This window comes from Capricornis sumatraensis, chromosome 13 (genome assembly GCF_032405125.1).
Source record: "Capricornis sumatraensis isolate serow.1 chromosome 13, serow.2, whole genome shotgun sequence".
Classification (NCBI taxonomy): Eukaryota; Metazoa; Chordata; class Mammalia; order Artiodactyla; family Bovidae; genus Capricornis; species Capricornis sumatraensis.
Window position 1 is genome coordinate 7136456 of NC_091081.1, and position 144179 is coordinate 7280634.

Sequence of the window (144179 nt, forward strand, 5' to 3'; positions counted from 1 at the left end):
ACCCCATGGTCTATACAGTCCATGGAATTCTCCAGGCCAGAATACTGGAGTGGGTAGCTTTTCCCTTCTCCAGGGGATCTTCCCAACCCAGGGATCAAACCCAGGTCTCCCGGATTGCGGGCAGATTCTTTACCAACTGAGCTATCAGGGAAGCCCTATTTTAGACATGAAGCTTTCGTGTAAACTTCAGAAACAATATTTGCATGAACCTTGGCATCGCCAGCTGTAGATCATTCTACTTCAGTGACTCCTGGCAAGCAAGTTATTTTGACCTGATTCGTTTCATGATGTCATTGCACCTTCCCTCAGGAAGATGGGTTTGGAGCATTACCTGATGTGAGACAGGGCAGCTGGAACCGGGGCATCTGGCCCCAGTCCCAAACCAGGGCAGTGAGAAAGGAGAAGCCACGTGCGCTGCCTCAGGGTCCAGAAGACGCTCCATGCATGATTCTCAGGCCACTGTGGTGGGTGACAGTCTGTGCTGTTCACTCAGTTTTTGTTTTTTTTTTTTCCCACAAATATTCTCTGTTCTCTCCTTCTGCCCACTTTTCCGTGACACTGGGTGAGATGGGAAACACAAAGTCCAGGGTTTGTTTTTCAAAAGCCAAACACACAGGAGACAAGGTTTGAGGGAGAGGCAGAGCCCTGGAGGACATCAGAGGACAGTAATTAGGCTTCCCAGGTGGCACTAGTGGTAAAGAACCCACCTGCCAATGCAGGAGGCATAAGAGACACGGGTTTGATCCCTGAGTTGGAAAGATCCCCTGGAGGAGGACATGGCCACACACTCCAGGCTTCTTGCCTGGAGAATCCCATGGACGGAGGAGCCTGGTGGGTTACGGTCCATAGAGTTCCAAAGAGTCAGACATGACTGAAGTGACTTAGCAAACATGTGGGTGGTGAGTTGGGGCTCTCCTTATGGGACTAATGCCCTTTTAAGGATAGGAAGAGAGGCCATAGACAGGATCAGTGCTCCCATAAAAGAGACGCCCCCATCCCCATCCCCATCCCAGAGCTCCCTAGCCCCTTCCACCACGTGTGGGTACAGTGGGATGTCTGTGACCCAGAAGAGGGTCCTCACCTGACCTTGCTGGCACCTGATCTCAGACTCACAGCCTCCAGCACTGTGAGAAAGAAATTTCTGTTGTTTCTAAGTTACCCAGACTATGGGGTTTTGTTACAGCAGTACAAACAGACTAAGTGACTTTCTATTTTCAAACCATTCAGAATTTTAATTTTGAGAGTCCTATGATTTTCACTGACCAGAAGTAATAATAAATGAGATTCTCCCCTATCTTTTGTATTTTACTAAAAAAAAAAAAAACCAAGTCACATTCACCTGGAGCCAGTGCTCCAGTGCTTTACTGCTTTTTGTTTTTGCCTTTTCAAAGACATACAAGCTCTAGCAGTTTATTTAACCTCCCTAGCCCTCTAGGGGTCTTCATATATGTCTGTATGAACCCTATATGTGTCCTGATCTGCAATACTGAGAAGACACTGATTGAACTGACAAAGAACCATGCTCAAAGGGAGGCGCTGATCTCCCGTCTCTGGCTATTTCACACCTGGTCTCCATGGCTTTGCCACCATGAATTAGTTTCTCTACCCATGTTTAGTCAATGCTGAGTGAACCCCGGGTACTTGGCAAATAGAGAATGATAAAGAAACTCCTTCGTGATATTCATATCCTTGAACATATGTCAAGTGTCTCATGGTTAACAAGGCAGGTCCAGACAGTCAGTGGGGTTTGATACTTTTAGCAACTGTATGAAGTAGGTGTTGCTATGTGCTTCTGGCATAGGGAAGAACAGACCCGACTCCATAATTGAACTGCTTTATTTTGCTCTAAGCTTTGTGCTCTGTTGCCTGTGCTTAGTCTTGCTGACCGTACCTTTCGTAAAAGAATGGTACCTAGAGGCTGAAACACACAGGATAGCCTATTCTTAAGGCTCTGATCTTTAAGAAGATAACATTTTTCCAGTCACATAGAAATAAAAAGTTACAGCATGGAGAAAAACATTTCTTCTGTTGGAAATTTACAGAAACACCCTGAACTGACCTACATGGACAGCTGCAACAACAAAGGAGTCGGACATCAACAAACCATGCCCTTCCCTCACCTTGCCTTCAAAAGTGCTTTGCTGAAACCCTTTGGAAAGTTCAGAGTTCGGGCGGCATGAGCCACCCATCTCCTATAACAAACCTTCCTCTGCTCCAGACTCTGACATTTCAGTTTGTTTGGCCTCACTGTACATACAGACTGGGTTTGGTGACACTTCTTACAGTGGTTAAGAATCCATCTTCCAATGCATGAGATGTGAGTCCGATCCTTGGTCCGGGAATTAAGATCCTACACGCCACGGAGCAACTAAGCCCATGTCCCTCACCTGGAGAAAGTCCACACGCTGCAACGAAGACCCAGTGCAGACAAAAGAAAAACCAAAGCAGAGAGCTAGAGCAAGTGGGTGTGGTGAAGGGCCCAGATTATTGCCTGTCGTCTTGCAGAGGTTCCATAAAAGTCTGGGTTGCTTCCACAGTGATGTAGAGCTTGTTTCAGGCCCCATCTTCATACTCTATGAGTTCTGAATTCTTCTTTGATGACAGAGGCACTTCTTTTAACCAGAAATTGGAAATGGAAATGTTGTGTTCTTCATTTTGCTTCATAATAAACATTACATAAACATGTCTGGTTCTTTGAACTCTCTCAAGAAGGCTCTTGATAGAAAACACTAAGATAAAAGGATATTTGTAGTCAGTAGCCCCGGGCTTCCTTCTCAGACTCATTTCTTGCTCTTTGTCCTGTCTTCCTTCTTCCTTGTTCTCTTGTGTTACTGCTGCTCCTACTGCTAAGTCGTTTTGGTCGTGTCCGACTCTGTGCGACCCCATAGACAACAGTCCACCAGGCTTTCCCCCGTCCCTGGGATTCTCCAGGCAAGAACACTGGAGTGGGTTGCCATTTCCTTCCTCAATGCATGCATGCATGCTAAGTCGTTTCGGTCGTGTCCGACTCTGGGCGACCCCATAGACGACAGTCCACCAGGCTCCCCCGTCCCTGGGATTCTCCAGGCAAGAACACTGGAGTGAGTTGCCATTTCCTTCTCCAATGCATGAAAGTGAAGTCGCTCAGTCGTGTCTGACTCTTCACCTGCAGCCTACCAGGCTCCTCCGCCCATGAGATTTTCCAGGCAAGAGTACTGGAGTGGGGTGCCATCGCCTTCTCCGTCTCTTGTGCTATTTGGCTTCTTTTCTTGCCCGAGGAACAGGTTGTTGCTGGTGGGGACAGTGGAATCACACTGCTTGGTTCAAGGCTTTGCTGCTTACCGGCCGCATGACCTCAGTAAGCTCCTCAACTTCAGACTTGTCACTTATAGCAAGGAGATGTGGAGTCATTCACTTTGTAACCTGACTGCAGTGAAACGGGCCCACATAAAGAACCCAGCATAGCACCTGGCCTTTAGAAAGTGTGCTGCATGTGCCAGGTGCTGTGGTCTCTCAGGAAAGCCCTTTCATCAGCTCATCTGGACTAAAGTGTATCAGACTTTTTGTTGTTGTTGTAGGCTTCTGTACATTTTTGTTTAATGATATGATCCTTAGAAGAAAAGTTATGACCAACCTAGACAGCATACTAAAAAGCAGAGACATTACTTTGCCGATAAAGGTCCGTCTAGTCAAAGCTATGGTTTTTTCAGTGGTCATGTATGGATGTGAGAGATGGACTATAAAGAAAGCTGAGTGCCGAAGAATTGATGCTTTTGAACTGTGGTGTTGGAGAAGACTCTTGGGAGTCCCTTGGACTGCAAGAAGATCCAACCAGTTCATCCTAAAGGAAATCAGTCCTGAATATTCATTGGAAGGACTGATGCTGAAGCTGAAGCTCCAATACTTTGGCCACCTGATGTGAAGAACTGACTCAGTTGAAAAGACCCTGATGCTGGGAAAGATGGAAGATGGGAGGAGAATGGATGACAGAGGATGAGATGGTTGGGTGGCATCACCGACGTGATGGATATGAGTTTGAGTAAGCTCTGGGAGCTGGTAATGGACAGGGAGGCCTGGCATGCTGCAGTCCACGGGATTGCAAGACTCAGACATGACTGAGTGACTGAACTGAACTGATGGTCCTCAAACATGGAGACTAAACCAGAATGGCCCCGGAAGCTAACCACCTTGCTGGGTTCTGAGTCAACAAGCCTGGATGGGGCCGGGATGCTGACCTCCAAGCAGGCCTGAGGGGACTGGTGTTCAGACACCACAAGTATAAGGGGAAGAGCAAAAGCTTTGGAGGCAGAGACCCAAAGTCACGTGACCTGAGACCTATCACTCAACTCTTCACACCACATCCAAAAACTCGGCATAAAAACACCTCTGCCGGGCTTTCCTGATGGCTTAGTGGTAAAGAATCCACCTGCCAATTCAGGGGACATGGGTTTGATCCCTGGTTCGGGCAGATCCCACATGCCACAGAGCAACTAAGCGCCAGGGCCACAACTGCTGAGTCTGTGCTCTAGCGCCCTCAAACCACAACTAATGAGCCCGTATGTCTTAGAGCCCCTTCTTCCCAACAAGAGGGGCTACCACGACGAGAAGACCATGCAGCCGCCTCCTAGAGCCCCCTCTTCCCAACAAGAGGGGCTACCACGACGAGAAGCCCATGCACCCGCCGAGATCTGAGAGTACCCTCTACCTGCCACAACTACAGAAAAGCCTGGGCAACAACGGAGACACGGCACAGCCCAAAAAATAAAAAATAAATACACAAACGTTTTCAAAAATTAAGAAAATATGTCTATCATGGGGTTACCATGTGGAAAAAACCAGTAGAAAGTGTATAAGGCCTCTAGCACAGGGGGATCTCAGTGCCGGAAGGTAGTGTATACAGAAGGAACCTCAGAGAAGTTCTAATTAAGCCTCTTTATATTAGGAAAGAAAAAACAGATTTATGCAGTTAATAGATGCTCAAAAGATACTTAGAAAAAGGAGACCAGACCTTGAACGTCAGTGCTGGGATCTGAATTTGTCTTTCCTGTGAGAGTCAAGCTCAAGACCTTAACAAGACTCCAGGCTCTGCGGAGCTCACACTCGTGTGTCATGTTATGAGTTAGGGAACCCTCTCGGGAGGCATCTCTAGGAGGAGGAGTGATGACCACACAGCACTAGCTTGGTAATGGTGGGATTTTATGCACCAGGGAGGGAACCAGGGAACCAGTGAAGCTGCTCAGTCGTGTCCGACTCTTTGTGACCCTGTGAACTACAGCCTACCAGGCTCCTCCATACATGGAATTTTCCAGGCAAGAATCCTGGAGTGGGTTGCCATTTCCTTTGAAGTCTTACTTAACTGTAGCATGATATGGGAGAAGGAAGTTTCTCCTCCCCTTTCTCCTCCTCTTCCTGCCCTTCTCCGGCCTTTCATCCTTTGGCAGATACTCTGTGTTCAGAACTGTGGCCTAAGGGGAGTCAGAGGGCTTCCTCCTTACCCCTCAGCATGACATTCTGAGTTAGATACTATGTTATCCTAGCAGTCTAGTGCCTGCCATCCCATTATCACCAACAGTTTCCTGAATAGAAGAAGCAGAGGATAACTGCCTTGTCATCCAGCACGACCGGAAGCTGCTGACTGTTGTCATGAGCATCTCTTCCTTAAAAAATGAAATTCTTCTTCTCATTTCCACCCTCAAAGTTGCATAGGAAGGTTGGAAATACTCTACTACATGTTTCGAATTTCAAAGTGGAAAGGGATGTAAAGAATCATGCTTTCAGTCTTTTCTGACCGTAACACATAGTAAGAAACACTTTTACACATGACTCAGGACACACACACACATACGCATCCTGTTCTATTTCGCATTTTAACATCTCGTTGACCTATTAAATTGGTTTCTTGACCCGTTAATGGGTCACGATGTGCAGTTTTAAAAATACTGGTAGGGATCACAGTTCAACTTCTCCATGTTGTGTGGAGAAAAAAAAAATCAAAAGCCCAGAAAAATGAAGTGACTTGTCCAAGGTCAAATAGCCAATAGATGCAGAGAATAACGAGTTCTGAGGCAAGGAGGGCTGAGACAGGATGTAGGGGAGATGAGGGAGTAGGTAGTAGAGGTCAGTAAGCCAGTGAGTCAGCACGAAGCTTTGTGTGTCTCACAAATACGTTCTCACACGTACAAACTCCACAAGCTATGGGGGCTTGGGGAGGTTCTGAACAGGCAGCTAGCCAACCAGGGCCATGCTTTTAAACTTCTGGTGGCCAGGGCACTCAGGATGTAGTGGGGGTGAGGCAATCCTTCTCCTTACGCCACACCTTCTCTTGTCTTTGCAATAGCATCTTTCCAGCCCTTGGGCACATTCCCATCTGCTGCAAGATCTCCCCCCACCCCGGGATTCCTGTCTTCACTTCCTGCTACCAGCCCTGGTGATTTCAAAACACACCCAGATGCCTCTAACATCAGTATTCATAGTTCTATGCTCCCTTGACTCTGATGATGCCATTCTACCTTCACCATTTGAAACAAGACTACACCTTAGACCATACTGTCCATAGACACTGTTCTCAGATCTTATCCTATGGAACTGCCCAGATTCATCTCCACCCACCCACCTTCAATTCCAGCAAGCATTTAATGCTACTAATGTCAGGAAATTCATGAAGGGTGGAAAATACCAAGGCATGTAATACACAATCCTGTGCTCAGGAAGACCCTAATCTGGGGATAGAAAGAGAGACTTACAATCCAGGGTGGGTATACTCCATGCTGCTGGTGGTGGCAATAACGGTAGCAGTTAACAATCATAACTAACACTTGTTTGGTGCTTCTTATGAGCAGGCATTATTCTAAGTGCTACGTGGATATGAATTCAGTTGTCTTAAATAAGTAAAGGTAACTTGGCTGGCAGGTGTCGGAGCCAGGATTCACAATCAGATAGCCTGGCTCTAGAAGCCACGCTAAAAACCATCAGTGACGAAGAGAGACACATGCTGCTGTGGGAGTTTACTGGGAGGACCTCACGGAGCATATCCCAGAGAAGGTGACCCCTGACATGAGTCTTGACAGGTAATTAGATTCAGCCAGTTGGAGATTGTGGATTGGAAGGAGGCGATCCATGCAGAAAAAGTCATGAGTTGGAGGTGAAAAATGATGGACAACATTATGGGTAAAGCAATCAGTTTAGCCTGGCTGGAATGTAGGATGCATACGTGGGAACAGCAAGAGATAAGGTAGGTGAGATACAAGTTTCATTTCTTTCTGTTCCCTGGCACACAATGTTTGGGGCTCCAAAATGTTGGAAGGTGGTATGGCCTCTTTGAAATCTTTCTTTATGCCTGAGGCCCAGAGATTTTCCTTCTTCTACTGTTTGTCCACACTTGTTCCTACAGCACCTGCATTGGGCCTCACACCGTCTCGGCATCTGCCTTGTCTCGCCCTCTGCGGGCCCTTAAGCGTCCCTCCCTGAAACTAAAACAGAGCTCTGCACACACTAGATACTTACTTCCTCATCCAACTAGTTCCAGGAAGGGTTCAGGGGAGCTTTCAAGCACCTATTTGACACACACACAAAAGCCTCTGATTCAAATTGAGACAAAGCCTGACTCAGGTCTGGTGATAGAGATGAAGTATGGGTTTCTTGGAGGTCAGTGGTCACAGGAGGGAAAGGGGGTTTTAGGAAGGGCTAGGCTATAACCCGTGACAGATAGCAGGCAAGTCCACGGAGCAGAGCAGGCTGAAGTCACTTCCTGATGTGGTGGAACTCTGGGAGCAGAAACAGAAACAGCCACAGAAGTGACCCAAGATGACCTGGAAGTTTATTCCCTTGGTTTCAGTCCAAGAAAGCCGCTCCTGGTCCCCTCTCAGGGCTCAGCCTAAAGACTGCCTGGACAGGGACTGGCAGGAGCAGCTCAGAGGGCTCGTCAGTAACGTCACCGGGGGATGGTGGGCTCAGCAACAGTGCTCAGACATTCTTGGCTTGGCTGGGCGCTGCCTCTGCTTGGGAGGCCAGGGCGCCGCCTCTGCTTGGGAGGCCATGAGCCCCACGGATGCCATAGGTTTAGGAGCCTCACAGTGGGGATCACGTGCTCCTGGCGTGAGAGAGAGGGGCTCAAGCACAGCTGCAGTTTCAGACAAGCCAACAGGGATGGACCAACTAGGTGATGAGTTGACTCCCGGATTATACTGCCTGACTGATGTGGTTAGAAAAAAACAGCGGTTAAGAGTCCAGTCAAATGGACCTTATCACCACAGTGACCTCCATGAGGCTACTTCGGGACAGGATAACTCTGCAGCTGGTGTAGTTTATTGGTGAATAAAAGTACCGGCTTTGGAGCGGGGCCCGGATGCAAATGAGGCTCTGCCGCTTACGAAAGAAAGCACTTAACCTCTCGGAGACTCCATGTCCTCGTCTGTAAAAGGAGAAGAACATCTCTCTTAAAGAGTTGCCACGAGGATTGAGTGCAAGCATACTTATAAAATGTCAAGTGCAGTAACTGATACTTATTAAAAATTCCAGAAGTTGTGGTTTTTTTTTTTTTTTTTTTTTGGAGTATAACTGCCTTATATGTTGTGTTAATTTCTGCTGTACAACGAAGTGAGTCAGTCATATGCATACATCTGTCCCCTCCCTCTTGAGCCTCATCCACCCTTCTAGGTCATTACAGACCACCGAGCCGAGCTCCCTGCACTATACAGCAGCTTCCCATTAGCTATCTGTTTTATACATGAGAGTGTATATGTGTCAATCCTAATCTCCCGATTTGCCCCACCTTCCCCTCACCCACTGTGTACACATGCCCACTCTCTACGTCTGTGTCTCTATTCCTGCCCTGCAAAGAGGTTCATCTGCACCGTTGTTCCAGATTCCACATATATGTGTTAATATATGATATTTGTTTTTCTCTTTCTGATTTACTTCCCTCTGTACGACAGCCTCTAGGTCCATCCACATCTCTACAAATGACTGTATCTCACTCACTGCAGCACTATTTACAACAGCCAGGGCATGGAAACAAGCTAAATGTTCAATATCAGATATATGGATAAAGAAGATGTGGTACGTACTAATATATACAATGGAATATTACTCGGTCACTAAAAGGAACAGAATGGTTATTTTTACTTCAAGATTCATTGTCTTAAAAAAAAAAAAAAGAGTCTGGGTTGGGTGATTGTAATCAGGTGGCAAGTAACTTAACTTTGTCAGCAAAAAGTTTGCTGTTTTGTTCGTCTTGGGTGGCAGGACAATTTTGCTTCAATGATAACAGTCTTTCTGTTGTGTGGATTTAATTGGGGATGCTTCCAAACATGGTAGTTATTTTGCTAAATAAGAGACAGGAGGGTTCCATTCACATTTCTTCAAAGTGCATACTTACCATGATGTGCATTTGCAAAGCATTTCTTGAGAATGATATGAAAGTAAATATCATAAGATATCATAAGTCAATACCACGAGTATTTTTGAAAAGTCTGGCATGCTTTGGCATTATAAATTTTTTATAAATTTTAAAATAGATACGTCAATGCTATTTCTGACTGTACACATATGTATGTTTTCTTACAATAAATAGAAAACCGAATGCTCTCTGCTCTGTGTTCTACTCTTTAGGAGAATTATGAATGACGGAAGGGAAAGAGTAGCTTTTTAAAAAATACAGCCGAAAATCAATCATGAAGAGTCAAGATAATTTTTTTAAAAAGCCACTATCTCCTCTTGTTTATGAGTTGGGGCACACAACAAACTGTCCCCCTCAAAGGGTTTCTGGATTTATATTTTTCTTCATATTTTATATTTCTTTGTATAAAATCTGTTTAAAGCCACCCTTGATTTCGTCACAGTTTTATTTTATAAGAAAGTGGGCTGGAGCCACCTTGTTTGGCCAGGTTTGTGGGCAGGAGGCCCTAAGGGCTGTTCAAGACAGTTCCTCAACACAGATCGGGGCACGCACAGGCAAAGCGACACACAGAAGCTCACCCGTACGGTGACCCTGCACCTGGCCTTGCTCGTGAGAGCCCAAAGAGACGGGTGCGGAAGGGGCTGACTGCAGGAAAGGCCAAGCAGAGGAAAAACAGAGAGGGCACTGAGGAGTTGGGGGCAGGAGTAGTAAGAACCAGCGCTTCCTGGGATTCTTGGCTCCGTGGCAGTTCTGCCTGAGGCTCAGTGCATATTTTTCTTACTTCATCCTCTAATGACTATGTGAGATGAGATGATTATCCTGTTAGGAGGATGTGGGAGGCAGATAAATCTCAGGGACATCAAGTGACTTGCCTGAGATCACACAAGGGCTTTGCATCTCATCTTCCTGATTCCAGGGCTCATTCTTTCACTGGAAGAACAACAAAGCCTCAGGGAGGCTGGTCCTAAATGTGCACCGATCTCTGAGCTCAGGGACTCCTGGTAGTCACATCAAGGGGTTGGACAGGTGATCTCCATAGTCCCTTCCACCTCTCACATGCTGCCCCTGTCACTTTGGGAAGCTCTGCTCAGTGATCCAGGGAAGCAAAGAGAAAATGCACAGAGCATCTATTTATTAAGTGCCAGATATTGTCTCTCTGTTTAATTTATATATAAATTTTCATATAAATGAAAACTGTCAAAATCTCGGGACTTCCTTGGGGGCCCTATAGTTAAAAATCTGCCTTGCAATGCAGGGGACAGGCGTTTGATCCTTGGTCAGGGAACTAAGATCACACATGCTGCAGGGCAACAAAGCTCACAAGCCACAGCTACTGAGCCTGGGCACTCCGGAGCCCATGCTCTACGGCTAGTGAGTCCGTGCTCTGCAGAGACGATCTCACATGCTGCAACTAAGGCCCAATGCAGTCAAATAGAAAAATAAATAAATATTTAAAAAATATCAAAATCTTGATTCAGCAGTTATTAAAATTTTGCCACGTTTGGTTCTTCCATACCTATCTATCTACCATCTATTGAAGGAAAGTTACTTGACTCAAAATAGCCTGGAGTTAATGATCCTACAGCTGAAACTCCAGTACTTTGGCCACCTCATGCGAAGAGTTGACTCATTGGAAGACTTTGATGCTGGGAAGACTTTGATGCTGGGAGGGATTGGGGGCAGGAGGAGAAGGGGACGACTGAGGATGAGATGGCTGGATGGCATCACTGACTTGATGGACGCGAGTCTGAGTGAACTCTGGGAGTTGGTGATGGACAGGGAGGCCTGGTGTGCTGTGATTCATGGGGTTGCAAAGAGTCAGACACGATTGAGCGACTGAACTGAACTGAAAACTCCCCTCCAGGTCCTCCCTACCATTCTATGCAAAACAAAGAACTCTCTCACCCAAAGGGAGAAAAAAAAAAGGACATTAAGGTTGATTACACCCAGCTCCCAGCCGGTCCAGCCTCTGGCTGATCTCCAGAATTCCTTGCACCAGCCTTTTGCTGCTGGGCTGCTGTCTATGGGATTACACAGAGTCGGACACAAATGAAGTGACTTAGCAGCAGCAGCCCCAGCCTTTTAAGAGATAACTAATCCGAAACAACCTTGGAGGAGAACAGGCCTCCTTAAGACAGTAGCTTTCCACATATACGCCTATATATACTTTTTTCTTGGGCTTGCAGCAGCTCAGTAGTCTGACTGCTGCCTCTTCTCGTCTCATTGGAGGTGATCTGCTCCTGTAAACTGCCAATCTCGTTCTTTTTCCAAACTTCACCTTCTCTAACTCTCTTACCCGATATCTATAATCTATCATCTATAAGAATTTTTGAAACAAAGTAACAGGTGAACATCTCAAGATTTTGGCCCTAAATATTTCATTCTGTATCTCCTTAAGAATAGGGATATTTTCTTACGTAAGCATAAAGCACCATTATCACACCTCAGAAAATTAACAATAGTCTCCTATTTATATCCAAGTTTAACAGACAGTCCAGATTAAAATTTCCTTGTGCCCAATTGCATTGGTAGATTTTACTTGCGTTTTTGAACCAATATTCAATCAAGCTTGACTCACAGTATTTGGCTAAACAAGGTAAACAAGAACAGCTCCTCAAACTCTGCTGTTTGTTTTATGATATTGACTTTTAGAGCACAGGTCAAAGTTTGGTAGAATAACCCTTATTCTGGATTTCTCTGATACTTTCCTTGCGGTGTTACTTAACTTTTCCTCCTGATTTTTCCCATAAACGGGAGGTTAGGTCTAAAGACTGGACTGGAATTAGGTTAAACACGTTAGATGGGGATACTTCAAAGATGATTGTACTTCACATCACCTCAGTCAGGAGATACAATGCCAGGATGTTAAATGATGTTAAATATGATCACTTGGTCTTTCCATTGTAAAGGTGGGATTCTCTTGAAAATCTCTCTGGCAGAGTGTGGATCATCCATTCTGTACTTGATAGTAAACACACCCTTTGTTATTTAATTGTATATACTGTTTAACTGATAGTTACAAAATGGTGATTTTCTAAATTTTCATTTCTTCTTCCTTTATTTGCAGGCATATCTTTGTAAAAGGGGGGGAAAAAGAGCTTTTCCTTATCTACTGGGAATGAATTACAGTTTCTTTTTAAAAGGCAGGGTAAGTGCCCCCTTTTCTTTGCTAACTTTCAGAATAAGAAATAGCCATAGTCACTTTCAATGCTGGAAAATTGGGGTTTTTTTTCTGTCTCTCTTTAACAGAGATATGGACTTGTGGCTTTTAATTGATTCAATTTTTATAGTCAATTGGAATCATTTTTGGTCCAAACTGCCCCAAATTTGGCCAGAGGGAGCTCCTTCAATTAGGCTGGATCCTGTGTCCTTTGAGATGTCCCCATGATTCTTTGAGCCCTTCCTTGCTTTTTAGCACAAGAAAATGTCTTGGGCTCACCTTGCATGTTCCACACCCCAGGTCCAGAATAAGGAGCCTTGAGATCTTTTACTGGAGAATAGTATCTAAAATCCCAAATATCTGAACTTGGAGAGTTCATTGTCATTGGAGTGTTATTGCCTATAAGCTCTCTTCATGGTTAAAGCTAAGAAATGTATTTAAATCATGAGTTCAACTTTCAAAATTTTATATCATACCTCCTCCCTCATATCAGTTTCTGTGTGTATGTATACAGTTTCTAATGACATTAAAATATTTACTAATTTCCTTTAGTTTGTAAAAGATATAAAGTAGAATGGCAGAAGTTTAGATTTTTTTAAGTGGGTATTTCTTTTTGTCCTTAAAATATACTCAATTAAAGATGAATAGTAAGGGTTTCCCTGGCGGTCCAGTGGTTAAGAATCCACCTGGCAATGCAGGGGACATGGGTTCAATCCCTGGTCCAGTAAGATTCCACATTCCAAGAGCCACAACTACTGAGCCCACGTGCAGCAACTACTGAAGCCCACTCACCCTATAGCCTGGGCTCCAAACCAAGAGAAGCCACCACAATGAGAAGGCTGTGCACCTCAAGAAGAGTAGTCCCTGTTCGCTGAAACTAGAGAAAGCTTGCCCGCAACAATGAAGACCAGCACAGCAAAAAAAGAAAAAAGATGAACAGTAAGAGTATTGTATTCCAAAATCACTCGAAAGAACTATTTTCTATATTTACTATGTTATCCATATGTAACCGGGAAGGGTTAATTATGACTCCATGCCAAATCTGTTCCTCTTGCTTTAGGTTTGCTGCTTTCGTTATTATGAGCATATATAATGGCTTGCCTTAGGGAACCTTGCCCTCTGCCTGTTAAACTAAAGTGCCTTTGTTCATAACCTTGTCCACCTGCAGATGGCAGGAAGAAAGAAATTAAGGCATCCCCCTGCCTGAAGCTTGCCATTCTAGGAGCTATTTGCAACAATTAAATGGTCTTTTTACCTTGTTTCCTTACCTTCCTCCATCTCTGATTCATAAAAGAACCTGGCATCCATGTCCCAACATGATGGTTATTTTGACACATTAGTCCGCCACCTTCTCAGTCAGCCAGCTTTCCAAACAAAGTCGTATTCCTTGCCTCAACGCCTCATCTCCTAGATTTATTGGCCTATTGTGCAGGGAGCAGAAGTTGCTTGGACTTGGTAAATAGTTAGAATAACTTGTTTTGGTTTGATTTCAAATTTGGTTTGCTTTTGTTTTCTTTGTAAGTTTTAGTTTTGAACAGGTAAAACGTGTTTGAGCCTTTCTGTGGCTCAAATTCAAAATTACATAAAAATATACCGTGAAGAAAGCTGAGCACCAAAGAATTGATGCTTTTGAACTGTGGTGTTGGAGAAGACTCTTGAGAGTCCCTTGGACTGCAAGGAATCCAACCAGTCCATTCTAAAGGAAAACAGCCCTGGGTGTTCTTTGGAAGGAATGATGCTAAAGCTGAAACTCCAGTACTTTGGCCACCTCATTCGAAGAGCTGACTCATTGGACAAGACTCTGATGCTGGGAGGGATTGGGGGCAGGAGGAGAAGGGGACGACAGAGGATGAGATGGCTGGATGGCATCACTGACTCGATGGACGTGAGTTTGAGTGAACTCTGGGAGTTGGTGATGGACAGGGAGGCCTGGCGTGCAGTGATTCATGGGGTCGCAAAGAGTTGGACACCACTGAGCGACTGAACTGAACTGAATTGACAGTTAAAGAAATCAACTTTTTTCACCCATACCCCCTCCACCTGCCCCCCCTTCCTCCCTACCTCCAGGTAACTAACACTTTCATTTCTGTTGGTGTGATACTCTGCATGTGTATGTGTGATTTCCTCTCCCCTTTACACAAAAGAAAGCAATCTACATTTACTGCGCTGCGCCTCGTTTTCTTCCTAACGATATTAGCAATGCCTGCTGAGAATCCATCCAGTTCCTACTTACCTTCCTCTTTGTTTTTTGTTACTGCAGCCTTTATTGTGGTCCTACACTTTTGTTGCTGTTTGGTCTCAAGCAGTTTTGCCTGTATTGGTACTTAGTGGCTCTTTTTGCCTTTATTCGCTCTTCTGGTCCTCACAGGCATTTGAGGTCTTGACCTCTGCTAAAGCTTTCCAGTAGGACAGAAGCAGGGAACCCAAGTCCAGTCAATTCCCAGATTTATCCCATTAATTGCCTTTGGTGGAGGTAAGGGTAATGAGGAACCTAACTTGGCTGTTTTCCCTCAGATCCAGCCCCAGGCACCCTGGGCTTTTTTCTGTTTCCATGGAGAGCTGGGGGTTAATGACCAAGGGGAGGGTGCTGATTTAATACAGCTTGGAATTAACTTCCATATTTGTTTGTTTTTTTTTTCCCCTTCCTTTTCCCTTCTGTACTATGTACAAATTGGAATCATTTTCCTCTTGTGCTAACTTATAGGCAATTAAAAAAAGAAAGAAAACAGAACACAAGATTTTACTAACATTGAAAAGACACATCATTAGATTGAAGAAAGATTTTACTGCACGCTGGAGTTGGAGCTCATCTTCAAAATTCATGTCTTGGATTTCTCAGAATAACTTTAAATATTCAGTATGTGAGTTCTCTTAATGCAGACTTTTTTTCTGTGCTCATCTTCAAAGCTCATAACACACACATTCTCTTATTTTCTTTTTGCTGGGTAATTCTTTTGCAGGTATATTCTTTCAAAATCCATTTCTTAAGTCATTTGTTTCGTTTCTGCCCCACTCATTAAAAAAAAAAAAAAAGATGGAAAGACCATTTTGGTGAAATTAAAAGCTTTTTGCCTTTCCCTGCAATGATTTTCTTCTGACCTTTGAGTAATATGGCAAAAAGAAACTAATGCAATGCAGCGTGCTTATCATCTGATCCACCCATGCCGGCTGCGCGACTGTCGCCTGGCTTGTGAGTTACTTACACTCTAGCACTCACAGAATAACTTAATCAAGCTCTGAAGAGATCACCTGTTAGTCCTTGAAGGCTACCTATCTCATAGGAATCTGAAGCCCTGGCTGAGGGTCAACATCCTTTTCAGCCTTGCAGTCAGGAGCAGGAGCAAAGCAATGATTACTTCCTGGCCTGAAAGGAAGAGAAGGGAGAAAAGGGTGTGAGTGGGAAAAGATGGAAGAGTAGATGCGAGGGCAAGGAGGGAAGAAAGAGGGAGGGAAAGGAGAAAAGAAGAGAAACGGGGGCCACTGCAGGCAAGAGCACAAAGCCCTAAATTATTGGGCTGGCTAGAAAGTTTGAGGTTTTCTGAAACAATATACCGAACAACACAAAAGAACTTCTTGGCCAACCTAACAGGGCCAACTTTTTGGCCAACTGACATGTTTCTGGTGGAAAGAATTCTCTGAGGGTTGGAAACCATGTTTTCCAGTTCGGTATCTTCTGCACATGGTGCTATCCAAAGAATCTGAGGAACTGGCTTGTACACAGAGCATTTTTGGAAATATACACCTCTTTTTTTTTAGTAGCTAATATTTACGAGTGAGTTGGTGATGGACAGGGAGGCCTGGCATGCTGCAATTCATGGGGTCGCAAAGAGTCAGACACAAATGAGCGACTGAACTGAACTGAACCATGTACTTATTCAAGCACTTAGCATGGGTTATGCCATTTAATCCTTACCTCAAGCCTAGGAATTAGGCTTTATAATTACCTCAATTCTACTACTGAGGAAACTGAGGCAAGGATGCTAATTAACTTACCCAAGGTCACACTGAGCAAATGACAGTCACTGCTGTCATGCCCCCCTCCCACCTCCACTGTCTTCTTCGCTAGCAGAACCCCAGTAGTTTAGGTTGACTATAGGCCCACACTCCACCCCAGTCCCTGGAGAAAAAGACCTACACCCACCTTGCCTCTGGCATACTCCTTCCTGATATACACTTTCCCAGTCTCCCTTGTAGTTCGCCATGTGACCCAGTTCTGATCAAACAGGTTTAGACAGACGTCCACTGGAGGGCTTCTGAGAAAGCTTTTCCCCTGTGATGTGCGTGCGTGCTAAGTCACTTCAGGTGTGTCCGACTCCTTGTGACCCTATGGACTGTAGGCTGCTAGGCTCCTCCGGACATGGGATGCTCCAGGCAAAAATACTGGAATGGGTTGCATATCCTCCTCCAGGGGATCTTCCCAACCCAGGGACTGAGCCCGCGACACTTAGGTCTCCTACTTTGGCAGGCAGGTTCTATACCACTAGAGCCACCTGGGAAGCCCCCCCCCTGTGATAGAAGAAAGTGTTTTTTCTGCCTGCCTTCTTCCTCCTTAGGGTGATAATCAATGACAGTGTCATCCTTTTGGCTCAGGCAGCCACCCTGCAACGATGAGGCAACAAGCCCAAGGACAAGCATGGCTACACTGAGGATGGTAGACTGAAAGGTGGAATGTGTCCTGCATTTTGAGGATACTGCTAGGTGTTATGATAAACCTGGATTCACCTCCCTATCCTCTTCTTCTTATGTGATATTTCACATCAAATGTAAACTATTGCTGCTGGAAATTTGTTACATTTAGCCAGACCTACAGCTGCATGTATATCAACTACAGTTATGGGAACAGAAGTGGATTTTAGACATAGGAAGCCTGTTTCTGTTTTAGGCTGATAGTTTGCTATTCGGTATCCCAGAATTCCGTCTCCAACAGCACTTCCTACCCTCAACCTTGACCTCACATACGCAGTTGTTATTCCTAAGTGAGGAACAAAGGCAAAATGTAGCAAATTGTAGGACACTACATACTGGTGAGATTCTTAACTACTGAAAATTTATTCTACTAAAACCAGAACAGTAATGATACATATTGCAAGTAAACATCAGTTCATACTCCAGACATTCTTCCCAAGGACCCACAGTCTTTGTCTCTGCACTGTTCACACAGAGCCACATGCTTACCCATGCTCACAGTTGTGCTGCTATCTAGGACTTTGTTGTTTAGTTGCTAACTTGTATCCAGCTCTTTCACAGCCCTGTGAACTGTAGCCCACTAGGCTCCTCTGTCCATGAGATTTGGCAGGCAAGAACACTGGAGTGGGTTGCCATTTCCTTCTTCAGTGGATTTTCATGACCCAGGGATCAAACCTGAGTATCCTGCACTAGCAGGTGGATTCTTTACCACTGAGCCATCTAGGACTTTAGTTTGTGCTAAAACTGTTTCTTTCTGTCCCCAACCACACATGCTTTGTTTTAGGAATCTTCATATTCCCTGTATCTAGTAGAGTGCCTGATGTCGACTAGGATTTTGATAAATACCAGTCGTATGGAAGTAAAATTGCATCATATCCTCTCTATTAAACAGTTATCAAAGTCACATGCATCTCAGGAACTACAAATATATTAATATTTTCCAGATCCTGAGAGATGATTTCTTTAATTATGAAACATTTAAAGAAATGCAAATTGCTGAGGAGAGGAAGTTTGATAAGTTGCTAATAGACAGCCAATGCTCAAGTGCTCAACAAATAAACTAAACAGATTGACTTTTAAAAAGCTACATGTTAACCATATGATCCAGCAATCTTATTCCTGGGCATATATCTGGAGAAAACTATAATTCAAAAAGATACAGGCGCCTCAATGTTCACTGCAACACTATTTACAATAACAAAGACAGGAAATGTGCACCAGCAGAGAAATGAATAAAGAAGAATAGTACATACATACAATGGATTACTTGGCCATATAAAAGAACAAAATAATGCCATTTGCAGCAACACAGATAGACCTAGAGATTATCAAACTGTAAGTAAAGCAAGTCAGACAGAGAAAGATAAATATATCACTCACATTTGGAATCTAATTTTTTAAAAATGATACAAATGAAATTATTTACAAAACATAAACAGACTCACAGATATCAAAAACAAACTTACCAAAGGGGAATAAAGTGGGGAGGGGGATAAATCAGGAGCTTGCGATTGACATATACACACTAATATATATAAAATAATATATATAACTGTATATGACAAGGGCCTCTACTCAATATTCTTTAGTAACCTATAAGGGAAAGAAATCTCAAAAAGAAAGAATATATGTATATGTATAAGTGAATCACTTTGCTGTATACCTGAAACTAACACCACTTTGTAAATCAATTATACCCCAATAAAATTTTTTTTAATAAAAAGCTACATGCTCTGGGAAGCGTAAATTTGGTTCAAGTAAAATCAGGCATTTCCACCACATTGTTCTCAGGGAAAGAAGGATTTAATGGATTTTTCAACGAAGTTTGGCTTATAACCAGAGAGCAATTAACACCAGAAGGACTAGAGCTTCGTTACATTATTAAGGGCTTCATTCTGTCATAAAGTTAGTGATCCCTGGACCAGATCAGAGCTCCCCAGTACAGTGAGTGCATTCACAGGGAAGTCTAGTTCCCTGACCTCGGTGTTAAATGGAATTCCACTTAATGCAAAAGAATGCCTTCCCTCTCAAAGATGCTATTTAAACCCAACAGCTCTCATTGCAGTGGAGACCAAGGTAGAGTGATGCCTGCAACTTAAATTGCTTCTAAATAAACTAACTTGAGAAGGATGCAAAGAACTGAGGGAAAGAAATGGTAACCTAATAAAGCACTCTATGTTTTTTGTTGCTCTTTAATTTTACTTTCAGGAAAGAGTTGCAACATTTAAAGGTAAAGACCTCTTAGTTCTTTTTAAAATCATTATGGCTCAAGGTATTTAAAAGTACTATAAACAAATGTTAATCATTTTCATTCAGTAGACCCTTCAGAATCCTAGGGAAAGTAATAATAAAAAAATAACAATTGCTACAATACCACTTTATATTTGTTTAAGCTGACTTTTTCATTTTCTCTAATTATAGCTATATATAAACATTTTCTTATACTGGCTCTGTTGCAATTATTCTAAATGGCCTTTATGCCTAGCATAATGAGAAATTATAATGAACTGAAAACTCATTAGCAATGTATTCATAAGGAATCAAAATAATTTCAGAATTCAACAACAACTTACATGTAAATTTTTCTTTATTACCATATGGTATTCATTTATAAAGTAGCGAGCTAATAACCAAAACACCAGTGTATTGGGAGTTCCTCTAATAGCGCTGCCTAGAATTACTTAAGCAATATCAACTTTAACCTTTGTTTTGTTATGGTGATATTGTCTCCTGATCTGGAATGTAATCTCAAGGGGTGTGGTGGGGTTGGGGTGTGTGTATATATATATATCCATATGAAAGTGAAAGGGTTAATCACACAGTGGTGTCCGACTCTTTGTGACTCCACGGACTATAGCCTGCCAGACTCCTCTATCCATGGAATTCTCCAGGCAAGAATACTGGAGTGAGTAGCCATTTCCTTCTCCAGGGGATCTTCCCAATCCAGGAATCTAACCCAAGTCTCCTGCATTGCTGGCAGGTTTTTTCCCATCTGAGCCACCAAGGAAGCCATATATCGTTTTTAAAAGTTGATTAGGAGAGTCTTGTAGGATTACAAAACAGAGCAACACAGGAAGAAGAGTCTTTCCATCAGTTCAGTTCAGTTCCGTCGCTCAGTCGTGTTCGACTCTTTGCGACCCCATGAAGCGCAGCACGCCAGGCCTCCCTGTCCATCACCAGACTCACGTCCATCTGAGTTCACTCAGACTCACGTCCATCGAGTCAGTGATGCCAACTAGCCATCTCATTCTCGGTCGTCCCCTTCTCCTCCTGCCCACAATCCCTCCCAGCATCAGAGTCTTTTCAATGAGTCAGCTCTTCGCATGAGGTGGCCAAAGTACTGGAGTTTCAGCTTTAGCATCATTCCTTCCAAAAAAATCCCAGGGTTGATTTCCTTCAGAATGGACTGGTTGGATCTCCTTGCAGTCCAAGGGACTTTCAAGAGTCTTCTCCAACACCACACTTCAAAAGCATCCGTTCTTCGGCGCTCAGCCTTCTTCACAGTCCAACTCTCACAACCATACATGACCACAGGAAAAACCATAGCCTTGACTAGACGGACCTTAGTCGGCAAAGTAATGTCTCTGCTTTTCAATATGCTGTCTAGGTTGGTCATAACTTTTCTTCCAAGGAGTAAGCATCTTTCAATTTCATGGCTGCAGTCACCATCTGCAGTGATTTTGGAGCCCCCGCAAAAATAAAGTCTAACACTGTTTCCACTGTTTCCCCATCTATTTCCCAAGAAGTGATGGGACCAGATGCCATGATCTTCATTTTCTGAATGTTGAGCTTTAGGCCAACTTTTTCACTCTCCTCTTTCACTTTCATCAAGAGGCTTTTGAGTTCCTCTTCACTTTATGCCATAAGGGTGGTGTCATCTGCATATCTGTGGTGATTGATATTTCTCCTGCCAATCTTGATTCCAGCTTGTGTTTCTTCCAGTCCAGCATTTCTCATGATGTACTCTGCATAGAAGTTAAATAAGCAGGGTGACAATATACAGCCTTGACGTCCTCCTTTTCCTATTTGGAACCAGTCTGTTGTTCCATGTCCACTTCTAACTGTTGCTTCCTGACCTGCATACAGATTTCTCAAGAGGAAGGTTAGGTGGTCTGGTATTCCCATCCCTTTCAGAATTTTCCACAGTTTATTGTGATCCACACAGTCAAAGGCTTTGGCATAGTCAAGAAAGCAGAAATAGATGTTTTTCTGGAAATCTCTTGCTTTTTCCATGATCCAGCGGATGTTGGCAATTTGATCTCTGGGTCCTCTGCTTTTTCTAAAATCAGCTTGAACATCAGGGAGTTCACGGTTCACGTATTGCTAAAGCCTGCCTTGGAGAATTTTGAGCATTACTTTACTAGCATGTGAGATGAGTGCAATTGTGCGGTAGTTTGAGCATTCTTTGGCATTGCCTTTCTTTGGGATTGGAATGAAAACTGACCTTTTCCAGTCCTGTGGCCACTGCTGAGTTTTCCAAATTTGCTGGCATATTGAGTGCAGCACTTTCACAGTATCATCTTTCAGGATTTGAAATAGCTCAACTGGAATTCCATCACCTCCACTAGCTTTGTTTGTAGTGATGCTTTCTAAGGCCTACTTGACTTCACTTTCCAAGATGTCTGGCTCTAGATGAGTGATCACATCATCATGATTATTTGGGTTGTGAAGATCTTTTCTGTACAGTTCTTCCGTGTATTCTTGCCACCTCTTCTTAATATCTTCTGCTTCTGTTAGGTTCATACCATTTTTGTCCTTTATCGAGCCCATCTTTTCATCAAGTACCTAGCATACTCTTGTTCACTTTTCATCTTCCTGATTAGCCATAATCTCCATGAGGGTAGGGACTGCATTTGATCTACTCCTGAGTCCTCAGCAGCTAGCATAGCATCTGACACATACTGAATGACTCCAGCTGAAAGAAACAAACTGCGCGCAGGTCTTCAGTCCTTCCTGTGGTCACCAGCAGACCTAAAGCTTCCTTGGTATAGTTCCCGTAGTGCTCCAAGATGCTGGCTTGTGCCCTTCGCCTCTCTTCTCCTGACTTTTTTCAGATTCTAGTGGGAATAAGGCATTGGGAAAATGAAAGTGTTTTCTCCTGTTAGAGAGGCTGGGGAACCCTATTGATTTGGTTGAATATTAACTGATTCAGGAATAAGTCCTGGTGTGGAGGAAAAGGAACGCTCTAATACTGTCGGTGGGAAAGTGAATTGGAATAGCCACCATGAAGAACAGTATGGGGAGGTTCCTTAAAAAACTAAAACTAGAATTACTATATGACCTAGCAATACAGCTCCTGGGCATATACTTGGAGAAAACTATGATTCAAAAAGGTACATGCACCCTAATTTTTCTAGCAGCACTATTTATAACAGCCAGGACATGGAAGCAAACTAGCTGTCCGTTGACAGATGAGTGGATAAAGAAGATATGGTGCGCGCACACACACACACACACACACACACACACACACACACATATAAATATATATATATATACATATGGGATGGAATATTACTCAGTCATAAAAAAGAATGAAATAATGCCATTTGCAGCAACATGGATGGACCCAGAGATTATCATTCTAAGTGAAGTAAGCCAGAAGAGACAGACAATATCATATGATATCATTTATATGTGGGATCTAAAAAAAAACCCAAAACATACAAGCAAATTTATTCACAAAACAGAAAGACACTCATAGACAGGTAAACAAACTTATGGTTACCAAAGGGGAAAGAGGTGGGGGAGGTTAAATTAGGAGTTTGGGATTAACATATACCCACTATTACATATATATATATATATATATATATATATATATATATATAAAACAGATAAATCTACAAGGACCTACTGTATAGCACAGGGAACTATACTCCATATTTTGTAATAGCCTCTAACAGAAGAGAATCCGAAAAAGAATATATGTGCACGTGTATATATATATATAAGTTATATATAGATATATAAATAACAGAATCACTGTGCTGTACACCTGAAGCTAGCACATTGTAAATCAACTGTACTTTAATTTAAAAAAAAAGAATATGTCCTAAATGTTGGTTTCAAGCCTAATTCCTTGCTTTATGATTCACCTCCAGTTCCTAAACATGAGGGCTGAAACTTTCATCCAATTCAGGGATTGCTCAGTATGACTCTGTTAATTAAGATTTTATTTTATTAAGAATAGACAGAATGGGCCTGATGAAGCCACATAAAAGCACTGGATGAATTCTCTCATGAAATCCAAGCTGCCTGATTTGACTCTATGCCTGCTTCATTTCTCTAATATTCCTTTTATCTTAAGCATGGCCTCTAAACTTCATTAACATCAAAAAGATTTTGTTAAGCACTTTAATGGAACATGGCACTATACAAAGAGGCTTATAAGAACCAGATTCTTTTTATTTAGCAAGTTCAAATCACAGACTTAAGACAGAAATATGTATAGGACTCACACGCTTTATGTAAATACAGGCCATTCCTTGATTTACTTTGCATGATTCATAACAGCTAATACTTCCTGAGTCCTAACTATGTCCCAGGCACTGTGTGAAAAGCACTTTCCTTAATCTTCTCCAGGAAGTCCCCTAACAACAATGAAGAAGGGGAGACACTGGCAAGTTACATAAACCTTCCTTAGTTAGTTATTAGTCACTCGGTCATGTCTGACTCTTTGCAACCCTATGGACTGTAGCCCCCAGCCTTCCCTGTCCATGGAATTCTCCAGGCAAGGATCTAACCCAGGTCTCCTGCATTAGGAAGGTCCTTAGGAAGGTCATATAGCTGTGACACACCAATCCTGGTCGGACTCAATGGCCAAGCCGGTTCTTTCACCACTCTGACCTGCTCCTGCCCTTTGGCTTATAACCTCCTCTCCCACAAATCTATTGCCTACTAACAGCCAAATACACTCACTCGGCATTCACGGCAGTTGCTGCCTGCAGTGGGGCACGGATTGTGGCAGGCATGGTGTGGTGACCGACTTTCCTTGAAAAGTGAAATTTTGGGGTAGCCAGATAGTATTGGATTAAGTGCTGTTAAAAATAGGGCAATCCTTGACTTCCCTGGTGATCCAGGGGTTAAGACTGTGCTTCTAATGCAGAGGACACAGATTTGATCCTTGGTCAGGGAACTAAGATCCCACACGCCTGCCACATGGTGTGCAAAAAAAAAAAAGAACAGGGTAGCCCTGACAACAGAGAATTATCAATCAGACGCAATTCTACTCTAAAAATAAAATCTGGACAGTTGGGACTCCAGACTGTTTCAAAGAGCTCTTCATTTAATCTGTAAGGAAACCTTAATGAAGAGTGTTTCTGCTCCCTGGCTCCCCTGCAAGCTTCGTCACTCACCCCGTTACTCCTCATCCTCTAATTAGAAGAGACCAGGTCGCTGCCTCATTAGCCATCAGGGCTCCGGCCTCTGCCATTTAACTTCTGCTTCCACTCTCCTGCTGGAAGCGCTCTCCCAAAGGTCAGCAATGATAACAGACCACCATTATAATACCCAGTGGTTCCTGTGGATTTACTGGGCTCCAAACCCCACGCTTGGCGCTTTCTTTACACTGGAAGAACCAGGAGAACGTTAGGGTTGTACTGGACTTGCAGATGGTTTTGGCTTGGTTGGCTCCATTTTTGAAAATCAAGTCAGTATTAAAAGATCAGAATATCTTAGACCAAAGTCTGTATTTTGAGCGGTGCTGCCCAGTTTCCTATGGTCCTCACGGTGAACATATGTCCACTTGGATCTATCCGACCTCTGTCATTTACGTCATCTGCCTGACTCCCTATACGAGCAGTATTTACTCTCAGTGCTTTGCATGGCTATTCTGGTCGGGATTGTGTAGCTGCCAGGAAAAGAGATATTATACACCTTAAACTTACAGAATGTTATATGCCAATCCTATGTCAATAAAACTAAGGAAAAAACCCACATTCTCCAGATGGTCTATCATGACTTGTAAAAACCATCAAGTCCTAGACAATGCGGGAGCACCTTCTGTGGTGTCCAATGGCCTACTCCATTTTCTGAGTTGTCTTTAAGTTTCAGCCACCTGCTATATTTGCAGACCTGCCTTGTCAGATCGGCAGCGAATCCTCTCTGTGCTATGATACCCTGGGGCTGATCTTGGACACTTAAATTACATCCCAGATTGCTTTTTACTCTCTCTGTCACTCTCTGGGTCTCAGCTCCATCCTGGCTGCTGTCGGTTGCTGGACTGCTGACACTTTGTCCTACATACAAGCTCTGGAGACAACCTTCTTCACCAAGGATATTTAAAAACAGAGCGAGCTGGGACCAGAATAATCTTCTCAAAGTATAGTTCTGATCGTATGCTTCTCTTCCTCAGAATGCTTACAAATTAAGAACAAACTTCTCAGTTAAGGCAACTAGGGTTATAAAAAAACAGAACCCTACTTGAGGTGACTCAGATCAGATTTATGACATGGATACAGGAATATTACACAGGCCTCCAGAGCAAAGATCAGGAACAGGCTGAACCATAAAGAGACTGGCAAACTTTCTTTGTAAAGGACTACGGAGTAAATGTACTAGGCTTTGCAAGTTATCTGGTTTCTGGCACTCTGCCAGAGACAATAGGAAAAGTAATGTGCTCTAATAAAACTTTATTTACAAAATAGACACCCAGCTGGATTTGACACACAGGCCAGAGTTTTAGGGTCCCTGGGCTCAAGCATTATCAGAGCTCACTGAAACATCTCTGTCATCTTCCACACACCTGCTTTGTTCTCTTCCTGCCGACTACCGCCCTTAGCATCTCTTGTGCTCATGTTGGAAAATGACTTCTGAAAGCACTGACCTTTCAGGTTACAAGCTAAAGTTCAAGTGTTCTTTCTCTTTCTTAGTCTTCATTCTAAATTCTTCGGGCAGACATGTGGCCAGGCCTTTCTTGATTCAGATACTTACCCTGAGACTAATCAGCTCAGGGTAAATATCAGGAGTTTGGGTCTTGCTTTATGAACCAGGAGGGTGTTGGGACCCCCACCCCCCAAATCTCTTAGATCAAAGCAGAAGAACAGATTTCAGAAAAGGGCAAGGAGTTGGGTAGACAAGTTAGTGAGAGTCCCTGGCTGCATTCATCCGAAGCTGTATTTTCAGCACTGTCCCCTATTAGAACCCTGACATTTCTTCTTGAAGTAAAACAAACTTCTTGCTGTTCCTATGGACCCTGTATATTCCATCCTGGATGTGTGAACTCAGTCGCCTCCCACTCTTTGCGACCCCATAGACTGCAGTTGGCCAGGCTCCCCAGCCCATAGGATTTTCTAAGCAAGAATACTAGAGGGAGTTGCCATTTCCTTCTCCAATATTCCATCCTGTATCCCTTCCATCTGCTAGCAGAAATACTACTCATCTTTAAAGTCTCTTCTAGAAGGCCATCTTTGCCCTCTCTTTTCTCTTTATATCCACACAACTCTATTGGTACAGTGTGTCTTGTCTCATTGCTATTTCTGTATCTGACTTTTTTGTTTTGCAGTCAATAGACACTCTGCTGACTGAGGAAAGGACTTATTCAGCATTTCATGCACTCTGGTACCTGTCAGAGCACAGGCTTGGAGTTCTCATTTGTTGAGTTTAACTATATCCTCAAAGCTGAATAATTCCAAATGGAAGAAATTTAGATTTTATAAAATTGCATCAATACAGGAAATATAGTATCTACTTTTAAGAAAATATTTTTCAAGATATAAACATTCATTTCTACATTTAGGGTAGCCAAATTAAAGTACATGTGCAGAGAGAGATTATTTATAGCCAGCAAAATGTACATTTAAAAATGTCTAATAGTAAGAAGAAATAAAGTCCCATTAGGATTGTCTTTTCTGTTACCGTAATAAATTAAAAAATGGAATACTACAGACATGACGTTTGATAAATAATAGGGAGGGTTATACATGTGAAGTAATCAAAATCGCTCTAAAAAACAAATGCTCCAAAACCAAAATGGTCCAATGTTTATGCAAGAATTTTACCAAAGAGCCAGAGACCTCATCATCTAATCTTTCTTCCTAGAACTGTTAATTAACATTGTTCCCAGAACTCTGCTAAAACTCCCCTGCTGAAAGGAAGACAGTAAATACAGTACTGCAGAGAAAACTGGTTCATTCTACAGGAATTGTTAGAGGCTTGCGCTTTTGCGAAACAGAAAACACTTGCTGAAGAACTATTCCTAAACTATTAGAAACTACCTAACAGCTTTTTTATTTTAACAGCATCCTCCTGGGAGGCTGCGCTGGAATGTGCAGCAGGTCTGAAAACGGCACAGATTTGGCTCAAATCTGTAAATATTAGGTGCACAGAGCCGAAGCCATTGTGTAGGGAATCGGGGTGGGGCGGGCGGGGACCTGATTCTCGATGACTAGCAGGATTCTAATTTCGCTTGGGATTGTTTTTTTTTTTTCCTACAACAATTATTACAGTTTCGCTAGAAAAATAAAATTTCTAATTTCGCTTGGGATTTTTTTTTCATACAACAATTATTACAGTTTCGCTAGAAAAATAAAATATCGGTTGTGCTCTCACCTGGGTTTCTAATTTTCAGTGTCTACCGAAAACACAAAACAAAACAAAAAACCTCGTATTTATTCCCCAAGAATCACCCTTCTGCAATTTGCTGAGCCGCTGGGAAAACAGGAGCGCACAGCCCCACCGCGCCCCCCAACCCCGTCCCCACCGCGGCCACCTCCCAGCCGCCCAGCCCACCCCACGCGCCACCCGGAGACGATGGGTCTCCGAAGCATCGCTGTTGTCTGTTGATGTTTCTGGGTGTGGGGAATGCTTCAAACCAGTAAACCACTACACACAGAATCCCAGCTCGGACACCGAACCACGCTATCCTCGCCTAGCTTTCTTTTCTCCCCGGCCTCGTCTCGCCAGGATCCTCGCCACCCCGGCATAGCGTCTCCCCGCGGCCTCGGGTGGCCCTCGCGGCACCTGCGCGCGTCCGGGACGCAGGCTCAGGGACGCGGCGGCGGGAAGGAGCCCGGCGGCGGCCACTCCAGGAGCGGCCCGGACTACAACTCCCATCACGCCCCGCAGCCGGCTCCCTCCCCGGCCCGGCCCCGCCTCCCTACCTCGGCCGGCGGTCGGGCAGCGCCGAGCTTTTATCTGCAGACCGGGCGGCCGGGCGGGCTCCGGGTCCCTGCCGACTCCCCCAGACGCGAGCGCTGTGTCGGGCAGCGGCGGCGGCGGCGGCGGCTCCCAGCCGAGTTCTGCCTCCGCGTCCCCGCCAGCCCGGAGCCCGCGGAGGGCGCAGAAGGTCCGTCCCGACCCGGCGAGAGGATGGTCATCCGCGTGTTCCTCGCCTCCTCCTCGGGCTTCGTGGCGGTAAGCACGCAGGGGACCGGCCGCGGGCGGGGGTCGGGTCCCGCCGGGAAAGGGGGCGCTGGTCCCGCGGGACGCGGGCGGCGCTCGCCCCTGTGCGTCTGGGCGCGGCGGGCGGCGGGAGCCCGCGCCCGGCAGGTGATCCATCTCCCTCGGACGACAATGAACGGGGCGGGGAGCCGGGGTGTGTGTGTGTTGGGGGGGGAACCCCGGACTCAGCCCACATGCCCACCCTGCATGGTCCGAGACGGAGACCGGGAAATGGATTCGGCGGGAAGCCCCCGGCTCTAGTTGGGAGGCTCGGGAATTTTGGAGAGGGGTGGTGAGAGAGCTTCGGGCGGGGGGCGGGGGGCGGGGGGCGGGGGGGTCCCACTTTCCTTGATGAGCTTGACCGATTTGGGACTTTCAGCCTGGTTCCGTTTGGTAGGGGAGCTTGTTAAGCTGCTTGGTTTGCTCACCTAGCTCCTGAATGGAACAAGTTTAAGTGGAACTTGCTCTCCACCCTCTGTGCCCCGCCGCCAAGCACGTTACTTCAGTTTTATACCTGCGCAGAGAGAACGGTAAACCAGGTTTGTCCTGTTGTGCCAGGGTTTTTGATTTTTTGCCTTAGGTGCTATAAATATGTTTACATCTATATGTAAATATGGTGTGTTTGGTTCATCTTCCCCTATGTGCTCAGTTTCATCTTGGGGCTATGTAAATTGTGGTCTGTTTAATTATTTTAAGCTATTTTGTTTGGTCCGATGTTCTCGAATTTTCTTTTCTTTTTTTTTTCAGGGAGAAGTTACATAGCTAGATGTCAGACTTTAAGGAAAAATTCAGTAATAATAGCTCACTGAGTAAGACATGTAGCAGTATGTTTTACATGATTATTAAGATTTGGTTACCTTTAGCTGAGTTAAACTGTAGATTTCAGGGGCTCTCTAGTGAGATATAGAGTTAAATACATCAAAAACTGCGGTATTGATTGTTTCAAATTTAGTCCGGCCACTTGGTTGCCTGTCCGGAGACTCAACTAGGTTTTCCCCAAATTTATTTCAGAAGGCAGATTCGATGGAGAATCGAAGAAAATGTCGTTTGCAATGTAACTCTGAAGTTTTTTATTTTAAAAAGAATTAACTTGTGGTAGAAAAAAGGCCCCCTTTTGTATTAGTAACAGGAGGTGGGAAACTCCAGCTTATCTTTATATGCAGGGATGTTCTGGTCCCCAGACCCCTGATAGTTTCAGTGTTGCTTGCTCTCTGGGGCTGCTTAGTCATACCTGCCTTTTATAGATCCCTCCACCGCTCCACCGAAGCTACACTTCATGTGTTTGGGAACCCATAGAGTTTGTGGATAGACTTTTTTCACAGTCACTCCTTCATAAGTTCTAGAAAGCTTTTGGTTTCACCGTCAACTTGCATGCTTCCATAACTATTGCAATAGTATTTCATTGACTGGGAAGGGATGCTTTATAGTATTGATATTAAGAAACCTATGTTATCTATGTTGGACAAAGTGAAGTCGCTCAGTCGTGTCCGACTCTTTGCCACCCGTGGACTATAGCCCACCAAGGTCCTCCATCCATGGGATTCTCCAGGCAAGAATCCTGGAGTGGGTTGCCGTTTCCTTCTCCAGGGGATCTTCCCGATCCCAGGGATCAAACCCAGGTCTCCCACATTGCAGGCAAATGCTTTTAACCTCTGCACCACCAGGGAAGCCCTTGACAAGTCAGAGTCAAAATTCTGAGGTCATTACTTGGCTTATCCTTCAGGAGGTAGTATATTAAGAGAGTTCTGGAACCCTGCATCTGTTTACTTATTTCCATTAACAGATATTTATTGCCTGTCAGCTATGTGCCTTTTTAACTTTTAAATTTAATGATGGGTGTTTTGCACATGAAGCTAGACCTGAGAGAACCCAGGCAGGCTCTGATGAGCGGAATGAGCTTGGTTGAAGTACCTCATCTCTGCCTGAATTTCTCATCATTAGAATGAAGAGTTGTGATGAAAAACTCGGCATTCCACTCTAGCTTTAAAGTACTTTGGCTTAATTAGTTGGATAAATGCAGATAAATCCTCATAACAACTCCTTTCACATTGGCAATATACATGCTAGTATCAAAGTGAATTTTTTTTCCCTTTGGTGTTTTACTGGGATTCCCTCCTTGCCCCACCCAGTTTGTGTTCTAACAAGATAAGGTTTGAGCTGGAAGACACACTCTGTTATCATGTACCATATGTACAGCCCATGAACACTAATTATCTGTTTTAATGTACCTGATCTTTTTGGGTCTCAGACAGTCCTCAGTCACTGAATCTCTCCACTTGTAATATTATCTCCTGTATCCTTGCACAGTTTTTCTGTAATTAATATATCATTGATACTTTTGGTAATGATAAGTTTCTGCTTATATGCAAGAATAGTGATTTCTGAGAGATAATGAAATTGTTTAGCTCAGCTACTGAGCAGTAGAGGCTGCCTGGGGCTTATGGCATTAGGCTGTATTCAACTGTGAGGGCATAGCAGGGTTTTCCCTCCAGCAGTGTTGTATTGACCATTGGCTCTGTTTTATCCAGTGGCCAACCATGACCAGCAAGTGCATGGGAGAAAGAATATTTTGATTCCTAAGTCAGTTTGGTTTTAGCTGAAGTTGATTAAACCACACGGAAGTAATGTGACTGGAAGTAGACTTGGCTAAATAAGTCCCAGGAATTTCAGAAAAGATGCTCTGCCCCAGTCCACAGTAGATTTAAATAAATTGTTTAGGGAAAACCCTCATATCTTGTTCTGATTTCCCTGAACTCTGCAGCTTCAGCACCTAACAGTGGTAACTGTAATAATTAACACCAAAAGGTGATTGCCCTTTTCTCTTCCTCAGCTCAATGTAAAATCTGCTTGTATAAGAAATAAAAGCAATACCACATTATTATGCTGTGGCTGCCTGAAAATCAGATTTCTTATCCAGCTGTCATTCATATCATAGTGAAGGGCACTTTATTTCAGTCCTAAGAAAATACTGTAGTCCTAGAAGGGCTGTTTTAAGACGTCTTCGTTTATTTTGGTTGTATACCCAGCAGGGGTGATCTTGGTAACTTTATCCAGGAAATGTATTATTAACATGACTTTTAAAAAAATTTTGTATTGGAGTATAGACAATTATCGGTGCTGTGAGAGTTTCAGGTGGTAGGCAAAGGGACTCAGCCATACATATACGTGTGTCTTCTATTGAAAAACATTGAAATCAGCCCGTTATTTCAGATTCATTATTTTATTCAGTCAGCAAGCATTTTCTAAGTGTCTGCTGCTTGCCCAGCTGTGTAAGGATTCTTGTGGGAATTGGAGGAGCGCAGAGGGTGTGGTTTCTGTGTCCTCAAAGAATTCAGGTAGGGATCACGCCGGAGATAAGATAGGAAAGGTGAAACCACCAGTAATAAAGTACAACCCAAGGACACATGCCTCTTTCGGGAACATTCTTAACAGAGATAGAAATAGGCAGCAGAGGGATGCGTTGCAGGATGTCAGATAAGGAGGAGATGTGCCAGGAGTCATAAAATATGCATGTGGGAGCCTCAGGCAGATGGCGGAGAGAGGGACCGACTTGGATTTGGAACCGAGGGGAGAGTGCCCAAGCCCACCTTGTTCAGGCTGGAAAGGGGGCGCCTTAGATGGGAGGAGGCAGGCTGCAGGGTTCCCTGTGGACCTCTCTTGAGGACAGGGCAGACTCTGAGTCCGTGAAGTGTTAGCTGCTCAGTCGTGTCTGACTCTGTGACCCCAAGGACTGTGGCCCACCAGCCTCTGTCCGTGGGATTCTCCAGGCAAGAATACTGGAGTGGGGTAGCCATTCCTTTCTCCAGGGGATCTTCCTACCCTGGGATTGAACCTGGGTCTCATGCATTGCAGGCAGATTCTTTATTCCTGAGCCACCAGGGAAGCCCATGATAACAACGTCCGGAGTGCTTAGCGTCTCAGAGATGTCTTCCAAATTTGCAGCTGATGTGCTGTCTGGACCCTTTGTCCCCAGGGAGGAAGGTGTGGTCTGATGGGGAGGGACCCCCAGCATGTGATTTCAGAAGATTCTTTACCTTCCTGCCTGTCCTGACTGAAATTTCTCCAAAAGGAAGGAAAGCTTTTCAGTCTTCGTTACAGTCCTTGGGCTCCGGTGTTGGGGCTGGCAGAACACCGAGAGAGATTTTCTCGTGAAGTCCAACCGCCTCATGTCACAGAGAAGAAAATACGGCTGAGAGAATAAGTGACCTGTTCTGAGGTCATTTATGTCAGTCGTTGCTGAGCTGGGGGTTAAATGGAGTCCCGGTCACCTGACTCCTGAATGTGTTCATTCCTGTGTTCACTCGACCCCGCGTGTATTCGTGCCTTGATGTACGCATTCATATATTAATCACTGAAAACCAACTGAGTACCAGGCTCTGTCCAACAAAGTTCTATGTAGTTTTTCCAGTAGTCGTGTATGGATGTGAGAGTTGGACCATAAAGAAGGCTGAGTGCTAAAAAATTGATGCTTTCCAACTGTGGTGTTGGAGAAAACTCTTGAGAGTCCCTTGGACTGCAAAGAGATCAAATCAGTCAATTTTAAAGGAAATCAACCCTGAATATTCATTGGAAGGACTGATGCTGAAGCTCCAATACTTTGGCCACCTGATGCAAAGAGCCAACTTGCTGGAAAAGACCCTGATGCTGGGAAAGATTGAAGGCAAGAGGAGAAGGTGATGACAGAGGATGAGATGGTTGGATGGCATCACCGACTCGACGGACATGAGTTTGAGCAAACTCTGGGAGATGGTGAAAGACAGGAAAGCCTGGCGTGCTGCAGTCCATGGGGTCGCAGAGTCAGACACGACTGAGCGACTGAACAACAACCGGGCTCTGTGAGGTGCTGATATGTGCTAGGTGTATACCATGGTCAGGAGAACAGACACAGACTGCCTTCACGGCATAAGTCAGTGCTGAAGCCTCACAGCTCAGAGACTTGGACTGTAAACCATTTCACCGAAGAGAATACAGAGCTGATGCTGGCCTGGGGGATGTTTCCATGGGACAAGGTGAAATGAGCCAGACAGCAGTAGTATATCGCTGGATGTTGAGGGGACAGTCACTGGGAGAAAAAGATACAGAGAAATGGGAAGCAGAGTTGGAAGATGTGGACCTTTGCCCACAGCTGCAACGCTGTTTTCAAGTGAGGTTGGGAGTGGAGGGGAAACGGAACTGTGCTCAGAGTTGTCTTGCTCTTTTAAGCTTAGAAAGGCATTTTATTCTGCCTGACTTATAACTATTTGAAACATGCAGAGATCTGTTCCATCTCCACAGGATGTATTGTGAGGTTTTATTTGTGGAAGGGAACCTCCGAAAGGAGTTCCAATGTAAATCAGGATGTGACCATGTAAAACAGGCTGAGCATTAATTCTTAAGTGACTCTAATCCCAGAAAAAGCTGGTGAGGGTAAGCCTGGACTTGTTAGGATCTTTAATTCAATCCTGAGGCACCTGGCAGGGTTGATTCCCATCTTATAAGTGGAGAGGCTGAAGGTAACTGACCTGATTGAGATCATTTGCAGTTGATGGTGGGACCTTGAGTCAGAGTCTGGCTGGCAGGTGGCTCTAAAGCTTCTGGAGCCGAGTTTCTGCAGTGTGGGCACTATCATGTCCTTGATGGAATGGAAGTGCCAGGGATGCTTGACATCCTGCAGTGTCCTGGACAGTCGGCCAAGAGAGCTGCCCCATGCAAAATGCCATTGGTACCCGACAAGAAATACTACCGAAGGGCTTTGGTGGCAGGAGGTGTGGAATGACCTTAGGGAATTGGTGGGAGCATATAAGAATATTAGAAGAAAAAAAAAATAAGGCTTCCCTCGTAGCTCAGATGGTAAAGAATCTGCCTGCAGTGCAGGAGACCTGGGTTCGATCCCTGAGTCGGGAAGATCCCCTGGAGAAGGAAATCCCGTGGACAGAGGAGCCTGGTGGGCTGCAGTGCATGGGGTCACAAAGAGTCCGGCGTGACTGAGCGACTAACAGACTAACACAGGGACAAAGTCGAAAGAGAATGTCAGGCTGGAAAGACTTGTGTGTTGTTTTTCTATGGCTGCCATTACCGAAGTACCCAGAACTGTGGGGCTCAGGCAACAGACATTTGTCTCAAAATGCTGAAAGCTGAAAGTCAAGATCAGGGTGTTGGTCTGATTGCTTCCTTCCAGGGGCTGTGAAGGAGACTGCGCCATGGTTCTCGCCTACCTTCTGATGGTTTGCTGGAAGTCTTTGGTGTTCCTTGGTGTGTAGATTATCCCTTATATCTGTCTTCATGTCCGCATGGCATTCCCTTTGTGTGTATGTCTCTGTCTACATTTCCTCTTTTTATATTGAACTTCAGCCTCCCCTTTTACCTAATTTTGACTTGATCATTTGCAGAGGTCCTATTTCCAGGACCACATCCCAGGTACTATGGGCTAGGACTTCAGCATCTTTTGTGGGGGACACAATCCAGTTCCCATAACAGCATGCGAGTTGAGGGTTGAACGAGAAGTACTGATTGATGGCACTTTAATTGGGAAGACTACGGGCAAATTTCCTGAATCCCAGAGTCAGCAGCAGGGTATGCAATTTGAGTCCCTGCATACACTAAGGTCCATTGCTCGCGAGGGAGATTCTTCATCATCCCAAGTGAAGACCTGACCTCAGTTCTTCTAGGTCATGCTAATATTTCCCAAATTTGACATCTTTTTTCCGTTCTGTAATATTTTAAATTTGTAAATATAATCAAGGGCATGGACTCCTTTACGAAATTAGGGACTTTTAAAGATCTGTTTGCATTAGGACACTTTAAATAAATATTCCATTCTATTTGAGGAAACTCAATTTTGACAGCTGTTTATAAAAGTATGAGGTGGTTTCCACGTCGCAGGAATGTAAGTCTAGTTGTCTTGCTTTTTTCTGTGGTTTTCAATTTTTTGATCAAAACCAGAGAATAATGGAGAAGGCAATGGCACCCCACTCCAGTACTCTTGCCTGGAAAATCCCATGGATGGAGAAGCCTGGTAGGCTGCAGTCCATGGGGTCGCGAAGAGTCGGACACGACTGAGTGACTTCCCTTTCACTTTTTGCTTTCATGGTTTGGAGAAGGAAATGGCAACCCACTCCAGTATTCTTGCCTGGAGAATCCCAGGGACGGGGGAGCCTGGTGGGCTGCCGTCTATGGGGTTGCACAGAGTCAGACGCGACTGAAGCGACTTAGCAGCAGCAGCAGAGAATAACTGTTGTGAAACAAACCCCAACAGTTCTGCAGGAAGCAGTGAGATACTACCACTAAAGAACATTTCTTCCTCAGAGTTTTTTTCACGTTTAAAAAGTTCTGAAATGAATTTCATGCTTTTTTTTGTCAGTAAAGTTAGAAATGGCTAACAGAGTAGAAAAAATCTAGATTAGCTATGACAAACCTAGACAACATATTAAAAAGCAGGGATGTCACTTTGCCAACAAAGGTCTGTATAGTCAAAGCTATGGTTTTTCCAGCAGTCATATACAGATGTGAGTTGGACCATAAAGAAGGCTGAGTACCAAAGAATTAATGCATTTGAACTGTGATGCTGGAGAAGGGTCTTGAGAGTCCTTTGAACAGCAAGGAGCTGAAACCACTCAATCCTAAAGGAAATCAACCCTGAATATGTTCATTGGAAGGAGTGATGCTAAAGTAAAGTTCCAGTATTTTGGCCACTTGATGCAAAAAGCCGACTCATTGGGAAAGACTCTGATGCTGGGAAAGACTGAGGGCAGAAAGAGAAGGGTTTGACAGAGGATGAGATGGTTGGATGGCATCATCAAGTCAATGGATATGAGTTTGAGCAAGCTCTGGGAGATAGTGAAGGACAGGGAAGCCTGGCATGCTGCTATCCATAGCGTTGCAAAGAGCCAGACATAACTGAGTGACTGAACAACAAGATTCTTAGTGAATGTGTCATTTTAAGAAAAAAATTATTTTTTGCTGCACTGGGTCTTTGTTGCTTTTGCACAGCTCTCTTTAGTTGCAGTAAGTGGGAGCTACTCTTCATTGAGGTGTGTGGGCTTCTAATTCCTATCCACTGTGCCACTTTTAACATAAAAATTTATTATGATTTAATGATTATATGTGAAAGTTTGAAACACTTTTTTGAAATTTGGATTTGGAAAAAATGGAATCAAGAAATTATTAGTTTAGCTGCCAAATGTTAATTTTTTAAAAATTTGTCCCCCAAACTCTAAACTCAGAAGGGGACCCTTTTAGGTTTCATCTGTTTTTCAGTACAGACTGCTTTAATAGGTGTTAGTTTAGCTGCAGGGTTAGTTAGAAACTTAAGTTATCATTTAAATCACATTCCTGTATTTGTTATTTTTCTGTGGTCAACTTTATATTATTTTGTTTATGCATTTTGTAGGGAAGGAGCTTAGCTTTCCAAATTAGAAATTTATTGAAAATTTATTCTTTCTGTAAAATGGTGAATGCTTGTTAACCTGTGAGGGAAATCCTCTGCTTCTGATGATGTACACTTGGCTTTTGGGGTCCTCTTGTAACAACAAGTCATCGAACTCTTCTGTTTGGTGTTTATAAACCAATAAGGACCAGTACTTACCATTGCCAAGTTTGGTACTTACCATTGGTGGTTGGGATGGCTGGGGTGGGGGCAAGGATGGGGGGAGTCGGAGATTGGAAATTGATAACTGCAGGCGATGGCACCCCACTCCAGTACTCTTGCCTGGAAAATCCCATGGATGGAGGATCCTGGTAGGCTGCAGCCCATGGGGTCGCGAAGAGTCGGATACGACTGAGCAACTTCACTTTCACTTTTCACTTTCATGCATTGGAGAAGGAAATGGCAACCCACTCCAGTGTTCTTGCCTGGAGAATCCTGTGGATGGAGGAGCCTGGTGGGCTGCAGTCCATGGGGTCATGAAGAGTCGGATACGACTGAGCAACCTCACTTTCACTTTTCACTTTCATGCATTGGAGAAGGAAATGGCAACCCACTCCAGTGTTCTTGCCTGGAGAATCCCAGGGACGGGGGAGCCTGGTGGGCTGCCGCCTGTGGGGTCGCACAGAGTTGGACACGACTGGAGCGACTTAGCAGCAGCAGCTAAGCATCTAGTTTAAAGCAGTGATTTCCCTTCTGTCCTCTTCAGAGGTTTATCTGGATTTTTCTGCCAGTATAGCCTCAGGACCAGGACTGTGGCAAATATTTTCTTTTTTTTGGCCATGCAGCATGTGGGATATTAGTTCCCAAGCCAGGGGGGTCAAACCCACTCCCCTACAGTGGAAACATGAATTCTTAGTCACTGGACCCTCAGAGAAGTCCCAAGACTGTAGCAATTTAAAGTTAGTGCTGCTATTTCTCTTACGTTTGATTGTGTGTGTTTTTTCCCCTCAAATGCTAAAAGAGAAATCAACCTAGGAAAAGTACTTCATTGAATGTTTCCCTTCCAGACTTGTGACAGCTTTGCTGTAAACTGACAGCTGAACTGGGTGCTGGCAGATGGGCCCCCCACCTGTAACCCCAGGGCCCTTTAGGCTGATATGACCCCTGGGAGGCACTGGAGCAGTTTCATTGGTCTTCTACATCTGATCCCTTGTGTTAGCCTTGACAGCTTATTTATTCCTGAGAGGCCCTGACTCCTTTGTAACTGGCAAAACCCCAAAGGGAGTTTCCTGGAACTGACCCCTGACAGTGGAAGGATAGGAGTGGTGTGCGTCGGGGTGTGTCTGCCTTGTTGTGGGACCTTTGTGGGCTCCGTGCCAGCATTACAGCCAGACTCTTGAAGCCGGAAATGAGCTTGGCTCTGACTATGGGCAGAGAGTTCTACTACTTCAGGGTGCATTTTCCACCTCCTAGTAGTGATGAGTAGCCCATATCTGGAAATGGCTTGTCATCACCTTGGCCCTAGTGCCTCTGGCAGTGGAAGGCTAAGAGTGAGAGGTGACTTGCCTGACAGGTCAGTCCAGTGGTGTTCCATAAATGCAAATGCATGGAGTTAAAGTCAGTAGCTGTTGCTACATACCAATCTAGTGTTAAAAACAAAGCAACCAAGAAGGTTGCTTGTATAGCACCGTGTATAGCTTGCATAGTTCCCTGTAGCACAGGAAACTGTATCAGGGTCTAGTGATAAACTATAAGGGAAAAGAACCTGAAGAAGAATAGAGATACATATATATACGTGCAACTGAATCACTTTGCTTTACATCTGAAACTAACGCAGCATTGTAAATCAACTATACTTCAATTAAAAGAGAAAAAAAGTAAATAAAAAAATACACCACCTGTTGTGCATGTTAAGTTGGGAAACAATTTGTGACTATATCTGATTTAAATCGGTTTATGAATCCTCTGATTTCAAATAGAACACGTTCAAATGAAAAACAAGACAACAAAGCAAAAGAAAAACCCTCGAAGCAACACAACCAACGTAACTTTTGAGTCAGTTTGTTTTCCTTCTGTGGGTTGTACGAGGAATGGGAGTGTGTCTCCATTCGTGACATTCCCACGTAGATTGACGCTTCCAGCTTCTCTGCTTTAGTAATCATGTTGCTTAGGACAGATCCTTTGCCTAAGAATTGGCCATTTCCATAAGCCTGGATTCCCCCCTTGACAGGAGGTTTGGGTTGCACTGTCCTTATCCTTTTATGACAAAACAACGTATTTGCCAAAGTAGATCTTTGCATTGAATATCTGCTGATTTATTTAATTCTGGAGTCAGTTTACATCCAACTCAAGAGCCTACTTCTGCCTGTTTGGACTATCTACCCTTGGGTAGACATCACCAGCGCAAGCACATTAACTTCACTGGTTTAGTCTCATGGTTAAGGCGGGGCTTGGTCCAAATCCTAGTCTCCCATTGGTGAGGGAGCCCCTTCATTTGTAAAAATGGGACTGGAGTGGTACCTTCTGTATAGGATTGCTGTGAGCATCAAAGATTTCTTCAATGAACTATTCCATATCGAGTGCCAGGTACACAGGAAGTATTCAGTGCCTGTCATCTATTATTTTCATTGTATCATCATTAACAGCAGCAGTAATAAAAACATGAAAAATTATAACCCTGGATCATACAAGACCTTTAGTCATAAAAATATTGTGTTCAGTACATAAGACTTTACTAAACCAAGGGTGCACGCTGGTATAATTTTTAGAGAGCTTTTAGTAAATTTAAGTTCAGTTTTTGACTGAAATTTAAATTAAGAGCATTATTATTTGAGGTCATTCCCCAAGCAAATCACTTAGTTAGAGTTCTTCTGTAATGTGTGAGCACCATATAGGGACATCGCATGCTGTGCGTGAGTCATTAAGCCATGTTTATTCACAGCCTACAAAGTGCTTACTATGATCCAAATGGGCACTGTCCTTTGCTGTAGATGGTATGTGATTTTAGAGTCCTCATTCGATTTAAGGCTTCCTAACCTTGGCAAGTAGATTCCATCCCAAATGGCAGCCCTGTCCGATGGATGGTGGCTGCCTGGAGAGCTGGGAGAGGGGTTGGGAGCCTTGTCTGGGATCAGCTGGGGACCACACAGTGTGATTGATTGTTGATGTCTGCTCTGGCACCAGAGCAGGCGGCCCAGGGGTCGCCCACGTACTTGGCAGCCCTGTCTCTGACTCTCTACACGTTTCAGATTCACGTAACTGAATGTAGAATGTTTCCAGTCTGTGAGTAAGAGGGAATAGAAATATTGGACAGTGGATTGAATTGATGGAGTGTATCCTTTGCAAACGTCTACCCTTAAATAAGGGGGTGGAAGCAGAGAAAGATCAGGATCTCCGTGTTTAATGAAGGTGAGTGATACTGTCCAGAAAAGGCCATCACGATTATTCTCACTGTGAAACTGAACGCTGAACCTTAATGTCGTGAAAGATAGGCAGGGTTCTTTCACATCTGGCAGATGGGCAGAGGGATGGTGTTCACAGAGAGCAGGAGCTTTGTGGAACGAGGTGGTGGAGACAGGAGAGGGAGAAAAGCACTGGAATAGACAGGCATCAGCCTGCGCACCCTGCTGTCTTGAACACTGAAAGATTGGGTGAATGATGAGTGTTTACCCATGCCCAGCAGTCTTGGACAATTTTTTTCTGCAGGTAATTCACTCCTTACAGTCACCCTACAGACTGCAGGCTATTATACCCATTTTGCAGATGAGAAGATTGGGGGCACAAGAGTGGTTAAGTCACATGCCCAGCATGACTTAGCTCAGTGAAACCCATGTCTTCTGGTTTTGTGTGTAGTCCATTTTTTGTTACCCCACGTTGCCCACCAGAAAAGCCCCTGATTGGAGGCCAGTGAGAACCTGGCCATGCTGACCCAGAAAACTTGCTAGGATAACAGTGTGTGAGCCCAAGCTAACAAAGTGGGAGGGGCAAGACTCCACAGAGCCATTCCAGGGGCCTGCGCTCATCTGTGGAGCAGGTCATTTTAGGCACAGTGTCCTCAGGGCTTGTTTAAACAATGGCTTTGCTTCTTTAGAGACTGATAAAAGCTATCAGGAATGCTATAGATTGAGGGACCTCCCTGATGGTCCAGTGGTAAAGAATCTGCCTTCTAATTTAGGAGACACGGGTTCGATCCCTGGTCAGGGGACAAAGATCCCACATGCCACAAGACAACTCAGCCCTTGCACCACAATGAAGGCCCCGCACAGCCAAAATACAAATAAGTAAGTTTTTAAAAGGAAAAAAAATTTTTAAAGTATGGTTGACAGCATGTGCAGGAAGTACTCAGGGCTTTGTGTTATTTGTATTCCTTAAAGTAACTTGGCCTGGTAGCCACTGGAAGTGGAGAGAATGGATTTTCAGCACAGAAAGACCTGGGTTCAGATTATGCTTCTGGTTCCCCAACTGGCAGTAGAGTTTAGCAGGATAGTTTAGCAAGTCTTTTTATTCCTCTGGACCTCAGCGTTGCCATTTGTAAAGTTGTTGGGAGATTCAAGAAATGGCAGCTGTCAATAATATTATGAGTTCATTTAAATTTAAGTTAACAGTAATTCTCTGGTCTTTGGTAAATTTTCAACTTCAAGTGAAGCTATTAAGATTTAACTAAAGAAAAGCAGTTGTTCTTATAACCAAACAGTAAGTCCTGTATTCGATGGAACACATTCCTAGGAAGACCTGAATTTGACATTGCTTATTGGGGTTAACGTGTGCTACCTCATGGCCTGTTTGCAGAGGCTGGAACCCCCTTTTTAAAAAATTTTTTAATTGGAGGATAATTGCTTTACAATATTGTGCTGGTTTCTGTCACACATCAACATGAATCAGCCATAAGTATACACATGTCCCCTCCCTCTTAAACCTTCCTCCCACCTACCACACCTTTAGGTTGTCACAGAGTACCTGATTCGAGCTCCCTGCTTCAAAAAGCAAATTGCCACTGGCTAATCTATTTTAAATAGGGTAATTTATAGATTGCTGTGCTACGGTCTCGATTTATCCCACTCTCTGCTTCCCCAGCGTGTCCCCAAGTCTGTCCTCTGTCCACATGTCTGTGTCTTCATTGCTGCCCTGCAAATAGGTCCATCAGTACCATCTTTTCTAGATTCCAAGTATATATGCGTTAATATACAATATTTGTTTTTCATTTTCTGACTTACTTCACTCTGTATAACAGGCTCTAAAAACTAGGACTAGAACTACCACGTTGTCGCTGTTGCTCAGTCGCTCAGTCATGTCTGACTCTTTGTTGACTTCATTGAATGCAGCACGCCAGGCTTCCCTGTCCTTCACCATCTCCCGGAGCTTGCTCAAACCCATGTCCATTGAGTCGGTGATGCCATCCAACCATCTCATCCTCTGTCGTCCCTTTCTCCTCCCGCCTTCAATCTTTCCCAGCATCAGGGTCTTTCCCAGTGAGTCAGCTCTTTGCATCAGGTGGCCAAAGGATGGGAGCCTCAGCTTCACCATCAGTCCTTCTAATGAATATTCAGGATTGATTTCCTTTAGGATTGACTGGTTTAATCTCCTTGCCGTCCACTGGGCTCTCGAGAGTCTTCTCCAACACCACAGTTCAAAAGCATCAGTTCTCCGGCCTTGAGCCTTCTTTACGGTCCAACTGTCACTTCTGTACGTGACTACTGAAAAAACCATAGCTGTGACTATACGGACCTTTGTTGGTAAAGTAATGTCTCTGCTTTTTAATATGCTGCTTAGGTTTGTCCTAACTTTTTTTCCAAGGAGCAAGCGTCTTTTAGTTTCATGACTGCAGTCACCATCTGCAGTGGATTTTGGAGCCCAAGAAAATAAAGTCTGTCACTGTTTCCATTGTTTCCCCATCTGGGAAGTGATGGGACTGGATGCCATAATCTTAGTTTTCTGAATGTTGAGTTTTAAGCCAACTTTTTCACTCTCTTCATTCATCTTCAGTTCTTCAGTCTTTCACCTTCATCAAGAGGCTCTTTAGTTCCTCTTCACTTTCTGTCATAAGGGTGGTGTCATCTGCCTATCTGAGGCTCTTGATATTTCTCCCAGCAATCTTGATTCCAGCTTGTCCTTATCCAACTGGGGATTTCACTGATGTACTCTGCATATAAGTTAAATAAGCAGGGTGACAATATACAGCCTTGACGTACTCCTTTCCCAATTTTGAAGTAGTCCTTTGTCCCATGTCCAGTTCTAATTGTTGCTTCTCGACCTGCATACAGGTTTCTCAGGAGGCAGGTCAGGTGGTCTGGTATTCCCATCTCTTTCAGAATTTTCCAGTTTGTTGTGATGCACCCAGTCAAAAGGCTTTGGTGTAGTCAGTAAGGCAGAAGTAGATGTTTTTCTGGAACTCTCTTGCTTTTTCCATGATCCAGCAGATGTTGACAATTTGATCTCTGGTTCCTCTGCCTTTTCTACATCCAGCTTGAACATCTGGAAGTTCTTTGTTCACATACTGTTGAAGCCTGGCTTGGAGAATCTTGAGCATTACTTTGCTAGCGTTTGAAATGAGTGTGATTGTGCGGTAGTCTGAACATTCTTTGGCATTGCCTTCCTTTGGGATTGGAGTGAAAACTGACCTTTTTCAGTCCTGTGGCCACTGCGGAGTTTTCCAAATTTGCTGACATATTGAGTGCAGCACTTTGACAGCATCATCATTTAGGATTTGAGATAGCTCAGATGGCATTCCATCACCTCTACTAGAAGTGAACTACCATATGACTCAACAATCCCACTACTGGACATGTACCCTGAGAAAACCATAATTGAAAGAGATACATGTACCCCAATATTCATTGCAACACTATTTACAATAGCTGGGACATGGAAGCAACCTAGATGTCCATCAACAGATGAATGGATAAAAAGTTGTGGTGTGTATATACAGTAATATTACTCAGCCATAAAAAGAACCCCTTTGTTTTTAACTTAACAGTGTTTAAAATTTTTTGAGCAAAGATTTTAAATTCTAGGAGATGTCTTTCTCACCCCCACACATGATCTGGATTTCCCATTCTTCTTGAGACATCGGAAGATTTTTTGGCCTCCATCAAGGCAAAGATCCACTGGAGATGGCTAGTGGTGGCCCCTTCTTCATCAGGGCATATACCCCTGGGGTCTCCAAAGCTCCCCATCATTCCTGCCATCTTTCCAACTGTGAGCCATTTGTTCTTGAGCTCATGCTGTTCTTTTTCATATTTATTGTTGTTCAGTCCCCAAGTCATGGCCAATTCTCTGCAACCCCAAGGACTGCAGCACGCCGGGACTCCCTGTCCCTCACCATCTCCTGGATTCATGTTCATTGAATTGGTGATGCCATCCAACCATCTCTTTTTCTTATACTAGAACATATTTCTTGGCATCCATGACTATCAAAGTAGGTAAAGCTGAGAGTCTGTTGAGAAGGTTAGATGTGTTTCATGAAGAATGGAGCTAGTGAAAGTCCTTCTTGTGGAAGGAAGGACATAATAGTCCTAAATGGTTATTAGGTGTTTGCAGGCAGTGGGTATGTGGTGGAATCTCACTGTGGTTTTGATTTGCATGTCCCTTGCGACTAGTACTGTTGCTATTATTTCTTAGGAACTGGTTTAGATCTTTTTTGTCCCAGAGCTAACTCTAACTTTTTAATTCAGATGTTAAAGAATCTGCCTGCAATGCAGGAGACGCGGGATCAATCCCTGGGTTGAAAAGATCCCCTGGGGAGGGGAATGGCTACCTACTCCAGTATTGTTGCCTAGAGAATTCTGTGGACAGAGGAGCTTGGCTAGTCTGCCCTCTGTCCACGGGGTTGCAGAGAATGAGACGCGACTAAGTGAGTAACACTTTCACTTTTTTTTTTCCTTTTATTCCACACTTAGACCAATATGACAGAATTGAGTCATTAAGGGCTCTCTCTCTCTCTACTTATATATATTAGGCTTCCTGGTGACGCTAGTGATAAAGAACCCACCTGCCAACGTAGGAGACACCAGAGATGTGCTTTTGATCCATGGGTAAGGAAGGTATAGATTTAAATTTAATGGAGTTAATCCTTCCCCATATGTTCATGAGTACTTTTTGTTGCCCAGTGTTCACTTGTGTTCAGGACACAACATGAATACAGATAGTATAGTCAGATAGCTAGTCATCTGATTGAGCAGAAAAGATGAGCACAGAAAACAGAGTCCTAGGGAATATAATGCTAGAATGACCTGTCCTGTCAGTAAGCCTCCAGGGCAGGGAGATTTATCTGGATGAGGGCAAAGAAAGCCATATTCTGAGCTCGCCAGAAAGGTAGCGTGTTACTTAAATAAAAGGCTTTAGTGGAAAATTGAGAGACTTTTTTTTTTTTTCAACATATTTTGTACGAGCTTGTGAACTGGAACAGATATCACCTTTCCTATTCTCTTTTTGTCAAAGAGATGGATTGGATTGTGTACCATGCTGCCTGGTGTCTTCGCCTAGATGCTTCCTTTTCCACTGGCATGCGTTTCACACTTGTAGAGTGAGAGCGTGGCACACACATATGCTGCTGTGAGTTCCACAGTAATATTTAAATGGTGAGCTCGGTTCTAAGCGATGATTAACAGAGATGAGATTAATACTTCACCTTTTTAAATTCCTTTTCCATTAAAAACGGGAAACTAAGCATCTTCCTTCTAACAAGATGAAGTCTGTGTTCAGTTCAGAGAGTGTAGGAAAACCTCACTGTCTGCTGACACCTACTCCCTTCAGGGCCTGACTTCTTGGCCTGGCACCTTGGGCCTCCTGATCCAATCCTGACCTACCTCTGCGGTGTTTTCTCTCCTGTATATTTCAGTTCAGTTCAGTCGCTAATCATGTCCGACTCTGCGACCCCATGGACGGACTGCAGCACGCCAGGCTTCCCTGTCCATCACCAACTCCCGGAGTTTGCTCAAGCTCATGTCCAGCCAGTCAGTGATGCCATCCAACCATCTCATCCTTTGTCATCTCCTTCTCCTCCTGCCTTTAATCTTTCCCATCATTAGGATCTTTTCAAATGAGTCAGTTCTTCGCATCAGATGGCCAAAGTCTTGAAGTTTCAGCTTCAGCATCAGTCCTTCCAATGAATAGTCAGGACTGATTTCCTTTAGGATGGACTGGTTGGACCTTGCAGTCCAAGGGACTCTCAAGAGTCTTCTCCAACACCACAGTTCAAAAGCATCAATTCTTTGGCACTCAGCTTTCTTTTGGAGACGGCAGTGGCAACCCACTCCAGTACTCTTGCCTGGAGGATCCCGTGGATGGAAGAGCCTGGTGGGCTGCAGTCCTTGGGGTTGCTAAGAGTTGGACATGACTGAGCTACTTCACTTTCACTTTTCACTTTGATGCATTGGAGAAGGAAATGGCAACCCACTCCAGTGTTCTTGCCTGGAGAATCCCAGAGACGGTGGAGCCTGGTGGGCTGCCGTCTATGGGGTCGCACAGAGTTGGACACGACTGAAGCAACTTAGCAGCAGCAGCAGCAGCAGCAGCAGCTTTCTTTATAGTCCAACTCTCACATTCACACATGACTACTGGAAAAAACATAACTTTAGACCGGGTGGACCGTTGTTGGCATGCGTATGTGCTAAGTAGCTTCAGTCATGTCTGACTCTTTGCAACCTTGTAAACTGTAGCCCGACAGGCTCCTCTGTCCCAGGGATCCTCCAGGCAAGAATACTGGAGTGGATTGCCATATCCTTCTCCAACTATATACACATACCAGGCTTTTTTCTTTATTAGAGGCTACACGGGCTCTTAGCTGTGGCATGTGAGACCTAGTTCCCTGGCTAGGGATCAAACCCAGGCCCCCTGCATTGGGAATAGGAATCTTAGCCACTGGACCACCAGGAGAGTCCCCGCACCAGGCTTTGTTAATCCTTTCCCTCTGGGCCTTTTCTCACACTACTTTCTTTCCCTTGATTGTGCTGACCTTGCACTGGGACTAGGCCTCTTCCTTCTTTGAAGCCCGTGCCAGTGACATTTCCCAGTACACCTGCCTCATGACCCAACCTGCCTCCCGCTTTCACCTTCTAAATCGGGAGGACTCTGTTTCCCCAGCCCCCCAAAGTCCAACCTGGGGAACTGCTCTCCTGCGGCCTCGACATGTGTAAGTCATGGCCAACTGTTTGTGATCCCGTGGACTGTGGCCCACCAGGCTCCTCTGTCCACGGGGTTTTCTGGCTAAGAATACTAGAGCCAATATATTAGCCATTTCCTACTCCGGGGGTCTTCCCAACCCAGAGATCGAACCCGAGACTCTTGCATCTCCTGTATTGGCAGGCAGATTCTTTACTGCTCACGCTACCCGGGAAGCCCATTTCACACTTGGTTACAGTGACTTTGTACCCAGGTGATTTGAACTCTTAAGTTCGAAATTCGCTAAGGTCAGGTTCTATTCATTTTTTTTTTAAGGAAAATATTTATGTTTTACAAGTGCTTTTATAGCATTATTTTTTTAAGAGCAATTTTAGATTTGCAGCAAAAGTGAATAGAAAGTAGAGATTTCCCATATGTCTCCTTCCTTCTCATATGCAGTTTTCAAGTCCTCTTTTTATTCCCCCCACGCTTCCTGTCATCGCTTCCCAGGTAGCACTAGTGGTAAAGAACTCACCTGCCAATGCAGGAGACTTAAGAGACTCAGGTTCAATTCCTGGATCAGGAAGATTCCCTGGAGGAGGGCATGGCTACCCGCTCCAGCATTCTTGCCTTACAGTCCATGGGGTTGCAGTGTTGGACATGACCGAGTGTGCACGCACACGTTTCCTGTCAGAGAACTTGGCGTGTTGTATTTATTGAACAACATGGAAAAGAAATATTGTTTCTGTAGCTTCCACATCAGAAAGGAAAGCTAATAAGAGCTGGTGACCTTGTCAGGGGGGCCTGGCGTGGAGTAGGTAGATGAAAGTGTGGTTGGAAAACAGAAAGGCTGCGAGGGGCGTGATTCATTTCACTGCTTCTTAAATAGATGGCATGAAGAATCCATGTCATTAGGGATAATTTTATTACAGTATTACTTCTCTTATTCTGATACCAGGATTCTAGAATCTTCATTTGGAAGGAAGCAGGGAGACCTCTGAGAGGCAGTTGGCTGGTCTCCATTCAGCCAGTCGGGGGGCTGCCCTCTTCCAGACGACTGGGAATGCAGTGGGGTCCTGCAGTCCTGGCCCCACGGGGTGGGGATCGGGGTCACCAGGGGAAGCTCTGAGAAGGGGAGTTGCCTTCTGAAGGCAGACATAGAGCATTCCAGAAGCACAGCTTTGGTCTGTTTGGTATAAAATAAGCCAGCAGGCTCTGACACATAAGTGGGCTCTGAGAATGTCAGCATACCACATCAAAGGACAAAAATGGGTCAGCAGGATAACACTCAGTCCAGGAGAGATCAAACTGGAGTTGGCATATTTTGGCTTGATGTACCCTGCTGAACAAGGCAGGAATACATGTGGTGCATTTCAGAAAGATGTCTAAAATAAAAGTGGCTTAAAATAAGGTAGTAATAAATTTGTGCTTAAAGAGCTGAGTTTCAGTTACACAGAAACCCTCAGGCTCCAGTCCAGGAGAAAGTAACTTGGGTTGTTGTTTAGTCTCTAAGTCATGTCTGACTCTTTGCGACCCAATGGACTGTATAGCCTGGCAGGCTCTGGTTATTACCAGGTAAGAGTCCTGGAGTGGGTTGCTATTTCCTTTTCCAGGGGATCTTCCTGCCCAGGGATTGAACTTGCATTTCCTGCATCACAGGTGGGTTCTTTACTAGCTTCCCTTGTAGCTCAGATGGTAAAGAATCCGCCTGCAAGGCAGGAGCCCCGGGTTCAATCCCTGGGTCAGGAAGCTCCCCCGAAGCAGGAAATGCCTACCCACTCCAGTATTCTTGCCTGGAGAATCCCATGGACGGGCAGTAGTTCACGGGGTCTTAAATAGTCAGACACTACTGAAGCAACTTAGCACTTGCACGCTTGGAAAAAGTAATAAATTTGTGCTTAAGGAGCTGAGTTTCACTTATACAGAAAGCCTCACTCTCCAATCCCAAGAGAAAGTAACTTGCTTACTCTTAACTCTGTACCCATATGGCACCTGCTCTTCACTTCCCACTTTTCTTTCTGTCTTTCAGTATTATAGGTGTTGACTCTTTTTCCTTATCATCCTCGGAGCCATTTGTTTTCTATTCCTTCTTTCTGCAGTTCTCATGCTGTGCGTTTGTTCCCATCCACGTTAGCTGTAGTGACAGTTCCTCCCCAGTACCTTCCCCACAGAACACCTGCCTTTGGGCTGTCCTGACCCTGTGGGCACTCCTGCGTTACTGCCAGTTTCATGAGGGAGTTGCCTGTTGACAAGCCCTGACTCTGTCCTCTCACCCCAGTGATTGCACCGCCTCAAACTGGAAGCCTTGTCTTCTCACCTGTGCTCTCCTAGTTCCCATGGCAACGTTTACAGCCTTTCAAGGTCCCTGATGGCTCAGATGGAAAGAATCTGCCCGTAATGCAGGAGATCGGAATTCGATCCCCGAGTCAGGAAGATCCCCTGGAGAAAGGAATGGCAACCCACCCCAGTGTTCTTACCTGGGAAATTCCATGGACAGAGGAGACTGGCGGGGTACAGTCCGTGGGGTTGCAAAGAGTCGGACATCACTAAGTGACTAACACTTTGACTTTTCACTTTTCTAGTTGATTTATAGGGTTGTGTTAATTTCTAGTTCTTTGTTAACTTCTTCCACTGACTCTTCGGAGTCGAGACGGAATTCAGAAATGACGTGGTTGAAGATAGAAATTTGAGGACGTTCTTCAAGAATTTGGAGACTTTCTTCCAGACAGACTTTATCTCATCTGGGCTGCAGGAATCAGGGTCATCTGTGGGAAGGGTGAGTGCCTCTGGAGATACGAGCAGACTTTGAAAGCTCCTCGTGGTGGTTTTTTTGGGATCTAAACAGAACACTGAAAGTGAAAGGTTTTTTTGGGCTCCAAAATCACTGCAGATGGTGACTGCAGCCATGAAATTAAAAGATGCTTACTCCTTAGAAGGAAAGTTATGACCAACCTAGATAGCATATTGAAAAGCAGAGACATTACTTCGCCAACAAGGGTCCGTCTAGTCAAGGCTATGGTTTTTCCAGTGGTCATGTATGGATGTGAGAGTTGGACTGTGAAGAAAGCTGAGCGCCGAAGAATTGATGCTTTTGAACTGGGGTGTTGGAGAAGACTCTTGAGAGTCCCTTGGACTGCAAGGAGATCCAACCAGTCCATTTCTGAAGGAGATCAGCCCTGGGATTTCTTTGGAAGGAATGGCGCTAAAGCGGAAATTCCAATACTTTGGCCACCTCATGCAAAGAGTTGACTCACTGAAAAGACCCTGATGCTGGGAGGGATTGGGGGCAGGAGGAGAAGGGGACGACAAAGGATGAGATGGCTAGATGGCATCACGGACTCGATAGATGTAAGTGTGAGTGAACTCCAGGAGCTGGTGATGGACGGGGAGGCCTGGCGTGCTGCAATTCATGGGATCGCAAAGAGTCGGACATGACTAAGTGACTGAACTGAACTGAAACAGAACATTGTGTCCAACTGAATGAAGTTGGTGGTGGTTAAATCGCTAAGTCATGTCCAACTCTTTCGACCCCATGGACTGTAGCCTGCCAGGCTCCACTGTCCATGGGATTCTCCAGGCAAGAATACTGGAGTGGGTTGTCATTTCCTTCTCCAGGGGATCTTCCCGACCCAGGGATCAAACCCAGGTCTCCTGCATTGCAAGCCAGTTGTTTACTGATTGAGCCACTCACCCAGGAAGCCCGTTAATGAAGTCTGATACTTGGAATTTTCAGCAGAGAGGGCGCCCTGGCCTGGTTTTGTAGCCCACCGAGGGAGGAGAGAGCTGATGGGACCTGGCCCGTGGGATATGGGTGAGCATGCCCAGAATGTCTCTGGGGCATCAGTGTGTGCCCACTACGGAAATGTGAACTCATTTTGTGATCTCCCATGAAATGTAACTGTGAGAACAGTCTACTGTCCCTGTGCTCTTTGGTCAAATGTGAATAGTTATCATTTCTAGATTACCTCTTAGTATCTCTTTATGCAAATCTGAGGATGGACTGGCATAGAAATGGGAAGGTTGTTTTGCAAAAACACTGTTGCAGTGTAGCACCCTGGCCATTGATAAAGGCTTGACTTTTGGCTGCAGTCCTGTCATATTTGGTGGAAAATACCATCGTCAGCAGGATTTCTTCCTTACTGCAGAGGATTTGGACTATTACAGTGAGTTCTGCTGGAGCAGCTTTTTCTACAAAGTATCCTCTAATTAACAGGAAACGTGTGTGAGAACAGTAGTATATAATTTTCGTAGATAGTCTTGCAAAATAGTGGCATTCTAAGTTGGTATTTTATACTTGGCTGACTTTTTCCTTTGAGGAAATAAACATGTAATCTTGACAGGGAATGTAAAAACAATAGCATCAAACCACCCACATCTTTCATTCCAGGTTTTTGCTAATGTTTTTTTATGACTTCACATTGCTAAGTAACACAAGTTTTGTTTTTTTTTGCTAAAGTGCAGAGTAAAAGTAGTTTAATGCATGAGTTGATAGAGAAATTACTTAGAGCCGTATATATTGCATCAAGCAGGTGGGAAAGGAGACAGATCAGCTAATGGGTATGTGACGAGCAGTCCTCAGAGTGACCCTCCCAAGTCCTATGGGGGACTCAGATGTGATACCCACGTGGTCTTCATCCGCCAGAGGAATTTACAGTTAGGTTGGGGAAAGACACACACAAACACAACTGTTATAAACAGTGCCAGGCTGTATATCATTAAATTCTAGGTTGCTGCTGACCGTTGGTATAATGGGAGTTTGGTTAGGAGACAATCTGGGAGGGCAGTGGTTGGCATTATGTCAGGATTCCTCAGCGTCATCACTGTTGGTATTCTGGGGGCCTGTCCTGTACATCAGAGGATGTTTAGTAGCACCCCTGGCCTTTGCCTCCCAAATGCCAATTATATCCCTTAATTGTGACAGTCAAAAACGTATGCAGATATTGACCACTGTTTCCTAGGGGGAACAAAGTTGCCCCAGCTTCGAACCACTGGGTAGGCATAGTTGAGCAGAGTGTGGGTTTAGGGCTGAATCTTGAAGAATAAGTAGAACTTGGATAGGAAGTGTGGACTATTTGGAGATGATTTAGTTACCAGGTGCCATTATGTAAAGACCCAGTCAATTTTTTGTTTTGATTTTTGATTTATTTATTTGAGTATAGTGAATTTACAATATTGTGTTAGCTTCAAGTGTACAGCAGAATGATTCGGTTATATATGTGTGTGTGTGTGTGTGTGTGTGTATATATATATATATATATATATTCTTTTTTTCGGACTCTTTTCCATTATAGATTATTACAAGATATTGAGGATAGTTTCTCATGCTGTACACCAGGTCCTTGTTGTTTATCTGTTTTGTATGTAACAGTGTGTATATGTTAATCCTAAACTCCTCCTAACTTATTCCTCCCCCAACTCCATCCCCCCACCCCCAGACCCAGTCGGTCTTGGAGCAGCCTGCTCAGAGTAGCATCTGTGGCCTGGACCTTGTTGCTGATATAAGTATTGCAATCGAGGGTAAACATCTAGCAACTTCTGTGGCAGGTTTACAGAATTAACTTCGTATGGTTTTCTGACTATAATCACGAAAACTTTAGACTTCTGTTTTGTATGTTTTTAATCATTTCATTTTTCTAGAAATGCATTTTCTGACAGTCTCAGAACATTAAAGACCATTGGAAGGTTGAAGTATGAGAACCGTGAAATAGTAAGAACAGTAGCAGAGTGGTCCTTTACCTCTGACGCTCTGGAAGGATCGCAACTCTGACCAGATGGGACTTAGGACCCACAGTGTGGAATAAGATGGGCTAGGTTTGGCCTGTGTGGGCCATGGAGTTGGACTGGATTCTGAGCCCTCACAGTGTGCTTGCCACATCTTAGACCTGATGACTCAGTATTTTCAGGATGACTGGATGAACGAATGCCTGGAAAGCCTCCACCCCAAGCACAGTGGCTCTCGGCGGGAGGACCCAGTGGGTATTTTTGAGACAGGAGCGATGTTTAGGAGGGTGTTTGTCATTTGGCCAGTCTCTGGGTTTAGTCTTCAGGCATCTGATTATTCCCACTTAGAAACCTTTTCTAGTTGCTTGCCCTCGGACCATGAGTTTGAAACTTTGATATATTTTAGACTTGGTGTTCACCTTTTGTGTGTCTTTCCCTCTTGGGATTTGTAAACAATTTAGTATCTTTGGCAGACAGTAATGTTTGTGATTATTTGCCAGTGCTTAAGGCCATTTCTTAAGGAAAGAAAGGAGAATGTGTTTTGGCGAATTTGCATTTTCTGTGAGTGGAGAAAGGTCTGTGACCTTGGTACTGTTTTTATAGTGGCGTTGGTGGGTATGTGCCTCTCTACTTATAATTTGGGTTCCTGTTTGGACGCATGGATGGTGTGGGTGTGGGGTTGTGAAGGCCGATTGTTCAGCCTAAGGCTGTGGTCCTTTGCTTATGTCTTCCCAAGAAGCTTTGAAGAACTTTGAAAGTTTGCTTTGAAATTCCACCTGCTGCTTGAACTTTTTTTCTTAAGTTTTATTGAAGTATAGTTGATTTACAATGTGTTAATTACTGCTGTACAGCAAAGTGATTCAGTTATATATATATATATTCTTTTTCATATTCTTTTCCATTATGCTTAATCATAGGATATTCAATATGGTGTGCTATGCTATACAGTAGTACCTTATTTATCCAGAGTCTATATATAGTAGTTTGCATTTGCTAATCCCAGACTCCCAATTCTTCCTTCCCCCAACCCACCCCCTTCTGCCACTTACTTTTAAATTACCCCTCTTTTCTTTCTTTGAACATATTGCACTTACTTATATTCCGTATCTGATAATTTTAAGATCTAAAGTGTTCATGGGTTTTATTTTTCTTCCCTTCTTTATTTTGCGTCCCTGACTCATGATACATTGTGTGTTTCTAGAACGGTTCAGTTTTGAATATTAACTGCTTCCTTGCTTGAAACTAGTTGCTTGAAATAATGCATAGAGCTCAAGGCTTTGTATTTTCATTTGGGATAATAGTCTGGGACAAGAATTCTCAGTTTCCCCATTCCTGAACGTGAATTACTTGGCAGGACTTCCCTGGTGGTTCAGCGGTAAAGAATCCACCTGCAGTGTGGGAGACAGGAGTTTGACCTATGGGCTGGGTAGATCCCCTGGAGAAGAAAATGGTAACTCACTCCAGTATTCTTGCCTGGAGAATTCCATGGACAGAGGAGTCCAGCAGGCTATAGTCCATGGGGCCTCAAAAGAGTCAGACACGACTTGGCAACTACACAACAAAAATCACTTGGCAGAGTGGGGAGGCGGACGTGGGGCTGCTTATTAGGATATGTGGATCCAGCTCTGTCTACTGGGCAAAGTACTTAACTAACCTGTGTTTCTGTTTTATTATTTTGTCAAAAGCATAGGTTGAGGGGTCATTGAATAGATGTAGAATAAATGACTCATTTCAGGATCACAGTCATCTAGGCGTTGGCAATTTCACGTCCATTGTTGCTGCGACTTCATCATTTGCCGAGGCAGCGTGCAAGGTACTTTAAAGTCAGAGAGACATAGCATAAGTTTCCTGCCCTCCGGGATCGAAAGTTCCTTGACTCGACAGGACCCAGTAACTCTTAGACATACAATGAGTGTGGGTCATGTTCTCTGGAAGTTCAGGGGAAGTGAGTTGAGAATATTCTGGACTGGGGTGGTCCTGTGTGAGAGAGGTAGGCTTGAAGTAGAGCTTTGTAGGGGGTAGGAATTCACTGTTGAGAAGGCAAGAGGGCATTCCAGGTATGGAAAGCAAGGGTTATCAGTGTGGTGAAGACGTAAGTGTAGGAAAGAAGAGGTGGTCAACTGCATGGAGAAGTTGGGACCACGAATGCCAGTCCCACACCCCTTACCCACACCTGCCATCCTCCTCACTCCAGCCCTGCACAGCCACTCATCTGCTTTCTGTCCGTAGATTCGTCTATTCTCTGGACATTTTATTTAAATGGAATTATACAACAGATGATCCTTTATGATTAGCTTTTTTTCACATTAGCGTAATGTTTTCAAGGTTCTTCCATATTGTGGTGAGTATCCATACTTCGTTCATTGATGGATATGAATTGCAAATTCTTTTTTAAAAAATGTTTATTTCTTTGGCTCTGTGAAGTGAAGTGATGTTACTCAGTCATGCCCGACTCTTTGAGATCCCATGGATAGTAGCCTGCACCAAGCTCCTCCGTCCATGGGATTTTCAAGGCAAGAGTACTGGAGTGGGTTGCCATTTCCTTCTCCAGGGAATCTTCCCAACCCAGGGATCGAACCCAGGTCTCTCACATTGTAGACAGACGCTTTACTGTCTGAGCCACTGCGTCTTAATTGCAGTATGTGGGATCTTAGTTGCAGCATGTGGAATCGAATTCCCTGACCAGGATTTGGAACTCTGGGCTTCCTGCATTGGGAGTACAGAATCTTAGCCCCTGGATCATCAGGGAGGGCTCTGAAATGCAAATTATTGGGCCCCACCCAAGTCTTACCAAATCAGAAACTCTGGAGTCCTCCAGGACAAGCCCTCCAGGCGACTCAGGTGTACTTAGGGATGGAGAGCCAGGGCTCCTGAGGGGTGGGGGAGCTGGGGAGGTGGGCCTCATGGGCCTGGGCAGGGATTTCTACCTTCATCTCAAGGATAATGAGAGGGTTCTGGGAGGTTCTTAAACAAAGGTATAAAACCATTAGGTTTATGCTTTTTAAAAAATTTCATTTTTAAAAGGATGTTTGGCAACATTCTTGCCTGGAGAATTCCATGGGCAGAGGAGCCTGGCATGTTGTAGTCCATGGAGTTGCAGAGTCGGGCACAACTGAGCAACTAACTCTATACACTATTTGTACAAAGTGGGCAATATAGCCAATATTTTGTAATAACTGCAAATGGAAAGTAACCTTTTAAATTATATAAAAATAAATTTTTTTTAAATAAATAAAAAAATTTAAAGTCTCATTTTAGCTCCTGTGTAAAAAGTAGCTTCGGGGGAAATCTAGCTAGAAGAAGATATAGGAAGACCAGAGATGATAGCTTGGCATGGACAAGTCGGGGTGAAAATGGAGAAACATGGATGGATTCAAGAAAAAATTGGAAAGCAGAAACTTGGTGATTAATTGTATCATTGGGGTAGAGGTGAAGATGGAATCCAGGTTTCTGGGTTGGGTGGATGTGTGGGTGTTGGTACCATCACTAGATGGTCTGAATTTTCTAGTTTTCTAATATGTGGGTAAATCTTGGTCTCCTTTCCTCCCCCTGGAATCTACTCTTCAAGCAACCCTTGGGGACAGTGTATCAGTACATACTATGCAGAAAATACTCTTGGGAGACACACCTACACATCTAGAACCATAATGTTAATACTATTGTGTATATATAAAAATAATATCTGAGAAGCTAGAAAATAAAGGTGTAACCAAGGTGTTTGGACTCAGGTGTGTGTCTTTGCAAGGCACATGAGGTGAATTTCCATAGTTTAGAGAGCAGAGATGGGAGTGTTTGATGAGTGGAGAGAAGAGATCTGAAAGGAAAGGAAAGTGAAGTTGCTCAGTCGTGTCTGACTCTTTGCGACCCCATGGACTGTAGCCTGCCAGGCTCCCCTGTCCATGGGATTTTCCAGGCAAGAGTGCTGGAGTGGATTGCCATTTCCTTCTCCAGGGGATCTTCCCAACCCAGGGAAAGAACCCGGGTCTCCCACATTGTAGACAGACACTTTACCGTCTGAGCCACCAGAGAAGTCTGTAAGACAAAAGGTCAGCATAAAAAAATTCAATCCTGTTTCCACAGACTAGCAATGAACAACAGGAAACTGAAATTTTAAAAGCATCATTCACAGCAGCACCAGAAAATATGAAATACATATTAATCTTATTTTAAAAACATGCAAGATCCAATGACTAAAATCTACAAAACACTAACAAAAAAACTAAAAAAAAAAAAAAAAAAGTCGAAATAAATAGAACATCATAAATCATGTTCGTGGCTCAATATGACTAAGCTGTCAATTCTACCCTAAGTGATTTACAGATTAGATACAGGGCCAATCAGAAATCCTGGCGGGATTCTTCTAAACAAGATGATTCTAAAATATACTTGGGGGGAATTCCCTGGAGATCCAGTGGTTAGGACTTTCACTGTCAGGGGACCAGATTCAATCCCTGGTCAGGGAAGTAGGGTCCCACAAGCTTTGAAGTACAGCCAAAAAATAAATAAAAATAAGTAAATAAAACGTACTTGGAAAGGCAAAGCATCTAGGATACTCAAAGATAATTCTGAAGAATAACTCAATTAGAGAACTCATACCACCTGATTTCAAGAGTTACTGTATAGATACAGTAATCAACAGTGTCGTAAAAGAAAAAATGAAAGATCAATATGACAGAATCCAGAATCCAGGAACAGACCCACACATACATCATCAAGTGGCTTTCAGCAAAGGTACAAAGGCAATTCTATGGAGAAAGATGTCTTTTCAAAAAAACACTGCTGGAACAACTACACACACCCATACGCAAAAAAAAAAAAAAAAAAATTAATCTCAATCCACACTTTGCACCATTAGAAAAATTAACTCAAGTGATTCATAAATCTAAACTGTAAAATTTTGAACTATAAAAATTCTAGGAGAAAAATACAGAGCAAAGTCTTTTTACTTTCAGGTGGGGCAGTAATAATGAAGACAACTAACTTGAAAAGTTTAGAACTCTAATCCAAAAAGATACATGCACCCCAATGCTCATAGCGACACTATTTACAGAACTATGTCCAAATGTGCGTGTGCCCACGTGTACACACACACATGCAATGGAATAATATCCTGATTTGTTTTTAATTAACTTCAAAAAGCTATTGGGAGGACAAACAGGAAAAGCTAAATATGCACTGAATGCTACAGAACTGTTCAAATGTCATCATCATAATTAGTTATACAGAACAAGGCTTAGCACACTTTTTCTGTGAGATAGTAAATATTTTCAGCTTTGTGGATCACAGGATGTCTTGTAACTGCTGTCACTGTAGCACCAAAGCAACCACACACAATATGGAAACAAAGCAACACTGCTGTGTCCCAATAAAGCTTAATTTAAAAAAAACAACAAACAGAAGGGCAGATCTGGTCTGCGGGCCATAGTTTGTAAACAGAACTGGTGACAGAAAGCAGAGTGGTGGCTGCTTATGGTGAGCTAGGCAGCAGAGTGAGGGGTGGAGGTAGAACTCTCTGGAGAACACAAAGGAACTTTCTGGAGTGATGGAAACATTCTATACCTTTATTGTGCTGTAAGTTCAGTTCAGTTCAGTCGCTCAGTCGTGTCCGACTCTTTGCCACCCCATGAATTGCAGCACGCCAGGCCTCCCTATTCATCACTGTCTCCCGGAGTTCACTCAGACTCACGTCCATCGAGTCGGTGATGCCATCCAGCCATCTCATCCTCGGTCGTCCCCTTCTCCTCCTGCCCCCAATCCCTCCCAGCATCAGAGTCTTTTCCCATGAGTCAACTCTTCGCATGAGGTGGCCAAAGTACTGGAGTTTCAGCTTTAGCATCATTCCTTCCAAAGAAATCCCAGGGCTAATCTCCTTCAGAATGGACTGGTTGGATCTCCTTGCAGTCCAAGAGACTCTCAAGAGTCTTCTCCAACACATGCATGAATATATTCGTCAAAACTTGTCAAACTCTGTACACTTAAAATGGGTGCATTTTATCATATAAACAGTGACTCAATAAACCTGATTTGTTTATAAATTGTGCTCTTTTCAGGTGACATTAGTGATGTGAAAAGCATGCCCTTTGCAGCCAGAATAAGGTTTTATATATATATAATGAATTATATATATATATAATGAGTTATATGTGTGTGTATATATATATATATATAGTATGTGTGTGTGTATATATATATATAATGAATTCATTATTCATTTTAGCACCAAAATTTAAAACTATGTGACCACTGTCAAATCATTTTTGTGGGTGTTTCCCCCTCCTGAAAGTGTTACTCACTGAGTTATGTCCCACTCTTTACGACCCCGTGGACTGTAGCCTGCCAGGCTCCTCTGTCCATGGAATTCTCCAGGCAAGAATACTGTAGTGGGTTGCCACTTCCTTCTCCAGAAGAGATATGAGGTTCTGGTCAATTCTGGAAGGGCCTCTGGGGTGAGGTGAGGTGCTTGACTCATAGAGATGTGATCCAGGATTCTGAAGGTGAGATGGAAACAGGGCATGGCTGCTGAGAGGCCTGGGAATCTAGGGGCAGGAGACAGTAGAACTGTCTGAAAACTTCTTTAAAGTCAAGAGCCAGTGAGGAATTGTGAAAGTCTGGAAAGGTAGTGATTTGTGCTTGAGAAGAACATTCTCATGGGCTTTTGGAGGGGCGTGGGTAAGTTAGTAAAACCTCTGGGGGTAAGGCTGAGAGCAGGGTAAGCACCGCAGAAATGGGGGGAAATCGGCAAGATGAGGGGAGCGGTGGAACTTTCAGCAGCTGTAGGAAGAAGCAGAGGAACAAAGAGAAGAAGGAGGTGACTTTATGGTTTCTAGGAAGCTGAGAGATCTTACGCCCATCATAACTTGTGTTGGAGGACTTACAGAGGAAGGCTGAGACAGTGACTGTCTTTTAACATGAGTGAGTGCTCACATGGAATGAAATAAATCTAAGTGTGGTTTCGAAAAATAAAATCTTTAAAAGTTGAGGTAGCAGATTTTATTGTATCTTTTATCTTTTCCATTATAATTTGGTTTTCATATGGTCCTATTAGCCTATCTTTTAAAATTATACCAAGAATTAGAAGCAAATGTTGTTTCAGTAACCTATGATGTAGAATATGAAAGGACTTGCCCAAGCTGTTCTGAAATGCCAGCCCATTCCAGGATTCTTGCCTGGGAAATCCTATGGACAGAGGAGCCTGGCAGGCTACAGTCCAGGGGGTCACAAAGAGTTGGACACAGCGTAGCAACTAAACAGCAACAAAGCTATTCTGAGAATACCAGTTCCCAATCAGAAAATACATAAATTTTCATTAGTGACGGATTAGATTCAAGTTCATGGGAACAGTTATTTTGCCAGCCTCAGGGCAGCAGGAACCTCTCTTTGAAATATTTCTTCAAACTCAAGCACTGTAGACTATAAACTCCAACACCCGCCAAAGTTTCAGTCAGGAACTAATGAAGTGATTGGATTAAATTCCATCTTAACTTCTTGCTCTTAATCTTCGTTTCTAAAACTGATTCTGACTCCAGATAAGCAGGTGTTTAAATTGATGTTGGTTATCGGTTTAAAAGTATGCCAGGATGGCCTTTTAGTCTTAGAGGACAGCTCTGGAGACGCTTGTTAATTACTGTCTGTGGTTTAGTTGCTAAGCCGTGTCCGACCCTTGCAACCCCATGGACTGTAGTCTTCCAGGCTCCTCTGTCTGTGGGATTCTCCAAGCAAGAGTACTGGAGTGGGTTGCCATTTCCTTCTCCAGGGGATCTTCCCAACCCAGGGATTGAACCCTGGTCTCCTGCATTGCAGGTGGATTCTTTACTAACTGAGCTACAAGGGAAGCCTTTACTTGTCTGATATTTGTGGTTCTCTCCGTTCCACTTTCCAGTTTTTTTTTTTTTTTTTGGGAGTCTAGTTAATTTACAGTGTTGTGGTAATTTCTGCTATACAGCCAATTGATTCAGTTATACTACTTAAACATTCTTCTTTATATTCTTTTCCATTCTGCTTTATCACAGGATATTGAATATAGTTCCCGGTGCTACGTAGTAGGACCTTGTTGTCAATCGACTCTCTATATAATAATTTGCATCTCCTGACCCCAAATTCCCAATCCTTCCCTCTCCTCTCACCCCCACTTTCTAGTTTTAACTCTAGCATCCTTTTTTCTCAGTCCCCATATGCAGCAGAGGTAGGGAAGTCCAAAAGGTTATTCCTGTGAACAGACAATGAGGGACAGTGCCTGCCTGTTCCCGAGTTTGGTGAGTCTGGCTAGGGTAGCTGAGACGCATTCTGCTGTGACGAGCTCTGTGCAGGGACGCCCAAAGGAGACCCGTTGCTGCCCTCATCACCTTCACGCTGCCCTAGCCTGCTTCCCGGGATGGGAACATGGCAGTGTTAGCATGAGAATACAGCCTCACAGAATCTATGCTAGTGTGACAGCAACCACGCGTGCATCTAAAGAGAAACCCATTTTTACCAATGGGTATATTCATTGCAGGAGACCCGGGTTGGGAAGATCCCCTGGAGAAGGAAGTGGCAACCCACGCCAGTACTCTTGCCTGGAAAATCCCATGGACAGAGGAGCCTTGTAGGCTACAGTCCATGGGGTCGCAGAGAGTCGAACACAACTGAGTGACTTCACTTCACTTCATATTCCCAGGGAGTGGATCCTGTTGACAGAAATAATGAATATAACAGTCAACTATAAGAATAGAAAGCAGCTTTATTTGAGCCAAACTGAGGACTAGCCTAGAAGCCTGCTTCCTAGGCAGTTCTGATAAACTGCTCTGGAGAAGCAGGGTTTTCAGCGCAGTTTTATTTCCTGTTAGAACAAAGAACATTAAACAAGTCAGGGATACATTTCTTCAAGGCTTCAAAAAAAGAACAGTCCAACAAGTTCACAGCAAGTCAGCATGGCCTTGGTCCCTGGGAAGGAAGTCTTATCCTCAAAGGAGGACCAGCATTGGTGTCCCAGGAAGAGAGGCATTTAATCTTTATTTTTAACATGGGCGGTCTTTACTTTTGGTCAGTGTGTCCTTTTCTCTAGTAATTAGAGCAGATGTACAGTGTATACTTGATGACCGTAAACAGGCTGTTTCAGTTAGCATGAAATTCAAGTTAACCTGTGGATAAGCCACAGTGACTTTCCTGTCTCTTAGACATGAGCATTGCTGTCATCAGTCCTTCCTGCATTGTCTGGTTTTATAGTTCAGGCACTGTCGGTGCTCTGACTGGTGGCTCCCTGTGACTCCCACTTTCTTGGGGGGCGAGCTGAAGGAAGGCAGGTGCAACCCCCCTAAGCCTAGTACAGTGCCTCGCACCTGTTCAACCCTCAGAATGCCCTTCTGGAAAGAACAGATGAGGGACTCACTGAACGAATGGTACTGTGTCCTCAGTGACTAGTGAAAGCATCCACTTAGCGAAGAACAGAACAGCTAATGAGGCCTGTGGCCTTGGCCCTAGCAGTTAAGTGATTGAGACTGCGCTGCCCATGCAGGGAGCATGGGTTCGATCCCTGGTCAGGGAGCTAAGATTGCCCCTGCCACAGGGCATGGCCAAAATAAATAGATACAGCAAAATAGCCTTAAAAAAAAAAAAGTAGCAGTAATAGTAACTAAGTGTGCTGAGCTTTCTCAGTGGGTGCCTGCTATGGCTTAACTGTGAGTGTTGATTGCGTCATTTAAGTTTTCATTGCCACTGTCTGCCCTAAATTTTGATCTGCATTTTACCAATAAGGAAACTGAGGCTTTGATAGAAGAAGTAATTTGCTCGAGGTGACACAGATCCGTCCCTTGCTGGATATCCGGAACTAGAACATAAATCAAAGTTAAGTGGCCCAAGTGAGGATCAGGCCACTGCCCTTGACATCATCATCAAATGTTCTAACCATCGAGGAAAAAGTCACAGATGAACCAGGACCCCTCAGAGGCACTCTTCCAGTACCCTTTCTACACCATTCCTATTCCATTACTGCCACCCTGAGCTTGGAGACACTCTTCCTAGAAAGAGAAAAACAAATATTGTGTAACATCGTTTGTATGTGGAATCTAGAAAAATAGTACATATGAACCTGTTTGCAAAACGGAAATGGAGACATAGATGTTGAGAACAAACTTACAGATACCAAGGGGAGAAGGGGGGTGATGGGGTGAACGGGGAGACTGGGTTTGACATACATACACTGCTGTGTATTAATGTAAATGTCGAGAACCAGCTGTGCAGCACAGGGAACTCTGCTCAGTGCTCGATGGTGACCTAAATGGGAAGGAAATCCAAAAAAGAGGGGCTATATGTATACAGGCAACGGGTTCACTTTGCTGCGCAGCAGAAAATAACACGATGTAAAGCAACTGTATTTCAATAAAAGTGAAAAAAGAGAGAGTTCGAGAAAGCGAAGGCTGCCATTTAGGTAGATTGTTAACGTTAAGTGTTGGACTGATAGGCAAGTCTGTGGTCATGCTGAGTCATCAGCAAAGTGACGTATCCTAAACAGAAAGAGAGAAGTTAGGAGGAGGTAGATTGGTAGGTAAATCTTGTGACAACAAGGTTTTATCATTTTTGTTGTTTTGTTTTAGCAGTCAAGTTTGAGATGATGGTGGGACCTGTGAGCATACACTTTGAGAAAGGCTTTGGAACTGTGGGTTGGCCATTGTGAAAGAGGCCGATTTTGAAATACAGATTTTTTAAAATATAAATTTATTTATTTTAATTGGAGGTTAATTACTTTATAGTATTGTATTGTTTTTGCCATACATCAACATGAACCCACCACGGGTGTACACGTGTTCCCCATCCTGAACCCCCCTCCCTCCTCCCTCCCCGTACCGTCCCTCTGGGTCATCCCAATGCACCAGCCCCAAGCATCCTGTATCCTGCATTGAACCTGGACTGGCGATTCATTTCATATATGATATTATACATGTTTCAGTGCCATTCTCCCAAATCATCCCACCCTCTCCCTCTCCCCAGAGTCCAAAAGACTATTCTATACATCTGTGTCTCTTTTGCTGTCTCGCATACAGGGTCGTCATTGCCATCTTTCTAAATTCCATATATATGCATTAGTATACTGTATTGGTGTTTTTCTTTCTGGCTTACTTCACTCTGTATAATCGGCTCCAGTTTCATCCACCTCATTAGAACTGATTCAAATGTATTCTTTTTAAAGGCTGAGTAATACTCCACTGTGTATATGTACCACAGCTTTCTTATCCATTCATCTGCTGATGGACATCTAGGTTGTTTCCATGTCTTGGCTATTATAAACAGTGCTGCGATGAACATTGGGGTACACGTGTCTCTATCAATTCTGATTTCTTCGGTGTGTATGCCCAGCAGTGGGATTGCTGGGTCATGAGGCAGTTCTATTTCCAGTTTTTTTAAGGAATCTCCACACTGTTCTCCATAGTGGCTGTACTAGTTTGCATTCCCACCAACAGTGTAAGAGGGTTGCCTTTTCTCCACACCCTCTCCAGCATTTATTGCTTGTAGACTTTTGGATCGCAGCCATTCTGACTGGCGTGAAATGGTACCTCATTGTTTTGATTTGCATGAAATGCAGATTTTAGATGTGGTTTCCATAGAGGGGCTAGTTGAAGTTGTGGAGATGTTTGATGTCTTCAAAACAGTAGTGTGAAGAGCAAGCAGATTATAAAGGACATTGTAAGGTGTTGTGATGATTCAAGCATGTATTGCCTGATTCAGCTGTATTAGTATGTGCTTATATTCCTGTTTTTTCCTGCCCCTAGATTTATTACCATGTCTCAGTTATGTTAATTCAACAGAAAACATATTAGCAGGATAGTAGATTTATATATTTACAGTGAAACTCTGGTTAGTTTTCTGAACTTTTAGAGAATATGTTGGGATTCACCTCCCTCCATTTTTGCTGGTTTTGCAAGATAGGAATTTATAAACTGACCTTCAAACATAGTCTAAGAAATAAGACACTAAAAAATTAGAATAATGCAATTTAATGTTTATCAAATGTCTGAAAAAGAGATTTGCCTTCTGACTTGGAAGCTGTTTAGACATGTTATTTTATATTATAAAAGAAAATAATGTAAAATCCTCTGATTTGCACGCTCACATTTCTCGTGGGCCCCATGGTTCTCTAGTATAGTGGTCTGCGGAGTTTTTGATCACATAGCCCAATGATAAAAAATTCTTTGAGCGTATTTCCCCAATATGTATGTATTTTAAATGAATTTTATGTATACATTACTGTACTAATAAAGGACATGCATTTTTAAATGTCAGTTAAAGCCATTATAGAATAATGGGATACAGTTAAAATTGCATTCTTAATTTTATTTTTAATGATAAAAATCTTTCATCAAAAATTTTTTTTCTTAATGAGAACAATGAGAGCTAAAGATCAATACTTCAATTTGAAAGTCTGCTTTTAACAGTTGTCTTTTTTTTTTTTTAATTAACTAACTTACTTTTGGCTGAGCCTTCATTCCCATGCAAGGGCTTTGTTGGTTGTGGTGTATGGGCTTCTCATTGCAGTGGCTTCTCTTGCTGCGGAACACAAGCTCTAGAGCGCCAGCTCAGTAGTTGTGGTACGTGGACTTAGTTGCCCCGAGACATGTGGAATCTCCCCGCACCAGGGATCAAACTCATGTCCCCTGCATGGGCAAGTGAATTCTTAACCACTGGACCACCGGGGAAGTCCAGCAGTTGTAACTCCTAAAAATATGTCGATGCAAATGGAGGATAAGCAGCATTAGAATTAAAGGACAGTGATAATCATTTTTCTGACCTCATTCATCAGTAGTGCAGAAGTGGTAAACATTTTGTCATTAAAATCATACTGTCTTCCCTGATATCTTTTGGTTGTTCCTGAAAACTAATTGAAAGATGTTGTTAGATTTCTACACTTAATAAAAGGCACTGAAATTTTTCATTTGAAAGACTTAATAGATTAGAAAATTATGTTTCTAGGTTTTCATAGTGAATTTTTATAGATGACAAGCTCTGTTTACAGTAACAAAATAAAAATATCAAACATTTCCTAAAATCCATTTTGTGAAACAGTTTCTTGACAAAAGTATCATCTTTACTTTGAAGGAACAAATAAAGAAAGAATAGGGTCTGTGTGTACGTGTCTGTGACTCTTGTGTTTTAATATCTGTTAGGTAGCTTACTGTTGATATCATTTGTCACCATGAAAAATGTCAGCTCATTTAGAACTTTTTTTTTATATAAAAGAAAAATATCTCTAGTATATACTTAAATTTCCAATGGTAGGATAATGTTCTAAATATTAGAGTAAATAACAGAATCCATCGTATGGTAAGGTAATTATGAAGATTATCAAAGCAGGAAAATTTTTGTAGTACATCTGAAACATTCTACCCCAAGTATATATGTTATTGTGGCAGCCATATAAAATCTATTTATGAATGTTGAATCCTTGGAAAGTAACATGAAAAATTACTTCAGGATGATACTATGGGTTGTTTTTTTTTTTAATTAAAAAGATGACTTAACATTATAAACATGGGGGAAAGAAGCCAATGCAAGGAAACAGGATCCAAAATATTTACTGGTTAAAAAGAAAGTATGTTAATAGTATTTATTCAAGCTCAGTAATGTTTATTTGTTTAATGCAAACATATGGAGTGCCTCATAAGTACCAGGGAGTTTGCTAATGACACAAAGATGAAAAAGCATGATCTTTTCCATCACTGAAAATGTATTGCTTTAATTTACAACATTTAATAGTGATTCTTTCAAAAATTGCCCTGTGGTTCACAGTTCCCCTTTCTGACACTCTGATTCCCTGAAACTCAAGTTTCAATCTCTTGCAGGACAGCCTCTCTCGTTATCTCTGGCGTGGTGACCTGGTGTTTGCTTTCTAGTAAGACAGACTGAAATAGACACCAGAGACACAGCCATTCGTGTGTAATCGTGTGTGGAGTTCAACAGCGTTTGAATGTTGCCAGTGAGTTGATGGCTCTTTGGGGTGTAGTCTGCACCCCTGCCCTGCTCTCCAGAAAGGAAACATACCAGTGGCTGTTTCAGGAAGGAGTGTGTCTGTTTGAAGGTAAAACCTGACTAACCCGAGCTTAAATGAGCAGGTGTTTTGGTCTCTGTTGGTAAATCAGGAAACTGATGTGTTCAGACCTGTGTTTCTGGGATTCTCTCGGCATTTTCCCGACGCCTGCTGCCTGACAGTGGAAAGGTGGCCGCTGCACTTCCAGCCCTCGTGCCGTGGTCTCGAGCGAGGAGAGGAAGGACGGCAGCTACAGCAGGAAAGCAGAGCCTTGTTCAGAAGCCCTGCTCCGTGGACTTCGGCCCCTGCTCAGCTATGGCCTCTGGGTCCTATGGCTGCCCAGCTGCAAGGATGGCTGGGAACTCGGGGCTTTCACTTTCCAGGCTTCATGGGAGAAGTAGAGAATAGCTTTGGGGTAACTAGCATCTGCCATTTGCATCCTCTTTATGAGTATACAATGCCTGGTGAGTCACATAGTGTGGTATTAGTTAAAGAATTTGCCATGAAGTGATTGATCTTTGAGGCACCCTGCTTAATCCTGGGAAAGTTCCTGGGTCTCTGAGCGGGGAAGGATCATGAGCCCATTCCTACCTTTTTGGTTGGAAGGAGGAGTTGTCCTCACGCCCCATCCGCTTCCTCGTTTAGTCCAGCTCCGTCTCCGTAGGTCTCATCAAGTTATAAGAAAATATGTCTTCTCTGTCCTTCCTTTGCCTGCGTTTGACTTTTTCCTCGTGAGAGACATAAAAAGCCCTAACCAGCCTTACATCTGCCTCAAGTCAAAAGAAAGAAATCTGTATATTTGAAGTGCAGAAGGAGGTGAAATGAAGAACTATTGCATCTAATTCCTAAAGCCTTTGAAAGTTCTCAGAAGTTACTTTGCAGTTTTTGCCAAAGGCTGTGTCTAGGGTGAAGGAAGAAAAGTTAATATGCTTGAATGAATGAAATAGTTGAGCAATGCCTGTTACTGTTTACACGCATGCTAAGTTGCTACAGTCCTGTCCCACTGTTTGCCATCCTGTGCAAAGATACTGTTTAGCTTTTTTCTTACTTAATCCTCCCAATAAACCTATGAAAAAAGATACTGAGTCTATTTCACAGGTATGAAAACTAGGGCTGAAAGAGAAGCTTAATAATATCAGCAAGGCTCCTCAACTGACAGGGGCAGGATTAAAACCAGGGCAGTATAACTCTAAAATACTTATTTTTCCTCTAGTTTTTCCTTGTCTTCCATCTGTGCTTTGTCTTTTTTCTTTTTTAAATTCTTCACTGAGTAGATCTGATTGACAGTGTTGTGTTAGTTACAAGTGACTGCAGAGTGTTTCCGATGTGTATAAATACATTATGTTCTTTTTCGGATTCCGTTCCCGTATGTGTATATGTATGTTAGTTGCTCAGTTGTGTCCAACTCTTTGCCAGCCCATGGACTGTAGCCCATAGACTCCTCTGTCCATGGAATTCTCCAGGCAAGGGTACTGGAATGGGTTGACATTCCCTTCTCCGGGGGAATCTACCCAACCCAGGGCTCGAACCCAGGTCTCCTGCATTGCAGGCAGATTCTTTACTGTCTGAGCCACCAGAGAAGTCCCCTTTCCCATATAGATTATTACAATATATTGAGTGTTCCCTGTGCTATAAATTAGGTATTTGTTTTTATGTATTTTATGTATAGTAGTGTGTCTCTGTTCGTCTCCAAGGCAAACCATTCAATATCACAGTTATCCAAGTGTATGCCCCAACCAGTAATGCTGAAGAAGCTGAAGTTGAACGGTTTTATGAAGACCTACAAGACCTTTTAGAACTAACACCCAAAAAAGATGTCCTTTTCATTCTAGGGGACTGGAATGCAAAAGTAGGAAGTCAAGAAACACCTGGCACAGGCAAATTTGGCCTTGGAATGCTGAATGAAGCAGGGCAAAGACTAACAGAGTTTTGCCAAGAAAATGCACTGGTCATAGCAAACACCCTCTTCCAACAACACAAGAAAAGACTCTACACATGGACATCACCAGATGGTCAACACCGAAATCAGATTGACTATATTCTCTGCAGCCAAAGGTGGAGAAGCTCTATACAGTCAACAAAAACAAGACCGTGAGCTGACTGTGGCTCAGATCATGAACTCCTTATTACCAAATTCAGACTTAAATTGAAGAAAGTAGGGAAAACCGCTAGACCATTCAGGTATGACCTAAATCAAATCCCTTATGATTATACAGTGGAAGTGAGAAATAGATTTAAGGGCCTAGATCTGATAGATGGAGTGCCTGATGAACTATGGAATGAGGTTCGTGACATTGTACAGGAGACAGGGATCAAGACCATCCCCATGGAAAAGAAATGCAAAAAAGCAAAATGGCTGTCTGGGGAGGCCTTACAAATAGCTGTGAAAAGGAGAGAGGCAAAAGGCAAAGGAGAAAAGGAAAGATATACGCATCTGAATGCAGAGTTCCAAAGAATAGCAAGAAGAGATAAGAAAGCCTTCTTCAGCAATCAATGCAAAGAAATAGAGGAAAACAACAGAATGGGAAAGACTAGAGATCTCTTCAAGAAAGTTAGAGATACCAGGGGAACATTTCATGCAAAGATGGGCTCAATAAAGGACAGAAATGGTCTGGACCTAACAGAAGCATAAGATATTAAGAAGAGGTGGCAAGAATACACGGAAGAACTGTACAAAAAAGATCTTCACGACCCAGATAATCAGGATGATGTGATCACTCATCTAGAGCCAGACATCCTGGAATGTGAAGTCAAGTGCGCCTTAGAAAGCATCACTATGAACAAAGCTAGTGGAGGTGATGGAATTCCAGTGGAGCTATTTCAAATCCTGAAAGATGATGCTGTGAAAGTGCTGCACTCAATATGTCAGCAAATTTGGAAAACTCAGCAGTGGCCACAGGATTGGAAAAGGTCAGTTTTCATTCCAATCCCAAAAAAAGGCAGCACCAAAGAATGCTCAAACTACCGCACAATTGCACTCATCTCACATGCTAGTAAAGTAATGCTCAAAATTCTCCAAGCGAGGCTTCAGCAGTATGTGAACCATGAACTTCCTGATATTCAAGCTGGTTTTAGAAAAAGCAGAGGAACCAGAGATCAAATTGCCAACATCCGCTGGATCATGGAAAAAGCAAGAGAGTTCCAGAAAAACATCTATTTCTGCTTTCTTGACTATGCCAAAGCCTTTGACTGTGTGGATCACAAGAAACTGTGGAAAATTCTGAAAGAGATGGGAATACCAGACCACCTGACCTGCCTCTTGAGAAATCTGTATGCAGGTCAGGAAGCAACAGTTAGAAGTGGACATGGAACAACAGACTGGTTCCAAATAGGAAAAGGAGTATGTCAAGGCTGTATATTGTCATCCTGCTTATTTAACTTCTATGCAGAGTACATCATGAGAAATGCTGGACTGGAAGAAGCACAAGCTGGAATCAAGATTACTGGGAGAAATATCAATAACCTCAGATATGCAGATGACACCACCCTTATGGCAGAAAGTGAAGAGGAGCTAAAAAGCCTCTTGATGAAAGTGAAAGAGGAGAGTGAAAAAGTTGGCTTAAAGCTCAACATTCAGAAAACGAAGATCATGGCGTCCGGTCCCATCACTTCATGGGAAATAGATGGGGAAACAGTGGAAATAGTGTCAGACTTCATTTTGGGGGGCTCCAAAATCACTGCAGATGGTGATTGCAGCCATGAAATTTAAAGACGCTTACTCCTTGGAAGAAAAGTTATGACCAACCTAGATAGTATATTCAAAAGCAGAGACATTACTTCGCCGACTAAGGTCCGTCTCGTCAAGGCTATAGTTTTTCCTGTGGTCATGTATGGATGTGAGAGTTGGACTGTGAAGAAGGCAGAGCGCTGAAGAATTGATGCTTTTGAACTGTGGTGTTGGAGAAGACTCTTGGGAGTCCCTTGGACTGCAAGGAGATCCAACCAGTCCATTCTGAAGGAGATGAGCCCTGGGATTTCTTTGGAAGGAATGATGCTAAAGCTGAAACTCCAGTACTTTGGCCTCCTCATGCTAAGAGTTGACTCATTGGAAAAGACTCTGATGCTGGGAGGGATTGTGGGCAGGAGGAGAAGGGGACGACCGAGGATGGGATGGCTGGATGGCATCACCGACTCGATGGACATGAGTCTGAGTGAACTCCGGGAGATGGTGATGGAGAGGGAGGTCTGGTGTGCTGAGATTCATGGGGTCGCAAAGAGTCGGACACGACTGAGCGACTGAACTGAACTGAACTTAGTGTGTCTGTGTTCCTTCCAAATTCCTAGTTTATCTCCCTCCCTCTTCCCCTTTGGTAAACATGTTTGTTTTCTATGTCTGTGACTCTGTTTTATAAGTGAGCTCGTTTGTATCTTTTTTTTTTTAGATTCTGCATGTGTTATCATAAGATATTTGTTTCTGTCTGACTTATTCACTTAATATGACAATCTCTAGATCCATCCATGTTCCTGCAGATGGCATTATTTCATTCTTCTTGTGTTTCTGTGCTTTTTCTATAAACTTGCTTTCCCACAATTGCTCACATTAAATCTTAGTTAAAAAGCAAAAGCAAAAAAAAATAGAGCCCTCTCGTTCTAATTGATCATATTTATATTTACTAGTAGACTTCCAGGATCCCAGGATGTAGCCTTGGCTGTGTTCAGCCTGGAATTCAAACATGACTAGACACGTCTGGAAGGAATCTGGCACGGGCTGCTTAATTATGTAAGTTAACTGGCAGCCTTCTGGGAGAGAACTAATCCTACACAAAGAGAGAGTGGAGGCATACAAGTTTACTCATAAGCCAGTGCCTCAGAACAGGGGTAAGTGTAAGTCAAGTGCGGTGTCATTTATTTAGCCTGGCCTCTGATCCAAACCCTAGGGGTTCCTGGAGTCAGGAGGTTGCCAGTGGAAGCTCCCAGCATCTTCACTGGGGTGTCTGTGAGTCATTGAGGGTTCACGCCACGTCAGCAGATTCAGCAGCCCCAGCCTAGACATCTTATCACCAGCGGTGGGTCATCAGGACTTGAGAGCTAGAGTCTGGGTCCTGCAGGGCTCCCCAGAGTTGAAAGGGTAAAAGGTTTCTTGTCTTAGTCTGTCCAGGCTGCTATAAGAAAATGCCAGAGACTGGGTGGCTCCTCAGCAACAGAAGTTTCTCACTGTTCTGGAGGCTGGAAGTCTAAGAACAGGGTGTCAGCATGGTTGGGTGCTGGGGAAATCCCAGTTCTAGGGAGCAGACTGTCGTCTTGGCTGTGTGCTCACATTTCACCAGGGGCAGGAGAGCTCTGGGCCTCCTTGATAAGAGCACTCCATCCTCATCACTTGATTACCTCCTGTTAACCTCGTCTTCCGATGCTGCCATCTTAGGGGTGAGGTTTCAGCATAGGAGTTCGGGGGTGACACCTTCAGGGCGCAGCACTTACCGATGCAGGGGCCAAGAAGGCTGCTTTGAAACACGTGTGAGGAGCTCGCTTCGGAGTTCTGGGAGACGTGGGGGAAAGGGGTTGGGGCGGTTAGAGGTGGTGTTGATAGAATTCTATGGTAGCAGTTGGAAGCAGGGTCAGGGAAATACCAACAGATTTGCTTAGTTTTCGGTTGCCATCAGTTACCAGATATATCAACAAACCTTTTTAAAAATGTTCTCCTGAGCTCCAGATATGTTTCTAATGAGCAGTCATGTTTAAAAACAATTGGACCATATGATGATGTTTCACTTTCATCTAGTTCGTTTCACTTTTTCTATTTCATGTTCGGGGCTCCCATTTCATTTAGTTTATGTTTTCCAATTTCTCCATCTCTTCATTTTTTTTTTTAATGTTCTTTCTCAAGCCTTTATCAACCGTAGTAGAAAAGCTTTTGTATACATTTATATAAATACTATATATAATAGTATATATATATTTAAAAACAGGAATTTTTGCCTAACTAAAAAATTTATGACATTTTGATTCATTTGCTTAACTTAATATGAATAGAATGCTGAATCTAGACATGCAACAAGCAGCAAAGCTTTCTTGTATAGCACAGGGAACTATAGTCAATGTCTTGTAATAACTGACGATGGAAAATAATTTCAAAAATAATATATGTGTATTTGTATAACTGAATCACCTAGCTCTGCACCTGAAACATCGTAAGTCAACTATACTTCACTAAAATACATATATATATATGTATATATTAAGAAAAAATAAATTTATTTAATTTTGGCTGCACTGGGTCTTCGTTGCTGTGTGTGGACTTCCTCTAGTTGTGTCAAGCGGGAGCTGCTCTCACTTCAGTGTGCAGACTTCCCATTCTAGCGACTTCTTTTGCTGTGGAGTGTAGGCTCGAGGCGTGCAGGCCTCAGTAGCTGCAGCACGTGGGCTCAGTAGTTGTGGTGCCTGGACTTAGCTGCTCAGCAGCATATGCAGTCTTCCCGGCCCAGGGATTGAACTTGTATCCCCTGCATTGGCAGGTGTATTCTTAACCACTGGACCAGGAGGGAAGAATCTCTCAGCAATCGTATTAAAAAAAAAAAAAAAAAAAAAAACCCGTTTGGGCGAAACACTATGATACATGATGCACTTGCAGTTTTTAAAATTAACTGACTGTAACATTTATTTAAACATAGAATCACATCCAACTTCCTTCTTCAAGGTCAGTGGCAACATTAGAAGGGATGCCTTTTTCACATTCAGGGTCCAGAGATTCTTCTGAATTATTTAGGCTGTTTCCGGTTCCAAGTAGCATGGTAGACCTTTTTAAAGTCATTCAGCTTTAGCATTCATTGAAAAATATTGGTATTTGATCTACATTCCTGTTTGGCTAACCTTCAATTCCATTTGTTCCTAAATTAAATTATCAATTCAGTGTGATCTCCTGAATGTCACCTGGAAAGCTTTGATGTTCAGCACTGGGGCGATAACTCTTTAATCATCCACTCAGTTAATATTTTTTGAGCGCCTCCTGTGCACCAGGCCCTGTACTTAAAGAGAGCTGACACTGTGGAGGGAGACATGAGCATAAAAACAAGTAAACAGATAAATAAAACTGTAACAAATGTAACTAACAAAACTTCAGCTGAGGAAGCTAGAGAGGGCCCTCCAAGAAGGGTGGTACCTGAGGTATCTCGTCTTCATGATGATTGAATCAGTGAAAGTCCTGGCTGTCCATTAAGCACTTACTGAGTGTCTTCTCTGTGCCAGATAACATTCTAGACCCAGGGATACAGCAGTGAACACAAGAGCAGACAAAACACTCTGCCCTAGTGGAATTTGTATTCTGATAGAAGAGGTGGACAAACACATGTGTAAAACGGACCTATATGTCAGATGCTAAGCGCTGTGGTGAAAAATAAAGCATTGAAGGAAGAATAGGGGTTGTGGGGTTGGTGGGGGCAAGGTGGTGGCTGGGGAAAATACAAAATCATGTGGTCAGGGAAGGCCTCCCCTAGAAAGTGAGCTTTGAGCCAAAAATGAGGATCTGTGACCTAGTGCAAAGCTGGCTAACTTTTTCTGAAAAGGGCAGCTGGGAAATACCTTAGGCTTTGGGAATCATGCAGTGCGCCTGCGTGCTCAGCCGTGTCTGACTCTGTGACCCTAGTGGACTGTAGCTCACTAGGCGCTTCGTCCATGGAATTTTCCAGGCAAGAATACTGGAGAGCATTGCCATTCCCTTCTCCAAGGGGGAATCTTTCCAACCCAGGGATTGAACTTGCATTTCCTGCATTGGCCGTGGTTTCTTTACCACCTAGCCACCTGGGAACCATACAACCTCTGTTTCAATGGCTCAACGATGCTGTTTTCTAGGGTGGAAGCAGCTGAGGAGAGTATTTAAATGAATGGATGTAGTTGTCTTCCGATACAACTTTTTTTTTTCTTTTTTAGTCAAACTGCAGGGCGTGCAGGATCTTAGCTCCCAACCAGGGATCAAACCTGAGGCCCCTGATGTGGAAATGTGGAGTTTTAACCACTGGACCCCCAGGAAGGAAATTGCCTACAACTGTATTTATAGACACTGAAATTGGTATCGCATAAAATTTTCACATGTCATGAAATACTGTTATTCTTCTGGCTTTTTTTCAACCACTTAAAAGATAAAGGCTGTTTTTGTGGGCTAGAATTGGTCTGAGGGACTCCCTGTGTTAGAGCCTGAGAGATTTAACAGTGTACTTTGCCCACCTGATATGAAGAGCCAACTCATTAGAAAAGACCCTGATGCTGGGAGAGATTGAGGCAGGAGGAGAAGGGGACGACAGAGGATAAGATGGTTGGATGGCATTACCGACTAAATGAACACGTGTTTGAGCACGCTCCAGGAGTTGGTGATGGACGGGGAAGCCTGGTGTACTGCAGTCCATGGGGTCGCAAAGTGTTGGATTCCACTGAATGGCTGAACAAGAACAACAACTTCCCTTTAATTGCTTTGGATGACATGTAATGGTGTTTGGTTAATGATAAGGTGAAATGCATCTTTCATGCTTCTGTAGATGTCTTGCTATTTTAGGTCCAGCATCTTTGTTGTTGCTTTACGAAGAAAAGGAAAATTCATCCTTTTATCTAGTGACAGATACTCATTTCACTGATGTGAAATTTATGCCTTACAGCTGTTATTTCTAGGCTCTGCTGTGCAATAGTAACTCTTATTTTCAACCCATCATACCACAGTATTGCTGAAGACATTTTATGTAGCAATTAAGAGTTTTACTAAATAGCATTGCATTGGGATGCAAGCTGTAGAAAAGTTGTTATAGAGTGGCTTAACTAATTATGGATTTATTTGTCTAATAGGGAAAGGTTAGCTTGGGCTGCATAAGACTAGTGTGGCAGCTGTAAAATACCAAGGACTCAGGTTTCTGTACTTCTGCTTGACCACCGCCATTTTTGCATAAGGCATTGCTTTTCACATTTGCCAAATAGTTTTTGTACCTCCAGGCACCACAGATGCGTTTCTGCAAGAGAGAAAGAATTTGTTGTTGTTCAGTCACTAAATCGTCCAACTCTTTGCGACCCTGTGGATGTCTACAGGTTCCTCTGTCCTCCAGTATCTCCCGGGGCTTGCTCATATTCATGTCCACTGAGTCAGTGATGCTATGTAACCATCTCATCCTCTGCCACCCCCTCTCCTTTTGTCCCAGCATCAGGGCCTTTTCCAATGAGTTGGTTTGCATCAGGTGGCCAAAGTATTGGAGCTTCTGTTTCAGCAACAGTCCTTCCAATGAATAGGTGCAAAATGGTCTTCGTCTTTTCATTCATTAAGTGGAGCCTTTCCAAGGAGCGGCCGCCTCACATCTCACTGGGCAGCACTGTGTTCTGTGATTGCCCTTGGCTACGGAGGAGTTTGAGTCAACAAGTTTTTGTAGCTGAGCACATTGCTTTCTTAAGTAAAATCAGCCTTTGGTTATTAAGAAAGAATGGGAGATTAGCTACTGGGTAAATAACTAGCATTATCTGCCATGGCTTGTAAGTGTTTTTGTTAAAAAAAAAAACAGCTACAAGGCTAAATTGACATGGGGGTGAAGGAAGCAACAGACGCCCCACAATTTGCTTGTTCTCTTTCACAAGTTTCTCTCCCCGATTTCCTTTAATATTAATTGTAAGGTGTGTTTTGTTCCAGGACAGTTGAAGTAAAGCATAAAGCTCTTTGTCCAGGAAGTGATGGTGTGTGTTATTGTTATCTGAACCCTGGGTTTATGCCAGTATGTGCAGTGCCCTTGATGGCTTCCTCTTGCCTTGTGGGAACAGCCTTTCCATTACCTGGTACCCCAGCCTCTCCTGGGTCCTGCCCGTCCCTGCCGCTCATCCCTGGCCTCCCGCTATTCCAACCACATTCACCTGATAAATCTGAAAATCAGCCCTAGTGCCATGACTCCTCTTCCTTCCTGAGGCTAATGTTGTAAGCAAACATCCCCTTGAAACTTCCTTCTCTGGAGTAAATCTCTCCCTTTTGTTTATTTGGTTGATTTGCTATCGTATCAATTTTCTGTGACCTTAGTTCTTTTTAAAAAAAATTTTGCTCTCTCTAAATTTCAACAAGAGTAAAGCGAAATAGATTTCGATTCACCTTGTCTCAAAAAGGTGAACTTTTTAAAAACTGATACTGCACTCTAAAAGATTTTTTTTAATGTGCTGTCAAATAGCAAACTCAACAATAATAAGTGGAAACATTAGACATTATGTGCCAGGCAGTATTGTTAGCTAGACGTAATTTAAATGTAACCCTTACACTGATCCAGTGAGGTAGGTAATACTATTGTTCCCATTTTAAAGATGGAAAAACCGAGGCATAGCGAGGCAACTTGACTCAAACTCATCCAGTAAATAAATGAAGAAACCAGGATTTAGAGCTCTCTTTTTTTCCCCCTGTTTCTTATATGTATAAAGAGTCAAGGAGGCCAGTGAGCAGCAACATGCCCAGAGTCCAGCTTCACACCGTGTTAGGAAGCATGATTTACATAAAATGCCCCAGTTCTCTATGGACGTGGACTACCATCCCCCTCCAGGTTGTCTTCTATGGGACGTTCTTTCTCTCTCAAATTAATTTCTTGTATTTAATCTTGTGAATATAGACACATTTGCATTTTCCAAAAAAGTGTACATCCATAGAGTGCTAACTCTTGCTCTCACTGTGTCCCCCCTCCTCCATGTCCCGCCCCCGGGCCACCACTTTGGTTAGTTTTTTATATAACCTTCAGCCATTTTTCTAAGAAATGAAAATACAAGTAAATAAAGATATGTTCCTATTTTTTCTGTTGTTTTAAAAAAAGTCCTTAGTGTACACACAAATTTTTTTTTCTCTTATAAACCTTGGGAACCTTTTCATAGCAGTGTCAACAGTACATACAGAATTTCTCCTTTTTTATTTTTTTATTGATTTAAAAAATTGTTTAGAAAGTATCCAGGTGTTTTATTTTTTGGTGGCACCATATGGCATGCAGGATCTTAGTTCCCTAACCAGGAATAGAACGCATGCCCCCTGCATTGGGAGCATGGAGCCTTAACTACTAGACTGCCAGGGAAGTCCCTCCTTATTTCTTTCTAAGATGCATAGTATTAAAGTGGTCTCTTTGCACATAAATCTGGTCATGCTTCTTTTGATTTTCTCTTAAAATACAGATAGAATTGCATTTAGCTCCTGATGCTACCATCAGCCATTGCCAGTGTGAGTGATGACCTGTCCTTTGCTTCCTGAAAGTTGATAGGGTATAATGATGCATCTGAATTTTCTTCTTAGTGTAATGACCATTTTCCCACCAGTTTTATTAAGGTATAATTGACATAGAACACTGTATAAGCTTAAGGTGTATAGCATAATGGTTTGATATATGTATACACTGTGATTTGTTCACCATAATAAGTTTAGTTAATATCCATCACCCCATGCCCTTTGAATTTTAATATTCTACAATACAGCTTGCAGATCCTGGTTTTAAGAAAGAGGGATGTTGAGACATGGACACTCCTAGACATTGCTAATGTAAATTGAGGAATGTAATTTGAGGAATGTAAATTGGGAATGTAATTGAGGTGGCTGTGTTGAAAGACATTTTTAGCGTGAGTCCTTCAGGAGTCTGAAAAATGTCTTTGCCCTTTCATCTGGCTTTCATTCATGGGGCTTTGTCCTAAAATAGTATTGAGGTGGTGGTGGTGGCTTCATTGCTAAGTCGTGTCTGACTCTTGTGATCCCATGGGCTATAGCCCACCAGGCTCCTCTGTCCATGGGATTCTCCATGGACAGAGTGGGTTGCCATTTCCTTCTCCGAGGGTTTTCCCAACCCAGGAATGGAACCTGGGTCTCCTGCATTGCTGGAAAATTCTTTACCGACTGGACTATGAGGGAAGCAAAATAGTGTTGAGAGATACCATCAAAGATTTACAGGGACTTCCCTGGTGGGCCAGTGGTTAAGAATCCTTCCAGTCCAAGGGACGCAGGTTCAAGCCCTGGTCGGGGAACTAAAATCCCACACGCTGCAGAGCAACCAGGCTTATGAGCCACAACTAGAGAGCTGCAACTACGTCCTAACACAGCCCAAAATAAACAAATAAAATACTTTTAAAAGATTTATAAAGATGTTCACGTGATATGGTTTCTCGTGGTGAAACTTAGAAGGGTGCTGAGTATTAAACAACAGAGTAATAGTTTTATCCATCTACATGGTGAAATTGCCAGGAAGATATTAAAATTAGTGCTTTTGAAAAAAGTTTTAAATGACAGGAGGCAGTGCTCATATTTTTGAATGAAATGGGTGGGTGCAGCTATTTTTACTGACTGTGATCCTGTGAAAGAAATGATCAGGTGGGCTGTAGGGGATTATAGTCCAACAGTAAATACTGTGTGTGTGTGTGTGTGTGTGTGTGTGTGTGTGTGTGTGTGTCTGTCTGTCTGTCTGTCTGTCTGTCTGTCTGTCTATGGGTTTAGGGTCAGGGGACTGGGGAGTAAAGAAGTTGTGTATATGTCTCGATATATCCTCATACTGAAAATGTTTGACCCTTTACTCACATTTTGGGGTAGTGGTGGGTGTTATTTTATGTCTGTACCTTACACGTGACAAGTGAAAGTGTTAGTCACTCAGTTGTGTCCAACTCTTTCTGTCCGTGGAATTTTCCAGGCAAGAATACTGGAGTGAGTAGCCATCCTCTTTTCCAGGGGGACCTTCCCAACCCAGATATCAAACCCAGGTCTCCTGCATTGCAGGCAGTTTCTTTACCATCTGAGCCACCAGGGAAGCCCATACCTTATATATGGAAAACCAAGATAAGTTTCATTTTTGATCACACTCATGAGTGATTGAAATGTGCTGGGTACGTAGAGCTCCAAACAGGGACATTAAATCCGGACCCTTTTCTCTGTTTAGATTTTGGCAGTGGCTGTTGGATAGTAAAATTGTAGGTAACCTTTTGTTTGTACTACAAAGATCAGTGGGGGTCCACTGAACAAGGATTTTAGGACAATGACATGATTGTCTTGAGAAGAACACCCACTAGGACTTTGATCAAAATAGGTGAACAATTTCAACCTCAGGGATGAGGAACTCTGCCTGGTAGGGTTATAAAGAAAAGTTGACTAGGAAGGCTGATAACGTTTTGCACATTGGAGTTACAAAATAACATATATTCTGAAATAGCATGAGGAGAAAAAGTTAACTTTTTCAGACATGAGAAATGGCTTAATTCAAGAAATTAAGATAATGGCATTTTCAACTTGGATTTACAACCACATGGCAATTCTCTCTTTTTATAATATTGAGCTTAAAGATGTCATATTTTGCCAGCCTATTATTTCTGTCTGTACTAATTATGCCATCTCCTTATTCATTCGTAGACTTGAACCCAGTGATCTGGGTTTCCGTATATAAGGTATGGGCTTCCCAATGCCTCTATCCTCCTGGTGTTTAACAGACTTCCACCTCAGAGAAACATGTCACCGAAGCTTTGGGGGAGGAGTTGGATTGGGGGGTGGGGCTGGGAGGGATTGGTTGGGGCTATTGGTATGTGAAGGTTGGTTCTTCAGCATTTTATTTTCTGTGTTGGGAGGTCTTTCTAGCTGCTTCATTTCTCAAAATGATTCTTTCCTTTGGCCATTATAACATTTACTTCACCTTTTAATTTTTTTTTTTTTTAATGGCTGCATGTCGGCTTTGCAGGATCTTGCAGGATCTTTCCTGGGGGCTCAGACGGTAAAGCGTCTGCCTACAATGCAGGAGCCTCGGGTTCAATCCCCGGGTTGGGAAGATCTCCTGGAGAAGGAAATGGCAACCCACTCCAGGACTCTTGCCTGGAAAATTCCATGGACGGAGGAGCCTGGTAGGCTACAGTCCTCGGGGTCGCAGAGTCGGACACAACTGAGCGGCTTCAATGTCATGTTCAATGTCTGTCATTAGTTACCCAACCAGAGATCAAACCTGCATTGTCGGCAGTGAGAACATGGAGTCCTAACCACTGGACCCCGTGGGAATTCCCTTGTTTGGCTTTTATGCATGTTTCCCAGAATCATTTAGAAAAAGCACAACTGTTTACTCATATGTTTCATATGCTGTGTTGAAGATACTGAATATTGTCACCCCATCTTGGTTTGTTAATACATACCTTAAAAAACAAAGATTTATAACAGTTGGAAAACCTGGCACAGGTGTTTGCAGCTCTTCAAGAGCACACCTGACCTCTGGTGACTGGAAGGAAACATAAAGATGAGAGAAACAAGAACGGTTAAGAAAGGGAGTTCAAAGTAAGCTGGTGCTTGCTGTTCACTCTCATCTTAGAAGTGGAGAACATTTTCCTCCTGTGAGTTGATGAAAGGACGCTTTGATGACAGTGGCTACAGCTATGGAATATCTGAAAGAGGCTGCTGGGGGAATAAAAATGTGGCCACTCCCAGGAATCAACGAAGTGTCAACATCTCAGATGGGCTATATGTGGTTTTCAAATGGTTGGGGGCACAGGGGGTCTTTGTGACTGTCCCTGTCAACTTTGAGGGGTGGGAGGGGGAGTGGTTATGGCCCCTAGAAAGCTAAGTGAATCTCCCACCTCAGACCTAGTCTGTCCCTCCCAGACCATCTGAGATGTGCCCCAGAATTCTGTGCAGAAATCACTGTGTCAGGGCTTACTTAGCCATCTGCTTGATAACCAGGGAGTGGGTGGTTTGTGGGGTCTGCAAAAATCACCTCTTTTTGCGGGGAGGGGTGGCTCAGGGGCCTTTGACAATGAGCAGTCAAATCTAGTTCACATGGGAAACTTGTGCATATGGTTTCAGAGGAGCATTTCTCCTTATGTATTTGTCTTCTCTCTGCAGATAAAGAAGAAACAGCAGGATGTGGTTAGATTTCTGGAAGCCAACAAGATAGAGTTTGAGGAGGTGGACATCACAATGTCAGAAGAGCAGAGGCAGTGGATGTATAAGAACATCCCCCCGGAGAAGAAGCCTGCTCAGGGCAACCCTCTGCCGCCTCAGATATTCAATGATGACCAGTACTGTGGAGTAAGCAGCTGGATTGTTCCCACATCATTTCTTTGCCTGGGGTGCGGTTGGGATTTTTCAGTGCAGGCTGTGACCTCCTCACCTAGTACCTATCCAGGTCCACAGATCTAACAGAGAGTGAAGTTATGTGGGCGTGTGAGTCCAAGGTCACAGGCGATGTCTTCCTGTTTGCTTTGAGACAAAGGGGATGGGAAGAGAAGCTGTGTATATGTGTGTTTATTGTGTTCTACATTTTAAAGCATATTTTTTGATTCATACATTCTGGGGGACAGAATGGAAAGGGTATGTTCTTAAATGTTTATTTCTCAAAAACTGCTAATACCTGATTATAAGTCAGCGCTTTGCTTTTTGATGATCATGAACCAGGTGGATCATTGGTGGTGGTGGTGGTTTAATCGCTAAGTCATGTCCAACTCTTGCACCCCAAGAGCCTGCCAGGTTCTTCTGGGTCATTATGAACAGCTAAAATATATCAGATGCCTTCTTGCTGTTTGTGGCATTCAGAAAATGAAGGCATTTTTGACTAAGTCTGTATTTTCCTTCTTATTCCTTAGGTTAAAAAAATTTATTTTGAGAAATTTCTCTAATGAGTAGTTAAGATTTGCTTTCTGCCAGTACTCTAAGTACGTAAGTCAGTGTTTCTTTTGAGACCTGCGTTGCAGTTCTCTAAGGATGGCCTGGAAAGAGGGAGGGGCTACAATGTGAGGGTACTTAAGGTGGAGTAAAGAACTGGGTTGCCGCTAGAATGGAGAAACAGGGTAACAGTGCTTTAGGTGGCTCAAAAGGAAACAGGTCTCCATGAACATGAGAGAGAATGAGATGTTGAAACATAAAGCTGTAAAGATGGTGCCCAGCATCTTTCCATGTCATGAAGAGAAAATTGAACCTGGTGCTAGACACTGATTTGAGTTCAGTACCATTTTGTGTTGGCTTGACACCTTTGGAAAGTCACTTATCTCTTTATACCTCAGTTTTCTCATCTTTACACAAAGGATGATAGTATCTATCTTACTTCCCAGGATATTTATGACTGTTCCTAAAGTACTCCTAAAATTCTATACCCAGCCAAATTACCACTCAATTACAAGACCAGAATAAAGGCATTTTCACAGCTGCAGAATTTGAGGAACAGAATCCAACAAAACCACTGGATTTTTGTTTTAAGTTTTCTTGCACTGTTTAACTAATAGCTCTCTTTTATTTTTCAATATTTACATGTTCATTTGGCTGCACTGGGTCTTCGTTGCCGCATGCGGGATCTTCCATCTCCATTGGTATGTGCGGCATGTGGAAACTCTTAGTTGTGGCATGTATATGGGATCTGGTTCCCTGACCAAGGATCAAACCTGGGCCCCCAGCGTCAGAGTATGAGTCTTAGCCACTGCACTACCGGGGAAGTCCCTAGCAGCTTTATTTTGAATTGTACAGTTTACACAAATTTTCAACTAATATCTCATTTTGGCCTGTAGGCATGAAAGTATTGATACATTTTCTAGTAATCATGAGTGGGATACACCCTTGGTTACCATATACTTTCCCAATAAAATATGTGATCATGACTCAAAAAAATCCACAAAAATAGTGACCTTTATTCTTATATAATAATGCAGCTTATTTCTTGTTGATGCTGCCTCTTCAGACACTGAAGTGTGACCATCCTCTGCTCTCACCTTGTCTCTCCTTTTCTCTACCCACTTGCTGCTTATGTGGTTCAGGACCGTCGGCGTCTCCTAGTTTTATTTTTAAAGTGGAGTTGTTTTTAATCCTTGTTGTTTCATAGCCCTATTAGGAGGAGGCAGGTAGAGACATCTTTGCTTTGTCACCATAAAAGCCAAAGTCTTCAGGGCCCTTTTGAGTAGAGGAATGTATTTAAAGAATAAAAAGGAATGTGATGTGGAATAAAGTTAGTTCCTTTTCTTTATTTTCACTTCGTCATGGCTTTCTAAATCTCTGTATATCTTTGCCCTATGGAGTCTATGGAGTTTTTTTTCATGTGGACTGGCAGCTGGCTAGAGGCCTCCGTATTTATCAGCGGTGCCCTGTAAGAGGCATCTTCTCTGCTAGAGCAGAGTCGGTCCCGCGGTGGCAGGCAGTGTTGTGCGTGCATTCTGTCTTTATAGTCTGTTCTGGCAGCAGTTTTGAAGACGGTGTCTGCTTTTATCAAGGTCCAATAAATTCAACTTTGAGAAAAACAAAAGAATTAGAGGGCATTGAACCATGGCTTCATTCAAACCACCTGCTCCTGTGCTCCTTTCTTTGCCCAGTGACAGTTTATGAGTGGTCTTATCTAGTTGGATAACCTGTGGAAATCTGCAGTATTGCAAATGACAGGCTCCAGTAAGCATGAAGATTCTCCTGTTTCCTAAATTGGCTGGAAATTTTACTACTTTGTTTTAAATTGGATGAGCTAGGCATGTGAGACATTCATAGCTGCTAAGCTGTTTACTAACCAGTGTGGACAATTGCCCTCTCTCTCCTTTAACACTTGAAAATCCTGCCTTTAGCCTTTGAAATTTCCCACCAAATGAAAGCGTCCTGGCATGGCTTCTTCCCCCCCCTAGATCTGGACATCGAGGAAATGATGCAGAAATAGCATCAGTTGGAGGTGGCTCAGTGAGTATCAGGGAGTGATGGGGCCAGGTGTAACCTGGCGGCTGGACACCGTATGTTTGGCGCCTTAAGGAAGCTGGTCCTGGGGTTTGGCCTGGATGTGTTCTTGGCTTCCCAGACGTGGAAGTTCCTCTTGTTTTCTAAACTGGATCTCCAGCCCTAATATGGATTCTGTGAGTTCCCCCTATACCTTTATATATTTCTCTCAAGTTTTCAGTGTCTATTTCATTTTGTGGGCAAGAACACTTATTGACGCAGACTGGTGGTTCTTTCTTTTTCCCTGAAATGTCCTACCATGAGCAAGATTCTTCTCTGGAAATGAAGTCCTAAAGATCAGCATCCCAACATGTAGGCTCTCCTCATTTTAGAAAGCTCAGATCCTCATGTTCAAGGTTTAAACTCTGTTCTCTGTCTGTGGAACTGGCATGTGTGGAATGCACCAGAAATGAAAATGCACACATCTGCACAAAATGAAAACATTTCCTCCCATTTCTTTTCTCCCTCCCTATTTAGAAGGAAGAAAAAAAAAAATAAAAGATTTGAATTTCTTTATATATTTTTTTTCTTAAAAATATTTATCATCAAATTTACTTTTGTTGTTGTTGTTTTTGCACCACTCGGCATGTGGGATTTTAGTTCCCCAACCAGGGACTAAACCTTTGCCTCCCGCAGTGGATGCACAGTCTTCCCCACTGGACCATCAGGAAGGCCCCCAAATTTGCTGTCTTAACCACTTTTAAATGTACGGTTGAGTCATGTTATGTATCTTCACAGTGCTGTAAAACAGGTCCCCAGGATTTTTCATCTGGCAGAACTGAGATTCTTATCCTCATTAAATACACCTGTTTGTCCTCTATCATTGTAGAATGATAACCATCATTCTACTTTCTATATCTATTGAATTTGACTAGCTTAGAGACCTCCTAGAAGTGAAATCATACAGTCTTTGTCCTTTGTGCTACGTGAAAGGACATAGCGCATTGTCCTTAAAGTTCCCCCATCATCCATTAAGATGCTGTAACAAAATACAGCAGACTGGGTAGCTTACAAACAACAGAAATTTATTTCTCAGAGTTTTGGAGGTTGGACAGTAAGGGTTACACTAGAGCTGGGTTCTGGTGAAGGCCCTCTTCTGGGTTGCAGATTGCCAACTTCCTGTAGTACCCTCTTGTAGTAAAGGGCTTAGTGGAGCTGTAGTCTCATCCAAGAGGGCTCTGCAGACCTAATGGCCTCCTTTGGGCATTGGCGTTGCAATGTATGAATTTTGAGGGGCTTCTATTGTATGTGTATGTCACGTCTTGTTTTTCTACTCATCCATGATGAACATTGGGTTGCGTCTGCCTCTTGGCTATTGTGAATAGTGCTGCTATGAACATGGGTTTGTAATATCTCTTCAAGGTACTGTTTTCAGTTCTTTGGGATACATACATAAAAGTGGAATTGCTACATATCATATGCCAATTCTGTTTTGAATTTTTTGAGGAACTGCCAAACTGTTTTTCACAGTGGTTGAACCATTTTATAATCCCATCCATAGTGCACAAAAGTTCTAACTTCTCCATATCCTCACCAACACTTGCTATTTTCTGTTCTTTGGGGGTTTTTTGTTGTTGTTGTTTTTGAGAGTAGCCATCCTAATGGGTATAAGGTGATATCTTGTTGTGGTTTTGATGTACATTTCTTTGACGATTAGTGATGTTGAACATCTCCTATACTTTGTTTTCTGTTTGTATATTGTCTTTGGAGAGATGTCTATTCAAGTCCTTTGCCCAGTTTTTAATTGGGTTATTTGACTTCTTGTCACTGTGTAAAAATTCTTTGTATATTCTGAATATTAACCTCCTATCAGATATGTAATCTGCAGATATTTTCTCCCATTCTTAGGTTGCCTTTCACTTTTCTTGATTGTATCTTTTGATGAACCAACTTGGTAAGTTTGATACTGACTCGTTTGGCTGTTTTTGATTTTGTCGCCTGGGCTTTTGGAGCCATACTCAGGAAATCATTACTTGCCAAATGCAGTGTTATGAAGCTTTTTCCCTATGTTGTCTTCTAGAAATTTTGTAGTTTGGGGGTCTTATGTTTAGGTCTGTAATTAATTAATTTTTTTGCGGATTTTTTTATATGGTATAAGATAAGGGTCCAGCTTCATTCTTTTGCATGTCATTATCTAGTTTTCCTATTAACATTTGTTGATGATACTGTGCTTTTCCTATGGAGTGATCTTGATGCTTCTGTTCAAGATCATTCGACTATATATGTGAGGGCTTATTAATTTATTTATATTTTGGACTCTGTTCTATTTCACTGGTCTATATGCCTGTCTTTATGCAGGTACCACACTGGTTTGATTACTGTAACTTGGTAATATGTCTTGAAATTAGGAAGTATGATTTCTTTAACTTTGTCTTTCTTCAAACTTGTTTTGGCTTGAGATTTTGTATGAATTTTAGAATTTTTCCTTATTTCTGCAAAACAATATGCCATTAGAATTTTGATATGGAAATGTTGGATCTTTAGATTGCTTTCGGCAGCATTGACATCTTGACAATATTAAGTCTTTCAATCTGTGCACATTGAAGTCTTTTCATTTTACATGTCTCTGTTCATTTCTTTTAAGCATTGTTTTGCAGTTTTTAGTGTTCAAGTCTCTTACCTCTTGATTAGGTTAATTCCTAAGTGATTTTTTTTTTAGTGTTATTATAAATAGAATTATTTTCTTAACATCCTTTTCCAATTGTTGATTATTAGTGTGTAGAGACACAAGTGAATTTTATATGTTTTTTTCTTTTTGTCCTGCAACTTTGCTAAATAAGTTTATTGATTCTTTCATTTTATTAAAAAGTTGGGAGTTTGAAATGAGAATGCAGCCAAATTTTATTTGACTTGGGGGTCATGTTAACCAGTTTGTGGATCCGCCATCTAGCAAAGGAAGACACAAGGACCCTTCATGTAACTGAGATGAGCAGGTATGTGTTTGGCTAAGGATGCCAATACTTAGAATTAGCTTATGGGTGAAGTGTGGGAGAGAGATGACATGACGTGAAATCTGCGGCTAGAACTACTCATGTGGCATCCTGTCTAATGAAGAGAGGGCAGTTGAGCTAAGAGACAGATGGCAGACTTTTGATTAGTTTCCATGAGGCAACCTATAAAATTATCTATTGTTTTAAAACTATTGAATTACTTTTTTTGCACTTTTAGATCTTACTTGCAAAATATTAAATTTGTACCTCAGCATTGGATGTATTGCTCACCAGATAACATTACATTAATGCTATTGACCAGTTTTGTTTAAGTAATGATTTGAGGGACAGCTATGACTGCCTTTTCCCATATTACCTTGCTTACTTGGAGTCTGAAAGTAGATGACAGATAGGGTAGACTTCAGGAGGCACAGAAATGCTAAATGACCAGCAGTGGTTCTTTGTGGAGTCTCCTCCGCTTTTCTTTGTTAGGTATGAAAGGAAACGAGATATGTCAGCATTTTCTAACTGTGGGTAGAGGCTCAGAAGCACACTAGAATACCTAAATGTATGCAGTTGTATTGTTCCCAAGTGCAGTGTTTATGTAACTTTTGAAGATTGTCTCTGCATGATATATTTTAGAATCTTTTCTGAAACTGAAGAACCAACTCCTTTAATTATTAGTTTTACAAATCCCTACCTCATACATGTAATTTTATTTTAAAAAAGGTTACACATACACATACATATGGTCATCCCTGACCAACCTAGATAGCATATTAAAAAGCAGAGACATTACTTTGCCAACAAAGCTAGACAGCATATTAAAAAGCAGAGAATTGACTTTATCAACAAAGGTCCGTCTAGTCAAACCTATGGTTTTTCCAGTAGTCATGTATGGTTGTGAGAGTTGGACTGTAAAGAAAGCTGAGTGCTGAAGAATTGATGCTTTTGAACTGTGGTGTTGGAGAAGACTCTTGAGAGTCCCTTGGACTGCAAGGAGATCCAACTAGTCCATCCTAAAGGAGATCAGTCCTGAGTGTTCATTGGAAGGACTAATGTTGAAGCTGAAACTCCAGTACTTTGGCCACCTCATGCAAAGAGTTGACTCATTGGAAAAGACTCTGATGCTGGGAAAGATTGAGGGCAGGAGGAAAAGGGGATGACAGAGGATGAGATGGTTGGGTGGCATCACCGACTCAATGGACATGAGTTTGGGTAAACTCCAGGAGTTGGTGATGGACAGGGAGGCCTGGTGTGCTGCAGTCCATGGGGTCGCAAAGAGTTGGTCACGACTGAGCGACTGAATTGAACTGAACTGGCCTCTGCAGGGGAGTGGTTCCAGGACCATGAGTTGAGCATACTGTATCTACCATTTTGTGTCTGGCTTTGTTTCTCCAACAAAAATAGCTTCCATGTCATTGCAAACTTAATTTTTTAGATGTTGCGTATTATTTCCTTGGATGGATTATTAGAGGGCTTCACTGGTGGCTCAGATGATAAAGAATCTGCCTATAATGCAAGAGACCCAGGTTCGATTCCTGGGTTGGAAAGATTATTAGAAGGGTTATTAGAACTTAGTTAATTATCATCTGTCCTCCCACCTGCTGTGGGCTATTTGGTTTGTTTTCAGCAATTTGAAACAATAGTTTGTTAACTGGCAAACCATTCTAATCTCCTAGCTCATGGGCCCCTTCATGACCTATGCTTCCTAGAGTTCAGTCGCGGTCTCATTGGAGAAACATAGAATTAGCTTTTCAAGTCTCCTTCAGGAAAATTAAGCATATTGTCTGGCACAATGGCTTAGAACATAATGAGGAGAGCAGCTTGGCCCCTGTTGAAGTCCAGTTGTCTGCAGTAATTATGAGTTAATAGGATTTTTGTTAGAGTCAGTAAGAAAAATAAAAAGGAAAGTTAAAATCCAGTTGTCAGCATCCACAAGATGATGGCAACTGTCTCTGTAAAGTATGGATGTTGTTTATATAGGTTCAAGGCTACAACATCCGTGGATGTTATTTATCTGGGTCCTAGGCAAAGCCCTGAAAGTCACCCCACGCCCATTTTCCTCATCCATGGATGTTATTTATCTGGGTCCTAGGCAAAGCCCTGAAAGTCACCCCACGCCCGTTTTCCTCATCTGCATACTCCCTTGATTAACAAGGCCTGTGAGTTTTTACCTCCTACAAAATTCTGTCCTGTTTCTTTTTCGAAGCTCTGTTCAGATGGGCCTTGTCGACTCTCTCTAATTCACTAGGACGCTGGTTATTCCCTATCCCCCGCATCGTGCCCCAAACTTGTGTCTCATTACTCTCAACGTGACCTTAGCCCTTAGAATTTTTTTTCGTGACTTTGCCTTCAACCAGTCTCTGAGTTGCTTGTGCTCACCCTCAGCAGACTCCGTGGCATGTTTATCTTAGTACCTGGTACCTACGAGAACACTAGGGACATAGAACATATTAACAAAAATTGGTTCTAGGAATGGGTGAATAGCTCCACAGATGTTTTCACTCAAGCAGGTGGCTAACCGATTCTGTTGGATCTTGCCCTGTCAAGGTCCTGAGCATTTTGCATTCCTGTTTATTAACAAAACTCAAAGCCAAATATCTCAAAAGCAAGCACATTGAACTATCTTCTAAATTTTACAATGAAATCTATTGGGGAAATCACCTCTGTTAGAAGCTCACCTGCACCACAGGTAGAATTTTCTTAGGAACCTTTTGATCTGAATTTGAAAATCTATATTCCAAGGTTTTCTGTCTAAAAGATCAGAGATCTAATCAAGGGGAATCTTTTTCTTCAAATGTTCTACCGTAAATGATCTAATGTAACATCCTCACAGATACTAGAGGGTGGGGGGGAAGGGTGATATCGGTCCCTCTTAATTACTGGAGCATTTTAATTAGATATTCTTTGCAGTTTTCTCTCTTCTGTATAACCCTGTTTTTTATTCTTCTCTCTATAAATGTTTAATCTCCCATTTTCACCTCGCTGAGATGTTTGTCTCAATATTCTACAGTGACACATCCCTGCCACGTGTCCTTCATGAAAACGATGGCTTGTGCTCTGAATGTTGAACATCTCCATCCGTTCAGGGCACCCCAGTTGTATGCTTAGCAGTGTATCTTAATAGATATCCAAACTGGCGGTTTTCCTTTTGTTAAATTTTTTCCCCTTTTCTGAGCCTACGCAGTTAAGGAAAAGAAAACAAAACTGAAAAGCACTAACACTATGTTAATATCAGTGTTAAGATAATAAAGTCTGTCGACAGGAGGGTCCATCGTGAAAGGTCAGTCTCCCCCAGATTCCCAAGATACAGCCTCTTTTATGAGATAGGCTGCTTTGTGATTTGAAGTTATCACCTCTCTGAAAACATAGAGATATAGAGGGATAGAGAAACACGAAGCTATGTTTCTCTCATCTGTTTCTATGTTCTAGATACTAGAGATACTGGTATCTCTATTCCTTGATTTTAAATTGGGCAGTATTTGCTTTTTTCTTTAGAGGATGAGAAATTGGAATTCATATAGCTTCTCTCATTTCTCCCCCATTTGGATTTACTAACGCATGCACACACATCCTGTGGGTACACACATGGCATCGCTAACGTTTAGAACAGTGACTCGTCTTCTGTACTGTAATAAGTATTCTATACCATGTGAGTATGTCACATTTATATTGTTTTACACATATTATTCTCAACAGAACTGTTTAGTTATGTGAGCAGTTGTAGTGGAGGGTATATAATCCTTTTTTATTAAATTCCTGTGGCTTAAAGAATGACTTTATTAATGAGAGATTCTCGTAACTGACTTTAGCCTTTGCACTTACGCCTCTGGGTATTTATTAAACTTTTATTGCTGGTTGCCTTTGCTATGTTTAACACAAAGTTTTTTCCCACCCGGTTTCAATGGGCACTTGGGTAGATGTATTTGCTTGCTCTGCTCTCTTGTATCAGAGCAGTCAGAAATGTTAAACGTAAGTTAGGAATCTTAAATCTTTAGCTTTGGGCTTATTCATATTTTTGGTATTTGGCCTAAAAGTTGTTGAATAAAGCTATTTTAGACAATTGCATCTTGCCTGTCCTCCCGGGATTGGAGCCGTCAACTATTTTTTCCTTCTATATCAAGATTTCGCAAAATAGACTATAGCATTAATGGTCCTTAACCACTGAATGAAGACTTTCTGCTCAGAGGCTACTCTCAGACTTGAAAGAAATTTCAGGAAGAAGTCTGTGTGCATTTGCAGCAGCAGTAACTCTTGTAGTCTTAGCAAGACTGTCTTAAAAGAATGTCTTCTTTGGGGTAAACCACATTCTCTTTGGCTCATTTAGAGGTGGTTGCTGCCACTGTTTCCTTATGGGCCACGTGTTGTTTGTGCTCCCTGTGGCCTTCTGTTTGGAAAGGCCCTTGGCGTGTAGAAATAATACGGGTTTGTCACATAATTGTCATCGACTTAGCGTGGGAAGCGATCCCGCTTTTCAGAGTGGCTGCTGTGGGTTTTCCTGGCCATTCTCTTAGGGAACACTTAAAGGGCAAAGAACTTTAAGGCCTTTGTCTCAGATGCTTGTCCAGTCCATAATAGTCTAACCGTGGTGAACGGGTAATGTTCTTAAGTAAGCTCTGTGGATGAATGAAACTATTGTGAGCTCTACCTGTTGTAGATTTTATCATGAGCTTATAAATGTCTCTAACATTGGTTTTCACTTGAAAAGCAAACCCAAGTATAGGTAATGGAAGCTTTTCCCCCCCTTTTTCTTAACAGCTGTTTAAGCTCTATTCTTCTTAAAATTGCAGCATTTAGATAAATATCCCATTTGTAACAGTGCTCAGTTATGCTGATATCTTTATAGCCCAGAATTTTTTTCTTTTCCTGAGTAGTTGGTACTAGAAGCAGAGTGAATTTTTCAGCCTTTGTTTTAAATGTACCAGCTTCTGAAACGAATGGTTTTTTTTTTTCTTGTATATGCTTTATGTACTTGTACTTTTCTCCCAAGGTGATGTTAACTGATTATTATATTCTGTAGTCACAGTAATTGTCTTACAATGTGCAGTTTGCAGATGTGTATTTACAAACACTTTATAGAGATTGTTTTTGAGTGTAAGAAATTCAGCAAGCCCATTTAGAAACTTTATGGTGAGTTTTAAAAATGCGATGCTTTTAACTTTTGCAGTATATGCCCTAGTGTGTTTTCATTTCAATAGAAATGAATTTTGTTAAGAAAGCCAATCTTTCTCTTTTATTGGTGAATGCCTAAGGCCATACTATAAAAACTTCTATCTTAATAGGAGATGATTTTAAAATTTCTAATACTATTTTACTCAAATTAGATCATACTATATAGTTTATTATCTCTAAAAGAAGGTATTAAGAAGGTCTCGATTTTAAATTATCAATCACTTACTCTTTGTCTCAACATGACAAAGAAAATAACTTCTTACAATTCGAGATTCATCAGAGCACTCAAAAGCTTTTATATGTCAGAAGGTACATGTTTTACATAGTGATTTAAAATCTATAAGTAACTTAGAGTAGAAATAGAACCTACTCAAATTACATTACTAGCATCAGATTACCTAAAACATCATCTGTTGGTCATTTATTAACAGACCCAGTTTCTCACCCTTTTTGCCTGGTGTGTGTCAGGTACTGTTCTCACACTGACTTTTAAAAATAAGTTTCCTTTGAATTATTTTGCTTTTAAAGTTAATTGCCAAATTTTGTATTCATCACTCCAGAAGAAATTAATTACCTTAGGTGACAATTTCTAAACTGTTCGCAGCATTCGATTTAATACTCAGGTCAGAAGCCCTCTGGCCAGAGTGTGATATGTTAAAGGTTCATAAACTAAAAGTCATGGTTATAACTTTTATAGCAGAAATACAGTTTAAGACAATTTTTTATATAAATACATAATGTTGCCGTTCTGAGATGTCTAAATGTCTGACATTTCTAAATAACTTTGGCTGATGACTATTCTTTGTTGATGACTGATCTAATTTTTAAGAGTAAAATAGTATTAGAAATTTTAAAATCACCTCCTATTAAGAATAGTTTTGGTTCAGTGTGGTTAAATGGATCGTTTATAATGTTACATATTTTTCTCTATGTGTACATAGGCTGTCTTGTTTTATATGTATGAAACTCGCTTGTGAGAGGTGACTTTATTTCTAGTTTTGTGATGTGGAGAACTGTAATCATTTTAAGATTAAGGTTTTTAACATAAACACTGAAACCTGAATTAAACACACTGAGTCTTGTTGTAACTTGCCTTTTAATCTTCTGCATGCACTATATTTTCATGTTAGCACTTTGGTCTTGAAAGAAAATTCACACTACATCTGTAGAGACTGATTTAGGCACTGTTTCTTATTTTTCATTTTTTATATTATTAGTTTTTTTATTCCTCTGTTTTCACACTGACATCAGAGATTATTCATTAGGTAGAAACAGGCAAAAAGGTCTTTCTGAATTCAAGAGCAGGGATAACATTTTAATAACAGAGTCACTAGTCCTCAATTTTTTTTTTTCCTCTCACTTTTGGCCCTTCCCTTACCTGTTCTGTTAAATCTGTTTCCTGTTCAGAGAGGGGTAAACTCTTCAAACAGGTATCTCTAGGAACTGGAATACGTGGACTAGACTTTACATCTGGACAGCAGCTGACAGCCCTTTTAAGAGCAACTTCACTGAATGCGCCATCATTCTATCGAGTTCTGGAGCCTCAAGGGGCTTTGGTCGAGTCTGATACAGAAGTAGGAGGTTAAATGAGTTGGTCGCGGTCATGACTTAGATAGTAGGTTGTCTGCTTGTATGTACCACTCAATTTCCCAGAAACGAAGGTGTGACAGACGTTGGTTTGGTGCAGGTAGAACCAGAGCCATTGTGATGGAGGGGACAGGAGTGGGCAGGCTGGAGATACATTTTGGAGGAAGAGTCGATCATACTTGATTGTGGAACTGATGTAGAAGGTTAGGGAGAGTCAAGAATTACAGCAGCTGTCGCACAACTCTCACATAATCCCCTCTTCTCCCCAAGGAGCAGTCAGTCTTGAAGGAGAGGACTTAAGTGGATATGATCAAATTTGCATTTGCTTTCTGTTTGGGGTTTTGTCCTTTAAATCGGGGGTATAGTTGCTTTACAATACTGTGCTGGTTTCTGTTGTACGGTGAAGTGAATCAGCTCTGTGTCCACATATATGCCCTCCCTCATGAACCTCCCTCCCGCCCCCCACCCCATCGCAACCCGCTAGGTTACCACAGAGCTCCGATTTACAGCTTTAAAGGATAAATACGTGCTCACTTGAGAATGACTGGGGGGATAGGTTGGACTGGAAGATGGTTGGTGTGTTGAGCTGCTGTTGCAGATGTCTGCTTGACCTAGGGCAGTGAGACTGATGAGAGGTTGAAAGGGTATGTAAGATAGTTACTGGTTGAGGGAAGAGCGGAGCTCTCTGACGCCTTGGTTTCTGACGGGTAGAGCCTGTTAGGTGGCGAGGCCACTCTCCTGAGAAGTCCGGCTTGGGGGATAGAAGGAAGAGCATGAATTGCCATTTAGAACCATTATGTGTAAGAGTCTATGAGCAGGGCTTCGCCGCTGGTCCAGTGGTTAAGAATCTGCCTTGCGACGCAGGGGACACCAGTTTGATCCGTGGTCTGGGAAGACAACACATGCCACAGTGTGGCTAAGCCCACGAGCTACAAGTATTCAAACCTGCGCTTTGCAGTCCGTGCTTTGCAACAAGAGAAGCCACTGCAACGAGAAGCTTACACGCTGCAACTAGAGCCCACGCAACAACAAAGTCCCCGAAATAAATGCATAATGTTTATTAAAAATAACTAAATTTTATTTAGTTATTAAAAATATTGTTAAAACAAACAATATTATTTATTAAAATAAACAATATTGTTTACTAAACAATATTGTTTATTTATTAAAAATAAATACCTAAATTTATAAAGTAAATTATTTATAATAAATAAATAATTTTTAAATTAAAAAAATATATATTTTAATGAGTCTATGAACAGTTGCTTACTTGGAATCAGAGTTGATAGGAGAATCAGAGCTAGGGATCTGAATTTAATTAGAACCACGCCTTTGAGTGAGATTCCATAAGGGAAAGAATTTAGATCAAGTAGTGCAGAATATGGTGTGGAGAGAAACAAGTCCAGCAGTTTTCACATGGTAGACATCTAAAAGGTTGGGATAAGCTGGATGTAGTTTAGCGCTCGTCCTACCGTTACCACACTGAATATAAGCGGCAAATGATCAGGTAGAGAAAGTACGTGTCGAGGATTATTTCCTGAACCAAGGCCGGTAAAATGCTACTCAAGTATTTAGAACTACCTTTGTTACAAAGAATATCAATAACAACATTTTCAGTTCATGGAATTTTGCCTAAATTCTACATCAAATTGAGATATAATTTTTATTAAAAGTTTTCCGTGAAAAAAAAATTCTATGACATCTATAATAGCTAGAGTCATTTGAAACTTCCAAGTGCTCCATTGAGATCTCCTTCACTCAGTGTCTCATACAGTTTCTCAAGTTTAACATTTTGAAAGTCAGCTTCAACCTTATCCTCAAACCTGCTTTTTCCCTCCGGTCTTTCCCTTTAAGTCACAAAGCTCAGACCTTCTTTAATTTTTTTTTTTTCAAAAAAAATTTTTTTAATTGAGCTATAGTTTTTACAGTATTGTATGTTTCAGGCATACGACAATGATTCACAATTTTTAAAGGTTCTACTCCATTTATCAGTTCAGTCAATTCAGTCGCTCAGTCGTATCTAACTCTGCGACCCCATGAACTGCAGCATGACAGGCCTCCCTGTCCATCACCAGCTCCCAGAGTGTACCCAAAGTCATGTACATTGAGTCAGTGATGCCATCCAACCATCTCATCCTCTGTCATCCCCCTCTCCTCCCACCCTCAGTCTTTCCCAGCATCAGGGTCTTTTCATATGAGTCAGCTCTTTGCATCAGGTGGCCAAAATATTGGAGTTTCAGTATCAGTCCTTCCAGTGAACATTCAGGACTGATTTCCTTTAGGATGGACTGCTTGCAGTCCAAGGGACTCTCTAGAGTCTTCTCCAACACCACAGTTCAAAAGCATCAATTCTTTGGCACCCAGCTTTCTTTATAGTCCAACTCGCACATCTGTACATGACTACTGGAAAAACCATAGCCTTGACCAGATGGACCTTTGTTGGCAAAGTACTGTCAGTATTCCATTTATGCTGCTGCTGCTGCTGCTAAGTCGCTTTAGTCGTGTCCCCTACCTACAAACAAGTTCTGTTCTGAGAACACGGTCATAAGTCCAGTATTTTCAGGAGTCCAGCGGAGTTAGCCTAGGTACCCTGCTAACACAGTCAGCTTTGTACTGCTGCTTTTATGCTTGCTTCCAGACATCCTGTGCTTGGAATAAAGATACTGTACTTACTGTACTCTGTACACAAAAGCACATACAAGTACACAAAAGCACAGCCAGTTGTGGAGGATGCACGCTCAGGACAGTGCATACCAGACATGTGAACTTACGAGACTGGACATGGAAGCATACGTTCGCATCTTTGAAAGTTCACAACTTGAAGGTTCGCATGTAGGAAGCTTACTATATAGATCATTCTGCTTGCTCCCTTACTCAGAACCCGCACATGATTTCCTTTCGTGCTTAAGGTAAAATTCAAAATCTTTCTCTTGCTTTCTAAAGTCTGGCACATGCTGATCCCAGTCATAACTGCCAGCTTTGCCCTTCCTTGGTGTTATTTCCTGTCCCAAAGGCTCCTATCCCAGCCCCTCACTTATCTAGTTCTGTTGATTCTAAAAAATTTCAGCTTAAAACTCCATTTTCCAAGGAAGTATTTGCTGAAGAGTCTCCCTCTTTAGAGGTGTTTCTCTTTCTTGGCATGGTCAGGGAAGGCCGCTCTTTGGGGTGACTAGCCTCAGGGGTGCTCTGAAATGACAGCAGAAGTGATTGCTCCAAGATCTACAGAAGGAGCTGTGCACGCATCCCTGGGGCTGGGATGACTGGGCACAAAAAATCAAGCTGCCTTCAAGCCAGATGAGACTCAACTTACTAAAACACTTGGACAACAGAGTCTCTACGCAAACGCAAATCATTTAAAGATTTTTCATCCACCGAGGCCTGCTTTGCAAGAGGCAGATCTCCACTCTGAGTCATCGACTCTCATTTAGATTCCTAGACAGGTTTCAAAAGTGTTTGTAATGCCATTGACCCAGCTCAGCAGCAGCTTCATTAGGGCTCAGTGACTCATGTACAGGGTGCCCCATACCTGGTTTCCTCTTGGGCAAGAAGCATCGTAGAATACAGAAAGCATTGATTTCAACACCAATGAAACTTGGGCCCAAATCTCAGTCCTCTTATGCATCAGCTGTCGACCTTGGGTACCATAATTCTTTGCTCTGAGCCAGTTTCTAACCTGGTGGTGGGGATTAAATAATATGCTGGACTTCCCTGGTGGTCCAGTGGTTAAGAATCCTCCTCGGCAATGTGGGATGGGGGTGGTGGGCTGGGGATGGGACAGGGGAGGTGGAGGGATGAGTTCCCTCTCCGTTCCCGGAAGATTCCACATGGCGTGGAGCAGCTAAGTGCGTGCGCCACAGCTACTGAAGTCCAAGCTACCTAGAGGCTGTGCATCACGATGAAGAGGAACCCTCGCATGCTGCTACTAGAGAAAGAAGCCCGTGTACAGCAGTGAAGACCCGAAAATTAAATTAATAATTTTGCAAAAACCTCTCCCATTAAAAATTATGAAATAACCTTTGAATGATGTGGTGATGATAAGACACCGAACCCAAAGCAAATGCCCACCACTGATGCTGGTCATTGTCTGTTTGCAATGTTTATCCTCTGCATAAAGTGACCCAAGGGACTTATGTCAGATTTTAAGACCCCCCGACCACCACCTTCACATCAGCTTAGCAACTGTGTAGTATTATACAGGCAGACTCTGGAAAAGAAAACAAGTAATGAAAACATTGGCCAGAACCCCTTGATGGCTTCTCTCTCAAAAGTAGGAAGAGAAAAGGGATTCTGTGTCTGAGGCAAAGATAAATGTTAGAGAGAATATTTCTTCCTTGAGGTTTTACTTGATCTTTTTTTTTTTCTCTCTGAAGACATAATCTCAAAGAATGTGGAGAAACTTCAAAAGCAGAATAGAAGCACGCACATTGACACACGGAAACCTTTACAACTTTTCTGTTCATGCAGTGATTTTTTTTTTTTTTAAGCCCTACATAACAAAATATCAAGGGTGGAATTGGGAGACTGCCTTCCAGATTGAAATGCTTAAGTAAAAATCTTGGGTCAGAGTGACTCCACACAAATAAATGTTAGTTTGACATGCGAGTCAGCATGTTCTGACTTCCTTTCTGTTGTTGATGGTTTACATTTTAATTCCTGTCACAGGCTTTGGATTAAAAATGTGTTGCCTTCATCATCATGCTCATATGTTGAGACTCAAACAGAGCAAATCCAGTGGATTTATGTAGCTTTTCCCTGGCCTGGATGGAACAGCAGTACATTTTTTATTGACATAAAGACTTTGTCAAAAGCACTAAGTACAAAGGTGGTTGTTTGCTTTTGTTTATTTTCTGCTTCTCCTTTTTCTAGGACTATGACAGTTTTTTTGAATCCAAGGAGAGCAACACAGTCTTTTCATTCTTAGGCCTGAAATCACAGTTGGCGTCAAAGGTAGGTTAATCTTTTCTTGTTTTAAAATGTAATTTTCTTGAGTTGTTCTTAGGGATTGAGGTAAAAGGAGTGTATAGCTAGTCTTCCAGATTTTCAGCTGTTGCTTTCTCAGGGGCACAGTTAGGACTGCCCAGGGTAAAGCCACATAAAGATGCCATTTTTTTTTCTTTCCTTCTTTCTCATTTTTAACTGTTGCTGTATATTAGAATTTATCTTTATTTAAAATACAGTTTATTCATAATTTGGACTTCCTTCTTCCAAGAAAAATTTAAGGTAGCAAAAAATCACAGGTGCTTCTTACTTTAAAGTGCAAGCTCACATTACTTTACCTTTTTTGAAAAATGATGCTTTTAAGGTTTTCTCCTATTTAAGTAATTTACATTGGAAGGGACATGATTTGCAATAACAAATGGTCAACCTTGAAAAAAGGGTAATTCCCAAACTAGTCCAAGTGTTTTTGAAGCCACTTTATTGTGTCAAATATCTTTTAGAAAAATGTAAAAGCCTCACCCTTTTCTAGCATTTAGAACTATAGATGGTATATATTATTGTAACTTTGTAAAGCACATGAATTCATTTTCAAAATAAATACCATTTCTTTGTTAAATAAGGCAGTATTTTTGGTGTTATTTCCCCTTCAGAAAATACTTTTTTTTTTTCTGATTATGAAAATAGCCTAGACTCATTCTAAAAAATTGGGAAAAGGCAAAATGTATAAAATAGAAAATAAAAAGTCACCAGAGAAGACCACATGAACATTTTTGACGTATTTCCTTGCAGTCTTTGTGTACATGGCAATGGAGCTTTTGACTGTATTTCAAATTGAGACCGAATTCTAAAGCATCTATTTTTAACACTGAGTTGAAATGAAACAGCATTACTGGGAAACTTTGATGTCTATAAGTAATAGGTCTTTTGAGGCCACCCGGGATCTGTACCATTTCTGGAACACCTGTGGGAGGAAGGCAGAGACTATCAATAATATAAATTACATCCCAGCACCTGTAGTTCCTCGTCAGTGTGAAACTGTGCTTTGTTATACATCAGTAAGTTCACAGATGGTGGTGGGTGGTTTCTGTGCACATGTTTTAAACAGAGGCAAAACCCACACATAAAATATTTAAAGGCTCTTAAAGCTATTTTTATAAAGATAGAACATTGGAATCCTTGGGAAAATGAAAGTATTTTTATAACGTGTTTCATACAAAGATATTAAACAATCCAGATTTATCTTCAAGGAACTGGAAAAAACTGGGATAAGAGCAGTCTAATGGATGCATGAATCCAGTGGACAGTGTCTGTGCAAACATCTTTGAAAAATACTGTGTGCTTGCCATCTTTGTTCTCATTTTCCCCAAAGATGTAGATTCCTGTGAGATTCTGTGGGCTGGCTTTTTTTACTCTTTGAAAATCTTTATATTCTGTTAGAAAGTTTTTAGGAAACCTATGATCTGTAAAATATGCATTCTCCCATAACTTGTGGTCATGGGATTAAAGTTGGTCTTATGTTTTAAATGTTCTAATGGATTTATAATTTACATACCATACATTTTACTTGTTTTTACAATTCAGCGATTTTTGGTATATTTACAGGGCTGTGTAACTATCACCACAGGCATAGAGCTCATTTATTTACTTTCGGCCGCTCCGCGTGTGGGATCTCTGTTCCTAACCAGGGATCAAACCCGTGCCCCCTGCATTGGGAGCATGGCGTCTTACCCCTTGGACCACTAGGGAAGTCCCAAGGTTGGTTTTGATGCCATTGAGGTTTGCTTGATTTCAGGAGACCATCCCATCAGCAGTGAGGGCTCTGGGCATCCCCACCCATTCCGACCCCCATTTTCAGACTCCTGAGTGAATCAGACGTGAGCAGGAGCCCGTGGAGCCCAGGCGGAGGGCTGTGGTGCAGTGTGCGTGCTGCTCCCATAAACCAGCCAAGGCCTTAACCGTTAATAGCGACTCGTACTTCAGCTCCGTAGGAGAGAAGTGCAGGTATCTCTAAGAGCAAATCAGCATCTCCCCCATTTCTGGTTTTTTATGTGTGCTCAGTGCAATCCCAAGGACTGTAGCCCTCCAGGCTCCTGCCCTTGGGATTTTTCTGGCAAGAGTATTGTAGTGGGTTGCCATTTTCTCCTCCAGGGGATCTTCCCGACCCAGGATCATACCCGTGTCTCCTGCATTGGCAGGCAGATTCTTTACTACTGAGCCCCCTGGGAATCCCTGTTTATTTTGTACCTTGGTAGTAATTCATTATACAGTCTACACTCTTAAGGCCTAGATAGAGCTTTCATGGGTGTAATACACTATACGATGGAGCCTCCTTTCCTGTCTTTCCTACTCTCTCTGCAGCACAAGCACATGAAAGACAGGGTAGGCTAGCTCACCAGGGGGAGAAGGCGATGGCACCCCCCTCCAGTATTCTTGCCTGGGAAATCCCATGGACGGAGGAGCCTGGTGGGCTACAGTCCATAGGGTCTCGAGGAGTCGGACACAACTGAGCAACTTCACTTTCACTTTTCACTTTCATGCACTGGAGAAGGAAATGGCAACCCACTCCAGTGTTCTTGCCTGGAGAATCCCAGGGATGGAGGAGCCTGGTGCGCTGCCGTCTATGGGGTTGCATAGAGTTGGACACAGCACCCCACTCCAGTATGCTTGTCTGGAAAATCCCATGGACTGAGGAGCCTACCTACAGTCCATGGGGTCGCCAAGAGTCAGACATGACTGAGCGCCTTCACTTTCACTTTTCACTTTCGTGCACTGGAGAAGGAAATGGCAACCTACTCCAGTATTCTTGCCTGGAGAATCCTGGGGACAGAGGAGCCTAGTGGGCTGTCATCTAAGGGATCACACAGAGTCGGACACGACTGAAGCAACTTAGCAGCAGCAGCAGCCCACCAGGGGACGTAAAGACTCCATTAGCATCTGATTGCTCCAAGGAACAGTGAGGGGAGAGAAGCTCAATAGGAAAAGAACATTCAGCACCCGGGTGTAGACACTGGCCAGTGTTAAGAGTGGACGGGACACAGGACGGTAGAAAGTGACAGAGTGGTGGCCTGCAAGGCTACCGTCCCATATAGAGTGTGTGTGTATGTGTGTGTGTGTGTGTGTGTGTGTGTGTGTGTGTGTAATGGGATGATATATAGTCATGCTTCAGAATAAAATTTAATTACATTAAAGAAAAAAACGTCCGTGCAGGACAGACATCCGGAGCCAGTGTGCCTGCATAATAATGAATACGTTGGACACCACATTTGCTTCCAACTGTTTGCATTCTTAGTAGTGCCCAGAAACATCCTTGTAGCTGCTGACACTCTGCTCATATACGTTTTTAAAGAATTCAAGTGAGTTGCTGATACTTAAAATACTGATTTCCCACGTTTCTCTCTTCCTTGAATTGTCCAAACCCTGGTTGGGAGTGGGGGAGCGGGGGCACACCTTCCTATGGATGTCTGGAGGTCCCTGTGGTACCTACTTACGAGAAAAGACCTTTTCACGAATAATCTTCAAAGGAAATCATCAACCTCATTCTCATAATAGACTCAAAACAGAGCCTGAAGTGGAATTTTCTGCTTTTGGATCTCCCCCATTCAGGGCTGATATTGAAAACGTGTAGCCACCAGTAAACCCTAGGCACTGAACCAACAGGGGGCTCCTCTCAGAGCTCCCACCCCCCACCCACACCAGTGGTCAGCCATCCAGCTGTTGGGTCATGGTGGCTCCTGGGGGATTGGGGTATCAGCTGGTCACCAGTAGGTGTGGTGGTGTCCCCCCGAGTTACCCTCTGCGGGGCCCCTGAGTGAGCTAACTGCCCCCCACCCCACTCACTCAGGTGCAAGAGGCATTTCATCAGTGTTGAAAACAGGTGGCTTCCTTTCCCCTTTTCTATTTGGCAGGTCAGGTGGGTGTGACTTAAATCTGGGCTCTGATCCTGAAACCTAGGATTCGCTCTTACCCATCACACGAGGGTAATTATTATGGTTTCCAGCCTCTCTGTTCCCTGGCGTTTCAGATGTCACTGCCAGGGTCCAGTGGGTAAGACTCTGTGCTCCCAGGGCAGGGAGTGGGGGTTCAACTCCTGGTCGGGGAACTAAGACCCCACGTGTGGCACGGTGCAGCCAATAAATAAATGAATAAATAACATAGATCACTGGCCAGGGTGAATTTCTTGTCCATGTAATGCAATAACTAGCCTTTTTTTTTTTTTAATGAATAGGCAGAACCTTAGCGAAGACAAGTGGAAGAGATGGAGATGCATTCCAGAGTCCCCTTTGGTACTCGGCGCACACCTGCTTACCTAATGCATCACTGTGACAGAAGCACATGCGTTATCAGTAACTTTGCTTGCCATGGAAAAGGTGTTTGGGAAAGACTTGGGTCTAATGGGATTGCATGATTGCTTTAAACCAAATCAGGACTGTGGTGGGTTTTTTTTCTTATTATTTTCAGAATTACCTGCAGTTGCCTCACTTTACCCAGAGGAACTGTCACCTGTTCCAGGTGTGCTTCCTGAATGACTGAATGATAAGCAGGTGGCACCATCAGAGAAAATACTGGATCTGCCCTGGTTTGTAGTTGATGCCAGGATTGCTCAAACCTGCTTCTCTTCTAACTATCTAGGTGATATCCTTGAAATTAGTCTGCCAGGCTTTTAGAATATTTTGATCAGAAAGAAAAATAGCAATGTTGGTTGACAAAGGGCTGAAGATCTTTGCTGCAGAATCACAAATATTCCAGTGCTTTGTCATAACTGTAGAAAAAGTTAGGTGCTCTAGCCTCCTTTTGGTGATGGAAATTCTTACCCCTATAAATCCTCCAAGCTCCTCCTGATGTGTCCAGAAATCATAGTTGATTACAGTATATGATCAGAACTGAGTTATAGGGATGAAAAGAATTGCTCTTTTGAAAAATACATGCTTCTTTATCTCTTGCAAGGGGCAAGTCTCACTTAATGCATAAGATTGCATAAAAAGTATATTTCAAGAGGTGTACTAATTAGATAGTAAATTTATAGAGGATATTATCTGACTCATATCTGAAAGCATTTCAGCTCTAGCAACTTAGTATGCATAAGTGCACATATATTTTTGAATGCAGCTCCCCTAACTAGTAGCTGCTTATATATTTTGTGAAAGGATTATATTTTTTGAGAAAGGAAGATCTTGGTTAGATGTATTTTGGGAACCCTTGATGAGGCATATTAAAAAAAATAATATTGCTATACATTTTAATTTTTTTTTTCCTGTGTTACTTTTCATTGGTCCTCTCATTCTGCCAACTCATATTTCTGGCCAGTGCACAGTCCCAGATTTTCAGAATAATGTAGGTACATGTTCTTACTCCATGTATGAGCACCATTGATTTTTCAGAACAGAGTACGTACAAGAAAGAGGCTGTCAGAGATTCACTCTGGATAGTACATGGCATGTGAAGTCCCTGCTCCCTTTGAAGTGGATGCAGATAAATACTGAACTTGTCTGCTTCATTAAGGCAGAGGCTCCTTTTACGGCATCCTTGTCCCTGCTCACACTTAAGAGTTTTTAGTTGCCGAACCTGGGAATAGTCTTGCACAGGATAAACTCTTAAAGGACTGTGTAAGACATTCCGCTGTTCTCAGCATCCTGATGGTGGGCCTGCCCTTGGATTCTGAGCAGGAAGTTTGTAAGAAAGGAAGAGAACAAAAGAATTGAGTTCCTGTCACCTGTGTTTTCTCTCCCTCCCACTTGCTAAATGTGGACTCTCCTAAAGAACTTGTTGAATGCTAAAGCTGATATCCCCAGCCTGAGGTTTGCAGTCCAAGACTATAACCAGAAGGAAAGCATTCCACTGATTCCTACTTGACTGGAACAGACACATAATCCACAGTTTTCTCTCCAAGGAAAGCTGCTATAAAATCATGAGTATGACTGCTTAGTTGGCATTGAATATAATCTAGGTCACATGTTCACTTGATAAATCCCAGGGACTATCCAGGAAATTGTTTTTGAACTGGTATTATGTTAAAGTCTGATAAGACTTAGTATTTCTTTTTAAGATATGGCAGTTTAAAACATTAATGTTACTGTGATCTAACTTACATTTTGTCTGCTCTTGCCAGTGAGTACCAAGAAGCAGCTTGGTAAGATTGAGTCTTTGGGAGTTCAATTCTGGGGTCATAGGATCAATACAATACTTGGCAGACCAAGAAAGCTACTCAGACTTGTTTGTCTCAACACCTTTGAATTACTCTGATTGTAGTAGATTCTCCTAAACAGACTAGATGGATAGGAGAGCTAAATTATTATCACAGTTACACACCATCTACCCTCACCTGTACTATTTTTTTTTTTTTTTATCAGCAAAGAAATAGGAGAGACCAGCTTGAGCTGGTATTGTGCTTGTTATGAGTGAGCTCAGAAGCACATTGATATGGTATTTCCCGTGGTATCCAGGCTCTGTGGAGTCCAGAGGGTATTGCTGTCTGGGCTTACCTGAGCCACACTGTGTTCAGATAATATCATGCTCTTACTTGTGGTGTTTTACCAGCTAAATTCCAAACACGTAATGATTTTCTTCATCCCTTCTTTAACTAGCTGCCTTTAGATCTGGATAATCACCTAGGAAAGAAGTGGATGGGAATTGTAGACATAAATATATCAGCAGCTTTTCAAGACAGAATTTTTCTTTCCTATAGCAGGCTTGTTGGAGCAAAGGAAATGTGCTGCTAAAATATCAGATTACGCCTTTTCAAAATTAGACAAAATACAGAGTGCCATCTTACTAGGTATATGCAGACCAGAAGAAAATTTATTTGGGGAAGTACTTGTTTTTCCAGATTCTGGTGTTCTATTAAAATCAAAGAGGAGAAAAGGAAGATTTTTTGTTTTCTCTCAGGCTCTAATATATTTTAGATTTGTTTCTGTTTTATAGATTTATCCCACACTCCCACATAGATGTTTTTATATTACATGAATTTAATAATGAACTAAACTTATTTGTCCTCTGTTGTTGAAGGGTACCAAAGCCTCTTGCTGTTTTTTTTTTTTTTAATTTGATTCTGTTATATAGGGTTTTGCTTTTTCTACAGATGCTTTTCATTTAATATCTTTTCTAAAGTGTCAAGACCCACTTTGATCTGCAAAATTATTGTTTTTAGATTTCAATTTGTATGCATTTGTCTCTAAAGGCATTGGCGAAATGTCAGATTTTATATTCAGCATTAAAGAGGAATAAATTCCAAAAAACCCACAGTCTGAAAATGGAGTGTTTGTTCCCTACTGTGTCTTATACCTTTTCTAATTTTACTTTTGTGTTTGTTTGAATCTGAAAAGCTATAGATTAGTTGGAAAAATGCATATGGCTCATTGACCACTCAAAGAGACAGTTACATATGTGTGTGTGTGTGTGTGTGTATTGGAGGTGACTGCAGAATCATCTCAGTGTGTATGTGTGTATGTGTGTAATTGGAGGTGATTGCAGAATCATCTGTGTGTGTGTGTGTGTGTGTGTGTGTGTGTGTGTGTGTATGTATTGGAGGTGACTGCAGAGTCATCTGTGTGTGTGTGTGTGTGTATTGGAGGTGACTGCAGAATTGTGTGTGAGTATGTGTGTGTGTGTGTGTGTGGGTATTGGAGGTGACTGCAGAATCATGTGTGTGTGTGTGTGTGTGTGTGTGTATGTGTGTGTGTATTGGAGGTGACTGCAGAATCATCTCAGTGACCAGGACCAAGAATGGCATTAAATCACTCATCCCTTGCTTGGTTCAAATACCTGACAGTGGTTTCCTGAGTACACTGAAGCGCTGGGCTGTGGCTTCTCTTCCCTTGGTTGGTTTAGTTGCTAAGTCGTGTCCAACTCTTGCGACCCCATGAACTGTAGCCCGCCAGGCCCCTCTGTCCAGGGATTTTCCAAGCAAGAACACTGGAGTGGGTTGCCATTCCTTCTCCATCGCGTCCCTTATTTTGTGCAAAAAATGAAAAAGTAGTGTAGCCACAACCTGTAATAGCAGGGCTTCGTTTGCTGCAGCCACCTCTGAAGGCAGAAGATATTTCTGAAGGCAGCGTCTGAAGTTAAGCGCGTCCCTGAACTGTTTCTAACCTTAGACACCAAGACAAGGGAGGCGAAGGAGGAGATAAAGAGAACAGGCTGTCAGTTTCCAGAAAAGTGCTAAATTGTGAAACCAGGGAAGCCAAGTAAATGCCCGCCTACTTGTAACCCAGATTTTCCAACTTGCTAGTTTTCTGGCAGTGCAGGCCAGGTTAGTTTGGTCACCCGGTTAATCAGTATGTGTTGCGCCCCTAGAACATGAGGGGGACAGTCTGAGCAGGACGATAGTCTCAGGCCTCCAGGAGGAGAGAAACAGAGAAGCGTTCACAGCAAGGACAGCAGGTGGTGATTGGAGAGAGAGGTAAGTTCAGTGTTCTAGGTGATGGTTCATCTGAAACATGGTGTATAATCTTTTTCTATGTATGTTTGAACCATTCTGGTTTTTAAAATTATCTCATACCTGCAGTGGAATCAGCATGCGTGCACACACACACACCTATGTAATATATACGCTGCCACGTAAAGAAAAATACACACACCCGGCAGTGTCTGCCAGCAGCTTCCTGCTGTCCCTTTGTGGCGCCACGTGGCCTTCCCTGACCTGGCCCCATCCCCATTTAATAGTGGGAGGCCGTCCTGAGCGCTGTGTTGATCGTAACCTTTCTGTCCTTTCTTATTTCACCTTTGTGTAGATACCTAAATGTGCATATCTTGAATGAATGGAATTAAACTGTATTCTTCCATCGCCTTCATTTTTATGTTCACTGCTTTGGGGCATAATTATTTTGAAGCAAGTACCCTAGCTTGTTTATTTTCACTGCTAAGTATTAGTTCACTGTATAAATATATCACAGTTTTTCCCTTCTCCATATGGAAACACACCTTTCTTTGAAATAGAGAAAGGAAATGTTGCTGCAAACATTCTTCTGGTGATTTCTGGGGCACACACACAAGTAGATGTAAGCGTTGAATGGAATTGCTATATTCCACGTGCTATAAGGCACATCGTTAACCTAACTAGACAAGGCTAAGTTGTTTTCCAAAGTGATGGTACCTACTGACAATCCTACTGGGGTTCTAGAATTTCTGGTACTCTCGATCTCACTAGGGTTTGCGATCATCAGACTCAACATTTTGCCAAGCTGAGGAGTGTAAAATGGTCTCTGTGGTTTCATTTATTTGACTACTAACACGACAAATATGTTTTACTATGGGAATTCCTATTTCTTCTTCCTGGAAATCCCTCTTAGGTCTTCTACCATTTTTTCTAGTGTGTTTTTTTTTTTTTTTTAATTAAATTTTGAAAGGTCTTTCTAGTTTTATTGGTAAATGCTTAACTAATAAAGTAGAAACCATATTTAGAGTAAAAATTCTTCTGAAATTGTTTCCAAAATTATGAAAAAAGCATGTGAAACTATTCTATTTGGAGGGAATAAAGTAAAATGCGTAAATTATGTGTTATGTGCTAATTTTCACCTCCTCAGCATCTCAGCCTAGAGAAGATGTACCTTGGAAACCTCTCTACGTCCTGGAGGAGGAAATGGTTACCCATTCCTGTAGTCTTGCCTAGAAAATCCCATGGACAGAGGAGCCCGACGGGCTACGGTCTAATGGGTCACAAAGAGTTGGACACGACTTAACAAGTAAGCACACACACCCACACACACACAAACTATGCTCTCAAAGTGTTCTTTCTTTGAGGTAATTTTAAGGCTCATCAATTCCAGTTATTTGGTAGGAAATGTGATTTATTTTCCTACTGCAGAATAAAACCAAAAGGAAATCTTTGTGTAGACTTCATGTTTATTTATGCACAATTCCTTTGTATGTCAATATAGAATAGGCTTACAGCAATAGGCCAAAATGATGTTATACTTAAAAGGACATTTAAAAAATAATTTTTTTGTAGGACACAGTTTTGAGGGCATTAGCCTGTTAAGACCCCCTTTGCCCAGCAAAGGAATAAAGCTGTTCTTTTCTACTTCACCTGTTCTCCACCAGAATAATTTTTTTTGAGTTGAAGGAGATTGTGTTGGACCTATTCTCATAACTAAATAATTCTTAAGCTGAATGAAATATCACAATCATGTGAATAAACCCAGTATGCTGTGACTTGTTCAGCCACCAAGTCGTGTCCAACTCTGTGACTCCGTGGACTACAGCAAGCCTGGTTTCCCTGTCCTTCACTATCTCCCGGAGTTTGTTCATTTGTCCATTGTGTCAATGATCCCATCCAACCATCTCATTCTCTGTTGCCCCAAGCTCCTTCTGCTCTCAATCTTAACCCAGCATAGGGGTCTTTTCCAATGAATCAGCTCTTCACATCAGGTGGCCACAGTTACGGAACTTCAGCTTCAGCATCAGTCCTTCCAATGAATATTCAGGGTTGATTTCCTTTAGGATTGACTGGTTGGATTTCTTTGCAGTCCAAAGGACTCTCAAGAGTCTTCTCCAGCATAATTTGAAAGCATTGATTCTTTTGCACTCAGCCTTCTTTATGGTCCAACTCTCACATCTGTACACGACTACTGGAAAAACCATAGCTTTGACTGTATGGACCTTTGTCAGCAAAGTGATGTGAATATTTTCATTTCTGGTTGGCAGGTATAAAAACAAGAAACTACAGTGCAGTCTTCTGAGGCTCCGGCTAATCAGGGGGCAGTGTTTTTCATGGGCCAAGGACTCTGACATTTGAAAAATACTAACTGAAAATTTGGTACTGCTTACAATGAATGGCACAAAAATTTAGACCTTTTTTTATTAAAACAGCAGTCCACACTCTCGTAATATACATCCTTTTGGGTTCTATAATCATAAACTTCACTGTCACCAGACTTCCTACTGAAAAAGCTCTAGTGCAAAGATCTATCATCATTAATGTAACGGAAACGAAAGCTCAGTAGTACAGAACAGCTGCTCAGTGTGGTTCCAGCAAGCCGCATAGAATTATTGGGCACTTGAAATGTACTTTCTGACTTTGTTATATGCTGTGAATTTAAAATGTGGTTCATATTTTGAAGACTTATGAAAAAATAAAATATCTTAATTTTTATATCAATTACATTTTAAATGATAATATTTTGGACATATTGGTTTAAATGTTAAAAACTGATTTCACCTTTTTTTTTAATGTGGCCACTAGAAAATTTTCAATTATGCATATGGCTTATGTTACAGTTCTCTTGGACTGTACTGTTCGTTACCTGAATTTATAATAAAGAAAGACCTTAAATGCGCTTTTGAGTTTTGGCAAAATATCTCCTTTTTTCCTTTATAATATGAAAGGAAGTGTGAACATCTTCTGGAATATAATTTTCTAGTATACTGCCAGGATAAATGCTTTTCTCATTTGGTTTTTCTGTCCCTCTACCTTGACCCATTCAAGGCAGAGGTTCTTTTTTTTTTTTCTGGAACGAAAGAATAACATGTATGTCTTGTAACCCAGGACATCTCTCTGTGTCCAGCCTCTTCCTTTATTATCATATCATGTTGATGTCCCCTATTACATCAGTTAACGCCTGTGAACTGAGTCATGGTGGCATTTTTTTTTTTAAAGGAGGGAATTTAATGACTCACAGATCCCATCTATAATCTGCAGAACAGTGATGAATATTAATAGGATTTTTGCCCTAGATTTCCTAAAATGCTCTCTGTAGCTGTAAAACTTGAGCTCAGAAGAATATATGGATCATCTGCTTTTTAAAAGTTTCATTGCCAAAGATTAAAACACAATGTGAGTATTAAGGGAGAATGGCTTCCTTTTCATGCCCAGAATTTTTAACCTTTTTCATTGTTGTTGTTACTCTCTTAGCAAAATAGTTTGGGAGAAAACATGTATTATTTTTGTCATGAAAATAATTGATGGTAACAGTACTCATTAAGTGCAAGAATGTTTCTTCAGATTATTTCATTTAGGACACTTCTCTGAAATAAGAGAGAGATTGTAATATAGCCCTTGCCAGCCAAGAGATGCCAGCCATCTATGTTGCTTGCTGCTCTGGGGCTCTTGGTTTGTCATTCTAATGAGCTACCACACTTAGACAGGATTTAGTCTCTGGGCTTCTCTGGTGGTGAAGTGTTAAAGAACCCACCCGGCAATGCAGGAGGTGCAAGAGATGTGGGTTCGATCCCTGGGTCGGGAAGATCCCCTGGAGGAGGAAATGGCAGCCCACCCCAGTTCTTACCTGGGAAGAACAGTGGAGCCTGGTGGGCTGCAGTCCGTGGGGTCACAAAGAGTCGCACACAACTGAGGGACTGAGCGCTGATGGGTGGAACAACTTGTCTGATATAAATGATAGACACATTTTTCATGCTGATTTTATTTAGCTTATTGGTACTATTGTCCCATCTGTTCCGTTCAGATCATATTTTTCTCTTAATTTTCTCCCTGTCAATCCATTTCATGTCGTATGTTAATAGTACCATGAGGTTGAAATAAAGATCCTGGGCTCCAGGACAGCCCACGGTCAGTCTCAGAGAGCACTCTGAGCTCAACAGCTGGGGCAGGAAGACCAGCATTTCGGCGCTGACCCTCTTCCCCTTGCCCAGACTTGTCTTTTTCTCTCTCCCTGCCTGTCTCCATGATAAACCACTCAAACAATCCGCTCCTAGCCACATCCTAAACAACCAAGTACAGGGAACAGAAGTGATGACAACAGCAATATTTTTACTTCCCAGATTGGCAACCAGAGGGAAGGACTGAGACAGCTGCTTCCCTTCCTGCACTGTTTTACATGCCTAAGAAATATTTATTCTACTGTGTCCCAGTCGTAAATGAGAAATCAGATATGACAGGATCTCCATCCTAGTCGAAACATGACTGGGCACAGACAGTGTTATCGGTTACGTATTCACCAGGTAAAATGACTGTAGCATTCAGACTGGTGGGTAGTTTCTGAACAATGACAGCAAGCAACCTCTTTCCTCTGCATGCGCGCTCAGTCGTGTGCGACTCTTTGCAACCCCATAGGCTGTACCCTGCCAGGCTCCTCTGTCCATGGGAATTCTCTAGCCAAGAGTACGAAAGTGGGTTGCCATGCCCTCCAGCGGGTGTTCCTGACCCAGAGATCAAACCCACATCTTCTGCGTCTCCTGCACTGCAGACAGATTCTTTACCCCTGAGCTACCAGGGAAGCCCGACCTTTTCCCTACCATGGACTCATTCAGTGAACAGGTTGCCTCTTAGTAAGACCATTCCAGAGTGACCCAGTTCTCTAGGGACAGCTTTACTCAAGTCACAAAGTGTAAACAGTTACATCTCCAGCGAGGATAGGCAGCTATTGCTGCAGTCAGGGTAGTGCAGGCAGAATAACAAGTGAATGAGGGGAATTTCAGTGGTACCAGTATCTATGCAGGGAGAGGGCTATCTTCCTAAATATGGGTCTTTTTAACATAGAATGGATTTTAAGTTTTCTCCAGTGTTCCTGAAAATTGTGTATTAGTCATTCTCATTGCAAATAGCCCTTTGTATGCATGCTAAGTTGCTTCAGTCATGTCTGACTCTCTGTGATCATATGGACTGTAGCCTGCCAGGCTCCTCTGTATCTTTTTCCTGGTAAACATCTGAGAAAGGACAGAATATGCCCTATCCTATTTCAGAAATGGCATAATCACCAGTCAAACTCAAACATGATGTGATTAAACCAGATCCACATCATTTCTGTTACCACGTGGAGTTTGTTGATACCTGCACTGGTACCTGTACAGATACTTACATTTGTATGGTATAGCGCTCTTTGTACTGGCTTCCCTGGTGGCCCAGCAGTAAAGAATCAGCCTGCAGTGCAGGAGATGCGGGTTTGATCCATGGGTTGGGAAGATACCCTGGAAGGGAAAGTGGCAACCCACTCCTGTATCCTTGCCTGGAAAATCCTTGGACTGAGGAGCCTGGTCGGCTATGGTCTATAGGGTCCCAGAGTCAGACTCGATTGAGCACAGCACAGCACAGTGCTTTTTGTGCCTTCTCTGGGAGCATAAATGTGTACTTTTAGTATCTCAAAAGCTGCTTTTTTTCATTTCTTAAATCTTATCTTATTTGGTATGGGTCAGCTCTGTATTAAGAGAGTGGAATTACATATATATTCTCTTTTTTACTTGTATACAGTAAATTTGTTATGTTAATAGTTTACCCTACAGTCAGATGAAATACATGGCTTCTTAGCATGTGTTAATGGTGTACTTGATAATTACATGTAAGACCAGGTACTGAAAAATTGAATTTTTTTCTTACTCTGTCACTAGGAGCTTTGAAGCCTTGTGTCTTTTCTGCTGACAGTTACTGGTTGTGAAGTGGGAAGTGTGTTGTATCAGACTGTGACCAATCAGAAGATACACACCACTCGGTGATTTAAACAAGGCAAGTAAAATGTCAAGAATTATTACACTTTGATGAAAGGGTGACTCTCGGATTTGAGAAAACTGCATTTTACCCTGTGGCTGAGGGAGAGCATCCAAGGAAGGACAAACTCGGGAGGAAGGGAGGTCAGGCTTCAGAGTTTGTTGGAAAAGTTGTATTTACAGTCTGCGGAGAAGTTAACAGATTTCCCTGGGCAGGACTGGCCTGCAGTTGCTTGACAACAGGAAGCAAACACCTCCTCCTGCACTGGGCTGGGGTGGGGGTGGGGGCACCAGGTGGGCATGGCCAGACCAGAGCTACAAGTTCCCCGAGACACCACATGTTCTAGGACCCGGAATTAAAGCAGCGCCATCAGACCCAACCCACTGACCCACCATGTTGCAGCCTCACAGGAGCACCCCCTTCCTCCTGCATTGTCCCTCCAGCACCTTCTGTCTGAACAAGTGGAACAGCGTGCTCACTGTGATGGGAAGATGCTTACAGGAGTTCTGTCCATCCTTACAGAACATGTGTTGGCAGGTGAATTTGGAGCGAAGACTTAGTATGGTGATAGCTGGCACATATCATAAAAGGATTCTCTTTGTCATAACTTCTCATCTGGAATAATACATGTTCATTAAGAACAAAGGACGATCCGTGTTTTGTGAAGTAATTTGGTAATTTAAGTGAAAATTTGCATCCCAAACAGTACTTGAGGCCTGGCTGTCAAATTGGGAAAGCTGGCCACTCACTTGCTAACTAAGCTGGTGAGCATCTTGTCACAAGCACTAATGTTACAGGAAGATGTGAAGCGCAGGATGTAACCTTGATTTCCAGTCATCCTTACTTTGTGGTTCTCAGTTTTATAAAGCTGTTGAAATTTAAAGGAAAAAAAAACCATGATGCTGAGGAATGTATTTAAAGTTTCTAGAAGTGACGCCTCATACAATCAGTTCTTTAGAGGATATACATCAACCTATTTTTAGAGCATTGATCTTAGCCTAGCACTAGAATTTCTTCTTGAATTCCCTAACAATAAATACCAAGAACCCAATACTTGCATAAAGGACACAGCTTATGTCTCTTTCTCGTTTTGTTTTTAATTTACTCCTGTGGTGAACAGAAAACTGAATAGACTCTCTGTAAAGTCTGACCTATTTACTCACCCTAAAAGATCTACCTCTAATGGAAGACAAGGCAGAAAAAGTTATTAGGAAACGGTAGGTGCCAGGTCCAATTAAATCCAATGATTAGGCGCTTTCCCAGACTTGCAGTCCATGGTGGCTAGTGATTAAGTGGATGGGTAAAGAAGAGATAGATTATCCTGCCAGATAGCCTTCCTTTATTAACTTTTAAGTGGGCCTGAAGTGAAAGAAAAATTAATTTTACTGAGAAAGTAATTGGCTTCACGAGATGACCTGTCCAGGATTCTCTGTCCCTTCCCAGTGCCTTTCTCAGCTTGCTGCTGGAATGCTTGTCTTTGGACCCAGTGTCTCAACAGTATTGGAGGGGTTTGTGTGCCGTAAAGCCATATTTACTAAATCAAGAGTAACATATTCATAGTACCAGCACCATGCTGGACTTTGTTGGGAATAGAAAAGTAACTTCCGATGTGGCTCTATCGTTTTAGGCGCTTACTGTGTTGATGTCACTGTTGGTGGTACAAAACCCACCTGTAGAAAAGGTTTCTGGGGCGCTGAGGAGCTTCCCTGGGCAGCCTCTGCACTCTCTTAACTCTTAGATTCTATGGTGTAGATTTCATAGGTGTCAGTAAATCAGTGGTAACACTGGTGTTAGTTCCGGGAATTAATTTCCTTTACCCACAAGCCCAGACTTGTCAGCTGTTCTTAGGTATGCCAGGGAGGTTTGAAACCTTATTACCTTACAAAACTGTTAGTTAAGTAAACATTCTAATTTCCCCAGTAGTCAAGTAGAAGAGTCGCTGTTGACTTACAATGGAAGCAGACCCAAATTTGATGCTTTCTTTGTATAATTATTCACTTTCTCAGTTTTTAAAAATATTTATTTTATTGAAGTTTAGCTGATTCACAGTGTTAATTTCTGCTGTACAGATTTGCTTGTAGATATGCATACATTTTTTTTCATTTTCTTTTCTGCTATGGTTTATCACAGGATATTGAACGCCCTGTGTTATACAGAGGGACTTTGTTGTTTGTCCATTCTATAAGTAGTAGTTTGCCCCACCTTTTCACTTTGGTTGCTATCCTTTTATATGCACACTTTAAAACAACAAGACTTCATGAGCACAGCCAATTCATTCACTTACATAGCCTTTGGGTTGTTTCTCTGTTCAAGGAACAGAGGGCTCCTTATTAATTTTAGCTCCAAAGTCAGAAATCAATGTGAATTGCTTTTAGAAGCCTGACAGCAATCTGCCAGTTGAGCAGTAACTAGACATAGGCCTTAATATGAGCTCACTGCTGTTCAGTAGTTTTCTTGGGGAGAACAAGGGGGTGGATGATAAAAACAGCATGTTCTCTTGTCTTACAATAACCTTGATTACAGTCAAAGTTCTTTGCCTAACAATAGTTTTGGTTGTATTCAAAGTTCTCAGAAAATGGCTGTCTAAATCTGAAATGTAAGATGTGGATTTATTTATGTCTGTGTGCGCGCAGACGCATGTATGTGTGTGTGTGTGTGTGTGCGCACGTGAATACACATACATACATACATGTCTTGATGGAGATTTGTCTCAGGTTTTCGTTCTACCAAACCTTAGTTTTTAAAAACAGGAGAGGCAAGGAATATCTTTAAACACAATGTTCTTTCTAATTATTTGTCTTGGCCTAGCCTATGAAATGTGACCTACATCAGCTATTAGAAATAAAATGCAATAATTAGAGAGTCAGCAGCAAGAGAAATCCTAGGGTGAGAGTGACCAGCAAAACCACAGGAGCTGTAGCCCTGCCATGGTGTAAATAAAGACTCGGGAACAAAGGAGGCAAGTTTAGCGTAAAGAGGGAAACTAGAACAACTGATCGTTTTTGTAAAAGTTTGCCATATGTTTTCAAACTGAAGTGGCTAGAGAAAACCTTCTTCAGATCACAGAAGGGCAGAGTTGGAAGGCAGACGTGCAACTCTTTTGAACCCTTCTGAATTCACCCACCAGCATTCTTATTTCAGATTCCGCATACCATATACGTACAAATACGTAAGCTTAAAACTTCAGAATGGGAAAGAACCGAACATTAACGATTAACCAGTGACATTTTGGAGTATTTTTAGAACTCTGAGTGCCTCCATTCTTTCCTGCTTGCTGCTTTACGCTTGCTTTGACAAGCAACTCACAGTGGTCTCCGAAAACAGATGAGAATCCGGAGGAAGGGAAAACACTGACTGTTTTGAAATGAACAATTTTTTGCATGTATCTATAGAACGGGGTGCATCTTTAATGAATATTTTGATAGTCAAATGAAATCCAGGATGTTCCAGTGCTGATGTGGAAAACAGAGCAAAAGAATAAAATTTAAAAGTAGCCAGGTACATCATTTACTTTCTTGTGTGTGTAGATGCTCAGCCATGTCCAACTCTTGGCGACCCCGTGGACTGCAGCCCACCAGGCTTCTCTGTCCATGGCATTCTCCAAGCAAGAATACTGGAGTGGGTTGCCCTTTTCTCCTCCAGGGGATCTTCCTGACCCAGGGATCAAACCTGTGTCTCTAGAGTCTCCTGCATTGGCAGGTGGATTCTTTACCACTGTACTGCTTTTACTTGCTTATTTAAATTTTGCTCAGAAAACTAGAGTGGGAATGGCGTGGAGGAAAATGCCAATGTTCTTTATATGTATATAAGATCTAGGCCAAAAAATTTGTTATATGTGTAATATAGGCGCAAATATATACATTGTATATTGGAAGTGTTAGTTGCTCAGTTATGTCCAACTCTTTGGCTCCAGGGACTGTAGCCTGTCAGGCTTCTCTGGAATCCAGGCAAGAACACTGGAGTGGGTGCCATTCCCATCTCCAGGGGATCTTCCCAACCCAGGGGTCTTACCCAGGTCTCCCATGTTGCAGGCAGATTCTTTACCATCTGAGCCACCAGGGAAACCCATACATTGTATGTATAAAATATATAATGTATACTTCACGCATTTTTTTTTTTCCTGAATAATCTTGAAACAATACTGAACACTGAGTCCCTCTGTGCAGGGCCAGCGCCCTCCGATAACAGGACTTGGGTGGTGGCGACACCTAGAGGCCTGATGACTGAATGCAAATTACAGAGTGGACTTCGTCTCGTGCATTTTAACCATCACCATTGCAATTAAAAGATTTATGAAGACAGCTGTGAAAAGGAAAGCTACGTTTCAAAAAAGGTCTTTTTCAGTATATATTTACATGCCTTACATTGGAAATAAAGGCCTAAGGAGGGGTAATTTTTGCAGTATTTCAGAAGATTAACCCAAGAGAGTCAAGAAACCTAGGTTCTCCAAGGAGGTAAGCCGTCCTGTGTTCCTGGGGGAGAAGGGGAGCATGGAGAGACCCGGGGGAGGGTGGGGGATCAACAGCAGTAGTATGCTTGAATTTACCTTGTTGCAGTTCTCAAAGAGTGCTAGAGAATCTTAAACTAGAAACCAGATAAAGATTCCCTACACCAACCACAGGACCTGCACCACTAGGTGACAGAGAATATTTATTTAATGAAGCAGGACTTTGCGTTTTAGTGGAGTGACAGTGTATTACATAAGCCCTTCATTATTCCCCTCCCAGCCCTGCCCCAGCTGGACCAACAGAACACAGTGGGGGCGGGGGGTGGCGTGGGGTGGGAATAGGCGTAGGGGTGTGCAGTAAACCTATGCGTGTGGAAGGTATCTTGCTGAGGTCCTAGAGCCATCATCTGCACCTTTACCTGCAGCTCAGGGAGAAAGAGGAGACAGAAAGCGCACAAAATCGAGGAGCTGAGCCCAGAGGCATTTTTCTATTCCTGCGTTCTGTGAAAGAACATTAATTGAGCACTGTATTAGTTTCCTTTTGCTGCTGTAGCAAATCACCCAAATGTAGTGGCTTAAAATAACACAGATACTTTTATTTTGGCAGCACTGTGCTGGCATACAGGAGCAGCATGTAGGATCTTAGTTCCCTAATTAGGAATTGAACCTGTGCCCCTTGCATTGCATTGGAAGCACAGAGTCTTAACCATTGGGCTGCCCGGAAAGTCTGATGACTGAATCAGACTCTTAGCTGAGCTAGCTTCTTAGTGAATTACCTATGAGGACTTTCCACCATCTGTAATGTTGAAAATCTGATTTTCAAAGAGGTCGTGCATGTGTGCTAAGAAGCTTCAGTCACATCTGACTCTTTGCGATCTGGACTGTAGCCCACCAGGCTCCTCTGTCCATGGATTCTCCAGGCAAGAATACTGAGTGGGTTGCCATGCCCTCCTCTAGACCTTCCCAACCCAGGGATCAAACTCTTGTCTCATGAGTCTCCTGCATTGCCAGGCAGGTCTTTAGCACAACCTGGGAAACCCATCTTAGAGTTCAGGAGGTCAGAAATCCAAAATAGGTCTCACCCACCAAAATCTAGGTGTTGGCCTTCCTTTCTGTTGACTTCTGGGGATTTTTTTTGTTTTTTGTTTTTTTTTCCTTTTTCAGCTTACACAGGCCTTAGCTCCAGGCGCATCACTCAACCTCATGTCTCTTTCTGTGACTCTGACACATCTTTCCTCTTAGAAGGATCCTTGTGGCTACATTGGATCCACCCAGATAATAATCTAGGAAAAACTCCATTTTAAGATTATGAATTCCATTTGCAAAGTCCCTTTAACCAATGAAAAGCTGGTGCAAGAGATAAAGATATGAATATCTTTGAGAGGAGAGGGCATTCTTCTGTCTACCACAAGCACCATGTGATTCAACACTGTGCCAGCAGGCTCAGGAGATACAAGGTCTCTGCTTCTAATGGAGTGGGGACTGAGATCATGCAGACAAATCAGATTTTCTACATTACAAATGGCAGTCCTGATAGGTAACTCAGTAAGAAGCTAGCTCAGCTAAGACCAGCAGCTCAGGCTTCCTGGTCCAGGTGACATTTGACCTAGTTCTGAAAGATCAGCATGAGTTAGCTACAGGAGTGAGAAAGGGAATTTTAAGCCGATCGAGTAGCATGTGCAAAAGTACAGATGAGTGTAAAGACAGCTCAGCAGTTTTCACAACTAATAAAGTGTTGGGTTGTATTGCTAGACTTGGGAAAAGATGAGGCTGAACCCAACAGCTCAGCTAGCTGTGCGAGATTTTTTTCTATAGTAGGTTCTGTTCTGGGCTCAAGGAACAAGGACGTTAATTTTTTCTCACATGAATTAGGAGGTTGGGATTAACACATATACACTACTATATATAAAATAGATAACTGGTAAGGACATACTGTAATGCACAGGGAACTACGCTCAATATCTTATAATAATGAAAAAGAATCTGAAAAAGAACGTATGTATGTATAAGCTACCCAGGTGGGACTAGTGGTAATGACCCATCTCCCAATGCAGGAGACACAAGGCTCGATCCTGGGGTCGGGAAGGTCCCCTGGGGGAGGGCATGGCAACCCACTCCAGTATTCTTGTCTGGAGAATCCCATGGACAGAGGAGCCTGGCAGGCTACAGTTCCTAGGGTTGCACAGAGTGCGGCACAACTGAAGTGACTTAGCACTCACATGCACACGTGCATATATATATGTGTATATATATGTATGTATATATAACTGAATCACTTTGCTGTACCCTTGAAACTAACACAACATTGTCAATCAACTATACTCCAATAAAAACTTTTAAAAAAAACATTGCTTCCCAACATTCATGGTGTTAGGAAAGTATGTTCACCTCTGGTCAAGCAGCCGAATGTATTTTAATCTACCTTTTTATTAGATACTTTTAATGATAAAAGCAAAAGAAGCTACAAAGCTAGAATGTGATAAGCAATTGATCATCTCTGGAAAATACTAAAGACAATATCTAGAAGAAGATGTATAATATATTTTTCATAAGATTCAATATAGTTCTGATCTCTTACCACTAGCCTCATGAAAATTTTAGTGAGATTTTCATTAAGGAAAAAAAAGATTACTGTGGTAAAGACCCAAAGGTGAATTGCTAAGAAGTTTGAAACAAATGTGATATTATTGAACCATTTCACACTAAAGAGCTTGTAAAACATGTATTGCCCTGCTATTATGGAAATTTTATCTGATTTTTATCTTTTGAATATGGACTAATCCCCAGCTGGTGCTTATTTCACTGGCTGACAAAAGAAATGGGAACTGTATCTAGAAACTCTGAGGGTCCGTGGATCGAGGTGGAATGAAGGTTTGAAGTGACTAAGGTTTGACATGTAATTCCTGGGCAAGGTCAGAGGTCACATGTCATGTCAAGCAGGAACCAGACTGTAGGGGCTATGAGATTTGGACATGAACTTGGAACTCTTTCTACTCAAAGTGTCATCCAAGGAGCTATAGCAGCGCAGGGAGCTGGCTATGTCCCCACTCCATCAAAGTCACATTTTAACAAGCTCCTGGGTGACTGCGTCATACTGATGTTTGAGAAGCACTGCTGTAGAGATCTGAAGACATCGAAGTGTTGAAAGCAAGAATGTCAAAGAATCATATTTACGTTTTCAGAAAATCATAGAGTTGGCAGTGGGAGGAGAAGACGGAGTGAAGGGAAAGGTGATGTTGGAAAGAATAGAGACTGGGAGGAAGGTAACTCGGGACGATAAGGGCTTGGGCAAGGGTCACGGCCATGCAGATGTCTTATTAGCTGTTGGGGAGAGAGATGGTGATACCCACATTTTCTGACTTGATTGGTGGAGGCAGTTAAAACGGGAGAAAATGACGCTGCCTTTGGCCACTGTGAATTTGAGAAGGAGGTGAAACACCCAGGTGCTTAAATTGAGCATCAGACAACACAGTGGCTGTGATGTTCAGCAAGTCCTGGAGAACAGAAAACGAAGAATCACCCAGGGAAGTAGGAAAGCCAGGAGAAAGGATTCAATATTATGTGGAAAGCTGTCTCAAAGAAAAGTCAGATCAGACAAACACTCAAGTATATCCTTTGGATTTGACATTTTGGAAATTTCAGTGAGCTTCTTAATTATTTATATGCCAAAAAATATGGGAATGAATTGCTGAAATTAGGAGAAAGTGAAGAGAAATGAAATGGGATGCATACAGGGAAGTCACTAAAAAAATCTAATTTAGGCCAAGTGGACTTGTCGTAGCAGGTGTGATTTTTAAGGACTCTTGTGGAAACAGACAAGCCACTTGAAAAGGAGGGTGCCTCAGCAAAATTCTTGCAAGAGCCAACTGAAGCATGGGGAGCCCAGAAATGAAAAGAAAAATTAAGAAAATGGAGATCAGAGGTATTAGAGGCTCTATGATGATTTTTACAGAAAGAAAGCAGAGAAGAATGCTTTAAATAAGCGATCGAGATGGGTGACTCTTAAACTGTGATCATTATGCCTTTCTTCAATTTTGTGCTATTTTATTAATGTTATGGAAATAGACCTGGCACTGTCTTACTGAACGAATAGCTTCCCCATTGGCTGTTTATGTTACACAGTGTGTTCCTTTCTTTCCATCTTTGTGTGTCTATTGTAGGTTTTTGATATGTGTTTCCCATGGAGTTCATATATGTTGATTTATAACTGTACCCACTTGTTGTAAACTGGTAGTCATTTAAGTTCAGACACATTCTAAAAGACCTACATTTTTACTCCCCTCCCCCACATTTTGTGTTTTTGATGTTGTATGATACATCTTCATGTCTATCCCTTAATTGTTTATTGTAGTTGCTTTTACAGTTTTTTGTCTTCTAAGCCTCATATTGGCTTATTAAGCGGTTGATTCTCAGTCCTTATTATATTTTTGTCTTTTCTATTGGGATTTTCCCTTTATATAAATTCTTACTTCTTTTCCTCTTAGAGAAGATCTTTAACATTTCTTTTAGGGTTTGTTTAATATTGATGAACTCTTTTAGCTTTTGTTTATCTGCAAAATTCTTTATTTCTTCTATTCTAAACGATAATCATGCTGGATACAGTATCCTAGATTGTAGGTTTTCCTGTGGAGAAATCAGCTGATAGACTTATGGGGATTCCATTGTATAAGCCTCTTTGTTTTTCTCTTGCTTCCTTTAGAATTTTCTCTTTTTTTTAACTTTTGCTATTTGGATTATGATATATCTTGGTGTGGCTCTATTTGGGTTCATCTTGTTTGGGACTCTGTGCTTCCTGTACCCGAATGTCCGTTTCCTTCTTCAGGTTTGGGAAACCATAGTTTCCTCGAATACATTTTCAATCCTCTTCTCTCTCTTCACCTTCTGGGACCCCTATAATGTGAATGTTGATGTGTCTGTGTGTGTGACTGTCTCTTTGTGACCCCATGGGGAAATGTTGATATACTTAGTATTATTCCAGAGATCTCGTAATAAACTACTTTCATTTTTTAAAATTTGTTTTTCTTTTTGGTGTTCTGATTTGATGAATTCCATTAGTGTGTCTTCTAGGTCAGTTAAGCATTTTTCTGTATCACTCATTCTGCTAGCCAGTCCTTCTAGTGATTTTTGATAGCATCTGTTGAATTCTTTTCTTACAATTGGGTCTCTTCTATGTTTTCTAGTTCGTTATTCCAATTTTCATCGTGTTCTTTTCCCCAATTCAGACTATTTTTACTACCAATGCTTTGAATTCTTGATCTGGCCAATTGTTTATTTCTCGATTATTGTTGGGTTTTTTTCAGGGATTTTTCTCTTGCTCTTTTAATTTAGAGTAGTTCCCCTGCCTTTTGATTTTGCTTAACTTTCTCTGCCTCTAGGCATTTAGGTGAAACAGTTACTTGTTACAGTCAGGAGGGAGTGTTCTTATGTGGGAACATCCTTATACAGACTGCACATGCCCAGTGCTACTGGGGGAAGGGAGCTGAATCTGACATGAACGCTAAGGCGTGTCTTTTTGTCGGGGGGCTTCTGGCAGCCATCACCTTGTTGGAGGGGGGATGAGCTTGGAGATGGAGGTGCTTGAGCGGGAGCTGGATATGAGGCGGGACATTCCATCTGCTCAGTTGCTGTCACTGCCTCATTACAGGCAGGAGCTGATCCCGCATTACTGGAGCAGAAGCCGTGAAGGTCAGGGCCAAGCTGGCTTTATTCCCTTCTCCACTGCCCACACCACTGGGACCCCCACTCCAGAGCGCTGAAGCAAGTAGGGCCTGAGCGAGCTCTTGGCTCGTGTCAGCCACAGACAAAACTCCAGGCTGTCTCTGGTGAGCTGCCTGTGCAGACACCTGCAGTTGTGGCCCTCGCTCTGCTCAGACGCAGCTTGGGTGCAAGTCCCCTTTATCCCTCACAGCGCCCACCGTCCCCTGCCTCTCCAGCCCTATTGTGAAGCCTCCAGCCAGGACAGGTGGGGCCCGCATAGACTTTCAGCCTGTGTGAGGAGATGAGCTGTGGTAGGGCAGCCAGTGTCGGAGATCTGGGCTCCTGGGAGCTGCTTGACTAAGGGCCAACAGCGGCCACCACCACCCCACCCAGCTCTGCCCCGGGACCAAGGTGCTTCTGCATCTGAGTTTGAGTCTCCTCCTGGTCATGGCCATCCCAGCACGGGGGCAACACTGTGCCACGGGGTGAGCGGGGCTGGAGCGTTTGCTTGGCTTGGGCTGGGGTTACTTGCCGAGGTGGTCACAGGAGGCATAGCAACCCTGGAGCAGACCTCTCCTCACCCTGCCTGGAGGCAGGCCAGCACACCGGGGCTCCTCCCTAGCAGTCTCCAGGCTCCCCACATTCCTCCCATTAGGCCCCGTGGTCCTCCAACCACCCAGGAGGGCTCTTCTGCCTTGCATAGAACCCCAGGACTGGGGTGTCCAGTCTATGCCTCTCACCACTCATTCCTCAGAGCTATATTAAACAATATTTACTCAACATATAAATTTGGAGGACACAATTCATCCCATCCATAACTTTTCAGCCATGACATATATTTTTTTGAACTTGAGATCATTTTGTTCCATCCTGACAACTAACCAGTTCAGGGATGGTCTCTCTGAATGACTGGGTCATAAAACTCTTAAGTGTGACATTTTACATTTTCATCCTTTAGCATACAACTAATACCAGCTTTGCAAAAGCTTGTATATCATCACCACCATCATTGCTTTCTCTAGATACGTTAGCATCAACAGAAGTTGGGAAATGAAAATGGAGCATGAATGGGATGCTACTTTGTAACAAAGAATTGTATTCATCTTAGTCTCAAACATTGCAATTTAAAAAAAAAAACAGAAAACTTCTACTTAGTTATTAGATTTAAACTAAAATATTCAAAACAAAGCTCAGCCCTGATATCTACTCAGTAACTTAATTTCAGCCCATTATTGGGTTGTGACATCCAGTTCTTTAAACTGTTCAAGGAGAAACAGAGGGCTCCTTCTGTCAAATAATTGTCCAGCTCAGGGCTTGGTGTGCATTTTCTGTAAAGGACCACAGGAAATGTATCTCAAGCTTCACTGGTCACATGTGATCTCTGTTGTATTTTTCTCTCTGTTTTTCTTTATAACACTTTCATTCTTAGCTCAAAGTTCTTACACAAACGGACCACAGGTTGGATTTAACCTACAGAGATCTAGGCAATTGCCCACTTGGCAGGTACTTCCTTCAAGCCTTGTAGAAGCAGATACCATAGTAAGATAATCTAATTCCTCCATTCTGATTTCAGTACTCTTTTTACAACCTCTGAAAAGAATTTATATTTTCAAATAGATTGTCAAACTTCTAATGAAAAATGTCCTGATCACAAAACACAATATTCTAAATTACTTAGCAGCTATTTTCTAATGTCAAATGAATAAATTGGCAATCTGAGTTTTGTGACCTCTGTGTGTGTGTGTGTGTGATGTGTTTGAAAAACTGTAGTTTGGAACTAGACCTTGGAACATGGTTCCAAGGGTTACTCCATCCCGGGTGGTCCATCCAGGAAAGCGAGCAGCATACCTTTTCCAAGCACTATCCATTTTCGGTCGAGACAAGTGATTGATAGCTGAAATGACCGAATGGCTGAAATCTGACAGTGGCCTTGCATTCTTGGTACCGAAAGTATAGGTTCCATTCCATCCTACTCTGTGGTCCTTTTAGAAATCATTTTACTTCTCTACCCATCTCTTTCCACATAGGCTGTCTACAAAGGTGGCTGCTAACACATTTTATGCGCTTGTACCTGCAGACCACTTGCCCCACCAAGAGGCAGAGCCCATTTTCCCAGCCTTGGAATCCAGCCAGGGTCAGTGACTTGCTTTGACCAGCACAACGTGGTGGGAGTGATGCTGCACTAATCCCAGGCTTTACAAAGTCTGCTTTTGCTCTCATGGGCTCTAGCTCCTGTGTGAAGTAGCTTACCCTGTTGTTTGGTCACTAAGTAATGTCTGACTCTTCAACCCCATGGACTCTAGCCCACCAGGATCCTCTGTCCATGGGATTTCCCAGCCAAGAATACTAGAGTGGATGGCCATTTCCTTCTCCGGGGGATCTTCCTGACCCAGGGTCAAGCCAGCGTCTCCTGCAGTGGCAGGCAGGTTCTTTACCACTGAGACACCTGGGAAGCCGCAAGCTTAGTCTACACTACTGAATCATGGCAGACCACGTGGTGAGAACCAGCCAGCCCCACCTGAGGCCCAGACATGAGTGAAGACATCCTGGGTGTTCCAGTCTGAGCTAAGGGCCTGGTTAAATGCATCTTACCCATATAATCACTATGTGGGCAGCCAAGCCAATCCATCTCACACCATCACAGGAAATAAGAAGTTACTATTTTAATCCACTAAGCTTTGGTGTGGCCTGTTTCAGTGCAGTAGACAGCTGAAATGCACCAAGTCTTCTCTCTATCCTTCTCTCCAGCAGAAGGCCTCACACTCTGCCCCGCCCAGCATCAGAGGACAGCAGAACGGAGGAGGAGGTCACTTGGAAACCCCCCTTGGGGATCCTGATACTCCCCTCTCTCAGTTAAGGATAGTTTGGGCTGCATCTGATAGACAAAGCCCTGGTTACAGTGGCTTAAATGATGTGGAAGTTTCTCTCTCATTTGAAAGCTAGATGCAGTTTGTGAAATAACTGCCCAGAAACAGTGCAGAATGTCACAACATTTTCCTTCTTTTCTTTAAAGTATACTAATATCTTTTTAAATTTTAATTAATTTATTTTCTCTATGGTTGCACTAGGTCTTCGTTGCTATGCATGTGCTTTCTCTAGTTGCGGTGAGTGGGGACTCCTCTCTGGTTGTGAGGCATGGGCTTCTCATTGTGGTGGCTTCTTTTGTTGCCAAGCTCAGGCTCAGTAGTTGTGGCTCCCAGGCTTAGCTGCTTCAAGGCATGTGGGATCTTCCCGGATCAAGCCTGTGTCCCCTGCACTGGCAGGCGAATTCCTAACCACCGGATCACCAGGGAAGTCCCACAGTGTTGTCTGCTTTGGTCAAGAATATGCCTTTTCCACCTTAGTAATTCTATAGCTTTATCTGTTGCCTAATTGACACTTTTTATTTCAAATAGTATTTAAGATCATTCACTGTATTTAAAAAAAATTGAAATGCCCTGAAATCTTACAATACATACATGGAAGAAATTTCCTAAAAACACACAATCCATTAACAATAATGAGATGTGAAGTTCCAGTAAACTTTCCTATGCTGTCAACAATTTCTTAAAAGTTCAATGAAGGCTTTCAGAGGAAAGAATGAATGGTTTTTATCTCCAGAAAACTGGATATAAAAATAATTTTAATTTTCTTATGAAGTGATCAAGGAAGATACAGTAAAAAAAAGTGCTTGATGTATTAGGGACTTAATTATAAGAGACACCCTTCTTTTTGCATTTGGGAATGTTGGTACTTGTCAGTCTTTTTTATTTCATAATTTTAGGTATTATCTTTCCTCACTCTGCATGCCTGCACGCCACGTCACTTCAGTCTGATTCTGAGTGACCCTATGGACCCACCAGGCTCCTCTTGTCCATGGGATTCTCCAGGCAAGAATACTGGAGTGGCTGGCCATGCCCTCCTCCAGGGGATCTTCCCAATCCAGGAAGTGACCCTGTGTCTCGTACATCTCCTGCATGGGCAGGCAGGTTCTTTACCGCTAGTGTTACCTGGGAAGCCCCTTTCCTCACCCTAACCAATGTTTATTTTCATACCTAATTTTATAAAAATTCCATAAAATTTAAATGCACCTCTGAACACTAGAAGAAAATCCCCATCAGTTCAGCCAGATTAGACTAGCCTGTTGATCCAGGAGAACAACAGCTTCCTGTTATGCTGTATCGCTGTGAGGCTGAGGGTCCAAGAGGGCGCTCCGGACCTGCAGACACTTGTTTACAAGAGCTGTAGCTGTAGAAAGCAAGGCTCCCAGGCTGTGTGGACCGTGTATTATCTTATCTGGGAATGGCCTATCTGCTGGAAAGCATTATTTTGTTGCTATTCTGGGATTGTTCAAGTCTCTGATAGGGACAGTTCCAGTCTGCTGAATTCTGCATTCTGTCAGAGCAACTGGAGCCTCCCTGACATGGGTTCACTGCTAGCTGTCTCAGTGGCTACCCCTGCTCTGCACTGAGGTAGGTTGTGTCAACCAATTGTGCCAAAGGCCCTGGTTTCTACCTCTGCACTCCTTAATTTGGGTTCCAAACACTAGTTACTTGAACACAAAGATGGGACATCTTGATTCTTTTTTTTTTTTTCTAGCAAAAAAAAGTCATATAAATTATTTGTTTTACATTTAAATTTCATGTATAAGTACATCTTTGCCCCATAAATAGTGAACTTGGTTGTATTTATCTTCATTTTCCTTATTTACTCTTTAAAATAAACATTTCTTTACAATGAAAGTGTGTAACTGAATCGGTCGCTATACATCTGAAACTAACACAGCATCGTACATCAACTACACTGTGATTTCAGCCATGAAATTAAAAGACACTTGCTCCTTGGAAGGAAAGATATGACAAACCTAGATGGTGTATTAAAAAGCAGAGACATCACTTTGCAGACAAACATCTGTATAGTCAAGGCTACAGTTTTTCCAGTAGTCATGTATAGATGTGAGATTTGAACCATAAGGAAGTCTGAGCTTCCAAGAATTAATGCTTTTGAATTACAGTGCTGGAGAAGACTCTTGAGAGTCCCTTGGACTGCGAGGAGATCAAATCAGTCAGTCTTAAAGGAGATCTACCCTGAATACTTATTGGAAGGACTGATGCTGAAGCTGAAGCTCCAACACTTTGACCACCTGATGTGAAGAGCCGATTCATTGGAAAAGATGCTGGGAAAGATTGAGAGCAAGAGGTGAAGGTGATCACAGAGGATGAGATGGTTGGATGGCACCACTGACTCGATGGACATGAGTTTGAGCACACTCCATGAGATAGTGAAGGACTGAGAGCCTGGCCTGCTGCAGCCCATGGGGTCACAAAGAGTTGGACACGACTTAGTGACTGAACAACGACAAAGTACTCCAATATAAAATAAAAACTGAAAAGACAAATTTCTTTCAAAGCAATTCAGTTTTAAGCAGAGAAGAAAAAGACATGTAATAATCAAGAGTAATCTTTACACAAAATAAGCTCTCCCTTTATTTGAACGTATGTTCCCTGGACAGTATCTCGACTCCAAATATGTTAGCAAAATGTTTTATGCATCACCCTCTAATTAGGGTTCAGGAGGTGGTTCTCCCAGCAGATGAGAAAAATATTCTTTTATTTTGACATTGCACCATTGTTAAATTTATGGCGTGAGAGAAAGCATCTGAAATAAGTTTTCACTATTCATTAGTATTCATGACAGGAACTGACCTGAACTTCAAGATTTTTAAAATAACCTTTAAAGAAACCAGACATTGAAATGTGCTTTATTTTCATTTGAAAGGTACACAAATGATTTTTTTCTGAGCTGGCAATTTGTCTTTTGAAGTTTTGTTTTTCCTTTCCTTTTGGAAGCATTTCCTTGAGCTTTAAAATCGAATTCTAATTGCCTAAAGATTCACATTACAATGTAAAAGGAAGAATTTAATCCAGAAGTTATTTTTTAAATGGAAAAGTGTAAAAGCTTTCACAATAAACCAGTTGCATTTTATTTTCAGGTTTAACTCTTTATCTTCCCTCTCTGTAGACATAAATCATGCAAAGTTAGATCATGATACCCTTTGATTCTTAATAGAATCTAGTTCATTTCACAATATAATCACCCTATTTTACAGAGATTAGTCTAGCTAGAAACATGTTTCAATATCAGTGCTGTCAATTCCTGTCCATTCTAGTCACTCATATAGTTGTAAATTAATTAGCAGAAGATTTAGATGTTTTGGACACCTTTTAAAATATAAAACTGGATAGTCTATGTTTTCTCACTATCACATTAAATCTACTTTTACATAGAAATAATTAATTCTGTTCACAAAAAAATAGTGGTCTAAAGTTTTAATTGTTTTCCAAGCCAGTTTCCTCAAGTATATAAGATCAATCTGAAAACTGATTATCTTCCATTTCATATCTACAAGGAGCCATCTTAATCGTGGACTAAATAATTTTTATTTATGATATTTTTTTCCTAGTCTCATGCAAACTCTTTGCCTTTGTTCTCACGCAAACAATAAGTGCATTTATGGCCAATGTTGGCAAGAACCTCCATGTCAGATGAACATGACTTTTGGGTCATTCATCCCAAGCCTGTCTGATCTGCTCAAATCGGGGCTCACTGATGGCGCGGCCAAAGTCGTCTTTTTTTAAAAAAAAACACTGATTTATGTATTCAGCTGCATCAGTTCTTGGTGCCGCAGATGGCTCTTTGTTGGGGTGCAAGCACTCTCTAGTTGTGGTGCTTGGGCTCCCGAGTGCAGGGGCTCAGTAGTTGCAGTGTGTGGGCTTAGTTGCTCTGTGGTGTGTGGGATCTTAGTTTCCCAACCAGGGATCGAACCAGCGTGCCCTGCATTGCAAGGCAGAGTCTTAATCCCTGGACGGCCAGGGAAGTCCCTGTTCATGGACTCCTGTTATATTTTGTCTTCAGGAGCTCTAGCTGTTGTGTCCATTAGGATGCAGCTTGTAAAGCCTGAGACGCACAGTCCTGCTTACTGCGCATCTCTCTTCTACCAGATATTCTAGAATATCTACCAGCCTATCTTGTCTACTAGGCTTGTCTGTTTTCTTTATGTTTATATGACTCTTCTCTGTGCTACAGCTTTGAAGAATACTAGTTTCTTTTTCTTCCTTTTTACTTAGATAAACTAGGTTTCTCCATTATCAATCTGGGAAACCCTTCATCCTGGTCTTTGAAAACTTTCCCAAACCCCAGTCCATGCCCTACTCCTCTGCCTCTGGCTTCTCCCCATCAGACGGATCTGTTTCAGCCTGGTAGATCTCCCCATTTTGAGACGGGTGTCTTTCTCCCCGCATGCTGAGCCATCGCATGTCAATTTCCCCATCCAGACTTTGTTCCCCTCCCCTCCGCCCAACCAGCCTTCAAGCTCCAACCTGGTTCCTTCCTGCCTTCTTTAGAAGGGCTTTTTCTTTTTTAATCTATTTATTTATTTGGCTGCCTAGGGTCTTAGTTTCTTAGTTGCATCATGAGGGATCTTTCTATGTGACACGCAGGCTCTCTAGATGTGGTGCTCAGGGCTGGTTGCTCCATGGCTTGTGGGATCTTAGTACCCTATCCAGGGGTCAAACCCTCGTCTCCTGCTTTGCAAAATAGATTCCTTACCGCCAGCCCCTCAGGAAATTCCCTAGGAAGAAGATTTGACTACTTCTGCTGATTTGTAGCTCATTCCTTTCTGAATGGTTCCATCATTTGTTTCCAAAATTTCTCATTTGTTGCTTGATTATCAGCAATAATCCAATATATTTTCTTATCTCCCCAAGGAGATTACATATTTTTTGGAGAACAGGGGCCAACATTCAGGCTTCCCCTCCTTTCTTCCGATTGACTTTAGCACAGGGCATTCCCATGGGAGGCACTAAAGAGGCTCCTCTTGACCAAATGAGTGGCAGCCTCTGGTGCTGGACTCTACTGTCTCATAGACGGATGGCGTTGAAACTGAACCTCAGAAAGGCTAGCTGACTCGTTGGTCAGCTGTTTATGTGTCTAGTTTCCTGCTATCCTTATCAATAAAAATCTACCAGTTTATGTTTGATGGAGAGATTTTTTCCAGTTCAGTAACTCTCTACACCTCTCACCATCTCTAATCTTTTAAAAACTTCTCTTTCATTCTGGTTCCCCATGAAACAGCCATGTTTTAGTGACACTCATTCCTGGCCTTCATGTTTTGCGATGTCTGGTAGATTCCTTTTCTCACTATTGATCATACAGGATGAGGTTGACTAAATTTTTCTATAAAGGGCCAGGGCATAAGTAGTTTAAGCTTTGCATGCCCTGTGGTCTCTGTTGAGACCACTCAGCTCTGCCACGGGAGCATGAAATGAGCAATAGACAATATATATGTAAACAAATGACATGGCTGTGCTTCAACAAAACTTTTTATGAACTTGGGAATTTGAATTACATACTATTCTCATACGTGATAAAATATCCTTTTTTCGTTTGTAATCATTAAAAAGTATTGAAAAAGCTTCTTAGCTGGTGGGCTTAGATGGTGGGTCAGACTGGGCTTGCCAGCCCCGTTATAGTATATCAAAGTGCAGCTTAGACATCAGCCAGGGTAATTTAACTAGAGGCAAGATTGGCTTGAGTCCACTTTTGGCTTGCGGAATTTCAGAGCTTTCCCTAAGATTCCCATCTATTCTTGGTGAATACGAGACTCCCTCAAACCTGTAGGCTCCTCCTGCCTCATTTCAGGCTTCTACTCTACACCCTGCTGACCCTCCTGTGAAATGAAGCCCCTGTACTGAGCAACTCAAAAAAGTCCCCATTCGCAGAGTCCTTCCTGAACAAAACACTTTACTGGAGATTTCAGAGGAGAAATTTGCCACAAGCCTAAGCTATATCTAATGGGATCATGACACTATACTTTTCAAAAAAATTTTTTTTGGCCATGTGGCATCTTAGTTACCCAACCAGGGATCCAACCTGCATCCCTTCCATTGGAAGCACAGAGCCATGCCTGTTGGACCACCAGGGAAGCCCCAGTTATGCTCTTTAAAGGTTGTTCTATCACTTCACCACTGAGTTCTATTCCCACCCCCACCCCCAATAAATAGGTCTTCTTTAAGAAGACTGGGCGCTTCCCAGGTGGCACTAGTGGTGAAGAATCCACCTTTCAATGCAAGAGAGGCAATACATGCAGTTCCGATCCCTGGGTCGCGAAGATCCCCTAGAGGAGGGCACGGCAACCACTCCTGTGTTCTTGCCGGGAGAATTCCACGGGCAGAGGAGCCTAGCGGGCTACAGTCCGTGGGTCTGCAGAGAGTCAGATGTGACTGAACACATACAGCTCAGAAGAGGACTGGCTCAACTTTTTACCAAAGTGGTACCTGTTTCCCCCTCTTGAACTCTGGGCATTCATTTGTTCATTCAATTTGTGTATCAAATTTAATTTATTTCTTGAATGTCTAATACAGTTCGGTCTGAAGAAACTTTCCACCATGAGGAAAATGTTCACTGCTCAATACAGTAGCCACCTGTGACTACTGAGCACTTGAAAGTGTCTAGAAAGACCAAAGGACTGAATGTTAAACTGGATTTCATTTAAATTAATTTAAATGTAAACAGCCACACGTGGCTACTGCTATCAACCTGAACAGCACAAATCTACTATGTGCAGGGCACTAAGGTTCCCTTCGAGGCTCTGTTAATACTCAGTTGCTAAAACTTAGCACAAATCTGGGACTGGGCTTTCACTGCCGGTGAGCAAGATTTAATTAAAACTCCATGGTTTATCATGGCTGCCTTGCAATCAATAATGTTTAAAGCTTTCACTCTTTGCTTCTGTCATGTAACAAGAAAGTCCCTGGCTTTCAAGGTTCTCTTCTATTTTCCACTTTAGTTGCACACAAAGGCAAAGGCTTTTTTTTTTCGCCCAAGGGCGTATTCCTCACACAGAACACATCTTCAGCCATGTGTCCAAATACTATATTGATTCCAGCTGTTTCTTTACCAAGTTCATAGACACAACAGCTGGTCTTTGTTTTTAACACCTCTCCGTTTAAGCAAAATATTTCATTTTAAATACTGCTTTAATATGTTAACATGGGGATGATCCATATGGAAACTATCCTATGGAAATAGTGATAGTTTGTACACAGGAGGATTGATCTACCTGGATTAGGAAGGTTTTGAAATAGTGCTAGGATATTTCTCAAAAATGTCAAAGAATACTTTGTAATCACTGTAGATAAACACAGTCCCTTTGGAAGTGAAGCCAAACTTTTAGCACTATCCCCCACACCTGTGTTCTATAGCAGAGCTGAAATCTATGTTACCACATCACTTGGAACATTCTGCTAGAGAGGGCAGTATTCAGATCCATATGGATCGAGGAGAAACTTGGGTCTATAACCCTAGGGACTAAATTAGTGTAGGAATTCATTCCAAAATTATGAATCAAAACAAGATGGTACCTAAGAGGGCCAGTGTTTTCAGGAGACCAATTATCTCTAGTCTTTCCTGGTTGTTTGAGTCACTTAGAAAGTGGTAGGAGTGTAGCGTTCAAGATGTGAGATATTGATAGCTACTTTCCAGATTAAAAGACAGATTAAACATAGGCAACCAATTTGAGGTGGTCCAGTGGTTAAGACAGGGCTTCCCAGGTGGCTCAGTGGTAAAGAATCTACCGTAATACAAGTGCCACAGGAGACATGGGTTCAATCTCTGGGTCAGGAAGATCCCCTGGAGGAGGGCATGGCAACCCACTCCAGTATTCTTGCCTGGAGAATCCCATGGCCAGAGGAGCCTGGTGGGCTACAGTCCATGAGGTTGCAAAGACTAAGAACAGCATGCACACAGGCAGGGTTAAGACTTAGCCTTCCAACACAGAGGGTGTGGGTTTAATCCCTGGTCTGGAAGCTAAGATCTCATAAACACCGAAGCCCAAACACCAGAACATAAAGGACAACAATAGCAATATTGTAAGAGAAGGCAATGGCACCCCACTCCAGTACTCTTGCCTGGAAAATCCCATGGATGGAGGAGCCTGGTGGGCTGCAGTCCATGGGGTCGCTAAGAGTCAGACACAACTGAGCAACTTCACTTTCACTTTTCACTTTCATGCATTGGAGAAAGACATGGCAACCTATTCCAGTGTTCTTGCCTGGAGAATCCCAGGGACAGGGGAGCCTGTTGGGCTGCCGTCTATGGGGTCGCACAGAGTCGGACACAACTGAAGTGACTTAGCAGCAGCAGCAGCAGCAAGAAATGCAATAAAGACTTTAAAAATGGCCCACAGCAACAACAAAAAAGCTTTAAAGAAAAAACTACCCAATTTGGACCTTGTCATATAATAACTGAACTGAACTGAACTGATACAAAAATCACCTAACAAATGTTAATTCCCTTTTCCTCTATTTTACTCCCTGGCCTTTGAGATTTCAGTCACTGCGGAGGTGCCCCATTGAAAGTTCTCTCTTCCAGGGCTGCTGTGACCAGACAACCTTCATGGAGCAGAGGTGCTCTGGAGGGACTGTGAGCCAGTCCAGAGGTGAGCATTAGCTCTGACCAGCGGCTCCAAACAAGGTTACAACAGTGGGAGATGGTATTGTTCTCTACTGTAAGAGCTGCGAACCCAACACGCAAAAAAATCTTTACAGAAGACATTCCAGGAAACACAAAGTCATTAAAAACCTCTTAAATGCAAGAGGGAATAAGCTACCATAACCAAGATTTAGCTGAAACAGCAAACTGCAGAAGTAGAGATTTGGTATTGGAGATATTTGATACTGGAATATAAAATAAAGTTTTACTATGCTTAAAGTTAAATGAAAAGTATTGAGAATATAGGGCAAAGAGACTTACAAAATGACTGGGTGGGTAAAAAAAAAGAATAAAACTTTTGGAAAATAAAGAAATATATAATTATTTAAATGAGAAACTCTACAGATAAAGGAAGCTAAATAGATCTGAAGAAATTACTCAATTAAATTAGAGATAAACAAGATCAAAAGATATAAAAGGAAGGTCTCTAGTAAGAAGTTTTAACTATATTCAATCCAGAGTTTTAGAAAAAGAGAATAGCATAAAGGAAAGGAAGTATCCAAAAAGATACTCAAAATTTCCAAAATTGTAGAATGACTCAAATTCTCAGATGTAGGAAACCCCCCCAAATTCCAAACCAGATAGTCTGAATGGAACTTTGGGGAGAAACCCAGACAGGGTGGACTTCAAATGGATTACACCTAAACATGAGACAGAAAAATTGGAGGGACGGTGAATGAACAGATGCATTCAGTTATGAAGAAAGTGTTACTTTATTTCATGATCAAATATTAGATGAAAAGTCTCTTAGCAAAAAAGCCAATGAAATTCTAACTGCATATCCGCATGATTCTCATGTAAGTAACTGTCCATGGGCCTTTCACGAGAAAGTCCTGAAAAAAAGTTTTTAAGTTAATGACAGATTGACAAATTGGTAGAAATACAACTGGAGAAATCTGCCTTCCTAAAATCTAAATTTTCAATGCTTATTCAAGAGAATAAAAAGGTGTGAAATTAGCTGTGAAGAATACTAAAAAATGAGCATTCCTACAGGACAGTGAGAATCAGGAAAGAGGGCCAGCAGATGAGGAAATATCAGGACTGAGGTAAATCAGATAGAAGGCTAAACACCTCCTCTAGCCATGCCCCTAAGTGTTCTAGGAATTGGCCCCGAGACCAGGCTGGAAGTTCTTATAAATACCACTGTGCACAGTGCTTACAGTTTGTAGTGAAGAATCATGCCCAAGCTAATTCAGAGTAATGTGTTCATACTTCTTATTCCATATGGTCTTCTTTAAGTTATCCTCAATTACTCCTTTTGTGATCTCTGTGCAGGGTTGCGCTAATGAACGTCTCTAGTACCAAAGTCTCGGAGAAGGCAATGGCACCCCACTCCAGTACTCTTGCCTGGAAAATCCCATGGACGGAGGAGCCTGGTGGGCTGCCGTCTATGGGGTCACACAGAGTCGGACACGACTGAAGCGACTTAGCAGCAGCAGCAGCAGCAGCAGCACCAAAGTCTACATCTGATTGATCTCATTTGCTGTATTAACCAGACCTTTGCTTTCCTGAGGCTTTGACATCTTGAGAGCTTGCTGACCCTGGTGGGCCTGCCCAGAGACAGCAAACAACTCACCTGTGAATGCACCTTTCCTAAGGAAACCAGCCAGAGCCGTGCCCCTCAAGCACCTGCTTTATCAGGGTCTCACACTCTGGGCCACTATCCACCTGCCTTAATCACCCCAGGGTCAGGTGTCAGACAACCAGAGACTGCCCCTATACCTCCAGGGTCTGCTGATATTATCCCAACTAGTGAATCCTAAGCCAGTTCAGCTTGCCTCACCAGCTTCTTCTCACAGGAACTAAAATAAAGGCTCATGCCCACATTTTCCCCTGGCGCCCTCTGTCTCCTGGTTTAACCTGGTTGCACTCCCATGTGACCCCTCATGACATGGCATGTCCTCTCCTCTCAGAGTCTGAGTTTACCAAGCTCTCTCTTCCATGGCACGTGTCTCAATCTGTTGACCTTGCCATATCTGAATGATGATAGAACCTGTATTCTGTGAGTGATAATTACCCTTCTGGTACCCTAGGTGGGAAGACTAGGTCAGAAGCTCTCTCGACTAAATGTCACCTTAGCCGCTTATGCCCTTCTCTGGATGTGCAATACACATTTCTATAGACCTTGACAGTAATCTTTCCACCCTGCCCACAGAAGAAAAGCACGTGATCTGGCAAATGCAGTTATTCTGGCTCCTCAGGAAACAATTCCTCTGGGTGCGTGAATTGGATGAAATATAATTGTATTCAAGCTTCTTCTGAGCCAGAGGAGGAAGCAAAGACGAAGGGTGCTTTGGGCACAATCCCATCCAGGGCTGGCCAGTGAGTGGACGCATAAGAATACACCAGAGGGGAGGAAGGAAGGAATGCAGTCAACAAACCAAAGTCAAAAGTTATACACGGACTACGGTGAAAATACTTAAGTAAAAGAAATATACAGGTTTTCTTTTCTCTGCATCTTCTACAGCATTTATTGTTGGTAGGTTTCCTGATGATGGCCATTCTGGCTGGTGTGAGGTGATACCTCATTGTGGTTTTGATTTGCATTTCTCTATTAACAAGTGATGTTGAGCATCTTTTCATGTGTTTATTCGTCATCTGGATGTCTTCTTCGGAGAAATATCTGTTTAGGTCTTCCGTCCATTTTTTGATTCGGTTGTTTGCTTTTCTAATACTGAGCTGCATGAGCTGCTTGTACATTTTGGAGATTAATCCCTTGCTTTGGGAAACCTCTTGCACTGTTGGTAGGAATGTAAATTGGTACAGTGACTATGGAGAACAGTATACTGCTACTGCTGCTACTGCTAGGTTGCTTCAGTCGTGTCCGACTCTGTGCGACCCCATAGACAGCAGCCCATCAGGCTCCCCCGTCCCTGGGATTCTCCAGGCAAGAACACTGGAGTGGGTTGCCGATTCCTTCTCCAATGCATGAAGGTGAAAAGAGAAAATGAAGTAGCTCAGTCATGTCTGACTCTTAGCGACCCCATGGACTGCCGCCTACCAGGCTCCTGCGTCCATGGGATTTTCCAGGTAAGAGGACTGGAGTGGGGTGCCATCGCCTGCTCTGTTGGTGAATCTACATCCTGTTATACAGAGTGAAGTAAGTCAGAAAGAGAAAAACAGATATCATGTATTAATGCATATATTATGGAATTTAGAAAAACGGTACTGATAAACCTATTTCCAGGGTGGAAATAGAGACACAGACATTGAGAACAGACTTGTGGACTTGGCGGGGGAAGGAGAGGGTTGGATGAATTGAGAGACCAACAATAAAACATGCACATTACCATATGTAAAATAGCTAGTGGGAAGTTGCTATATAACTAAGGAGTTCAACCCAGTGCTCTGTGATGGGCTGTAGGGGAGGGATGGGGGGGCAGATGGAGGTTCAAGAGGGAGGGGGTATATGTATGCTTAGGGCTGAGTCACATCTTTGTACGGCAGAAACCGATACAACATTGTAAAGCAGAAAAAAAGTATTAGTTGTTGCTCAGTCGTGTCCAACTCTTTGCAACTCTGTGGACTGTAGCCCACCAGGCTCTTCTGTCCTTGGAATTTCCCAGGGGAGAATACTGGAGTGGGTAGCCATTCCCTTCTCCAGGGGATCTTCCAGACCCAGGGATCAAACCTGGGTCTCTGCATTGCAGGTAGATTCTTTACTGTCTGAGCCACCAGGGAAGCTCCTATAAAGCAATTATCCTCCAATTAAAAAAAAGAGAGAAATATAAACCATTCTCATGGGCAACATGGAGACTTGAAGGATGGGACAGAAAAAAAATTGTATGTCTTGGTGTGATAAATGTTTGATTTTCGATATTTTAGGAGACAAAGAGCCCAAGCTAGATTGGAAAATCCCACTGGCCCCACCTCCTCCCTTGGCATCACAAAACCAGGATTCCTGCTTCCCTTCTAGACCCCAGGAGCCCCCAGGAGTCAAGAGATCAGAGGGAACAGAGAGCAGTTTACCCATTTCTCCTCTGGGAGCCAGGAGAACACCTGCACAAGTAGCAAGCTCTTCTCCATGAAATGAGACAGTTCTAAAAGCTGTCACAGTGGGGCTGGCCTGTTGCTGTTTCTGCAGGGAGCAGCAGGGCCTTGGTTTCCTCATCAGTCACCTCTGAGGCTTGTTGTTGGTTGAGAGAAGTCTGCAGAGCAGTGGGAACACAGCCAGATCCAGAGTGCTCGCTAAGAGTTATTAATATCGATCACTACTATCCATGGAACATTTCAGAGATGGAACTGCAGCTTTAAGAGAAGCTGCCTAGCTATCTATGTTATACGTGGTGGTGTATATATGTCACTCCTAATCTCCCAGTTCATCCCACTCTTTCTTCTTCCCCTGTGGCCACATGTTCATTCACTACGTCTATGTAATTATTCCTGCCCTGGAAATAGATTCATTTGTACCATTTTCCTAGATTCCACGTATATGTGTTAATATGCAGTATTTGTTTTTCTCTTTCTGACTTACTTCACTCTATATGAAGACAGACTCTAGGCCCATCCATGTCTCTACAAATGACCCAATTGTGTTCCTTTTTATGGCTAAGTAATATTCCATTGTATGAACATATCAGGACTGCTGCTGAAGCTGAAGCTCTGATACTTTGGCCACCTGATGCAAAGAACTGACTCATTGGAAAAGACCCTGATGCTGGGAAAGGTAGAAGGGAGGAGGAGAAGGGGGTGACAGAGAATGAGATGGTTGGACAGCATCCCCGACTCTATGGACATGAGTTTGAGCAAGCTCCAGGAGTTGCTGGATGGACAGGGAAGGCTGGTGTGCTGCAGTCCATGGGGTCACAGAGTCGGACACTACTGAGAGGCTGAAGTGAACTGAAGACTATATCACATCTTCTTTATTCATTCATCTGCTGATGGACATTTACATTGCTTCTTTGTCTTGGCTATTGTATTAATATATGCTATGAAGCACAAAGCTCAGCTTATTGCTCTGTGGTGACTTGGATGGGAGGGACAGAGGTCCAGAGGGAAGGAATCTATGTATATGTACAGCTGATTCAGTTCATTGAACAGCAGAAGCTAACACAACGTTATAAAGCAATTCTATTCCAATTAAGCATAAATAAACTAGAATAATAAAGCAGCTGCCTAACTCTCTGGGGGCGACTGTTGGTAAATGGCTGGGCTGAGCCAAAACCCAGATCTGACTTCCCAGTCCATCCACCCATCACTATGGCACTTCCTCCTGAGCAGCAGAGACCATTTCCTTCGTGAGGCTGTGCTGAGACCTGAGGGACTCAGCTTCTTACTCCCACCTTCCTTTGTTTCAGTGCTATGCTCACCAAGTAGCCTTCTGATCCTCCCCAGATCCTGGTGGGAAACGGGGTACTCCTGTGGCAGAAATGTAGGACCAGGGATTGTCCTGATCATGGATCTCTAGACTAATAAATTGACATTGTCACATAAAAGGATTTGCTTGGCTTTTTGTTTTTCATATCACTCGAGATTGATACTTCTGAGAGTGTTGGAAAAATTCAGTTCCTGACCCCCGGGAGCTGGTACATAGATGTTGGCCATGGTGACCTTAATAAGGACACATCACACTACATCCACACTGTCCTTTGGCCTGGCCAGTCTTTCTGCCTCATCCCTCTCAATCTGTCTCAGGCAGCATGGAATTCTTCTGACAAGGTCCCAATTTATTTTGCTTTCTATGTCATTCTATGACCTTAATGTGGGTCAGTGTTAATATTCTTCTCAACACTGAAATAATTTTCCATCTCAGCAGCTGTTCTTTTCACTCTGAAGAGAAGTTTTAAATGTGACCATTATTCCTGGCTTTTCACAATGTATAAACTTTCTCAGTATTATTCATAGGAAATGAAGGTTACACTTCTGAGTGAGGGCAAAAGGAAAGGAAGGCCGCTAGGGGAATCCTCCAGCTCTTGGGAAGAAACATGGATATTGAGTTAAATAATGTGATTTATTTGCTTTTTTCCAAGTGTGTGAGAATATTGGAAATTATTGTCTGTCATTGGAGGCCCCATGGTAACTAGGTTTTCTTGTGCATTTAATGATGAGATGCATTGGTAAAAAGAAGTAGCAGACCTGCTCAGTCTTCTTTCAGAGAAGGTTTTTTATTTATTTATTTTTTTTAGAGGAGAGAGGCATCCTTTGCAGTTAGCTCTAGCACTCCACGTGGCAATGGTAGGCACTATATCATTGTATTCAGAAATCAAAAAGAAAAATCCTCCCGTGGATAAATGAAAAAAAACAAACCATGCTCACCTACCCTGTCATAAAAGTGATAATATACAGCTGTGCCCCTATCGAAATGAATTTAACAATCCAGAGCCTCCCCTGGTGGTTCAGTGCTTAGTACTCCAAGCTTTCGAGGTAAGGGTTGAGGGTTTGATCCCTGCCTAGGGAACTAATATCCCACATGCTGTGTGGCATGGGCAAAAAAAACCCCAAAAAGATACAATAAAAATCTGATCTTTTTGCAGATACATGGGGGGGGGGGGGGGTCATTATTTTTACTTTACAAAGTTAATTCTTCCCAGGATTCTTCCCAGATTCATTTAAAGACTGGACGTTGGTTTATCTGAAATAACACAGAAAAAATACATTTAAGCATAACTTTTGATGCAACTTGTTTCCTGTGTCCTGTACTTACATGCCAACTGAGTGACACATTTTCTTGTTCCTAAATCTGGTTCATGCCTCTGGGACTTTGCACAGGCTGATCCCTTCACCTAGAATGCCCTCCCTCACATTCTACCAATACGTTGGCCACCTGATTCAAAGAGCTGACTCATTGGAAAAGACACTGATGCTGGGAAAGATTGAGGGCAGGAGGAGAAGGGGGGCCACAGAAGATGAGATGGTTGGATGGCATCATTGACTCAATGGACATGAGCTTGAGCAAATTCCAGGAGACAGTGAAGGACAGGGAAGCCTGGTGTGCTGCAGCCCATGAGGTCTCAAAGAATCAAATACAACTGAGCAACTGAGCAAAAACAACATTCTACCTGTTGGAATTCTGTTAGAATTTCCAAGCCTTTTCAAACTTTCGTACCTACATGGCACTTATATTGGTCTTTCCCTCATATCTTCTCAGTTTCTGTTTGTGTTCACTGTGAATATATTTTCTGCCTCCTAATGATAAGCTCCATGAGTAAAAGGAAAATGACTCTTTGCACATCTCAGGGCTACGGGACTAGTTCCTTGCCTTGCATAGAACATTCTCACATTTCCCCCCAGGTATTACTCAGAGCAAAGGAGTATGTGCCTCCATATTGCTTTAGGATAAAATTTCTTTGAAGCTGTGCTTTATCTTAAAAATTCAAGTAAATTTTACATTCAAATCTATCAGTAATATGAGTAATTTTCACGAAAAAATGTTTAAACTGACTCCTGTGTAAAATTTAGACTCTAGAAACTGCCTTGCAGTTTTTGCTTTTTAGCTAGTTAGACTTTCCAGCATGTGGCCCTTGGGATACAGATTTCTCAGATAAAAAGGGTACAAGTAGAAGTTTAAAATGTTTATTGAACTGAATTAAACAAGTGTAACATAATGGAAAGTGAGGTGTTTGTTCAAAATGCCAAATAATTGAAAAAATACAGTCAAGACTGATAAAGGCCACTTGTCATTTGGAAGCCTAGAATAATTTTTCAGAGAATTATTTAAAATAGCGAAAGAGGGACTTCCTTGGCAGTCCAGTGATTAAGACACATCCATTGCAGGGGGACAGATTCAATCCCTGGTCAGGGAACTAAGATCCCACATGCCACAGGACACAGCCAAAAATAAACCTAAAAAATAAGTAAAATAGAAAAAGACCGGCAAAATGCTTTGCAGTCACATTTGCTGATGTTTTCTCCTTCAGGTCAACTTGTGAAGTGATTAACATCCAGTTCTTCTGAAAACCCACAAACACAGACCATCCTGCAATTTCTCTTTGTCAGTTATTTTAGCCTATGAACTTCTGAATCCATGTTCATTTTAAGATTATATTAAAATAAAAGCTGACGAGACTGTATAAGTAACTGACAGGCATGCACATAAGTCACTTTAGTCATGTCCAACCTTTTGTGACCCCCTTGGCTGTAGACCGTCAGACTCTTCTGTCCCTGGGATTCTCCAGACAAGAATACTGGAGTGGGTAGCCATTCCCTTCTCCAGCGGATCCTCTTACCTAGGGGTTGAATTTGCATCTCTTATGTCTCCTGCATTGGTAGGAGTGGCATTTGGTAAACCCAAGTTACTGACACTTAAACTGAATACTTTATCTAGCTGCTCAGAAAGTAAGATTCAATTTTAATGGGCATGCCTCATAGAAATGTCTAAAATGACCTGGGAAAATACCATATTAACAAAAAGCCTTAGGTTAGAAATAAATTGCCGAATTTGAGCATATAAATAAATAAAACACCTCTAACTCTTACCCCTTCCTGAAATGGATCCTAATGCTCAGGATTAGAGAAACCACTCCCCAAACAACATTCTGAGGGCCCCAAAGATGCTAAACACCTCCCAAAGTAAATGTTTCTAAGATGACATAGTAACAATGGGATCTAGCGTAATAAAGAATTCTCTGGACTCTGGGAAAATGTGTTCATGCAAGAACAAGATGTTCTTCATTGTAACCTCCAACTACAGTCACATCCATAATGGTAAAGGGCATTGTTAACCAAGCAAGGCCACCTGAGCACAGATGTGGCCTGTTCCCTTTGCATTTTCTATATTCCCTGACAAGATCCTTACTAATATCTGTTGAATGAAAAGTGAAGTCGACCCGCACAGACCACATCATGACGGAATTATCTTTCCCTGTAGTCATGCCTCCCTCTCTAGGTCTTAAACGCCTCTTCTAATCTAGCATAGTGGACTTGGGCCATCTGTGAAAAGAGTGCTTTTCCAGTTTTCTCTCCTTGAATATTTGCTTATCTTTCTCCTTCCTAGCCTGCTTACAAACCCAGCAAAGACAAGATTTTTCTCTAGTCTGGCTTTGACAATGGAATGAAATGCCAGGCATCCATTGCTCCTTTCTTAATGCTTATCAAGCTGCCCTGTTTCTGGGGTCTCTGAAACAGCCAATCTGTCATTTATGGCTTGGCTGTCTTTCCAGCGCTGCCCTTATTTTGAGCATCTTCCGTTGCACTTGCCTGAAATCGTATAT

General features: G+C 42.6%; 1 protein-coding gene across 1 annotated transcript; it reads left to right on the forward strand.

Moving 5' to 3' along the window:
• The first annotated feature begins 28025 nt into the window (after positions 1–28025).
• SH3BGRL2 (SH3 domain binding glutamate rich protein like 2) lies at positions 28026–106154 on the forward strand. Its single transcript, XM_068985514.1, has 4 exons — positions 28026–28577; positions 81525–81710; positions 98915–98995; positions 103212–106154. The coding sequence occupies exons 1-4, from the start codon at positions 28026–28028 to the stop codon at positions 103221–103223; spliced, it is 831 nt and encodes a 276-aa protein (XP_068841615.1). The 3' UTR covers positions 103224–106154.
• The last annotated feature ends 38025 nt before the right edge of the window (positions 106155–144179 follow it).

What these genes read in the sequence shown, in the direction of transcription:
- SH3BGRL2 (XM_068985514.1), top strand. Translation starts at nt 28,026, where the DNA reads ATGCTTCAAACCAGTAAACCACTACACACAGAATCCCAGCTCGGACAC. An exon ending in CCTCCTCGGGCTTCGTGGCG is followed by an intron (nt 28,578 to 81,524) that starts GTAAGCACGCAG and finishes TTCTCTCTGCAG; the next exon opens with ATAAAGAAGAAACAGCAGGA. An exon ending in ATGATGACCAGTACTGTGGA is followed by an intron (nt 81,711 to 98,914) that starts GTAAGCAGCTGG and finishes TCCTTTTTCTAG; the next exon opens with GACTATGACAGTTTTTTTGA.